Below are 144179 nucleotides of genomic sequence, written 5' to 3'. Positions count from 1 at the left end.
AGTAAATAATTAGTTGTATTTTGAACTAATATTTTGATGTTTTTAATTAAATATTTACGTAGATATTATTATGTATAAATCTATAACCCTGACAAAAATTATGTTTGTACTTTGTAAATAATTGTATATATTCTAATATTTTATGACAAAAATTATGTTTGTACTATGTAAATAATTGTATACATTTTATGTTTTATGACTTAATAAATATTTATTGACATAATGAATTGAGTATATTATTTTATTTTATTTAGAATATTTGAAAATTTTATTCTTAATTTTTAAAATAATTTCGATAGCAATTATATCGATACAATAGTATAAATATCGATATTCTATCAGTAATATCGATGGTTGACAATCGATTGTTTAGTAATTAAGACAACCGTCGGGAGCGCTAGTATCGAACTTAGTATCAAAACGTTTCACGGGAGTCGCCTTTCTATTTAATCTCTTTTCTATGCCTAACAGTCTAACCAAACATGAACTGATTAGCCATTGGTGACACTGTCAATGTTTGCTTACAAAATACATATCTATTACAGCGCCAGCAACACGGCATGTTTTATGTTTATAACATGACTATTACATTATTACAATACGTCCTACGTCGGACGTCCTATAGGCTATAATATGTCTGTGAAGTTAGCTCCCGGACGTTGAGCGCTTATCAACACTGATAAGATAGGTAACCGCATTCCTGCATACTCTATTGCCTATTCATGTCTTATAAGGGGTTATAATAAAAATATTTATTTTTCAGATAGAATTCAGAATTCAAGGTGGTCGATGGATGAATGATAATTATTATTACATTAAAGCAATAAAATCTATAATGCACATTATGTACCTACCTAATTTTAAAAATAGTTATCATTGTTATAAAATATAACATAATGAAACATTTTAAAGTATTTAACTCTTTTGAACTAGTAACATAAAAAATTAACTACATTATGCTATAAAAAAATACAAGTTTACAAAACATCACCTACTATTATATATACCAATGTTGGATTTTCTCTTAACTATTTTTTATTTTTGAGAAATATAACCATTAAATCGTTATACAATGCATGCATAAAAACTAAAAAGGCAATATCATTACAAGAGGTATAATGTTAATGGGTAATACATTTTATTATCAATAGTGTGTTAAAAAACGAAGCGATTAAAATATTGTAAAAATATGATATTTCAAAATGATATAACAAAAGTAAAATACTATTCACTAAATATAATTATTAAAAAATGTATCTAAATTTTCAACGGATGAATTAGAAACAGTTGATAAAATTAAGCTAAGAAGACAAAGTTTGTACAATTCGGCAACATCCTATCAACAATTGTATAATATTCTACAAAATTAACATGGTATTTTGGTTAAACAGGATTGTAGAATGAGTAAAGATATCTAGTGTCATTCGATTAATTACAGAACCCAATAAAACTTAGTTATATTAAAAATAACAATAAAGTTGATTCTATTTTATCTGTTAAAGACCTCGCATTATGCTCATAAATAATTAAAAACATCTAGATCATTCTAATAAAATTATACAACTCTAAAAAGATATGAAGATCAAATTTTTAATATAGCTCCATAGTATAGAGAAACTTAAAGTTCTATAATAGATAGTAATTCAATGAAAATCATAAATAATCCTAATGGTGAAACTTAAAAAATTACATTAGAAATGTTCATTGGAACTACGCAAAAACAAATCATTTCAAATACCACTGGATTAAGCTGTATTGCCTTTAAACATAAGTTTGTAAAAAATATATACATATAAATATATTTACCTAATATTACTTGTTAATTATCTCATCAACGAACTACGGCCAATAAAAATAGATAATAACACTCCATATTTATATTAAAAATTAGAACCCTTGTAATTTAATACTATAATATGAGTAGGTTTCATAATATTATGTGATATCAGCGGGAATAAGGTGAGTATATATATTCTCCAAAACATTTTTAATCGAAAAGGAATTAAACGCAGCTAAAAAATGTACCCATGTGCGGCACAAAGTGGAATTGAGCACTGACAAAATAATATGATATAAAGTTAAAGAATATGAAATTTTACGGTAATACAGGTCGGGCGGGCGCAGGGTGTATTTGGAACGTTTTTTCGAAACGAACACCAAAAAATATGTCTCTCAAACCATTTTTAATCGAAAAGGCAACCAATCTAGATACGAAAATTGTAGTTTTCGAGTGCGGCACGCGGTGGACTTGGGCACTAGAAAAAAAATACGATAACAACTATATGATATTTATGAGTTTACGGACGAATCGGCTGCGCAGTGTATTTTGGAAGGCTTATTCGGTATGAACACCAAAATTTATGTTTTTGAAACCATTTTTAATCGAAAGGGCAACAACTTAAGATTCAAAATTTGCATATTTTGGAGGGGGCACTCGGGGGACTTGGGCTCCAGAAAAAAAATACTATTTACATTATCCGATGTTTGAGATACTGTCAGATTTCGGCTGCGCGGTGTATTTTGGAAGGCTTTTTCGGTATGAACACCAAAATTTATGTTTTCCAAACCATTTTTAATCCAAAGTGCAACAAATTTAGATTCAAAATTTGCATATTTTGGATGGGGCACTCGGGGGACTAGAGTTCTAGAAAAATAATAAAATATTAATTATATGGCATTTTACGACATGTAAAGTGTGTAGCTGCGCGGTGTAATTGGGAATTTTTTTTCGAAATGAACACCAAAATTTATGTTTTCCAAACCATTTTTAATCGAAAGGGCAACAAATTTAGATTCAAAATTTGCATATTTTGGAGGGGGCACTCGGGGGACTTGGGCTCCAGAAAAAAAATACTATTTACATTATCCGATGTTTCAGATACCGTCAGATTTCGGCTGCGCGGTGTAATTTGGAATGCTTTTTCGGTATGAACACCAAAATTTATGTTTTCCAAACCATTTTTAATCGAAAGAGCATCAAATTTAGATTCAAAATTTGCATATTTTGGCGAGGGCACTGGGGGGACTTGGGCTCCAGAAAAAAAATACTATTTACATTATCCGATGTTTGAGGTACTGCCAGATTTGGGCTGCGCGGTGTATTTTGGAAGGCTTTTTCGGTATGAACACCAAAATTTATGTTTTCCAAACCATTTTTAATCAAAAGTGCAACAAATTTAGATTCAAAATTTGCATATTTTGGAGGGGGCACTCGGGGGACTTGAGTTCTAGAAAAATAATAAAATATAAATTATATGGCATTTTACGATATGTAAAGTGTGTAGCTGCGCGGTGTTATTGGGAATTTTTTTTCGAAATGAACAGCAAAATTTATGTTTTCCAAAACATTTTTAATCAAAAGTGCAACAAATTTAGATTCAAAATTTGCATATTTTGGAGGGGGCACTCGGGGGACTTGGGCTCCAGAAAAAAAATACTATTTACATTATCCGATGTTTGAGGTACTGCCAGATTTCGGCTGCGCGGTGTATTTTGGAAGGCTTTTTCGGTATGAACACCAAAATTTATGTTTTCCAAACCATTTTTAATCAAAAGTGCAACAAATTTAGATTCAAAATTTGCATATTTTGGAGGGGGCACTCGGGGGACTTGAGTTCTAGAAAAATAATAAAATATAAATTATATGGCATTTTACGATATGTAAAGTGTGTAGCTGCGCGGTGTTATTGGGAATTTTTTTTCGAAATGAACACCAAAATTTATGTTTTCCAAAACATTTTTAATCAAAAGTGCAACAAATTTAGATTCAAAATTTGCATATTTTGGAGGGGGCACTCGGGGGACTTGGGCTCCAGAAAAAAAATACTATTTACATTATCCGATGTTTGAGGTACTGCCAGATTTCGGCTGCGCGGTGTATTTTGGAAGGCTTTTTCGGTATGAACACCAAAATTTATGTTTTCCAAACCATTTTTAATCAAAAGGGCAACAAATTTAGATTCAAAATTTGCATATTTTTGAGGGGGCACTAGGGGGACTAGAGTTCTAGAAAAATAATAAAATATTAATTATATGGCATTTTAAGATATTTAATGTGTGTAGCTACGCGGTGTATTTTGGAAGGCTTTTTCGGTATGAACACCAAAATTTATGTTTTCCAAACCATTTTTAATCGAAAGTGCAACAAATTTAGATTCAAAATTTGCATATTTTTGAGGGGGCACTCGGGGGACTTGGGCTCCAGAAAAAAAATACTATTTACATTATCCGATGTTTGAGATACTGTCAGATTTCGGCTGCGCGGTGTATTTTGGAAGGCTTTTTCGGTATGAACACCAAAATTTATGTTTTCCAAACCATTTTTAATCGAAAGTGCAACAAATTTAGATTCAAAATTTGCATATTTTGGAGGGGGCACTCGGGGGACTTGAGTTCTAGAAAAATAATAAAATATAAATTATATGGCATTTTACGATATGTAAAGTGTGTAGCTGCGCGGTGTTATTGGGAATTTTTTTTCGAAATGAACACCAAAATTTATGTTTTCCAAAACATTTTTAATCAAAAGTGCAACAAATTTAGATTCAAAATTTGCATATTTTGGAGGGGGCACTCGGGGGACTTGGGCTACAGAAAAAAAATACTATTTACATTATCCGATGTTTGAGATACTGTCAGATTTCGGCTGCGCGGTGTATTTTGGAAGGCTTTTTCGGTATGAACACCAAAATTTATGTTTTTGAAACCATTTTTAATCGAAAGGGCAACAACTTAAGATTCAAAATTTGCATATTTTGGAGGGGGCACTCGGGGGACTTGGGCTCCAGAAAAAAAATACTATTTACATTATCCGATGTTTGAGGTACTGCCAGATTTCGGCTGCGCGGTGTATTTTGGAAGGCTTTTTCGGTATGAACACCAAAATTTATGTTTTCCAAACCATTTTTAATCAAAAGGGCAACAAATTTAGATTCAAAATTTGCATATTTTTGAGGGGGCACTAGGGGGACTAGAGTTCTAGAAAAATAATAAAATATTAATTATATGGCATTTTAAGATATTTAATGTGTGTAGCTACGCGGTGTATTTTGGAAGGCTTTTTCGGTATGAACACCAAAATTTATGTTTTCCAAACCATTTTTAATCAAAAGTGCAACAAATTTAGATTCAAAATTTGCATATTTTGGAGGGGGCACTCGGGGGACTTGAGTTCTAGAAAAATAATAAAATATAAATTATATGGCATTTTACGATATGTAAAGTGTGTAGCTGCGCGGTGTTATTGGGAATTTTTTTTCGAAATGAACACCAAAATTTATGTTTTCCAAAACATTTTTAATCAAAAGTGCAACAAATTTAGATTCAAAATTTGCATATTTTGGAGGGGGCACTCGGGGGACTTGGGCTCCAGAAAAAAAATACTATTTACATTATCCGATGTTTGAGGTACTGCCAGATTTCGGCTGCGCGGTGTATTTTGGAAGGCTTTTTCGGTATGAACACCAAAATTTATGTTTTTCAAACCATTTTTAATCAAAAGTGCAACAAATTTAGATTCAAAATTTGCATATTTTGGAGGGGGCACTCGGGGGACTTGAGTTCTAGAAAAATAATAAAATATAAATTATATGGCATTTTACGATATGTAAAGTGTGTAGCTGCGCGGTGTTATTGGGAATTTTTTTTCGAAATGAACACCAAAATTTATGTTTTCCAAAACATTTTTAATCAAAAGTGCAACAAATTTAGATTCAAAATTTGCATATTTTGGAGGGGGCACTCGGGGGACTTGGGCTCCAGAAAAAAAATACTATTTACATTATCCGATGTTTGAGGTACTGCCAGATTTCGGCTGCGCGGTGTATTTTGGAAGGCTTTTTCGGTATGAACACCAAAATTTATGTTTTCCAAACCATTTTTAATCAAAAGGGCAACAAATTTAGATTCAAAATTTGCATATTTTTGAGGGGGCACTAGGGGGACTAGAGTTCTAGAAAAATAATAAAATATTAATTATATGGCATTTTAAGATATTTAATGTGTGTAGCTACGCGGTGTATTTTGGAAGGCTTTTTCGGTATGAACACCAAAATTTATGTTTTCCAAACCATTTTTAATCGAAAGTGCAACAAATTTAGATTCAAAATTTGCATATTTTTGAGGGGGCACTCGGGGGACTTGGGCTCCAGAAAAAAAATACTATTTACATTATCCGATGTTTGAGATACTGTCAGATTTCGGCTGCGCGGTGTATTTTGGAAGGCTTTTTCGGTATGAACACCAAAATTTATGTTTTCCAAACCATTTTTAATCGAAAGTGCAACAAATTTAGATTCAAAATTTGCATATTTTGGAGGGGGCACTCGGGGGACTTGGCCTACAGAAAAAAAATACTATTTACATTATCCGATGTTTGAGATACTGTCAGATTTCGGCTTTGCGGTGTATTTTGGAAGGCTTTTTCGGTATGAACACCAAAATTTATGTTTTCCAAACCATTTTTAATCGAAAGTGCAACAAATTTAGATTCAAAATTTGCATATTTTGGAGGGGGCACTCGGGGGACTTGAGTTCTAGAAAAATAATAAAATATAAATTATATGGCATTTTACGATATGTAAAGTGTGTAGCTGCGCGGTGTTATTGGGAATTTTTTTTCGAAATGAACACCAAAATTTATGTTTTCCAAAACATTTTTAATCAAAAGTGCAACAAATTTAGATTCAAAATTTGCATATTTTGGAGGGGGCACTCGGGGGACTTGGGCTACAGAAAAAAAATACTATTTACATTATCCGATGTTTGAGATACTGTCAGATTTCGGCTGCGCGGTGTATTTTGGAAGGCTTTTTCGGTATGAACACCAAAATTTATGTTTTCCAAACCATTTTTAATCAAAAGGGCAACAAATTTAGATTCAAAATTTGCATATTTTTGAGGGGGCACTAGGGGGACTAGAGTTCTAGAAAAATAATAAAATATTAATTATATGGCATTTTAAGATATTTAATGTGTGTAGCTACGCGGTGTATTTTGGAAGGCTTTTTCGGTATGAACACCAAAATTTATGTTTTCCAAACCATTTTTAATCGAAAGTGCAACAAATTTAGATTCAAAATTTGCATATTTTTGAGGGGGCACTCGGGGGACTTGGGCTCCAGAAAAAAAATACTATTTACATTATCCGATGTTTGAGATACTGTCAGATTTCGGCTGCGCGGTGTATTTTGGAAGGCTTTTTCGGTATGAACACCAAAATTTATGTTTTCCAAACCATTTTTAATCGAAAGTGCAACAAATTTAGATTCAAAATTTGCATATTTTGGAGGGGGCACTCGGGGGACTTGGGCTACAGAAAAAAAATACTATTTACATTATCCGATGTTTGAGATACTGTCAGATTTCGGCTTTGCGGTGTATTTTGGAAGGCTTTTTCGGTATGAACACCAAAATTTATGTTTTCCAAACCATTTTTAATCGAAAGTGCAACAAATTTAGATTCAAAATTTGCATATTTTGGAGGGGGCACTCGGGGGACTTGAGTTCTAGAAAAATAATAAAATATAAATTATATGGCATTTTACGATATGTAAAGTGTGTAGCTGCGCGGTGTTATTGGGAATTTTTTTTCGAAATGAACACCAAAATTTATGTTTTCCAAAACATTTTTAATCAAAAGTGCAACAAATTTAGATTCAAAATTTGCATATTTTGGAGGGGGCACTCGGGGGACTTGGGCTACAGAAAAAAAATACTATTTACATTATCCGATGTTTGAGATACTGTCAGATTTCGGCTGCGCGGTGTATTTTGGAAGGCTTTTTCGGTATGAACACCAAAATTTATGTTTTTGAAACCATTTTTAATCGAAAGGGCAACAACTTAAGATTCAAAATTTGCATATTTTGGAGGGGGCACTCGGGGGACTTGGGCTCCAGAAAAAAAATACTATTTACATTATCCGATGTTTGAGATACTGTCAGATTTCGGCTGCGCGGTGTATTTTGGAAGGCTTTTTCGGTATGAACACCAAAATTTATGTTTTTGAAACCATTTTTAATCGAAAGGGCAACAAATTTAAATTCAAAATTTGCATATTTTGGAGGGGGCACTCGGGGGACTTGGGCTCCAGAAAAAAAATACTATTTACATTATCTGATGTTTCAGATACTGTCGGATTTCGGGTGCGCAGTGTATTTTGGAATGCTTTTTCGGTATGAACACCAAAATTTATGTTTTCCAAACCATTTTTAATCGAAAGAGCAACAACTTAAGATTCAAAATTTGCATATTTTGGAGGGGGCACTCGGGGGACTTGGGCTCCAGAAAAAAAATACTATTTACATTATCCGATGTTTGAGATACTGTCAGATTTCGGCTGCGCGGTGTATTTTGGAAGGCTTTTTCGGTATGAACACCAAAATTTATGTTTTCCAAAACATTTTTAATCAAAAGTGCAACAAATTTAGATTCAAAATTTGCATATTTTGGAGGGGGCACTCGGGGGACTTGGGCTCCAGAAATAAAATACTATTTACATTATCCGATGTTTCAGATACTGTCAGATTTCGGCTGCGCGGTGTATTTTGGAAGGCTTTTTCGGTATGAACACCAAAATTTATGTTTTCCAAACCATTTTTAATCGAAAGTGCATCAAATTTAGATACGAAAATTGTATATTTTAAGTGCGACAAAAGTCATTACAAAACAATAAAACATACATATAGGTAAACAATATCTTACAGTTGAAAATTATACACAGTACAATATAGATGTTTGCTGTACCTACACCTATTTAATATGTAGGTTAAGTCAAACATTTAATTTAAAATGTAAATTTGTTTTTTTAACAGCAAATAACAACTATGAATATTATATAATATAATACAAAAATAATAATTTTAATATTAGAATTATGTCATGTATATAATAAATAGAGTGTTAGGTTTTTGTTATATGTCTATTATGTAGCCATGTAGGTCTATTCAATTACCTATTATACAAATAAACTCAATTGGCATAGTATACAATACAGTGAAACCTCTAAATACCGGATATTCTCGGTCGCTTAAATGTCGTCCGTTATTTGTAGGTGTCCGCTATTAAGATGTGAAATACAGTGAGTACACATTTCACCGTTCCAAAAATTCCGTCCGTTATTTGGAGGTGTCCGCTATTCAGAGGTGTTCGTTAAAGGAGGTTTCACTGTATAATATAATATACCTGATAATATAAACTGTGAAATATAATTATAAATATACATATTACATTTGTTTTTCTTATGCATTAATTATATTATTACAAATTTGTTTTATAATTGAAAAGTGTAATACTGTAAACCTTATGGGTTTCAATAATAAAAAATGTAATTTTTAAGTTTTAACTAAAAAAGGTTATATAAAATGTATAATAATAGATATAATGTAAAAATGGTATAAATGAAAATGAAAAATGGTATAATAAATAGTACATAGGTGTTTAAAATATCGCGATTTCTGAAAAAAAAGAAACAAATAAATAAGGATTTATATTCAAATTTTTTTTTAGGCTACAAGACATTTATAAACAATAATATTTCATGTTTGCACAAACAGTTATTTTGTGGGAACTCGTAAGTCATTAGTCGCAATCTCTATGGCAGTAGTTCTAAACCGGGGTGACATGGACCTAGCTTAGGGGTGACGCATAATTTTAAGAAGAAAAGAAAAAAAATTTAAAAATTAATTTTTCCGAAAACAGTCATATAATTTCTTATAATAAATATATTGTACACCTATACCACCACTGTCATGTACATAGCATACCTCAAAGTTCGTATCTTTATAATAGTTTATGTATTATTTATATTTAATCTTTTGGTCCGATAAACACGTGTACCTAGTAATAAATATACAGCTAAGATTGTTTATTATTTTGATGTTAGTGTGACGCAGTGTTTGATTATAGTGGCTATAGGTGACATGAATCAAATAAGGTTGAGAACTACTGCTCTACGGTGAACTTAGCTATCGCGTTCTTGGCTTGTCACCTTATCGCGGTCGTATATTTTATCTATGTAGGTTTTTAGCCTGTTTGGGGATTTGTGAACGTTTAATATTTCAGTTGCGAATTTGTAAACGTATCGGTATGTAAAACCCGTGTATGTGTTAATGTTCGGTTTTTCACTTTAGTAAAATTTCAAAAAGTAAAAATGTAAAATGCTACTGATTAGGTACGTAAAGATATATTAGAGACTTTTTATATTGTAAGTTTCCCAGTTGTATAATTGAAATTAAATATTCACCTATACATATTAAGAGCTTATAGGTAAGGTTTCATAACGTATTAAGGATTACTACACAATATAAATTAGAATAAACTGTAAGTAGGTACCTAAAATCAAAGTAAATTACGAAATACAGATGTTAGAAATACATTCCGTATTTCCAATACATTTATTTGATATTTTTAATGATGGAATATCTAAATATCCGAATATCGGAATATGTAGTATTAACTATTAAGTATATTATACTTAGTATTGAATTTTATTATGTGTTTGTTTTTTAATATTCAAGTAAATTTACCTATTAGCTCGTTGGTTTTTTCAATATTTTAATTATGAAGCTAGATAGTTATAAGTTGATACAATACAAAAATATGAAAATTAAAAATAAATTTAACTCGCTCTTATAGTTGAATTTGCCCTGATATTAAAAACCAAAAAAGTGTATTGGAAAATACGCGGAACATTAATTTAGACGTGCAGTAAAATAGTGATAATAATTCGTTTAGCATTTTAATTGATACAGCTTCATTTTTCGAAACGTATAACACACTAACCTATGATATATTATAAACGTCGACAATTTTTTTTGAGTGATGTGGTGGTTAGATCTTAAATACAGTATGGTTAAGTAAGCGGCTTTTTAAACAAAAAAAGACAAATTTTAAACATTTTATAAAACGTTTGAAACGCTATTTTAACGCTATTTCAACCAAAATGTACTTAACATATTGTTTTAAACACACTTTTTTTATTGATACTTAAAACATGTATTTTAATCATTTAAAACAAAATCAATAAGTTTTTTTTAAATATTTTAAACGTGTTTTCAACTTAACAACCCTGGGCACACCATACGTAGGGTTACCTTCGAAGGGTTCATTAAAATTTAAATAATGTAAAATAAATAATAAATTTAAGTCATAAGTGTAGGTACTTACACTTGTTAGGACAGTACTGCCGTGTATGGCCAAATTCCCTGCAATGATGGCACATAATTGTTTGCCGTCCACGTGCCCATCCACGTGCCCGTCCACGCATATAATTTGGGTTCCTCATCCACGATGGTCCTGCAGGCGCGGGTTGTGCATTTACAATTTGTGTGGCCATTTGTACTATAGGTATTATAATAATAATATAACATTTTTATTTTGTAGCTAAATGTTATTACTTATACAATTTAAGGACCGTTCTTACAATTTCCAGTTAAGTAGTGTCGGTCAACGAACACCGGCTGATAACAGTTTTTAACGGCAGAATTCCGCCTATTCAGTGTTCGTTAACTTTAACCAGATATTGTCCTAAGTTTTTAAAATATTATACTGTTGAAACTAACCGACTGATACGATCGACGATACGGTGTCGCCTAATTTTTCCAACGCGTTTGAATAAATTTCCGTGGACGGTGTGAACGTGTGTTCACCATATCGGCCACGTCCACCACGTCCACCACGTCCACCACGACCACGTACAAGCCCGACTTGGCCACGGCCAGGCGTGTTCAACATGGGCGAGGGCCGGTGATGTGCCCTGCCTCTTGGCCACTTCCCTGACGCCATGGTTGTCATTGACCTTCAACAGTTTATAAATTAGTGAAAATGAATACCAAACAACATAATATAAAATAAAATAATTCGATGAATAATTAACTTACAGATTTGGATCACAAATTATGATCTCGAGGTTTTGTGCATTGTCAGCCAGCTTGGACCTAACCAATGCACAAAACCCCGGATAATAATCCATTTCTGACTTTGGAAATACCCAAATCGACGAACGGAGCCCCAACGATAGTGTTTCGTTGATTTGGGTTTCCAAAGTGCAGAAATATCGGTCGTGTTGGCCTTTCAACCAAATAATAAAATTTTTATTAGCTGCATAATTTGCCATGACGTGGCCCTTTTTCAACATGGCCCAAACGCCGTTGGAAATTAATCTGTATTAATAAATTAAAACATGCAAACATTATTTTAGTTACACGTAGATCAGTATAGATGAAATTGAATAATTGAAATATAAAATAACATCAAAATATTTAAATTTGAATTACTCGTCCTTCAAGTTGAAATGCGATAAACATCTATCCAACGTTGCATTTGTACTGGCACTGTCTAGGTCAACGGGAAGAATTAGTATTTCCCTTAGATCTGCAGTATTGTTGGTGGCGCAAAACACTCGGTTTTCCACCCGCAGAGGTGCCAATCTATGCGGTAGTATTTCAGGCTATATATAAATTACATTTATGATTAAATAGTGAATTAATTTCCCAACAAATTATTTACGATGAATACAAAATAAAAAAAAAATAATAAAAAATCTTACGTATTCGGGATCACACACTGTGATAGTTGTTTCAGCATCGAATATGGTTGAAAGCAGACCACGCACCTGATACCAATCCAGCCTATCCAAATTGCACCCAAGCTTTGGAATGATTAATCGATTTACTTTTAAATCAATTAATCGATCCCGCAACTGGTTCAATGAATCGGCCAGAGATTGGAGAGTCGGTTTATGGTGGAATAACACCTTTGTGACAAGGTAAAAAACATAAATTTTACCTCCCTCGTCACTCGGATGTAATTCCGCCACACCGCCGACCCGGACCTTTTGGTCCATCAGGGCTCCGAGGGCTCCGTACTTCACCCTGCAATTGAAATAGAATTAAATCTTTTTTTAAATATAAATCAAAAATTAATACCCAAGATATTTGAAAATTTCATAAAACGCATTTATTATACAGCTATGCGAGTTTCTCAGTTTTTTTTTTTATTATTTTAAATAATATTACGTATTATACAGATTATGCGCAGTTTATTTCAGTACATCACAAAATGTTTAAAACATATCAGATAAATATATAAATTAAAAACTATAATTACTTGAGTATGTTCGTATTTTTGGATAATAAAGTTATGAATGATAAAAAATGAAGCTATAATTAATGTACTTACTTGAAGTTTACGGCAATGCCTTTTCCCATCTGAAAGTCCTCGGAGACGCAATGCGCCGTGGCCAACTTTTCGCCTACCTTCAATGCCGCCGATGCCGCCTCAATTTCGGCAAACAGCTCTCTTGCCGATAAATTAATAGAAGCCATGCTGAAAAGTTAAGGAAAATAATATTATTGTGTAATAATTCTTAAAATTTCACATAGGTTATGTAACTTATTAATCAAAACCTTAGTCAAAAAATTAAAATTTTGAAATGTTTTAATTTTAAATTTTAAATGTATTATAAAATATTAGTAATGTAAAGTTTCAAAATACTTACACGTATAATATTTTATTTTGTAGATAGGTGTAGGTTAAAGAAAAGAAAATATGTTTAATAAATTTTACCAACTGTGTAAAAATCAAGACTGTAAAGGCGTTCAACTATTTGTTGTACGGCCTTTTATAGACTCTGACTTGATCACTCCCTCCTCTCATTGTATTGACGTAGGTGTACGTGGACCTGGACTGTCAGACAGCTCATTGGTCGGCAGTCGGCACAAAATATCAGATATAATTATATAAAGACTAATGAAAGTAGATGATGGAACTTATTGAAATATACGTATACCAAGTTGCATTAAAATTGAATATACTTTATTTTGTACCTTTTCAGAAAAAGAACTTTTAAATTCAATAGCCGGTAGGTTACTTATAACAAATCTATAGGCGCATAATCATTATTTTCAATGTGTCAAATAATTAATTTACACTATCGTTGAATTTACGCAAGCAAGGATTATATATTATATTATAATATAATCGTCCATTGTCGATATAAAATATATAAAATAATATTTATTAATTTAGCCTGGAATAATATGGACTTAAACAGTGGCACAACAAGCGGGGGTGTTGGTTGGTACTTACACTAGAGCACCAGAGTACTTGACATTTTTGAGGGCACTATTTTATGTGTTTGTGATACCGGAAATTCCCAAAAATAATATTTAAAAAAAAGTTATTATGTTCTAAATTAATTTACTCAAAATATATTGATATTTTAAAATAATCTAAAAATTAACTACATGACTTAGATAAATGTTTTTATCATAAAAATTGTTCTTATAATCAGATTTACAAATTGGCTATTTTGAATTTTTCCAAAAAAATTTAAAAAGGCTGGTAAGTCGTGGATGTCGCTTTGTTGTACAGTAGGTTACAAGTGGGTTACTGTAATGGATGGATGGATGGATGCTTGTAAAAAAAAATTAAGACTACGCATTTATTTTATTTTTCAATTGCTATTGTAAAAATATGATAGGATCCATGTATTAAATTTTCAAATCTTAGATATAAAAGGTGAACATTTAAACTACAAAATCATTTTTCAATTTCCAATTTGATACATTTTTATGTATTTCTAACTAAAAAATTCATAATTTTCAAATTATCAAAATAATCAAATGTCGAGTTTCAATTGCTTTTAAAAATAAAAGTGGGGGTGTAGTGGCTGGGCGGATTTAAGCGTCGGTTGCGACGCGTGGTCGCCGGTTCGAATCCCGGTCATGGGCAGCATCGCTTTCCGAGCAGTTCACGCTGTCTGGGGAGAGGCTGCCCCCCCCCCCCTCGGCCATGGCACAAACCTACAAGTATCCAAATCAAAAATTCTGCCAAAACCCACACACGTGTAACACACCTACTGTTCCTTAAACATACAGTACCCTCCCCCAGAGGTTAAAGTGGGAAAAAATTCCAGAGGGGACTAATGTTTCCAAAAAGTTTTAAGCGTTCCTATATAATTTCATGTATAATGTCTAATGTATAAAATCCTAATTTGTTAAAGGGGACGCTTTTTAACCGCCGTCAGAGGTAAGGGGACTGAGTCCTCCTGCGCCCCCCCCACTTTAACCCCTGCCCTCCCCACACCAAATGGCCTTTGTTGCCGCGGGTTAATTAATAAAAAAATTAATTAATAAAAGTGACTATGTATGTTTAATATTTTTAATAATCATCGTTGAAACAATAAATCAAGAGTCTTGTATTAAGTTTTCAAGCTTTTTACCAAAGAAATAAAATTTTATTGACATTAAAAAAAAAAACAGCACGAAACGAGTCAAAATATTTTGAAAATTATTCCACGTATAGAAACTGCTAACAAAATGATTTGGTGAACATTTCAAGTATTTCGTCGAAACCTAGTTTTGTGTAATTATTCTGTATCTTCATAATTTGTTTTTTTTTGTCCTTGTCGTCTATTTTAAAAAGTACTGAACATTTTTTATGGTGTTAATGACGAGGTATCTGTTACAATTGACACCTAATATACAGCAGAGTACGAAATTCGTTCTAAAGCGCCAAAGCGGTAATATTCTATCGTGGCGCGAAGGTATATGTGTGCAAGATTCCAATCTTATTTGTAGAACGCTGAGAAATAATGTATCTGCAATTATTTATAATAACGAACGAGTATTAAATTCATTCTAACAAAACACAATAATTCCAATTATTAAATTGCATCCGTTTCTATTCACTAACAATATTATTATGGCACTCGACACACTATATACAAACTCAAGTTTGAAAGACCAGTAGGGTTTCTGAATGTTCATATTTAATTGTTTAAACTTGTATCATTATTCATTAAGCATAATACATAATAATACAAATACAAAGAACATACCTACTAGAAAAAATATACCTAATATGTACTTTGAAATTGTTTATATTTTATGCATTTTTGAATCGGCAATGAAATCAAAATTTGACTACGTATTAACTCAAATCTACGCGATATTGAAATTTGTAATCTATACACATTCAGTTTCCATATAATATTTAGTTGAAAATGGCCATGGGTAAAAACTAAAAACCAATTAAATGAGAAACAGCTAAGATAATATTTTTGTCATAGAATATGCCAGTTATACTATATAGGTAGGAGAAGTATTGGCAACATAGTTCCTTCTCTGGTCCTCGATACCATAGAAAAAAAAAAGTTATACTTTATACAATATAGGTAGTTAAGTAGTTAGGTACCTAAACTGAAATAATATAAAAAGGTACGTATATAATAAATAATAACGATTAAAATGTCAATCTTACGTCTGGGTTATACACTTATACTGAGTGAAATTGTGAAATTTCATTGCCAAATACCTTAATAATAATATATTATTTTATTTATTTATAATATTTATATGTATATAGAAAAATACCTATCAAGTACAAAAATTATGTAGTGATGTAAAGTTTCAATTCTCTATTATTCATATTATATTATATACCAATATTTTTGAAATTAAAACCTTAATAACATTTGAAATTTTCAATATTCAATCTGTTTGTTAATCGATGAAAAATAGTCAGATATACATGGTGTTTCAAAAGTATAAATATTTCTAAGTTACTATTAGTAACTTACTAATGTAAACCTTTCAGGTGAATGACCTCCGTCGTTAATAAAAGAAAAGTATTCTTCCGATTACGAACCGATATAGTTCGGCAACGGTTGATCGCAGGTTAACGACCCATGTATTAATGGAAATGTAAGATAATCAAGTTAATTTTGAGTTATGTAGCTAATGATTTTTTTTTACGGGGCTACGTAAAAGATAAAGTGCAAATCTAGACAGGGTTTGAATGTCTTGGATGAACCAACATCCATTTTTATCTGTATAACCTAACTTAAAATATAAATATGTAACGCTATATATAGACTTAATCCCGGAAAAAAATCCAAAATGATAATGTAATCAAGGAATATAATATATACAATCTATTTGTTGTGTAATCAATATTATAATCTACATTGTTATCATTTATGATTTATGAAGCTTAAAATGCTGGTAAAATTGTTAAAATATTTCGTATATAAAATAAAAGTAGTATAAATTAGAATACAGGGTGATTTTTTTATAATGAACCACTTATTATTTCAAAAAGTATCAATGTTTTTGAAAATATTTTTTTACAAAGTTTCACGTTGTTAAAAAACAACGTTTTTATTAAAAAAATATTTTTTTAAATATTTTTTATCCTTATAATTTTTTAAGTTTTTTAATTTTTTTGAATGACAACCTAGAGTTTTAATTTCATATTCCAAATCAGAATATTTTTCTAAGTATTTTGATACGTAAAAATCGAATTTTGGACGAGTAGTTTATGAGTTATAAGTATTTTAAGTTTAGACAAGCAGAGTAGTAGACAAACATTTTGCGGGGTAACCCCGTACCACTCCACTCCGCCAAACGATATATATATACAGTGGCGTGGCAAAGAGTAATTTCAGAGGCATTTGCCTCTGGGATTTTTCAAATATTGGGGGGTGGGTATCAAAGATTGTACTTATTTACATGCAAATACATGTGGGGTGGGTCATCTATATGGGGGGTTGCCTCTGGAATATTTTTAGTTCATCACGCCACTGTATATATATATATATATATATATATATATATATATATATGGGTATTTAAATTCGTTCTGAAAAATGATTTATAATATAATATTATAATAATTATTACGATGGGACTATAAAACCAATAGTAGCTAAAAAAATTGGAAAAATAAATAAACATCTTTGTAATAAATTGGGCAAAAAAAAAATAGTATACAATTTGTTACGTATATTTGAATGTAGGCATAGTAAATTTATATCCAATTTTTATAATATTGATAATAACAAATAGATTATATTTTGTGATTATACTAATTCTCTGATTATATTGAGCCGCGGACATTTTCCTTCCCCCGGCAATTTTCCCACCATTTTTTTTTCAAAGTTTATTATTTACTTTTTAATAATATTATATTATTAAACACCTATGAAATTATTACTTAAAATTTAATAGACAGCTTAAAGATTGTGTAGATAAAATATAGTTAATAATTAATAAAAATGGCTAAAAATTCCGCCATAAAAATTATGCATAAAAATATACATTGATTATATTATCTAATATTGTCTAAATAAAATATAATAGTACAATAGTATACTAGTATTAAATTAGGGAGATAATATTTATTAGTTTCTATTTTTTACTTAAACTAAAAAAAAAATTAAACTAATATTGAAAAATATAATTTTTTATTTAAAAGTTAAATTAATGAATAATAATCTTTATACATCATGACGTACGTGGCGTATGCAGGGGTAGGGTTCTTTTTACAAAAAATCTTATTTACAATTAACTGTCAAAATCAATCGGCAATAACATAAGTTATGTAATAACTAATTGAGGTGCGTATGATAATGATATTATTTCGTATGGACCTTTCTCATTAATAAGATTACGTACATTCTACCTTTTAGATTCTGAACGAAGTGATGAATGTATCGATTTTACAATGATAGGTGTTTTTTTTTTTTTTTTTTTGTGTCTGTGTACAGCATAACTAGTCGAAATAATGCTTAGATTTCAAACTTTGGGGGTGGTTTCCGATGTAAAAGTGAAGATCCTTGGTGCATTATAGAGGTCAAAAGTAAACATTTTCCAACAGTTTTAAAAAAAATCGATATTTTTATATGGTTGTAATTCAAAAACTAATCTCTATAAATACTTGAAAATTTCACCAAATGTTAATGTTAGTGATATCTATATACAGTTTAATTTTCAAAAATGTTCGACTTTTTTTGAGTTATTTATAGACCACTGAAATTTTCGATTTTTTTGAAAATTTTTTTTTGAAGTGTCGGTAAAAAAATGTTGGACGACCAAAAAAACTTGAAAATTTAATACAAGGTTCCTTATGAGTTGTTCTTATTGTAGCTAAAAAAAATTAAAAATCGTAAGTCACAATTTTTTTTAATAAGCGTTTACAGTTCAAAATTTTACGAAATCTGTCGAAAACGCGAAAATTTGCAAGTAATTTTGAAGTTGAAAAATCATAAAAATTTTTGCGTTTATAACTAAGAATTAAAAATACAATACTAAGCTTTTAATAAGTTTTCCTTCAAGTAGCTACAGAGAAATCTCGAAGCATCATTATAGGAAAAATTTTAAGTGCGTTTGAATTTTAAATTTTTACGAAATAGCGTAACGATAGTAATCCTCAAACGAATTTAAATATTTGTTATTATTCAAAAAGTATAAGTCGCAGATACTTGAAAATTTTATCAGTTATTTAGATTGGCATTTTATTTACATGATTTAATTTTCAAAATATTTTGACTTTTTTTGACTTTTTTTGAGATATTTATAGATGACTGAAATTTTCAATTTGTCTGAAAATTTTTTTTTTAAGTGTCGATAAAAATTTTTTGGCCCAATCAAAATACTTGAAAATTTAATACAAAGTTCCTCATAAGTTATTCATACAGTGATTAGAAAATTACAAAAATACATTGGCACGATTTTTTTTTATTAGCATTTGAAGTTCAAATTTTGACTAAATACATAAAAATTACGGCAATGTTCAAATTATCTTAGATCGAAATTCATAAAAGTTTTTCTTTTTAATTCTAAGATTTGAGAATTTAATACAAGGCTCATAATATAGTTTTGCAATAGCAGTTGAAAAATAAAAGAAATATATAGCCACATTTTTTTTTACATGCATTCAAATTTTAATTTTGACAACATACGACTAACTTATCATTCGGTCGCCGGTATTAATGTCAGTGAGTACCTATAGTGCGTTAACCATGGAGAATTCTTCAAAATTATAATGTCAGAACATGGAAAAGAGTTATAAAAAAAAAAAATAGCTGTGATTTCTTTACATAAATATCGTTTATAAGAAAACGCAAAGACAATTATTGTTAAAATGGATATGTTATAACAAAAGCTGTTATGCCAACATTTTAACTGATGACAAAACTCAAGTTAAAGCGCAGTTAATTGGTGAGCACAAGAATAAAGCAATAACACCTCAAAATGTATTAGTACCTATTGGCAACGTAACAATATGGTCATATTATTATAATAGTCATACCATAAATAAAGATTAAAATTAAAATTAATTGAACAATATAAAAACAATTTTAAAAAATAACCAATTTTTTTCGATTTTAAAATATTGTATTCAATAAAATGCTGGACTGTAGGATATTAGCCTATTTTTTCAGGTAAAATGTCGATGTCGGAGATTACAATATCTTTATTTTCAGCCTTTCAGGTAAACAGGTTAGTCTTGTAAGGAGCATATGGACACATACTAGTTACGGACGAAATTATTCAGGTCAATATTATAACACTGCAACAATTGCGGACACGAGTATCGTTTTTATAATACTAGTTGCGTATACAAATTTTTTTTAAAATAAAAAATCACAAGAGTTGCGGAGACAAATATTTCCCTTCACTACATTTTCAGGACTTAGGACAAGCTACCAAAAAAATGGTAGGTGGGGTTAAAAATATTTGTATCTTGCAAAAGGGCAATCGTTATTTTAAAAATTGTTAAATGCTTTTTTTTATAAAATGTTAATAGATTATTATAATTATTTATTTATTTATTGTGATTGGAATTTATAGGTTTTAAAGTAATTAATTATATTTTTTGACAGCCGTCTCAAAAGCACCAGCACAATCTTAATGCTGATAAATAATCAGTCCAATAATGTCATTCACCATTTATATATAGATTTATATCTATTATCTTCTGTTTTTATTGAACAGTAATTTCCCAACGTTCGGAAATTTTTCCACAATTAGTACTATGTAACATTTTGTGTCCGCAATTCGGATGTTACCATTTTAGAATTCGTCCTCAACTCGCATGGTTTTTGTCACTTTGTCTGCAACTAGGAAACACCGTTACATTTGGCCTAAGAAAGTCCCGGCGTCAAAAATTGTATACCTACAACCTACATTACACACTTTACTTGTAGAGTACAATTTTTTCCCGATTTCTGTTTATGATAGTATTATTATATAATTTTTAAAATTATTTATGTTTCATTAGATAATTTAACGTGCCCTTCGCATTATTGCTTTAATTTTTATATTTATAATTTTTTTTTCTACTACTTTACATAGTAGTTTAGTACCTACTCAAGTTTTTAGAACATTATATAGAAACGTGAAGTTTATTAATTTTTGTACTTTTGAGAAAATAACAGATTGTGACGTCACTGACGTTGTTGTAAGATATTATAATAATAGGTAATTAATATTGTTGGGATGATTGTAAATTTGTGACTACTACCATTAGTAGTATACGATATACGATATACAATAGTTATCGTATATCGAGTAAAAGACGGCCGTGTTCCCCCGTGCAGCTGCTAAAAATACTGTTGTACATTTAAATATTATCCAGAATTTATACCAACTCGCAACATAGTATAATCAATTATTGTTGTTGTTAACTTGTAATTTATATGCTATACTACCTATAACAAATTTGTAAGATTAGATAATATTGTTCGCAACGTCACCTTATTTCTGTACAACAAATAATATTACAATAACAGCCATAGCCGACATAGAAAAGACAACGGTTGCGAGTCGTGACGGGCACCTAAATTACGATAACATAATATTAGCTACTAGGTAGTCATTAACACTAGAACGTCTAGAACCATAGTTAGATCCTCCTCCCCATTACTTTACTTATATTACTTTCTTAGTGTTTTTTTAATATATACCAATTGATAAAAATGACCACATTATATTATTATTTTACAATAGTAAATTGGTAAATATCAATATTATATAATTAGTATTTGAATATCTATTTTTTATCAATACGGAAATATTCTATTAATAGTTGTAACGGGACTCCTGCAGTCTGTTGTCTGTAGTAGGCCCTAGTGATCGACACTTCTCCCTCACACGGTAGGTGCACCACTTCATGAATGTAAATCTGTGTTTGGAGGGGGGGGGGTATTGTGAATTGTGCTAAATTAAAAATTCGGCGCGTTGAATGTTACTCGACAGTCGACTTGATCGTTAGCGGTCAACAAAGTAACACGTTTGCTGGGTGTCGTGCAGCCGTTCATTATATTAGTATCGTAATATTAATTATTACACATATTATAATAATTAATTTCGGTTGTCGAATCACTTGTGTAACCGTGATTGAACTAGGCAATCATTTTTACTTTTTAAAATATATTTAAATATTTACAGGTACCTTATTATCACGGGAATTGGTGATACACTACAGATTATTATTTAACATAGGTAATATTGTATAAAATTATACACATGTCATAACACATTGATTATTTGTTTTTGCACATGTAATTTATTCACTTTATTATACTATTTTATTTTATATAAAAACTATTTTCCAGCAATAGTCCCTTAGGTTAAATTAATATATATGTCTGAAGTAAACGTTCACACATTTTATATTTTTTTACCACCAAAACTATACGTTTTTATAACAATTTTTGCTTCTTATATTTCTTCAATATTTTACTGATTGTTTTATACTTTTGTGTTTAAGCATTAAAATGACAAAAATAAATCTTCAAAAGTTGATTGCCGTTTTAAAAGAAAATGGATGTACTCCTTGTGAGTGGAAAAATGTAAAATGTGGTGATGATATCATTATTGCGTCTTGCAAAGCATGTTTTAATCAGAATACGTGTTTGAAAAATCGAAAAATGATTAGACGAGTAAGTTGAAAATTTGACATTACTTAATAAATAATTTAGTTTTGTATATACAATTATACACACTAGTTACTAGCATACTACTATTTTGTAGTATGCATCTAAATGTACCTATATAATCAGAGTAATCAGACTAGCTGATTCCCGTGCACTTCGTTGACCGTTAAAAATACCGACTCTATAATATGATTAATTCGTAATTTATACCAGGCCTAGTCATATTCATTTATTGTGCTGATCATTTGTTATTTGACTAAGGAGATTAATGTGGTGGTTTCCTCTTGCCTTCCACATCGCAGTGCAGTGGCCGTGTTCATGGTCTCCATGCACGCCCACTCCTTCCACCTGGCTATAGCTGTACCTGCTTACGAAGCATTCACCTATAGCCAGTACTGAAGGCGCTGCAGCTCGCCTTCAGGTCCATTTTAGTCGCCTCTTACGACAGGCATGGACTACCGTGGGTGTATTCTGGCCCCCTACCCACAGGGGTAACCCTACCCACAGGGGTAATAGGAGGGGTACTAATAACCATGCTTCGCTTTGCTGATGATATAGTCGTTCTCACAACATCTGAGGAAGACCTACAAGCAGCATTAAATGTAATGAATTTTACGTTTAAAGAATATAGTCTGAAAATAAATTCAGCTAAGACCAAAACCTTAGTATGCTACAAGAAAAACGTACCATCTATAAATATAACATTAGAAAACAAAGAAATTATCCAGGTAGACCATTTCAAATACTTGGGCAGCATTATAACAGACGACGGGAAATCAATTAAAGAAATCAGAAGCAGGATAGGTCAAGCAAAGAACACATTCCTTAAAAAGAGAAAAATACTAACATCAAAAAATATGAACATAGCAACGAAGAAACGGCTCATAAAAACATATGTCTGGAGTGTGGCATTATATGGAAGTGAGACCTGGACAATTAATAAGAAAGAAAAAGATATGTTAGAAGCTCTCGAGATGTGGTGTTGGAGGAAAATGCAGAGAATAAGTTGGACTGATAGAAGATCAAATGAAGATATCCTGAGAACAATAGAGGAAAAACGAACACTGATAGACACCATAAAGAAAAGGAGATGGCAGATGATAGGACACACGTTGAGGCATGGTGACGAACTGCATAGTATAATAATCGAAGGTATGATAGAGGGTACAAGATCAAGAGGAAGACCTAGGACGAAATACATTAGTCAAATAATGCAGGATGCAGGAGTCACTTCCTACAGGGAGCTTAAAAATATGGCGAACGATAGAGAAAAATGGAGAAGTCATTTATTGTGAAACATTTGTTAAAAACCAATCTCCGGATTGAAAAACAAAAAAAAGTCATATTCAAAAGTTTCCATGGATTTACCCTATCTTAATCTACATTAAAGAATTTTAACACAGTCATTTAAAATACAGGAGACAGGACTAAAAATATATTCAGTAATGTTATTTTATCGGATTTTAAGCTTTGTATAAGTGAAACAATTTTTAAAATTGCTGCCTAATAACAAATTTGTTTATTTCTTATTCTTCCATACTAAATTGTAAAAAAATATATTTAATATTATTATTATTTCTAAAAAAATCTCAAATTTACATAATAAAATTAAGGGTAACTTATCAATATAATAATATAGCCTATGGAAATTTTAAAATCAGTTAAATAGTTTCAGGGATGAAAGCAATCAAATGAAGTATGAACATTTTTTCTTCTTTATTAATTTGTATGTGTATTGGTTTGTGTATCAGTGTACATTTTATCTTTCAACGATTATTAATTATTATGCATATAATACTCGTATAATATTCTATGGGTATATTAAGTATATTATATTGGTGTGCGCGCGATGCATGAGATTATTTTTATCGATAAACTTCTCGGAACAATTCCTATTGTTCACCTTCGGACAAAAAGGATAGGTTGCAGGTAGCTGGAAACGCACGGGCCCTGATGAGCCCGTGCCGTGCAGCACAATACGTATTGGCGATGAATAATTATAATTGTTAATTATTCCACTAAAATGCAACAGTTTTGAAAATTCTTTCCTATTGCGTGGTGAAAATATGAGAAGAACCTCTATTCCATATTTCAAGTTCGTACGTTGCGTAGTTTTTGAGTTACAGCGATCAGTGAGTGGTATTTGGATTTTATATGTATAGATTATTATGATATTGACATGCTTCAATGTTGGGTTTCTTATGGTGGGAACTGGAAGCTACATTTTGGAAAGCATGTCTCAAAATAAATTATGTTTGATCTTGGATTAGATATTCGTATTTTTACTATTTATACAATTTGTAGTTTAAAAACTCCAAAATTCAATTACAGATAAAATAAAATATTGTTTTAGACAAGTTGCAAAAGTTTATAACCAATAAAAATCATAATACATAGTAATAAGAATCAAGAACATTTTCCCAAACATATTTAAAAAAAATGTATTTGAATATGAATTTTTTTGTTATAAGACAATAATCTTTATGTATAATAATAATAATAAATTGTGATAATTTTGGTCATTATCTATTGACTATTTCAAACAATGAAAAGTTATAAATTATAATAGTGTTAGAGTGTGTCACTAGGGATGTCTGTATATTGTCGGTAAATTCCTCGCGGTATTTCGTCTAATTTTATATTTTAGTTCCGGTAAATTTGCCATAGGATTTATGTGGGTAAGAGAGAGAAAAGTATTCCATACGCCATCATTCCCGACTCCATATACGGAATATACCCATGTATGGAAATATGAAAGTCGGACTATAAGTTACGAGTTTACGACGTTATTAGTTATTGTAGTATTAATAAGTCAATGGGCAGCTAATATAGGTATTTACAGATTTTTGAGCCCCGTTGTCATAATATTGTACGAGATGAATAATCTTTTCAAAGTATTAGATTAATTTAGAGCTTGGATTCTTATACACTAAAAAGTATCAACACATTTCATATAATATATGCAGTCAACATCGTAAAAATATGAAACAATTATGCAAGAAAATTGAATTTATGAACATTACAAATTTGTACTATTTAATATTAATACTTATTATACTATAGCCTATAGGTATACTTAAATATTATAAAATAATATATTTTAGCAAGAGTGACTAAGATTATAGACATACAATTATTATTATCATTGATTAAGTAGTTATCTTATTCGTTTTTAAATTACTATTTAGTGCCTAAACAATTTATTTTTGATTTTTCCACTTAACCAAATATTATATTATACCGTTTTTTAAGATAATATGTTTGATTCAATAATAAATTTTGAATTACGTAAAAATATGCAGAAATATTTAATACTAATAAATATGCTGAAATATGAAAAAAAACATTTCGCCATCAATTTCAAACTTTTATAATTCGTAAATATTACTGACAAACATCCAAAAATGTGAAAATTAAAAAATAGGTATTCAATTGCACAGAAATCCACGCTCCATTATTATATACTAATTTCACTGCTTTGCTGTTAAAATGATTTTAGAGCACCATTTGTAGAATCTCTGTCTGACTCACGAGAAACGGCGCAACACAGACTAAACTAAATCCGTAGCAGTATTACTGCGGGGGAGGGTACAAACATGTAGTAAGAACACGTTTTTATGTAGTGAGGTTTTGTCTCTAAAAACCAGGGTGTTCAGTCATTCGGGAATTAATGACACTGGCCGATGCTTTACCTTAGACCACATTAGTGACTGAAGCCTAATACCTCGCTACACTACTTCACTAGATAATATTCATACTTCTGAATTTGGTAAAAGGATAATTCTCTAAAGTTAAACATAATAGAGTTGTTATGACAGAGAGACAAAGAAATGCATTGTTATGGAGTACTCTTAAGAGTAATCTGAAGGTGAAATATGTGAATTCAGACTTTCCCTTCCATTAAAATAAAAAAAAAGCTTAATAATAACAATAAGAGTAACTAAAACTATAGTTTAAATTTTAAATTATTGAGTAAATAGCTCAGCTTTGCAAAATCGCAAAATGTGCATTTCATAAAATATTATCATAAAGTGCATGGGTTTGAATGGATTAATGAGTTAGGTGGTCAAACAATCGCAGCTACATAAGTTTGCGCACGCTTATATAACTGAGTATAATACCTATGTGAGTACTATTAAGCAACAAAACTAAATATGTCCCATGTCCACCATGATATATTGTATTTAACCAATAATTTATATTTTATTTCAGATATTGGTAGACGGGAGGAATAATTTACTGGAATTATACAATCAGTTAGAACCAGAAAAAAAGAATTTCACAAATAAAGTGAGGGCAGTACTGAATGAGCTACAATTTGAAGTGAAGAGCATAGACTCTGCAATTGTAATTGAAATTTGTAAGAGATTGGGAATAAAATGGAATACTGCTAAATGGAAAGTAGAAGCATTAAAAAATCATAATAAAGTAATTTTAAACTTGACAGTAAAAAGGTAAAAACTCCAAATGAAAAGGTAATGTTATATGAAAATATAGGACAGTTATCTGTTGGTGATAATTTTTTGTCTAGTCCTAGGTTAATGGAAAGAAGTTTAACAATACATGAGATGCCTGAACATGGATCTTTATTTTTGACACCAAATCTCGAGGAGTTGATTGTTGATGAATTTATCACTCCTACAAAACGAAATGAAGCTGTTGACATTATAGAATGTGTTAATGATCAACTATTAACACACGATTTTAACAATGATATTAAGGGGAAAATATCACAGGTTGAAAATTTAATTACAGATGAAAATGCTCCTAAGAAAAAGGTAATGTGTGGTTCTAATGAAGAACAGTTATCTGTTGTTGATGAAACTTTATACAATTTTAGGTTGATACAGAGAAACGAGGACATTATGGAAGTTGTATCTATTTATTCGTCCAGTTTAGAGAATATGTTGGACACTTCTAATGATACTGTATTGTTGGAACAAAGTCCTAAAGAGTCAAATTTTGTGTTTGTGACTCCTACTCAAAGAAATGTTACAGGAACTCCTAGAAGAAAATTATTTTGTGATAATATAACAGGAAGTTCATTGTTTGAATGTAATAGTTCAATTGATTTACTCAGAAACACTGGTAAAACGAGAGACAAATTTATTAGTCCGATAAAGAGTCCGTTAAAACGTTTAAATGATAGACATTTTAATAAAAGCCCTGGGGAGCTTTTACCACGAGGTTCTAAGAATGTGTCTCCTTTAAACATTAAAGGAGAATATTATGAATGTAACTTCAAAGAAGGGGACTTTATAATTCCAAAAGATGAATGGAATCATATATTTGAAGACGGAAAACTAAATATAAAAAGGTATACATAAACTTATTTAAATTTGCTTAATATATTTATATATATAGAACTACTTATACTGTATTTAATTTGTTTGATTTATTACTCTATTAATTTGTCTTACAAAGTTGAACATTTTATTAACAATAGTTAAATTAAATCATCACAAAAATAATTTATATAGATATTGTTAGCTTTTATTTTCTATTATTATTGTCTCCATCTTACAAGTGCCTAACTAGCAAATTGTACGCTCAACAGATAACGTTTAGTTCTGTTAGTTTAAAAACTAGATTGAATTGACCTCTTATACAATTTAAAAGTAATATTATCATCTAGGGTGTCTCATAGGGATTTCATTATATTTTAATTTTAAAGCGAGTATAATTATTTGAAGATGTACAAACAATATACAATTTTAAAATACTCATAACTCGATTTAAAATTAAAAAACAACAAAAAGTCTATGAGATGTTCTAGGTACCTAATAATCTTACCTTTAAATTTTACCAGACATCAATTTACTCTAATTTTTAAACTAACAGATGTTAGGCACTTGTAAGATGGAGACAACAAATGTGTCGGTGTAATGTCCACTTAAGTATTCATAGTATACCTTCATAAAATATTATTAAAAAGGTATAATCATAAACCATTTATCAAACACCAAATTATTTTGACAGTATAAACTGAAATTTCTTGTTCGCATGAATTACTTATAATTATTAGAGAGATTATAGAATACAAACATGAAAATTGCAGAGGGGGGCAAGTTAATGAAAATAATTAACTCAAGTTAAGTTAAGAGGACACAATATCGATAAGTTAAAAGTTAACAGTTAATAAATTATTAATTTAATTCGATAAGTTAAAAGTTAATATGGAAAAAAATATTAACTTAACTCAGTTTAAAAAAAGTTAATCTCCATTTTTTAATTGCCTAGTATGTTGATTGCATAAAGAGTGACAACGTTATTTCTAATTTCCAAAATTATAATAAACAATTTTATTGAACTTTTGATGTAATGTACAGTGTAAATACCTATTTTACTTTACATGTTTATTAAATATTAAATTATACCAACACACCCTTATTAATAATTTAATAAATAGAAATTTGTTTTATCAAATAGAAATTTAAATCCATATACTATTATGCCTATCTAATCTAATTAAATATATCCATTAATACGATTATTTTTTCAAAAAAATAACAAAAATGTTTGTATAATATTATAGTATTGGATTATTTTTATTTTAGTATTAATATTTCAAGTATAACACCTTAACAACAAAAATTTAAAAAAATATAACATGATGGATTATTTTTAAATAAACTGAGCAAAGTTAAATAACTAGTCAACTAACTTTGGGCAGTTTGAAATTCTATTGTAAATAATTTAAGATTAATTAATCTAGAGGTATTTTCAATAAATCATTTTTTTTTAGTTAAGGTTTGATTTATTCTTTTTTGTTGCATTTGAAGCATAACAATATTATTCCTTCTATTTTTTTTTTATTTTTTTTTTCTGCTTGCCTCATGTTGTACCGAATATTGACAACATGGGGCATTCATGTTTTTCTTATTTTATAATTTACTTAAACCAACTTGGGACACTAATCAAAATTTAAAAAAAATTTTAGACAATTTTCTGAATTTAACAAATATACTTTGTACCTAGTGAGTATATATTAACATATTATCATATAAACATAATAATTACATTCTTGTTCTTAAAATTTTCACTAATTTTTCTCAGACATTTGCCCATCTGTACAAAATTAAAAATATAACTGTAGGTACTATTTAGACTAAATTGTAAAAGGTTAGTGTTGTTTAGATAGAATGGACTTGTTTAAATGTATCCTAATTATAACTTTGACCATGGATGAATAATAGTGGCCCAATAAGTAAATCGCTATGTACAGAAATGTGTGCACGATTATAATAATTTATAATATGGAGTAGTAAATTTAACACGTGTCTGAACATATTTTTTATTACAAATTTTTATATAAAACGTCTCATTCAATGAGTATTAGTGTAAGTTTTTGGACTTTTTAAAAAAGACAGATACTAGACATAAGATGAATTAAAAAAATTAATACTTACGTATCATATTTGATGCTGCATCACTACCAAAGTGATTTTAAATATTGTTAAGATAACAACAGAATATTTGCATCACATTAATTAATTGAGTTATGAAGGTAAAACTAAAAGATAATATTTTTTCCCAAGTTAAACATTGGGACACATGTTGACGTTTTAACTTAACTTTAACTTTTTACATAGTTAATGCCCACCTTTGGAAAATTGTACATAATTCAAGTAGATATGTAAATATAATTTATCAATAGTAAACTAAAAAAATAATTGATTTTTATTTTAGTGTAATGTAATGTACAATTATTAGCCTTCACTCAGAAACTATACTAATGTTTTATTGTTATATTTCAGGTATCCTGGAGTTATCAGGAAACATCTTCAAGAAGTGAATAACACTTGTATATTGTATATTAAAAAGCTGGAATATGTTAAGACTGAAAAATCAATGAAGCTGAAGATGTATTGTAAACATAGTGACTGTAAGAAGTTCAAGCTATACATTTTGCCTACTGGTGAAGAAGCAATTGTCGAGGTTTACAGTACGAGTAAAAACTTCAATCATAAGCCAGATGCTCGATACACCTCTCAAATTAGGGGAGCTGAGCGAAAAATTATTGCAGAAAAAATTAAAGAGAAAAGTGCTTTTAAGTATAGACAGGAATGTGTATTATCAGTTTCACCTATTAAATTAATGGAATGTGGAAATTTGCAAACAATTAAATCTCCTTCGATGTTAAGGAAACTTAACAGTGAACAACAGTTGAAAGGGGATTTCAACCGAAATGATCACTTTGATGTAGTCTTAATGGCCAAAGAACATCCCTGGTTGAATATGAAAGTTCCCGAAAGTATAGAAGAGCCATTCAATGTAACATGGGCAAGCCAACAGCAGTTGGCAATAGTTCAAAATTTATTTAAACAAGGTGTGTTAACAACTATTCATGTGGATTCAACAGGATCAGTTGTTAGGCCCCCTCAGAGCTCAACAAAACAAACTATTTATTATTATGCTTGTGTAGTGCGTATAGGTAAAATTGAAACTGTATGCCCAATAACTGATATGGTCAGTGCAACACATGATAGAGAAACGGTTACAAAATGGTTGAAATGTTTCAAAGATCTAGTAATTGCAAAAGATCCAAGTATCTGGCCGCCTTTCAAAAATGTTGTAACTGATTTCAGTTGGGCTTTTATGCATGGTATTTCTAAAGCATGGAATGGTAAAGAAACAATATTTGAATACCTGGATATGTGCCATCAAATAATAACTGGAAGAGAAACATTGTCTTATAGCACAGTAGTTATTACTTCTTGTACAAACCATTATGTTAAAAATATTCTGAACCATGTTAAACACTATTATCCAGATGATGAAAAAACAGCATTTTATATAGCCAGATGTGTTGGGTTAGTGTTTGAAATGAACAATTATGAAGAAATCAAACATTGGTTTAAGTTGCTGTCGACTATGATCTTGTCAGACAAGTCAACGGAAATGTGTAAAACAGCAAGTATGGAAATGAAATCATACCTGCGAACAAACCATGGATTAGTGGAAACTGAAATTGAAAAGTTTGATGACGATCACAATTATTCTTGTGGTAAAACTACTGACACTTTTTATTATGCCGAACGAAAGAAATCTGCGTTTTATCATGATTTTAAACAAATATATGACAGTGTGAAAGAAATTGTAAATATTCCCTCACACGAACATGATCATCTAGATGCCAATAGTATGTATTCAGAAGAGTATTTGTTACATTTCCTTATTGAAAATGTGCCATACATACCTCTGTGGACAAAAGTCATGACTAATCTTATTAATCTGGAAGAACGCCAGAGTAATGCATCAGTAGAAAGTTGGTTTAATTTAGTGAAAAATCATATTTTAGCAGGACAAAGGAGAATGAAATGTGGTAGATTTATTGAAAAGATAACTCAATATGAAGCTCAATGCTTTAGACAGATTGAATTACAAATACCTAAACACATATGTGCCATAAATAAAAAAGCTGATCGTGATGAAGACAACCTGCATTTAAATACTCCAGAAACATGGAGAAAGAAAGGAAAACGTCCAGCATTCTTGAGAAATAATAATAAAATTTTAGGCAAAAGTTATGGAGAAAACATAAAAAATTGTTTGCCATTAAATATACAGTGCCAAGATAAGACACTACAACAGGACGTTGTATTACATTCAAATGATGATGAGTTTATCAATGATCATCTCACTGTTTGCAGACAAACAGATCAACCATTTGTTGGCAGTGTGGATATAGGTGAGCAATTCGATACCGTCAGTAACATTAGTGATCACGATTGTGTATTGACAAGAGAAAATAGTACGAGTCCAAAAATTATTGAGAATATGAGTAAAACTGTTGTTAATACTATACCTGTCGCTTCGATTACCCAAATTCCATCAGACACTTACGGGCACACAGTTGTATGGGAATCGTCCACTGATAAGTCTCCAACAGGAAATTATAACTTATACCGTACAAACAAATTGGTGAAAGATCCAATGTATTACATGGAGTCTTATCGTGGAGTTGACAAATATGTGGTATCGCAAATTTCTTTTGAAAACGAAGAGATAGAAATATCTTCTTTAGATTTTTTGAGTTTAAACACTAAAGGTGATACTAGTATGCTTTGGTTACATAATAAAGAAATATGGTGTTTGTTACAGATATTTTTGAAGAGGAATTCAAGGTCTTGGATCACTAAGAAGAAACAGCAGTTAGGCTGTGTGAGCCCAGAGCAATCTTACTATATGTTCAATCTAGGTAGAAGTGTTGAAGATTCTACAGCTAGCAGACCTGAATGGATTGATTCATCAAGGTTATTAATACCTTTGCTGGAAAAAGACCATTGGACTTTGATCTATATAGATTTTTTTAAAAAAACAGTGAGTTATTTCAATTCTATAGAAAGCGTGCATAAAAATATTGAGAAGAGAAATTACTGGAAGGACAGAGTTCTGAATGTTTTATGTGGTGTGCCTAAAATATGGAAACCAAAGCAAAATGTAGGTGATATCAAAAAATGGAAAGATATGTTTGTCCAAATACCATATCAAGATGATGGGTTTAACTGTGGTATATTTATGTTGTACTTTGCAAATCAATTAATGAGTAATAAAAGAATAATAAATGTTTTCAATCCAAGCAGTTATCGCTCAAACTTACAGGACTTGATACTATCAAGTTCAAAGTGTATGAAGAACATATGCTTAATTTGTGGGAAAGATGAAGGTAGTTTTAGACAAAATTATAATTGTGAAGTTGATAGTACAATGGTTCAGTGTGGGTCTTGTACTAGATGGCTACATATCTCTTGTTTACCAGAAATTGAGCAAAAAGAATTTGAAAACTCAGATTGGGTTTGTGGACTGTGCTTAAATCAATGTCCAACTATCTAAAATAATTTCTTATACACATCATTAATATCTGTGTTATACTGTCCACACGTTTTTACATTAATTTAGTGTATTTTATTAATTATTAAATATCATATTTAAAGTGATGACTCTTTTATTTTTAAATTCCACTCAATTAATATTGAGGAAATATGAGCATCAAAATTTGTTCAAAAAATTATGTTATAGTAACGACTCATGTTTTTAAATTCCACTCAATAAGTTTTGAGGAAATAACAGCGTCAATATAATTGTTAAAACTATTTTTTATTTTAAATAGATAACGACTTAAGTTGGATAAAACTTTAAATTTATAAAAAAAAAATAGTAAAATTATCTATGTACATCAATTTTACATTATGACAGTAATTATCTTTTTATAAAACTTATATTTATAGTTAAAATTATTTTTGTATAGTTTTTGACTAATTAAAAATTGATTTGTCCAACTTTGAGCGACTTACATAAAAGAGTTCATTAAAGCGTTTACAATAATTCCACTCAATTAATTTTGAGGAAATGTAAGGCATTCATATTTTATTTTATTCTATTTAATTTTCACAAGAATATGACATCTATAATGACTCTACGAGCAATATAATAGCTAATAATAATCAGGTATTATGGTTGAACTGTGTTTGTATAACTAATATGTTTACTGTGCATATTTTGTGTGTGTTATATTATACAGCTGTAAAAGAAATGCGGGTTTCTAGGCCTACAGGGGATCTTTTTACCGCTATAAAAAACTAAAAAGAAACGAATCTAAATGCAATACCTCATGGGTGGATTTGGAAATTTGCATTAATATTATGTTGTTGGCACAAATAAGTAATTGAGACTGTGAACCACAATATATCATATAGGTAATATTTATATTAAAATGAATAAGTAACAAAACATCAATCATACATAGTAGTTAAGATATCATTTTAATTATATCAAAAATATGACGTGCAAATAATCATAACGACACAATTTTAAACAGAAGTGTATATACGTTATGGCGGGGGGATATGAATATGTTAATAGGTATGTAAACACCAGAAAATTAAGTTATGAAAGAAATGAATTTAACATTGTGTGATTAAATGTTAAATGATCAGCATTTTAAACATTTAAGCCCATTAAACATTGAATCACCATTATGTTACTCAAGAAGAATTAATAAATAAAAATTAATTATAACATAACATGCTTTGGTTTTTAAGTACAAAAATTAATGTAAATATTTGTACATAATATTTTATTTACTTTCATATTTTTAATATAAATGTATTATTAACACAAATCATTTACAAATTGAGCCTCTAAGACGTATGTCACTTGCCAATGAGGACACCTCATTTGATAATGATTTGTTTTAATGTTTTTTGTTTATAATAATAACTGTTAATATACTGTTATATAACTAATTTAACTGTTTTAAATTAATGTGCTGTTTAATATTTTTACCTCAGTTACTGTATTACCTATTACTATTATTCTAATTGTTGTATTGTTACTTTTATGTTTAAGGGGAAACCAGTTTGTTTCTATAAAAAATTAAAACAATTTCAACTTACATAAGTGATATTAAGATGATTTTAAAATTCTTTTGGTCAGGTAGATATGTATTTTTTACATCTGAAAAAACTTACCTTTATAATAAATATAATACATCAATAAAACTAAATAAATAATAACAATAACAATAAAAATAATTTTTATTTTGCAAAATAGATATACAATATACATAAGAAAATAAGAAAAATAAACAGTATGAAACACACCCTGTAGACATAGCTTGTGTTGTGTTGGTAGAGTAGAATTCAGTTTATAAGTTGTATATACATTTTATTATGTCAAAAGCATGACAGAAAGAGTATAATATAAGTAAAAGAATTAATAAACATTAAATAAAAATAATTTAACAGTTTAGAAATTAAATAATTAAATGTTCAATTTTTTACACAAATATGCTCCTACAATTAATGTACCTTGTGAACAAAAAGTTGTATTACTACTAAAAACAATATTTATATTGCATTTATATTTGGTATTATAAGAATGATTCACATTAGTCAAAAGATGTTTATATTTACATAATAGTAATAATACATAAGCAAAAATATTTTATGAAAGTATTTATTGTACTTAACTAAGTTCATTCAAAATAAGCTTAGTATTAAAGGATTTAGGTTTGCTCAATAAAAATCTAATAATGCTATTTATTCGAACTTTTAGTTTTTAAAGGTTTGATTTATAAGCACAACCCCAGAACATAATTCCATAATTAAAAATAGATTGAACCAAAGCAATGTAAATTATTCTCTTCATATTTATATTAAAGTATCGTTTAAAATCTTTTAAAATAAAAGAAAAATGTACGTAGATTGAAGATTAAATTGTTAATATGACACACCCATTTTAATTTGTAATCTTATGTAATACCCAGATATTTATATACTATCATTACTTTATACTACTACTTTTTCCAAAATATCGCATTTACAATTTATGCTGCTCCAAGAGCTAAAATTTGAGCTTAAAGTTCTGATTTAAAGAGTGCTATTTGATTTTAAAAATCAAATACTTAGATTTAGAAATATTGAGCATCGACATGATTATCTAACCATACTTTAAAACAATATAATAGTAATAGAGAACTTGGTTTTTTATTCAAATTATAATTATCACTATGTATAAATATGGCGGTATCATCAGCGCAACAGGAAAGAATTAAGTATTAATTATTTTAATTACTATTAAGTAGACTATTTAAATAAATAAAAATAAGATAGACCCTAAAACAGTTGATTTTGGTTAGGCTAGGTATCACACACGGTGTATATTTACAGGATTACTAAAAACACCGCTTAATCTTACAACCTGTGTTCTATCACTTAGTAAGATTTAAAAAGTATTAATGTAGACCCCCTAATCAAGTTTTTTTAATTAAAATATCAATTTTAACCGAATCAAAAATGTTTTGAATATCAAGAAAGATTCTTGTGAAAAAATTTATTAAGTATCAGCAGAGGATCCATAGTTCATTTTCTTGGTGGGAATCTAAATTGATTACTAGAAACAAACTATGTTTATTTAAAAAATCTAGTATTATGAATTTCAAATCTTATAATGTTAGTGATAAAAAAATAAGCCTGTAATTCCCACAATATTTTGTATCAGCAGTTTTTTATAGAGATATTATAATGATTTTTTTTTAATGAGTTGGATAAACGCCATTCAAGATTATTTGATTGAAAATATATTGAATAGGATAAATAAAACGGTTAATAGTATTTTTTACTACAGTACTAGTTATTTCACAATCAAAGAATGTACTATTAAGTTTAATTGCTGAAACATATTTTATTATTTCTGCTCTTAAAATAGGGGTCAAAAAAATTGAGTCTAGTATAAAACCTTTTTTATTGAGCTAACTCCGTGGTTTTTTTAAAAAACAATTTTTATCAAAATCATTTTTAATATTTTTTCCAAATAATAATTTTAATAATGTGCAGTACCTATTGCTTGTTTTTTGTGATACTTGCATCTTAAGTTAATTTGTATTTAATTTTTTATACATCTAGTTGCAATTTCGTGTTATTAATTACAGAAATTAAATTTTTAATTGCCCCTGATAAATTTAGTAAATACAACTTAATATAACTGGTATCAACCATTCTCTTATCAGTGGTAAAGGAGCTAAGTAGGACGGAGCTATCTTCACAGACATGGCTATAATATACTAAATAATTCGACACTATACGTTTTGGTGTTCTATTAAAACCTGAAATGGCTGAAATATGAATTTTTAAGTACAACAATTAGGTTAACAAGATTCCATCTCTAAATCTATTTCATGATCCATTTGAATTTCAAAATTGTTCAAGTAAATTCATAGCAATATTTACTGTTGATCTCAAGTACCTATCGGCTATCAGTGTTTAATAAGCATTTTGCATTTTAATTTTGTAGTCAGAATAAACTTATCTACATTAACACTGAAAAGTGAATACTAAATTTAATTTACACTTAACAGTTATTAAGATTAATCAACAACCAAGAGAGTTCAAACATGGGTGTTCCTGCATTTTTTAGATGGTTGACTAGAAAATATCCATCAGTTATTGTCAATTGTATTGAGCAAAAAGTATGATTATATTATTGTTGGTGGGTTGGCTATAAACTTTTGTAATTTGTTTCCTTTTAGTCGACAGATGTAAATGGAGAACAAATCCCAATAGATACAACCTTTCCAAATCCGAATGGTATTGAATTTGACAATTTATATTTAGACATGAACGGGATTATACATCCTTGTACACATCCTGAAAATAAGTAAATATTTAACAATGTAATCCAAATTTATAAATCATTAACACTATATTTAATGTTTAAAGACCTGCTCCAAAAGATGAAGATGAAATGATGGTAGCAATATTCGAATGTATTGATCGTCTATTTAGAATTGTGAGGCCTCGTAAAATTTTGTATATGGCTATTGATGGCGTGGTAAGTTATTTTATGTTTATTATTAATGGTTCTATATCTTATACAATAACTAGTATATACATACATTAATATTTTTTAGGCTCCTAGAGCTAAAATGAACCAACAGAGATCAAGGCGTTTTAGGGCATCTAAAGAGACAACAGAAAAAAATGAAGAATTGGCACGTGTGAGAAAAAATCTTATTGAAGCTGGTGCCATATTACCACCAGAAAAGCCAAAAGGAGAGCATTTTGACAGCAACTGTATTACACCTGTAAGTTAAGTATTGATATTAAATACAAAATTGAGTTAATACTAATTAGGTACTAATACATTTTAAGATAAGTAGAACTAAATATTCTAAACTAAACTTGGGTATTTGGTTATGTAACGTCCTGTTTATATTAACGAGGTCTCCGGGACTTGACCTCGGTGTGTGCTATTATCGTTAGGAATCAAGGTTACCTTATGTGAAGCAAGGTACTCAACGTATTTATATATGTGTAACTGTTATTAAATATTTATGTATTATTATTACTACAACATCGAGTCTTATAAATTATAATATATCAAACATCAATTAATAATATGTATGTTAGGTATACCTATAAATTATAACTGAGAGTTACCGATCGGGCCATGGTGTGACTTGGGTGTCGATATCCAATGTGGGTTGAGGTGGTCGTCCGCGTGCCTTCTTCGGGTTGTTGTCCAACTATCGACTTCCGACTCTAGCGTGTCTCTCTATCCACCATCGACTCTACTAGTCCGGAGTCCCGGTCGGTCATTAACACGACGTGTGCTAAACGTCGTGTCAGCATAATATATATTGCATACCTTGGTATTATTAACACTCAGCATATTAGCCATGCTCAGCGTACGGATTAATGTACGATGTCAATGACGACAATCGTTACAGTTATGCAAAACTACTTGAAATTGACATTGGCATATTTTAAATTTCAACATAATTTAAATGTTGTTAATATATTTTTTGTCTAAGAAGTGTTATGAATACAGATCTATTTATTATTATTTAGTAAAATCTAAGTTGTTATTTTATAATATTTATTAGTATAATATTATTTTTTTAATTCTAGTTAGGTATAACAATAAAAATCAGTAGCACAATTTAATTAGAAAACAAAATATTTTTTAAATTTTTAAAACTGATTCAATTGCTTACTTGTTTATATAATGGCCACATAAGGTAAACAAAAATTATTGTAATTGTATTTCATTGTGTTTTGTTTTTTCATATTGTTTGTGTACAATATTAGTGTTTAAAAAAAAAAAAAAATATTAAATAAATTTTTAACTAAATTAAAATGGTTTTATAGGGAACACCATTTATGGATAAACTATCTGCTTGTTTGCATTATTATATTCATGATCGGTTAAACAATGACCCTGGATGGAAAGGTATCAAAGTTATATTGTCTGATGCTAATGTCCCAGGAGAAGGCGAACATAAAATAATGGATTTTATAAGAAAACAAAGAGGTACTACTAAAATTGTTATATTTAATATCATACATTTAGGTTTAATTTAATTTATACATTTTAATTTTCAGCACAACCCAATCATGATCCAAATACACAACATGTCCTTTGTGGTGCTGATGCTGATCTCATTATGTTAGGACTTGCAACACATGAGCCGAATTTTACAATAATTAGGGAAGAATTTAAGCCCAATCAACCCAAGCCTTGTGATATGTGTGGTCAAATGGGTAATAATTTTGACATATATCAACAATTTTAATTCACTGTTGACTTTGTCTACTTTTGATTGTAATTACATGACTGAAATCAGAGTATCATAATTAATTTACCCCACTAATTATTAAAGATATTAATTTATATTAGTCACAATCTGTGAGGTATGGAGATAAATTTGTTTCTATACTTCAATTTATATCAGTATGACAGAAACTTGACAATATCATTTTAATATTTTAGTAATTTTCAATAGTATTGTGCAATATTATAATTTTATCTGTGTTTAATATGTTTAGGACATGAAATTAAGGACTGTCAAGGTTTAGAAAGGGAAGTATTCAATGATGGATCAACTATTGAATTTTCAGCTGATGTTCAGTTTATATTTGTTCGTTTAAATGTGTTACGTGAATATTTAGAACGAGAATTAGAAATGCCTAATTTGCCATTTAAATATGAATTTGAACGAGCCCTAGATGATTGGGTGTTTATGTGTTTTTTTGTTGGTAATGACTTTTTGCCACATTTGCCATCTTTAGAAATAAGAGAAAATGCAATTGATCGTCTTGTTTCTTTGTATAAAAAAACTGTGTACAAAACTGGGGTAAATATTTCATTATTAAATATAATATTTATTATTATGTGATTAATTTTTAAATTACTTTTCTCTACAGGGATTCTTGACTGTCAACGGCGACGTTAATTTGGATAGAGTACAATTAATAATGTCTGACTTGGGAATGGCTGAAGATGAAATATTTAAAAAAAGGCAACAAACAGAAAAAATGTTTGCTGATAGAAACAAATTGAAAAAACGACGGGAAAAACGAGATAAGTTAATGCGCTCTAATAGCGCTCCCAGTTTTGTACTGGGGGGTCAATATGCACCATCAGTAATTATACATTTTATTAATTAGTTAATTTTATAACGTAGTTTTCTATAAATAAATTAACTAAATATACAAATATATTTTATTATAGGCACCAAATACAGCATTTTCAATATCTAATCCTAGACAAACCATTGATGAAATGAGAAGACAAAGTGTAGTTAGTATTCAAAGTGTACTGATTGTAAAATATTCCAACAAATTAAATTATTTTTATTCATAGGGCAATGCAAATAATCAAGGAGTGAAACGTAAAAGAGATGATAACGAATCATCCGATGAAGAAGAAGAAACACCTGATGAAGTTCGTTTGTGGGAAGATGGATTTAAGGAACGTTACTATGAATCTAAATTTGATGTAGATAGGACAAACCATAGTTTCCGACATCAAGTGGCTTTGGAGTATGTGCGTGGCCTTTGTTGGGTCCTTCAATATTATTATCAAGGTTGTCCTTCATGGAAATGGTATTTCCCTTATCATTATGCACCATTTGCATCTGACTTTCTTAATATATCTGCAGTATCAACAAAATTTGAAAAAGGAACTGTACCAGTATGTTGTTTATAGTTTTAACATTTAATTAATTAATGACTTATGTTTTCAATTTTGTTTATAGTTTCGTCCATTAGAACAACTCATGAGTGTTTTTCCTGCTGCTAGTAGCAATCATGTACCTCAACCTTGGGCTATTTTGATGAGTGATCCAGTAAATAATTTCTTTATACCAATTCTGGGTATCAATATAAATATACATTTTTTATAATAGAATTTATTTAATTCATAGGAATCAACAATAATTGATTTTTATCCAGTTGACTTCAAAATTGATTTAAATGGTAAAAAGTTTGCTTGGCAAGGTGTTGCTCTATTGCCATTTGTCGAGGAAGCAAGACTTCATAAAGCTTTGGAACCATACTATGATCTTTTGACTTCTGAAGAAAGTATGTAAACAACAATGTTTATTTATATAATTTTAAGCGGTGTAGTATGATGAGTGCTTTATATTAATTAGAAGCTTAGTTTGGGAGTTATTATAAGAATTGAGCTCTTATGTGCATCAGAAGTCTCAGTGGCTGATAGAACCCTTATACCAAAAAAATTAACTCAAGCAACAATATCATTTATTTCCAGTATTTTTAGTTCATCGTAATTATAGAATTATTAATTTAAATAATTCAAGTGTTATCAGTGTATTGTGAAATGTTATTAATTTTTAAACAATAAGAAATCTTCATTACAGTAGGTCAACGGCAATTCCTCCCCAGTCCTCGATACCACATGAAAAAATCCTTTTTTTTAAATCTTAATTTGTATATACTAACACACTGTCATATCAGTTACTTTTTCTATTTATAATTTTAATTATTAACTAGGACGACGAAATGTTAGAGGGATGGATCGTTTGTATATTCAACAAGATAATTCTAAGTATGAATTACTTAAAGAGTTATACTTGGACAAAGATAACTATGAAAACTTAACATCTGTACTTATTGATGGCATGGAAGGAAAAGTTATGCTGGCTGATGACTGTGTTAAAATTGGAGGGTAATAAAAACACTTAGGTATTTAATCACTGTTAAAAATACTTAAATACATATTATGAATATTTTTAGATCACTTCCATCGCCAGTTATGGGATTAAATGTTGTAAGATCAAATCAAGTTATATGGTAGGTTTCAAATGGTATTTTACTGTGCAATATAAAATTTTGTCTTATAGAACTTTTTTTTAGTGTGAAATTTGAAGATCCAAACTATGGAGATAATTACATATTTGAAGCTACTCGTCTCCAAGGTGTTATGTAAGTATAATTTTCCTTTACTAGAAATTAAGTATAATTTAGTAATTAAAAAAAAAAAGGCGGGTGCGTCGTGGATGTCGCTCTGCTGTACAGTAGGTTACAAGTGGGTTACTGTAATGGATGGAATTAAATTAAATATTATATCATTGTATACAAAAAACGATTCTGAGCGAAGACGGTTTATCTGTCTAGGATATATTATAGATTATTAAACATTTTCAAATCTTAGATTTAAAAAGAAAAATTTTTATGAATTTCTAGCTTAAAATAATTTCTGTATTTTCGTGAATTTTACATATGTTGTCAAAATTCAAACTTTGAATGCTTGTAAAAAAAAAATTGTGACTACGCATTTCTTTTATTTTTCAATTTTTATTGTAAAAATATATTATGAGCCTTGTATTAAATTTTCAAATCTTAGATATAAAAAGAAAATTTTTTATGAATTTCTAGCTTAAAATAATTTCTGTATTTTCGTGATTTTTACATAATATGTTGTCAAAACTCAAACTTTGAATGCTTAAAAAAAAAATTGTGACTATGTATTCCTTTTATTTTGCAACTGCTATTGTAAAAATATGTTAGGAGCCTTGTATTAAATTTTCAAATCTTAGAATTAAAAAGGAAAACTTTTATGAATTTCTGTCCAATATAATTTGAACATTGCCGTAATTTGTACGTATTTAGTCAAAATTTGAACTTTAAATGCTTATAAAAAAAATCGTGCCTACGAATTTATAATATTTTTTAACTTCTATTGTTGCAATGTGTTAGAAGCCTTGTATTACATTTTCAAGCTTTTCTACCGAACAAATAAATTTTTATCGATATTTATAGAAAAAAAAACTAAAAAAGTTGAAAAATTAAAATATCAGTAAACAGCTCAAAACAAATCTAAATATTTTGAAAATTTTATCAAATATATAAAACGCCTATATAAACATTCAGTCAAAATTTCAAGTATCTGCGATAATTTGTTTTAGAGTTACACCAAAATAAGGAAATCGCTAAAAGTGAAAATCCAATGTTGTAAAAATTTAAATTTAAAATGCTCATAAAAATTTAATTTGGATTTCCGGTGGAATTTTTATTTGTGATAAAGTTTGAAAAACTTGTAAGGAATCTTGTGTTAAATTTTTAAATCTTAGATTTAAAAAGAAAATTTTTTATGAATTTCTAGCTTAAAATAATTTGTGAATTTTCGTGATTTTTCGTATTTTGTCAAAATTCAAACTTTGAATGCTTATAAAAAAAAATTGTGACTATGAATTTCTTTTATTTTTCAACTGCTATTGTAACAATATGTTAAGAGCCTTGTATTAAATTTTCAAGCTTTTCTGCCTGATAAATAAATTTTTATCGATATTAATTTTAAAAAAACTAATAATGATCGAAAATTTGAAATGCCTATGAATAGTTCAATTTAAGTCGAAATTTTTTGAAAATTGCACGGTGGATAGAATATACTTATATAAACATTAGGTGAAAATTTCATGTATCTATGGTCATTTGTTTTAAAGTTACATCAAAAACCAAAATCGATTTTGTCAAAAAATGAGTGTGCGTAAAATTTCCCGTTTTCCCTTAATTTTTAGTTTGTTTTTCTCAATTATTTAGAAAAGTATTAAGAATTTTTTACTTTTGACCCCCCAAAGTACCAACTAGATTCACTTTCTGATCGAACGAGGTACTGAAGTCAAAAATCGAAACATTTTTACTGCCCCAAAACGTGATGACAGACACAAAAAAAAAAAAAAAAACAGTCATCTTGATAAAATCAATACATTCATCGCTCCGCTCAGAATCTAAAATGTTTTTTATATGTAGAGAACCTCCAAGGGTGTTGAAACCTAAGCATTTATCTGATGAACAATCTCGATCTTGGAGGCCTATGATTGGTATGACTCATTCAAATCAACGCGGAAGGCTAACAACTTCAGGTCATAGAACATTATCGTATGTATACATTTTAATTACTTTAAAAAAAAAAATATTTATATACATTTTGTTTTTAGGCATTATGTACCCAGAAATGCAAGTAACGTACCTACAAATTCAAGTAATTATGGTTCTGTTCCTCCACCACAAAGTAATTGCTACTGTTTATTATTAAATTTAATTATTTTACCATGTTAGACTTATGGATCTTGATATTATTGGTTTTTTTTTTAAGGTTATAGAAACAATTCTCGGCAAAATGACTACCCAAATTCTAGGCGTCCAAGTAGTAATTGGCATGCCAATCAAAACCAATTTCCTCAAAATGATCAGAATACAAACCGAGGCAATTATGGTCGTCAACAAAACAACTCTTATAGATCAGACAACAATGCATATCCAAACTATGGAACTCAATATACATCTGATCAACAGTCTATGCGTAGAAATGATAGACCAGGATATTATACCGCTGGTTATCAAGCCAATAATTCTCAGTAAGCTGTTAATTTCTTTTTATTATTACCAACTATTAATTATTTTTGTCGTATTGTTATTTAGGCCTAGACAATCTTTTAATGGAAATGTAGGTCCTATTAGAGCGCAACAAAATAGTCGTTATCAACCATATAATCATACTACCCAAAGAGTAAGTGTTTTGAAGTTAAATTTTATAAATCTATTTTATTTATCTACTGATAATTTGTTTTACTTATGTATTTAACAGGGTGGTCCAAGACCTCATGGTTATAATCATCATGGAAGTTATTGACAATTTAGTTGAGCTATCAGATTTTATTAATACTTTACGCCTAATTTTATAACTTACTAAGAATGGTGGACCCCCAATATAATAAAAATAAAAATTTTATAATAAACATAGTATATTCTCAGATTAGTAATTGATTTAAAAATGTTGAGATGATGATTTGAGTTTTTTTTATTTTCCAATTTCTTTATAGTAGACTTAATTTTTTTTTATAGTACCACTATTATTGGTAATTATTTTATTGAAAATATTATTGTTAACTTCATAATTTTTTATATTAAAATTAAAATAATTGATTTAAAAAATATGTGATTGCATTTAACTATGTTAACTTTTAAGTAGGTATCAAGTAGGTAAATTTATCAAAGTCTTTAGTAGTCAACTGTAACTTTTCAGGTAACTTTGAAATATTATAAAAATATACTAAATTTATTTTTGTTCATGACTTTTTATTTAGATGAGTGAAGGTTCAAAATGCAATATCCTACTTTATACAAAATACATAGCTAAAAAAGTACATTAGGTTACATCAATTATTTCAAATAGATTAACCATACCTGTGGTTTAAATAGACCATAGACAGTCTGTTAAAATGGAAATGAAAATGTTAGTATAGTGTAGTACTTACCAAAAAATATTTAGAAACTAGTGGAATACCTAAAATAATTCGGGATCCAACTAGTATAGTACCTCGTACTTAACCTATTACTTACATCATTGAATTGGCAGCCACCTATATCGATCAGTTATTACTTATTAATAAGTTATAACATACTGTAATATTTATCATACATTTTTTAATGATAATTTTACTGTATACATTAATTTACAAACCACAGGAGAAAGGAAACTTTTTAATAACTAATAATTTATTATTGTTGTGGTTCTTATCTCTGCGAGTCTTATTACAAAACCAGAATTTTAATATCTCCATTATTTTGTGAGATATCGCGATGGGTAAATCTTCGCGTGACACTCTGTATAGTAAGGCAATACAATAGCATGCTATCTTAAGATAATTAAAATATAGTAAAACACATTTCAACGATTTAACTGAGAAGTTATTGTTCTATGAACAAGTTTTCTTTTATATATTTATAGTATTAGATTTGTGGATTAAATATATTACAAAACATATAGATCATACATTTTAAGTTTTTAGATTTAACACAGCTGGTGGATAGTCAACTACTTGACTGACGGCAAATCTATACATTTTAAATTGAATGGTTACAAACAGGCATCGATGCATAAATTATATGTATATTATAGTATATTTTTAATAAAATATTGAAATTGAAATTCTAATTATTTGAAATATTAAAAAAATGGGAATCATCCTGCAAAAGGTTGTTTATCTGATTCAATAGTAGGTATTGCTTGATCAAGAACAATTTTTGTTTTTATTGAATCTTTTTTTTGTAGAAACATTTATTATTTAATTAGATAGCAAAAGGCAGCAAGATTCTTCTTAACATTAAGTCTATTTAAATTGAAATCATTGTTTGTTCTAAATTAATTATTTATTTGAGGCATACAGTGGCGCCGAACTATATTTTAAAAGGGGGGGGGGCAAGTAAAAAGTTAAAAGGACCATCATCCCTGTTTACAAAATAAAAACGTGGGGGGATTTGCCCATGCAAGTATTCAACAACCTAAAGTCACTTTGTAGACTAATACTTTTAAATTATTCATGATGCCACTCTTTCAACCACAATCACACATAGTAAGCACTATTCATAGTTCAAACAACTTTAAATTACAATTTTTTAACTGCAATATTTAGTAGTACAAGTGCGTAACTAGCTCAAATATTTTGGGGAGGCTTATTTTTAATCTATTTTCATTTTATTATTCCTAATGAGTGTTCACAACTAGTTTAACTTAACAAATATAAAGTCAAATGTATTAATTTATAATTTACCAAGTGTTTTTAAACAGCCAAACAAGTATAACGTATTTTATATGTATATACATGACTACATACCTGAAATACTTTTGCCCCTCTTGGGTTATAGGTTCGGCGCCACTGGAGGCATATCATTTTAAATTTTAGCCAATATGAGATAAAGTATATATGATGCACATCCAAAACTGATAAAAAAAATTAAACTATTGTTTGATTTTATTACATATAATTTAATTTAAAATTTATATTTACAAATGATTTGTATTACCTATTTAACAATTTATAAATCAGTCCACCATCCGATTACTCCTAAACCAGGTTCTCTTACTGTTCCAACAATTGAATATGGTGATTTAGATTTTGAAGTGGCTATCTCACCAGTGTCTAAAAGCCCGCTGTCCACTCCTGGATGAGTATCGACAAACTGCTCAGAAACAACACGAAACCTAACTGTCTCGCCAATGTCCATGTGTAACTCAACTGTATCACCACAGTTGTCATATTCCCACACCCACACTTTGTCTTTGGCGTCAAAACGACTGGGGTTTTGCATGTTTGCTGCCGGCACAAATATGTCTTCAAAGAAGCCGGTCGTTAGTACAGCTCCATCAGAACAGGAGCTCTTTACTTTGCCAATGAGTATTTCTTCGACAAACGGTCTACAACATAAGAAAAATAGTGTGTATCAATTTAATTGTCACTTACCACTCTATGTGCAATTTGGGGAGGTATTTGGAGGTCTCAGAGTTTATAATTTAAATTTATTACCCACTTAATTTATGCCCTTGTTCATTTAATCAACCAGATAAGAACTAATCGTTCTTATTTTATACTAATACCTAAATTAATTATAAAATACGATTATTGAATGTAGGGCTGTAGGGTTGAGGGCTGAGTTAAGTTGTTCTATGCGTAATTCAGGGTTTTTTAAGCTTCTCTGAATTTTGGATTTCTGTTAAGTATTAACTTAATACTACAAAGGATAATTATCAACCACTCAAAAAAAAAAAAAATTAATTACTACCTATTTAATATTTAAATTTATTACTCGTAGTAGTTTAATACACACTGATGAAATTAAATACATCCTAACATATATAAAAATAATCTCCAAGTACCACCAAGTAATCATCTACAGACCTTTGAGGAGTTCAAAAACCACTGGTTGAGAACTCATGATCTCAAGACAAACTAAAAAATATAGGGCATAATTACTCCTAGATTTTTTATGTGAATTTTGCTAATGCAGGTCACACGACCATTGTCGGTACACACCTGAATACGATGAATCTAAATCGCACCTTGGAAAAATATGCTCCCTCACTCGGGTATATTATCGAATCACCTATTTCCAAGATGTCAAATAACGACAGACACAAGCCGACGTCCATTACCACTTTGTTGGCAAGCATCGAATTGAGATGTATGATGATCCGGGACATTTGATCATCTTCTAAATGAGTCGGCTGCACCTTCACGACCTCTTCGAATTCGCTGACGATAAACATGTCAATATTTCGTACCAATACCAACTGTCTTTAGATCATATTAATAACCTAACCCAAATACTATAATAATGCTATAATACTATATCATTTATAGTATTTGCCTAACCTAATCGTAAAATACGATATTATATTACTACGATCGTCTCATATTTTAAGACCAACAACAAGGGACAGCTACTGTATCTCCGTTGCTTCGTAGTTCCGTCCAATTAAGCAGTAATAACTATTTTTTTTATAGTAAAGTATAAGTATTTAAAACACGAAGGATGAACAATTTTGTTTATGAACATAACCTAACGGCTAACATAGACACATAGTATGTTGCACGATCCGATGTGCTATTATCACGGAATAACACTTGTTTCTGTGATATATATATATTGTTATTTTGTGATTATAGTCTTTATTATTGTTCGACCGACGACCACAATTATCTGTGTACCACTACCACGTGATTACGTTACGGTAATAATTACTATTATTTTTACTATTTACTATTTAGTATATTTTAGAAAACATCAACCACTGTCCACATTTTATTATTTTCATAGTATTTTTGTAAACTTACAACTTCATAAAAAATGCCTGTGAACTATAATAAAAAAAAGTTGGGTAAAAAGATGAAGAAGACGCCTAACGTTACGTGGTAAGTTTTATATAATAAACTCTTCAACATAAATTATATTATATGGTATTATTTCATAAATTTACATTTTCAAATATATATGAATTTCATTGTACGCCTAAAAATATTTATAAATTGAGCATTATATTGTCAATCGTCATAACTTATCCGAAAAGATAAACGATTACTAATTTAGTATAATAAGATTTACTCTATGCGATAATATTAATTACTGTTCAGCATTTAAACTATAAACAATTAGTTGTTTTAATTTTAAAATTTTTAAATATATGGTTTTACCGTAGCTGTTTTGAAGAAATATGCTGACAAACATAACTGTAAAAAATTATATTATACTGAAGACTCGAAGCAATGTTTTTATTGTTTTATATCATATTATATTGAATGCAATAGATTATTTGTACTCCATTATTTGAATGATTGCTTGCTTTAAATTTAGAACCAACCCCCCAAACTTTTAAGTTTCGTCTCAAAATTAAATACTATAATTTATAATAGTTTTCTTTTATTTCACAAGCTGTTTAGGTAGTTATTATTTAAACTGTAAGATTTTTGTAATAATTAATTTGGAATTTTTGAATATAGTCCACTCATAAAAGATCATTGGAATGACAAAGTATCAGTTGCTAAGAACTTAAGTAACTTTGGATTAACTAATAATCCTAGCAAATCCATTTTAACTGGTTTCACCAATACTCAACCACAAGTTCAAGGTGAAAAAATTAAAGAACAAAATAAAAAGGTCAGTGATATAATTATGACTAATACTATGTAATAATAAAAATAATCTACTGTCAGTGAATCATATGGAATATAATAGGATATCTTTTTATTTGTTTTAGCCTAAAAGAGAGCCAAAGCAACCACAAGTTGTTAAAATGTTGGAAGAGGAAGCTAATAAACCTACAGGAATAAAGCAGATAACATTGCCTCCTGGCACAATTAAGTTCATCACTGGTCTTATGGAGAAATATGGAGATAATTATAAGGTAAACTAGTTACTGAATGTATTAGATTTTGGATGAAATGAGGAATGTATTGATTTTATAATGATGTGTTTTTTTTTGTCTGTCATCTCGTTTTGGAGTAGAAATAATGCTTCGATTTTTGACTTCAGCCCTTCTGAAAATTTCCAGTAGTTTTCAAAAACGTCTGGAAAAACCCTAAAAAAGTAATGAAAATACGGGAATTTTTATGCATAATCAGTTTTTGAAGAAATCAATTTTTTTATTTCGCTGTCACTCAAAAACGAATCATTGTAAATACTTGAAACTTTCAACAAATCCTTATATTAGCGTTATCTAATTACGATTAAATTTTCTATTTTTTAAATGCCTATAAAAAAATTTGGCTCTCCAAAAATCTTTAAAATTTAAAACAAGGTTCATCATAAGTTGTACTTATCATAGTGAAAAAAAAAAAAATCGTTAGTACAGTTTTTTTTATAAGCATTTAAAGTTCAAATGTTAATGAAATATGTCAAAATTGTGAAAATTTGCATGGAATTATGAAATTCATAAAATTGTTGTGATTTATACCTAAGGAAATCCAAGATAAGGTTCTCTATAACTTTTTCTTCAAATAGCTGTAAAAAAAAACTCCAGTCAATATAGAAAATATTTTGTGTGAGCGTATAAAAATATATTATAACTTAAATATAGGTAATATAACATATCCTAGACTGACAAATCGTCTTCGTTCAGAATTGTTTTTTATATTCAATGATACCTGTCATTGCATTTAAATTTAACACATCTTTTATAATGACCTACTCTCCATCTCTACTATACAGCAGAGCGATACCCACTTGCTCAATTTTTTCACCTTAATGTCTTGCCCTGACACTTGTTTTTTACTTTTAATTACTGTTAAAATAGTTTATCAATACAATTTAATATTAATATTGATAAAAAAAAATGCATTTCTAAACTTTTCTTTGTTGTATTATTTTAAGTGAATGATTTATTGAAAATATATTATTCTAATTCATAACATCAAAAAACATTTTAAATTTAATACTGATCTCTGTACCAAAATTTATAATTTTCAATTATGCAAATAAAACATTCTCTGCTATACCATCTATATGTATAAATATAACATTGTGATAAGAGTTAAACAACCTTTGCATTAAACAATAAATATTAAAATTAAAATTTTAAACTCTGCTTCTATTAAGTTGCATTTATAAATATTGAATATTATACATTACAGGAGATGACAAAGGATCCAAAAAATGTTTACCAAATGACATGGAAACAAATACGAGCAAAAATTTTAACATTTAAAAGCATAAAGGCTTATGAGCATTTAATGCCTAAGCCAATAGCTGATTTATAATTTAATTTTTAGTTGTCTATAATCTTAACTTAATTAAATAAAACAATTTATTTGGAATATTTTAAAATTATTTGTTAAAAAAAAGTATACACAAGTTGATTTTTAACATGATACCACATATTTCACTAAATAAACATTGTTTTTTTTTATATACATTTTTATATGCTTCAAGTTCTAAATTTTTTATATTTCAAAATTAAATTTTCTAATTGACACTCATTAAATTATATGATGCATTAAGTTATAAATATAATCGCCGAATTTAATGAACAGTTATTATATTTAATCATAAAGAAAAATCTTTGTATTTTCTTGATATTAACTTTGTTTATAATTACTTCACACTTAACCATTAAGTCTTTCATTATTAGATTTACTATTTTTTTTTGTAACCATCAATATTTTTTTGAATATAATTCTGTATTTTAGTTTTAAATAAAAAATATGATCTTTATTTGGGATAAGAAATCAGGTTACCCAATAAATGAAATGATAGTTTTAAAAAAGAAATATAGAACTTTTAGTATTTAAATATGAAAATACTATAAAATAAATTTATTTTAATTGAGATAATATGTTATCTTAAATAATATTACTCTGTAGTTAGTAAATATATATGTATACTGTATTATACACATATATACCTTTGTTTTAATAAAAAAAAAAAAAAAAAATAATAATAATAATACTCTCATGTTACATATGGGAACTTAATTTTAAGAGCTCTTTCCGGACTTCTAATACTGTTTGATGAATTTCATTTGTTTCTGGTCTTGTTTGAGTTTCTAACACTTTTACTTGATGTGATCTAGATGGAATGCTTTTCAAATCGAGGACATTTGAGATCTGTTCTGCGTTAAGTGCTCCAACCATATCCTAAAAATACAGATGGTATATATTCAATATTGCAATAAAAAAGTTAATAAACATAAATAACAATAAAATTTAAATAAAAAAAAAAGAACATATTTAATTTATTATAAGTTTCTAATCAAGCATTAGGTATGATTAAATTGTACATGCATATTTTATGTGATTTAATAACTAAGGTTCGGAAGTTATGGGAGTCAAAAGAGACAACAAAATATGCATTAAAAAATGTGAAATATGCAAAAAAAATATTTATTTATTCATTAAAAGTTTATTACTCATTTATTAATATACACAAAAAAAAAAAAAATGTAAAAACTTAGGTACATTTAAAAAAATTACATTATTGAAAACTAAAATATGACGCTAATTGTTAGGCTTTTGAGACTTGATTGAACTGAAAAAATAGTTGAACAAATATATTTTTATTATTTTTGAAATATGAAACAAACAATTTAAAATTAATTAATTTTTTTAGAAAATATTAAATATGCAAAAATCAATTAAAACTGACTAAATATGCACTTTTTATCTAAAATTAACAAATATGCAAAATATGCATTTTTAAACTCAACATTGTAAAGTTTAGATTTCTAGCTTGGTCTACAATAAATCAAGAGTATACAGAACAATATGTAACTTCTATAACTTCAGAACCCTATTAATAACCTTGTTTATTAAATTAAAGATTTCACACATTTTTGGATGATTATTATTTTTACAATTTTTCAAACAATATTGTTATAAAATTCATAAATTAAGTTGATTTATGAAATATGGAAATTTATCATTAGTAATAACCAGTAACAATTTCAAATGAAAATATTAACATTACTTGTTTATTGGCAAGAACTAAAATGGGAACAGAAGCCAAACGGGCATCGCCAAGTAATGATTTGATTTCGCTCACAACAACTGATTGATTTGAATTATTGCTGGCATCCACAACAAACACTAAAATATCTGTATCCTGGAAAAACTTTGGCCAATATCTTCGTACACTCTCTTTGCCACCGACTACAAAAACAATAAAAAAATAAAATATAACAGAACTAACAATTTTTGTTTTTTCTATGAAAAATTGAAAAATTGAAATATTTGATTAATTGTCTATAATTGTTTCTTACTACATCCTATAATTTTTTAATTTAAATTATACATATTTAGATTTGGTTGATTAGATCAAACTCTAGCAGATGTATGTTGTATTAATGATCATATTTTCCAATAGTCTTTATAAGAGTAGGAAGAAACACAATCAAGTTTAAATTGATTATCCTGATTAAATTAGTATATTGTGCCTTTGTTAGCTCAGTGCTTGAGTATGGATCTATATTATGGGATCCTCATGTAAGCGTAAGTTTTTGTACTTGTTGGACATGTATTAGAAATTGAACACCAGTAACATGATAATTTATTAGTATTTTTACTCAATATTTATCTCCGTTGGCTGACAGAGAAAGACAGGCTAATTTAACTCTTATTTTTATTTTTATTTGCTCTTAGGTGAAATTGTCTTCCCTAATTCTCTTTTGTATTTCAAAATCCCTTCCTTGGCAACACACAATAACCATTTGTTGTTTATTATACATATTTACTGTTTTTTGTTTCTTATAAATGATAAATATATGGTAGTTGTGAGAGGTAACGAATTAGATAAAAATATAAGGCTAAAGTAAGAAAATTATTGTTTTAAAAAACTAGATAGCTTTAAGTATCTAGGAGTTGACATAAATAGGTACAAAAATTACCACGAGAAAATAAGTAAACAGATGCTATTTTAAACCACAGAAAACATTCAGGTCTAAGTTATTATCAATTAAATTAAAATTATGATAACACTAAGTGTTGGTAAGTCCGGTAATCTTAAACACATGTGAAAAGTGATCAATTTCAAAAGAAGATGAAAGAAAGCTGGAAGTTTTAAAAAGAAAAATTTTCAACAAACATTTGAACTTAAGAAAAAATGATCAGACAAGGGAATACGAGATTAAATCAAATAAGGAAATTGAATTTTTGGGAAAAGAAGACATCATATTAAAACTTCAAGGAAGGCTAATGAGTTGACTGGGACACACATGGTGATGGAATGGCATAATGAAATGTGCATTGAACTAGAAACCTGAAGATAAGAGACCACTAGGTAGGCCAAATAAAAGATGGATAGATGAATCAAACTAGATTTTCTGAATTATTGGGATCGACAACCTGGAGAAAGTGGCAAAGGATTGAGAGTAATGGTCAATAGAGAAGGCTTTGTGGAACAGTTATGGGTGTCAAAAGAAAATAAAGCTGGAGAGGAAGCAAATGTTTTTTGTAATGTAACCATTAATAAGTAATTATAAAAAATATTTTATTTACTTACTTTCCCATATATTAACTGTAGGAGAACCTCCATCAGATAAAGATGAAACATTAAATCCTTCAGTAGGTTTGTATAAAGTATTTGATCCAATACTTTTTTGTCCGACTTCCTTAACAATTTGTGAGACTAATGTTGACTTACCAGATCCTTCTAAACCCAACACCAATACTTTCTTTTCCAACGATTCTTCTAACTAAACAGACACGATAAACTAGTTCAACGTTAAGTCAAAATTCATCTCGGTTTTATTGTAACGACTGAGGTTTATATTTAAATATGTACTTGCTTTTGAAACGTCTTCAAAACCTTCGTCATCAGCACTGTTCTGTCGCTTCTTCCATGTTCGGTATGCGGCATACGTACAAACACCCAGTACGAGTCCCGATGAGACTACAACTAGAGCTTTTAATTTGAAGCCCATCGCACACCTTTAAACACACTAGCCAACAATAATTCCAGATTTAGAACAAATCAACAAAACCCATTGCCCTGACACAACATATTATAAATTTACACATATTTTGTATTCGTTATCATGTCAAGGCTGATAAAAACGATAAGGAACTTTGCATGGAAGAAGACGTCATGTTGAACTGTGCGGTGATTATCGACCACTTCACAAATAATATAATCATATACTAACTTACTAAATACAGCAGCTGCAGGCTGTATATTATAGAAAATATATAGAATGTATATTGTATATCTATAATATTTCTATGGTATACACGGTTTTGGAACCATAGACATTTAAACATTTTGTTTTATATGTCTAAGCTTAGAACCTAACCGTGCAAGGTGGATTTTATATATATTATATATATAATATATATATGTATATTATGTATATATTATTTTATACATTATATAATCTGTGATATTATTTTGTAAATCGTTTATGATTAATGATTATTATTTATTTTCAGTTTTCGTCATTCATAATTAATTAGTAATTTTAGATTCATATAAATATTGTTAGACTTCAGAGTAGCTGCTGGTACCTGTGATTTTTTCAACATTCGAGAGCCAAATACTTTGATCGTACAAAATGATCATCATGGGTGATCATCACAGAATGATCATTTTATGCAGATAACGGTCTTAGAAGAAAAAGTTATGGCGCGCTGAAACCCGATGTAGATACAATAAGTTATTGTACCCAGTGACTACTATAGTCGGGGCGAATGAAAAGTGGCCGCTGATGCCCACGCACCTAGCGGTGAATTTTCATCATTGTACCGCAAAATTATGGAAAAAAGCGCGCGCATTTTGAATTATTAATCATTATTAATCGCATTTTACGTGATTCACTTTGAGAACCCATGGCTTATCGAAAAAAAAGGTTCCTATCATATTGCCAGCGGCCACTTTTCATTCACCCGACTATAGCATTGATTAAATATACAATATATATATAATTAATATTTAATATATTTAATCAATGCTACTAGCTAGTACCTATTATATTAATGGCCGTTTGCTAAAAATTAAAAACCTGAGGAAAGGAGAAAAATATCTAAAGCTTACTAACAAGCTTAATTAATCAAAAACTGTACAAGTAGATTTTTCTTTGCATGCTGTTGTATATTAGGCGTCAAGTAAAGAATGGCCTTGAGTAAGTCACATTAGTTAAGTTATGTTAAATTTGAATTTAATACCAAATATAAAATAATATTACATAGGAATGAAAAATAATTGTGAGTGGAGTTAACCGTCTGCCACGCTAGATTTAGTAAACGTATATGAAACCAAAATTTGATAAAATATTAAATTAGAAGCTTATAAAATTATACAGTCACTATATAATTTGATATTTTTTAATCGGTACCTAGTGAATAATTTATGAGGAACCTTGTATTAATTTTTCAATCTTTACTATTCAAAAATAAAAGTTGTATTATACATATAAATCGAAAAAGTCGAAAATTAAAAATATGCATAGATAGCACAAAACATACGAAATGTTTTAAAAATTATTTCATGTCTAGTAAATGCTTTTGGTGAAAATTTCAAGTAACTATAGTTATTCATTATAGCTAAAAAAAAAATGAATTTACTAAAAACTGCTTTTTCGCATAAAAATTCCAGATTTCATTTATTCTTATTTTACGTCACTTTAACGGATTACATTTTGAAAAGTTGATTTTAATTTGAAAAAAATGGCCACAGAATTACAGCACTGTACTGGACTACTACTTAAGCGGCTTAAAAAAAAATTCGTGTATAATTTAAAATATGGTGTTTATACGTAACATTATAAATTTTAGTAAATTCATTTTTAAAAGAAAATAATGTTGACATATTGACATGCATAGTAAATCTACCCTGTATAGTATCGACGTATACATTATGTATCTAAATACATTACATTATTTTATTATTAAAATCATTAATTATTGTATTTGAAGTAGTTAACAAAATTTGTTTATACGGATTTCTTTTACCAACTAAATTTAGGTATAAATTTATATACCATATGTCCATATTATTTAATAATTATATTGTTTATATTTTAAGACAAAAGGATTTAAAAACTATATAATTAATCTAGTAAAAGTTCATTACATTATTTTTGGATCTTGACAAATTTACGTGAGGATTGCTCATTAGTATTTTCGAACACAAATACCCACTTATTTTTTATTCGCAATATTATGTAGGTATGGATAATTAATTAGAATATAATATTAAGTATTAACAATACACACAATAGCCTATAGCCATATAGGTTAGGTAGACATTTTGATGAATCAACTTGTACTGTAAACTCAAAATTAGCTAAATTATTATACAATATTTATTTTTATTTTTATTTTTTAATCGTTCATATTATTTCTTTCTATACTTACTAAAAATTGTTCATCACATTAGAAAGAAATAATACGAACAATTTAAAAGTAAAAATAAATATTCAAATTTAATAAGGTTTTTAAATTATACCTAGGTATATTCAGGGATGGCGCGAGGGGGGGAGAAATCGGGGCAGTTGCCCAGGGCCCCGCGATTTTAAAATTATAATCAAGGCCCCGCAGTTCTTAAATGATATTTGATACTGTTCAGAGATTAATTAGTTTGGATAATATGTAATGTGACTGTTATTTATTTTGCCCGGGGCCCCGCAAATCCTAGCGCCGTTCCCGGGTATATATATAAATTGGCCCATAGGCATAAGTTGATTTATCAAAATGTCATGAAAAAAATCTGAAAATTATATTTAATTTAGGTGTTACCATTTAAAAAAAATTAAGTTTTGTTGCGCATGCGGAGAATACATGAGTTAAAAAATCTTAGGTCATTGGAATTTTATGGTTGATTAGTCTAGTTTAATGTCCGGCAAACAGAATTGAAAGATATTTGCAGGGTTACGAGGTATAAAGTGTACCCTGTTTTTTGGGATACACGGAAATACGTTATACTTCATAATATTATACAGATGTAATCTACCAATCTATACAGTAATATAGTAATATAGTTTATAGATACTATTGATACTAATATAAATAATATAATAAACACTTTATTAAACTCTATACAACATAAAATTACCATAAATTTACTCACGTACATATAAATTGTTTATAATTATAAATTTATAATGTATATCTATGTATTTATGTGTAGATGCCTATATATTAAGCAGAATAACCAGTTCTACATATACTCGTTTGATTAAAATATAATGTAAATCTACGTTGAAAAACTAATAACTGCTGGACGAATAGGATAAGAGGTAATTTAGTAGGGCCTGTATAATCAATTATAAAACACGTTTGCTTACTCACTCATTTTAATTACCTATCTACGTAATAATATGACTAGTACGTAGTCTGTTCTTTGGTCGATCATAGTACGAATACAGCTTGTATAGGTGGTGCATAATAACATCAACGTTGACTAAATACCTGTATTCTGCAACATTAATTTATTTTGAAGACTCAACATTATAATATGTTGTACAGTTGTATTGATATTATTATCTTTTATATCATATGGTAGGTATACAATATTATCTAGAGATCGTTTTAAAATGATGTTACAGTCAGATTTTACCTACATGTTTGTTAATTTTCTGTAGAATATTTTTCAGTGTTCAGTGACGTTCATTTGTTTAATCTAATATATTAATATATTTATTGTTGATCCTTCAAAAGTTTGCTACAATATTATTTCATTATTGGCCATGAAGGTGCCGTATTCTTGGTTAATAACATATTCATGTTTAATTTTTGGTACGTATAATATCTCAATATAATATTAATAAATAACGGAGACACATTGTATTATAATATTAAATGGTATAATATGAAAATAGTGTAAGTTATAGTGTAATTAGATTCATTTATTATAATTAATCAATGGTTATACATTTATTCATCTACAGTGAAGTGTTTTATTTTTAAATGTTAACATAATATGATTTTAAAATAAGTACATTTTTCGAAAACAATGATATGTGATTTTTTATTAACAAACTATAACAATATTCGGTCAATTTTGAAAACGTATACAATATAAATATTCTGTTACGGCGTGCTACATTAAACATAAATGCATAATATATATGTAAAAAGAATTGATTTAAATACAACTTTTATTAACTATCTATAATTTAATAAATGATAATATAGGTATTCGTAAATTAAGATAAAGCGTACCTACTATAAAGTTATTGTTTTTAATTGTACTTAAGCATGTGCGTATAGTGTTTGTATTGTATGTAAAAATGAATTTGGAACTCTATGACAAAGATGTTTTGTTTAGTTTAAGGAAATAAGAAGTTCCTATGTAATATTGTAATATGAATATCTACATTAAAAGATAATTTTTATCGTATGGCATAATTATAGTAGTATTGTTCTAATAATAAATGAAATTAAAAAAAAATGTACTTAAATGAAAATTTAAAATGAAGAAAAAAAGCCAAGCATAATTTAATATATTATACCTAGCGTAGTTATGAAAGGGCTTAAGTATTTATATTTTATTAAAAACAAAAGCTCATCTGTACATATAACTTTAAATTTATAATTTGTACAATGTATTATATAGAACTATAATATATTAAGATAAAATATCAAATTCTGATTATAATATTGCACTATTAACATTGTTTATGAACTAATTATTTCAGGAACAGGCATTTTATGTGACAGAAAACTAGAAAAACGTCAAATTGTATCATCTTGCTCAGTGTTGGTAACTATATTAATAATTATATTATGTTATTATAAATGTAAAAATAAGGGTATTAGGGAATTTAGACCCAAACATATTAACAACCTCCATCATCAAGTGGTACGGTGAAAAAATAACCCCATATGAGATTTTGCAAAATTAAAAAAAATATATAATATAATATAATATGATAGGTAGCTAAAAATAAAAATAAATCTTAATATTTTTTTTTTTTTTTTTTTTTAATTATATTATACATACAATTGAATAAAAAATTATATACCTTCCATAAGCATAGCTTGTGTCGAAGGTATAGAGTTAACTATTTTATATAATACCTATATAATATGTAAATTTACAATTTGATTTTAGGTGATTACATACTTATTATGAACAATACAATACATTAAATTATTTCTTAAAGATTAGGTTTTTAAGAGAAAAAAAGAAAACAGATAACAGAGTTTTCATTTACAGATATAAATAATTATTAATTTAAAGACATAAACAACCATTTTATACAACTAATGTTTTGGCATTAAAAATTTTACAGACAATGTTTTTTTGTTGTAATTATAGGCATAGAATTAAAGTAGGTTGGACCAAGGTAGTCCACGAATTTTTGACCAAATGATTTTTTTTAAATAACTAACTTTTGCATTATAAGCTACTGTTTCTCTTTTATTTAGATTTAACCAGTTATTTGAGTTATTTACTACCCATAAGATAGCAATTTTTTTGAATAGTAGATCTACTGGTAATACATTAAATAATTTGAAATTTGTAAAAGTTGAATCTTCGAGAGTGGATTTATGTAAACGGTAAACGATAAAAAACGACACGGGAAAAAACGACACGGAAAAAAACGTCAGGTAAAAAACGTCACGGTAAAAATCGACACGGATAAAAAACGTCATGGAAAAAAACGCCAAAAATGTTTTTTTTTAATCTAAAAATCACAATTATTGTTTTTAAGTTTAATAATAAAATAATGACACAATATTATTATAAATAATTTAGTGAAAAACGTCAAATAAATAATAGTTTTGAAAAAAAAAACAAATATATAATATTTATTAAGGTATAATAGTTATATAAAAAAAATATATATCAACATCGTATAGTATAATAAATAATAATATAGTACCTATAGTATCATAAGTATAGCTATGTATTAGTTATGTATTCGTGTTATACTTATATATAGTATTGCGCCGTGGAAGTATTGTGAAAACAGCTAGTTCCCACATCCCACGGCGCGGCGTCGTCGGTTCAAAACTTTAAGAACTATATAGGTAACAACAATTAAAGGCCAAGTGTCTTATCGAACCCATTCCAAATAACTGTCGTAGATAGGATTTATATATATTTATACAAAAATATACGTAAAATCCTATACTCTATTGAGTATTGGGTATAATAAAGGTTTACAATTTATGACTTTGGATAACAATGGTCAATGATGGGAGTATGACGTATATAAACTGAAACTTTCATACATGTTCTGTCAATCCTAAATGTCAGTTACATTTAAAAAATTAAATTAAAAAATATATGTAAAGAATATTCAAATGGGGAAAGAGATATCCCACATTTTTTAAAGGCTATAGCATATACTATTCGATATTGTTAATTTGTATTTTACTGCTATTCTATAGGTACTTGTTTTTTTTTCAAAACTTTTTTATAATTTTTATTTTACATTTTTCAACAAATTATTTTTAACAATATTGTGTAATTATTTTATTATTTATTTTAAAAACATTAATTGTGATTTTTAGACAACAAACATTTTTGACTAAATGGTATAGCATAATATAGGTATACTATACGATATTGATATATTTTTTTTTATATAACTGATTTTTAGATTAAAAAAAACATTTTTGGCGTTTTTTTCCATGACGTTTTTTACCCGTGTCGATTTTTAACGTGACGTTTTTTACTTGATGATTTTTTCCGTGTCGTTTTTTTCTGTGTTGTTTTTTTCCTAGATTCATGTAAACATATACGAACTATTTGTCTTTGATGTATTAACAATGGTTTCAGTGCATTAGCTGAGAGACCTCCCCAAATTAATAGTCCATATTGTATTATTGCTTGGTATAGGGCTAAATATATTGTACGAATTACACGCATTGGTAAAATCTCGCGTAATTTATAAAAACTATGACTCAAAATACGAAGACGCATTAATAAATTATTTATATGCAGATTCCACCTCATGTGTTTATCAATTGTTAAACCAAAATAACGTATACTTGAGACTCTATATATGGTTTTACAAAGCTTATCATTGCACAAATTATGGCTGTCACAAAAGTGTATCTTTAAATTATCGAAATGTTCTTCATTGTTATTTTTTGTGAAATTCACAAACATTGTTTTATTATAATTTATTGATAGCTTTCTATAATTTATGAACTCTACTACTTTTTTAAATTCTTTTGTTGCTTTTGTACGCACCTCATTCCAGGAGTCTCCTGAGAAGAGGAGACACGTGTCATCGGCATATGTGATGATAAGTCCCTCAATATCTAGACTACACATACTGTTAATATATAGGATAAATAGAATTGGGCCCAAAACACTACCTTGAGGAACACCGCAGTTTATATACATTTTATCTCCGGTAATACCATTTATTCTAACCATTTGCCTTCTATTTTGCAAGTAATATTGGTATTATATATCATTGTGTATATAGTAAAATGTAATAATATGAATAATATATAACATACGTATTGTTATGTCCCAACATATCTGCAATGCAGTACCCAGGATTTGTTTTTGGAGGGGGGCTTAAACATTCATACTTAATTTTATAGGAAAATAGAAAATAATTTAAAACACATATATAATATACACATTACTCATACTCGTAGCATTTAATATATTTATGTAAATTGTCACAATTTTAAATCTAAGCTCACCCGTCAACATTATTACTGCAGTGATATGAATTCACTACGCAAATTAGTCAGTAGTTTTTGAATAACAATAAAATCATGTGAGAACATATTATGCGTGCGCAGGATTTTGTGTCTGGTGCGCTATTGTCATTGTTGACTGTTGTTGTGCCTGTGTCTGTAATCTAGTGTACGTCGAATTTCTCCAATATTACCCATCTATTTTTAGACTTGTATTGATAAAATAATATTATTATATATTATTAACACTGAACATATATCATATTAAAACTTATATTTTAAAATTATAAACTCAATAATATGTTTAAAATCATTCGTTCTATATAATATCATTCCATATATTTTTTTACCAGTCCACTATCCAAAATAAATTGCCAGATGCAGCGAAAGCAGCATTCGCTGCACCCGTGCGCACGTCTGTGTGTGAGAATTTGGTAATTTACGGATGAATGTCCAACTTCAAACTCCCGTAAAAAGTTATTTGATTTTCTGGTAAAAATTTTTTTAATACGATTAATGTAGGGAATTTTATACTAAACTATCCAATCTAAGATATATAAAAAGACACTTGTATGCATTTTTAGCTCAAAATGATTTGCAAATTTTCGAAAATTTTGTCAAGATTCCATCAAGCTTATAAAAATTTATTGTGAATTTGCGTTCAGCTTTTTTATAAATTTTACTAAAAATTTACGAGGAACTATACATCACATTTTGATATTTTTTGATAGACTGGAAACTTTTTGATGTGTCAGAAACATCCCTGAAATAAATTATAACATAGGTAAGGTTTATGGTATCACTTTATCACGTATGCTTTTATTTTGCTCCTTTTTTGTTACATTAAATATTTACAATATAATTAATATATAAAACTAACATAAATGAAAATATAAAATTCTATAAAAATATTAACCCCATAATTATGTTATGTAAATACAATCGCAGGCTAATGACCTAGCTGATGGAGACTTTTTTCTCAATGAAAAAAAATTACCATATACACATTACACATATATACTTTTATTATTCACAAAATTGATAGGTGGGGATATTTGGTGAGGTTATCTATTACAATCTCTTTTCATAGAGCTTCCATTGCCCTATAAATGTCCAACAAATACCGGAAATTACTCATGACTCCATGAGTAAGTAAAATCGTAGTTCAAATTCAACAGTAAAAAGTTATTGGAGTAACAATATTTTTGTTAATATAACTAATTCATGAACTTTAATAGTTTCAACAATATAGTTGTTCGTTTGACAAATAATTCTTGTTGGCCCAATGTTAACAAGAATTTTGTCAATTCAACTCATATTTCATTGTATTGGTTTTACCATGATGTATGTGTTTTTTTTTTTCTGTCATCACCTTTTTGGGGCAGTAAAAATGCTTCGATTTTTGACTTCAGTACCTCGTTCGATCAGAAAGTGAATCTAGTTGGTACTTAGGGGGAGGGGGGTCAAAAGTAAAAAATTCTTAATACTTTTCTAAATAATTGAGAAAAACAAACTAAAAATTAAGGGAAAAACGGGAAATTTTATGCACACCCATTTTTCGACAAAATCGATTTTGGTTTTTGATGTAACTTTAAAACAAATGACCATAGATACATGAAATTTTCACCTAATGTTTATATAAGTATATTCTATCCACCGTGCAATTTTCAAAAAATTTCGACTTAAGTTGAACTATTCATAGGCATTTCAAATTTTCGATCATTATTAGTTTTTTTGAAATTAATATCTATAAAAATTTATTTGTTAGGCAGAAAAGCTTGAAAATTTAATACAAGGCTCTTAACATATTGTTACTGCAATAGTAGTTGAAAAATAAAAGAAATTCATAGTCACAATTTTTTTTTTATAAGCATTCAAATTTTGAATTTTGACAAAATACGAAAATTCACAAATTATTTTAAGCTAGAAATTCATAAAAAATTTTCTTTTTAAATCTTAGATTTAAAAATTTAATACAAGATTCCTTACAAGTTTTTACAATAGCAGTTGCAAAATAAAAGGAATACATAGTCACAATTTTTTTTTTAAGCATTCAATCATTGATTATAAATACTATAGATTGCTCACTGGCCGGTTTTTCGGTGGCGTACAATAAAATCCTCGGTAGATGGCGATAAGAACCAATAATACTAATAAATTTGTATTTTATAACAGCCGCCGCAACTATGGTGGAGCGCGGTGCGGGTATAACTGGTTTTTATCGTCGCCCGTCATAACGTCCGACGTACCTATTTTATATTAATTACTACTTTTATTTAGAATGATTTGGTTGAGTGTGGCACTGGGAAAAACGGACACGATAGGTTAGTCGATACGGATTATGGGCTAATTAATCATATTATAATATGATTTTGACCAATTCATATTTTATTGTATATTTTTTTTATTAAAAGCAATTAAACAATATTTTCTCACAGTTAAAACACGAAAATGTAGGGAATATTGGAATGTATATACATATTTTAAATACGTGTAATTTAACTTTTAAAATTTGAAATAATAGGAAGTTGGTACTTGATAGGTACTTGCCAAATCGAAATTGTATATTTTAATGTATCCTATCGATGCATTTATTATCACTCTAGTTCTAGGTACATACAAATTATAATGAATTACAATGTAAACTTAGTACATACTTTAAATTACATTAGTTATAAATTATGGTTTATAAGAATTTAGTTATGTTGTAAAATCCGCAATTTTGCCACATGTTGAACTGCTTTGTTGTGTAAATCAGAATTTGTCCATTTGCATTCTTTAAATATCTTAACTGTGTACAGTAATTCCATCATATAAATGTAGTGTTCATAGCATGATTGAGCTGTAGTAAGTATGTCGTTTTTAAAATGAGTTTTAGTTTTGTCCATTAATTGAGATACAATTTTTTTTTCATGTTTAATTTCATTAAAATGTTTGTTAAAAATATCCAAACAGGTTTTTGTGATACATATCATTAGTTTTGATGGCTTTTTAAGCCCTTCAATACTTTTACTATCACCGTATGTTTTATGTAATATAAGTAAATGATTTTTATCTTGAAGGTATTGTGATGTTATAGTTAATGATTCTTCACATTTGACACACTTGAACATTTCCATACATCGCTTAGCAATATAACCAGCAAAATACAAAATTGAACAATTTTCTAGTGATTGGTTTAAATTCAGAATAGGACTTGTTTTTGATGTAGTACAACTTAATTCAATTTCTGTATTAATATTAATAATTTCGTCATTTATTTTGGTTGTATCATTTTCATTTTCATTTGTTTCTATTTGAATATCTTTCAAAACATTAACATTCAAAAATTCGTCATCGTCGTCTTCACAATTGCATTTTTCCGAACATTTCATTAAACTATACGTACAAATGGTCCCAAAACAACATCGAAATGTTCGAGCAGTTGGATTTTTATTATAACCATTTTTCTGGCGCATTATAGAGAAAAAATTTTCTAGTGGATCTTGTGTCAATCGGTTTGTCATAATAAAAAAATTTTTTTTTCCAGTATTTAGAAACATTTTTGGTTTTCCAGATTCATAAATTTCTAACAGTGCAGTAATAGTCCACACAAACCCTTCAAAACAAGGGGGAATACTATTTTTTTTATTAATTTTTACAGCACTTTGAAAAGTTGTACGAATTTTTTTTAAATTTTCAAAAACTTGAGGGTTGTTATCATTTAAAGGTCGCCTATTTGGGTTAGGATCATATAAATTCTTACTGTTCGCAGAATCGAACATGTCATTTACATCTTCAATAAAACTAGCTGTATTAAGTGCTGTACTTGAGTTTAATTCTTTTGTACCTACACATGTTTTGATTGCAGCGGCGACAGATCTACTGAGTACCTGAACTGCTAATTTACAACTCATTTTTTGGAATGCATTAGGAGCTAAATGAGCTGCTGTCATTTTGCACATTGCTCGAGCAGTGGAACTGTTGCTATCTATTTCATATGTTTTTTTTACATCATCAAATGATATAATTTTATTTCCAATTTGTATATCCCCATTTAACAAATTGTTCCTTAGACTTTTAATTAAATGTGGCATGTCATATACCAGAAACAATTTTTGGTCACAAATTTCAGTAAATGGTTTTTTTATTGTTCCTCCTAGAAGTGAAAACATGCGCCTATTTTGTGTTCCTTGGTCACACACTATTGCTACTGGTGTTAAACCGAGATCAAACAGTTTTTGAACTGATTCTTTAACAATTATGGCCAAGTTATCTCCTTTTATTCCACTACCAGTTAAATAATAACTAAGTGGAAATTTCCAGTTGTTATATAACCCTCGTACCATTATAACTAAAGCGTGCGATCCAATTTTATCTGTTCTACCTAATGTACCAAGATCTTCATAGCCTTCAATTTCATCTTTTGATTTATTATACTCAATAGATTTCATTATTGATATTTCGTCGAGTAAAACAACACATTGTTTTTCTTGATAAGACATAAAAGAAACTTTAAGTTGAATTTGCTCCATATATTTTGATGAAAAACCGGTGGTAAAATGTATTGAGTTTAGCCAACGACGTACAGTACTCGCACCAGGTAATATAATTTTATTCTTGCGCATGTATTCATAAGTAGTTGGAGACTTGTAATAAATAGACAAAGCTAATTTTTTTTCGTTTATAGTCCATGGTTTACGCTTCTTATGGTTGATTTGCATTGAAACTAACGATTTGGAACTTATTGAAGAAAATTTAATTTCTTGTAAAAAGTGTTGGATGCTTATTTTCTTTTTTTTATTTAATAAATTTTTCTTTTGTAACAAATTGATGGTTGATCTTTTAATTCTTAATAATTTTTCCAGTCGCTTGCATCTTTTTTGAAGTCTTATGTATTGTTTTGTTGGAGAAAGAATCGCTTTTTTTCTTCTCTGGACTTTTTCTGGCGTAGGCAGAGAATTTAAATTTGAAATGTATGATCTCGTGAACGGGGATATTGATAAAGTTGGACTATCAAACATGTTAAGTGCAGCTTCTTCAGGCTCCATGGTTTTAACAAAGGAGTCGTACTTTTTAGCAGGTTTTAAAATGCCAGGAGACCATTCAATAGGATTGATTTCTTCTAATAAAAATAACAAATGATTTAATAATTATTTAGTTAAATATAATAATACTCAACAAAACTATTAGGTATGGAAATAAGGGTATTTTTTCTTCGCTAATAACAGTAATAACTACTTTACTAAAATATATAAAGCAGAAGAATGTGATGAATGATATGTAATAAATAGGGAGCGGATGTTTATGCTCCAAAAAATTTAAAAATATGCATGCAATTATGCTCTAAAAAATATAAAAATAAATAAAGGTTTGAACTTTAATTGATCATAAAAAAAATTGTGACTATATATTTTTAATACTTTTCAATCACCTTTGTAACAATATATTAGAAACCTTCTAATATATTTTCAAGTTTTTTGACCCAACAAATAAAATGTTATAAATATTTATAGGAAAAGATTGGACATTAAAAATGTCCGTGAACAGCTCAAAACAAGTCAAAATATTTTCAAAATATTATATAACCATAATACCATATGGTGTATAGAAAATGCTAGTATAAAAAGGGTGGGTAAGTGGATGTCGCTCTGCTGTACAGTAGATTACAAGTAGGTCACTGTTTAATGGTTGATATTAAATTAGAATCCAATGATTTATATCATATTATCATTGTATAAGAAAAACGATTCTAAGCGAAGACGGTCAGTCAGTCTATAATATCTTACTACTAAGTGTATTTGACGATATTATTATTTACTATAGTTGGTTAAATTCATTTTTCCCAAAAAAATTACATTTGAAAATGGCATTGCGTGTATATAAAATATAACAATACCTATACTCTAAAAGTTTCATATACCAACAAATAATATTTTTAAATTATAACAAAATAACTAAAATCGTTATTCTTGGTTTAAATATGTAATTTTGTCCAAATTTGAATTTAAAATGTCTGTAAAAAATAAATGTGTTTATATATTTTTTAGATTTTTTGGTTACAGTATAAATTATTTAAGAGAATCTTTGTTTTAAATTTTCAACTCTTAGTTATAAAAACTGAACATGCTGTTTAAAGTGACATTTTCTTCACAGGATTTTTTTTTCAAAATATTTCGTTAATTTTTCAGATAATTATAGGCATTTGAAATATTCGATTTTTTTTTTTTCTATAAATGTCGATAAAAATTTTTGGCTGAGCCAAAATACTTGACAATTTAATAGAGGGTTGAACATAAGTTAATCCATAGGTGATTTAAAAGTTTTCAAAATACACGGGCATATTTTTTTTATAAGCATTTGAAAGTCCAAATTTTTACTAAATATGATAAAATCATGAAAAATTGAAGTTATTTTGTAGTTGAAAATTCATACATATTTTGGTATTCATACCTGAGAATTGAGAATTTAATACTTACAAAAAATTCACGAACGATTTTCTATCAAACGGTTTAAGATATAAAATAAATAAACAAAATATCCTAGACTGGGGTCTTGGACTTTTCGGCGCTGCCATTTTGGAGCTGGCGCGCTGCCGTTTCGGCGATAGATATTTTAGGCGCTGCCGTTTCGGCGACGCTGATTCGGCGATAATGACAAAATACATGTTATAGTGCAGTTTTTTTAGTACAAAATTATGTGTAATTTATGGTCTCGTAAAAAATATTAGAAAAAAAATTATTATAATAATAATAATATAATCAATTAATATATGATAAATAAAAATAATAAAATAATATAATGTTTATACAATAATAATCAACAATTTTTTTAGTACAAAATTATGTGTAATTTATGGTCTCGTAAAAAATATTAGGAAAAAAAAATGAATATAATAATAATAAAATAGTCAGTTAATATATATATGATAAATAAAAAATAATAAAATAATATAATGTTTATACAATTATAGTCAAAATTTTATTTCAACGCTATATTATTTGATATTCCCCTGATAATTAATGTTGGAATGTCATTTTTATCGTATCAACTAATTTATAAATACGATTAGCTGTGTCTCTAAATTTTTTTAACTTTTTCCGTGGACTATTACCCATTACCAAATGCTCATACTGTGTATCCGTTCCTGCTTGTATTTTGCGTAATGTATTTATGAAAGCCCAAATTGTAGGTTTGTTTGTCATTAACTGATTCAATCGTCTATTCGCCGCTTCGGCATGGTTATTTATATGGTCTTTATTTGTCAATTAATACACGTTCGTATAAATGTAAATAGTAACAATACTATAAAAATAAAATATAAAATTTTTATCCAATTTTTTAGTTATATATAATATAATTTAATTGAAACTTTATAGTGCATTTTTTATTTTTTTATTTGTCTACTTTTATAATATGTATTTTGTCATTGTCGCCGAAACGGCAGCGCCAAAATGGCAGCGCTGAAAAGTCCCATTCCCCCTAGACTGTCAATCGTCTCCGTTCAGAATCGTTTTTCGTATACAATGATACCTATCATTGCATTCAAATTTAACATATCCATTACATAGTGACCTACCCTATGAGTTATGACCGAGGTCCACTCCACCCCTACTGTACAGCAAAGTGAGTTCCCGATTTTTTATTTTTTTTTCGCGGTGCATTTGAAAACTACTGAAAAATTTTCACTTTTGGCCCCTTGATGTACAATTTTTAAATACAATATTCACTTTGCTACCTATATTTTTAAGATTGAAGAACTTTTACTACTCCAAAACGTGATGACAGATACAAAAATAAAAAAATATATAATTAAACAAAATAATAAAAAACACACATCATTGTAAAGTCAATACATCCATCACTCTGTTCAGAATCTAAAATAGTAAAAAAAATTAACTTAGTGTACAGAAAAAATGGTAATATAAACAGTTATTTTAAATTTTTATAAAATCAGTTATAAAATATTTAAGATTCGAATATATTCTATAGGTATACGATATTTTTTTATACGTTATTGAAGTTAAAATTTTGGTAAATCAATTCATCAGTCAAGAACATTTGCTAATTATTTTGAAGCATAAATTGATCATTTAGGTACCTGATGAATCGAAATCCAGTACGCGTCCTTTGATTTCGGTCGGCTTCATTCGTTTAACCGGTGTTTCAAAGTTTGTGTTTTCAGGATTTTCACATTTTGGAGAACCTTTTTGAAACATGTTTTCAATTATTTTAAGTTACAAACCATTAAGGTAGTACACAATTAAAAGTTTTATTTAAGCTTACATTTATTTGAATTTCCGGAGTTATGTATAGCAAATTTTATTGGTGTAGCATTCGGAATTAGTTTTCGTATTTTTTGATTAACATTCATAAACATATTTTGATCAAAGTGATCACTACAGATATACCTCTTGCGTAGTATTTTCGGGCTTAAATTGTCTAAAGCCATATTTCCTAAATTAAAAATTATGTTTTAAAATTTTGTTTTAGGTACTAACCTAACCTACTTAAAAGTTAAAATGTATAGTTGGTATTTTTAACTAACAAATGTTAATGTAAATGCCAATTGTTATTATGTAGAATATAAAGATAATAAATTAATAACTTACCCGAATGAATAATCCAAGTTTTCATTGAGTGTTCATCACTTGGAAACGTATGAAAACTTAATTCGGGGTTATTTCTTTTTGATTTACCACAGTTAAAACAATTATATTTTTGACCAGACATAATGAATTTAATAGTAAAACAAAAATAAAAATGTACTAACAATATTTCAATGACGAATACGGCAACTAAAGTTCACGTCTTCACGATAAAGGCTCATTGACAAGTGACAACTAGTTACTACTCCAATATTTATATTACTGTTTTGCTTTAATGACAAACAATAATAATAACTAATAATAAAATATGAATGAATGTGAATATAAAAATAAAATTAATACTACCGAACTGTCATTGATTATAAACACTATAAAGTATAAATAATTATAGTATTATAATGACTATTCTTAAAATAATGTGGAAGAGAAATAAAATAATTTTTAATAAATTATACAAATTATGGCATACATTATGAAGAAGTGCACAATGCACATATATAATTAAATTTCTTAAAATAAATTAATATTTCCAATTTAAGATATTTAAATACGTACAATTTGTTAACTACGTATGATAAAAACAACGTTGGTTTTTACTATTTGCGTTATTTGATCTAAAATTGAGTCTTTAAACTCGAAAAAAAGTCCCACTGAAGGTACGATTTTAGCGTTTTACATTTTTACGTGTAATCAAATGTAAATTGTTTAAAACAATTCAAAAACAATATAGGGTACTAGTTTAATGGCGTATGTGGTTAATATCGAAATGCGTTCCGTATAGTAAACTGTAAATAGTATAAAATATACTAGACACTAGTATGTAGTAGTAACAATTTCGTTTACCATTTATTTGCTTGTACGATTTTATTTTTCATTAAAATTATCCTTACAAGTACCTATGTAAAACATCTTAAAAATAAGATGAATGATTATCGAATGATTCAATAATGCGAAGATACAATATATTAATCGGTATTCACCGGACAGTCCTAAACTCCCAATGTCCCAATTGGCTCGTAGACAAAAATCCCAATCCCAATCCCAAAATCCCAATGTCCCGGCATTCGGCATGTTCACAATCATCAAGTCTCGGCGGCGCGGCCGATGTACGACCGCGACAAACTCGACGGTCGACACTAACGATTACAACGTCGACATCCACTAACTAATATTCGACGAGAGCGCTTCATAACGGCAACATCCATTTTTCGCGCAACGTGTTTACCCGGCCAGTGAGCAATCTATAGTATTTATAATCAATGATTCAATGTTTGAGTTTTGACAACATACTATGTAAAAATCACGAAAATACAGAAATTATTTTAAGCTAGAAATTCATAAAAAATTTTCTTTTTATATCTAAGATTTGAAAATTTAATAGAAGGCTCATAATATATTTTTACAATAAAAATTGAAAAATAAAAGAAATGCGTAGTCACAATTTTTTTTTTACAAGCATTCAAAGTTTGAATTTTGATAACATATGTAAAAAACACGAAAATCCGCAAATTATTTCAAACTAGAAATTCATAAAAATTTTTCTTTTTAAATCTAAGATTTGAAAATGTTTAATAATCTATAATATATCCTAGACAGATAAACCGTCTTCGCTCAGAATCGTTTTTTGTATACAATGATATAATATCATTGGATTCAAATTTAATTCCATCCATTACAGTAACCCACTGTACAGCAGAGCGACATACACGACTTACCCGCTTTTTAGTATTATACTATTATGACTGTGGGTTTTCTTTCGGTGCAAGTCTATATTTCCCTGGAAATATAGGATGGAAAAGTTCACAATACAATAGAGGGTTTGAGAGAAGACACACCCAACTATAGATAGCAAGTTAGTTATGGATAGGAATAAACTATTTGTGCTTCTCCGTCTGTGGTCGTTAGATTCAACTGCTGTTGATTTAATCCGTAGTAATTTACGAGTAAGATACGAAAGTTCGTGGTGAATTAAACATGAAGGGTGAGGGTATGTCAGTCTTGCTGTGAAAACTGTGGTGTTATAACATAATCTAACATGTCTCACTCCTGGTATTTCGCCAGTCGTCATAGCTCCTTGCTAGTTGTCATATTATATCGGGTTTGCCCTGTTACAACATTAATTAAAAAAAAACCAATAGACAAAAGTAATCGAAAAATTTGTATGTTTATAAATAGTTTAACACGAGTCAAATATTTAAAAAATAAGGCGTATAGAAAAATAACGAATTTAACCATTCAGTGAAAATTTCATGTCCAGTAATTTTTTTTAGATTTGGTTGGAAATAAATTTTGCGTGAAAATCTTAGTTTTTCTATATTTTTGTTTGTTTTTATGGATGCTTTTGAAAACTTCTAGAAATTTTGATTCCCTCAATACACCAACTAGATTTACTTTCCTACTGGAAAAGATACAGAAGTTCAAGTTCAAAACATTATTTTAACTACTTATCGTGCACACAGAAACAATTAGATAAAAAACAAATCGTTGAAAAGTCAATACAATCATCGCTCCCCGCAGAATCTAAAATTCTGTTTATAAGTAAAGTACAAGTACCTAATGTTGGTTGTGTGGGGACGAATAATGGGATGATGATAATGTATATACTGTACATGTATTAATAAAATAACTAAAATTATATTAAAAACAGTATGGACATTTTATTGATTGGTATGAATAATAATAATTATGAATTTACAATTTACACAAAGTAATAATTTATGAATTAATTGATTAGGTAATTAAAAATATGAGGTCCATTTCCCCAGCCCCGCTTAAATAACATTTTCAAATTTTTTTTTTATTCGATTGTGCTGCGTTAGTGCTGTTTGTTCTACTTGGTCCCGTGTTTGTGCTGATTACCTAACTCTACAAAATCAAATTTCAAATAAGGCGGAGCTGGAGAAATGCTAGCCCCCCAAAATTAAATTTCCGAATTTTTTTTTTTCATTCGATTGTGCTCCGTTTGTTCCGCGTGTTCTACTTGGTCCCGTGTTTGTGCTGATTACCTAACTCTACAAAATCAAATTTCAAATAGTTGTGTTTTGCACACCGAACAAGCAACACGTACGTTTCGCTTTCGCAGTTCGCGAGATAGTGCTGACTAAGTTATTACAATTTTTTTTTTGTTAATGTTTACAATGCAAACCACGGCCTGTCGGACGGATGGTAAGTTTTTATAAACAAATATTTTTTTTTTAAGTAGGTCACACTAAAACTGACCGAATTGCAAAATGTATGCAAATATAGAGGTCGATTCAAATCTGCCGCATAATATAACAGTTGATGCTAGTATTTGGACACAAATACAAAACGACAATGCGACCTTGAAACAAATGGTAACGGAATTGCGATTAAACAATGAGAAATTACAACTTCAGATTTCTGAAATGAACCCTGGGAGCTCCAAAGAAATTTTGAGCTCGCCAAAAAAAATAATCAAAGTGACGAAAGAAGTAGCGAAAACTTCTGTAAAAATCCATAAACCACCTCCAATAACAGTATGTGGTGTAAACGATTTAAAAAAATTAATGATTAATTTAAAACTCGAAGAAGCTGAAGGACACGAGCAACAAATGAAAACTTTGGCTAATGGTGAAATTAAGATACTAACAGGCGACGAACACCAGTTTCGACGAACTATAAAAGTATTAGAAGAGCAAAAAGTTGAGTATCATAGATACCAACTTAAAACTGAAAAAAAGTTTCGGGTGGTAATTCGTGGATTACATCCTGAAATTGATCTCTGTGATATTAAAAACGAATTATCCGAGCTAGGACATTTTGTACATACTGTCACGAACATTCAAATAAAAAAAAAGTCGACCCTAACAACAAGTTTAGTGATCGAACTATTGTAAGACTTCCATTATTCTTCGTGGATTTGGAACCACAAGCAAATAACAAAGATATTTATGATATTAAAAACTTGTGTTATCATATAATAAAAGTAGAACCCCCAAGGAAAAAAAAAGAAGTTCCACAATGCAAAAATTGTCAACTATTTGGTCACACTCAAAACTACTGTTTCAAAACACCAAAATGTGTAAAATGTAGTGAAGGACATACTTCACTAAATTGCCCTAAGTCTAAGAAATCAAAGGCGAAATGCGCAAACTGTGGTGAAGCACATACTGCAAATTGGAAAGGATGCATCACTTATAAAAATGCAATAGAAAAAGCTCACCCTAAAAAAACTACAGCAGTACAAAGAATACAACAGAAACCTGCGAAACCAGTCACTCAAGAAGTTTCTTTTGCACAGATGGCTAGTTCTTCAAACAAAAATCAAAAGGGTCCACTGATTCAAACCCATACACAACAAAACCAAAATGTACCGTCGCTATCTGACGTTATGTCAGCATTAACAAAATTAAATGAGAGATTGGACAGGCTTGAAAATAGCCAGCCGAAAACCAAAGCGCAAAAGAAAAAGAAATGAGTAGAACGCTTCGAATCATAACATGGAACGCTAATGGGCTTGTACAACGAAAACAAGAACTTGAACATCTTATGAATAACGAAAAAATTGATATAGCTTTAATTTCAGAAACCCACTTCACAACGTGGACCACTCTAAAATTACATGGCTATCGAATATATACAACAGAACATCCGAGCAATCGTGCTCATGGAGGAACTGCAGTAATAATAAAAGAAACAATTAAACATTATGAACTTGATAAACATCCTCAAGAATATTTACAGGCAACTAGTGTCCATATCAATGACGGCAACAATGATCTAACTATCTCTGCAATTTATTGTCCACCAAGACATAAAGTAGATGACAAAAAATTCATTGAATTCTTCCAGACACTCGGTAGCAGATTCATTGCTGTGGAGGAGATTATAATGCCAAACACACATTTTGGGGATCGAGATTGATTACCACCAAAGGGCGGGAATTGTTCAAATCAGCAAATACAATTAAAGCACAATTCATTTCAACTAGAAAACTAACATATTGGCCGACTGACCCAAATAAATTACCTGATCTTATTGACTTTTACGTAATGAAAGGAATTTCATCAAATTATACGGAAGTTGAAGGACTGTTAGAACTTACGTCAGATCACATTCCTGTGCTTCTCTCATTAAGTTCTGATGTGATAATGAAACAAAAAAAAAATGTCTATAACAAACAAAAAAGCAAATTGGGACCTATTCAGAAATACCCTCGAAGAAAAAATAATACTTTCAACTCGATTAAGAACAATAGCAGATATTAATATTGCCGTAAAAAAAATAACCTATGACATTGTTAGTGCGGCGAAAATAGCAACTCCGGTAGCTATCAATGGTAATCACCAGTTAACTTACCCACTAGAAATAAGAAAACTAGTCCAACATAAACGTCGAGCGAGACGAACATGGCATAGTACACGGAACCCAACGGATAAAACGGAATGGAACAGAGTAAGCAAAATTCTTCATGACAAAATCAAAGAAATGAAAAATGAAACATTCAAATCATACTTAAGCGGTCTCACTGCGACGGATAATACTGATTATTCATTATGGAAAGCCACAAGACTCATGAAGAAGCCCCGTGTTCAGATACCACCACTCCGCAAAGAAGACGGCACCTGGGCACGAAGCGAACAAGAAAAAGCCGAAATATACGCTCGGCATCTTGAACACGTATTTATGCCAAATACTATTGACTCTGAGCTTGACACCTTGCAATGCCAATCTCTTAATGCAGCACGTGAAAAAATCAAATATTTCTCACCGTTGGAAATTGCAAAAGAAATAGATAACAACTTAAACCCAAAAAAATCACCAGGCTATGATGAAATTAGTCCAAAAATACTGAAAGAACTTCCAAAGAAGGCTATCATTCATCTTACACACATATACAACGCTATTTTGCGCTTGGAATACATTCCAGAACAATGGAAACGGGCACAAGTTATTATGTTGCTCAAACCAGGAAAACCATCTGAAAATGTCACATCATACCGACCGATATCACTCCTTCCAAGTTTATCTAAACTTTTAGAGAAACTTCTGTTCAAACGCCTAAAACCGATTATAGAGGAAAAAAATCTTATACCAGAACATCAATTTGGATTTCGCAACAAACATTCAACAATCGATCAAGTACATCGAGTTACTAATGTGATTAGTAAAGCTCTTAAAGAAAAAAAGTACTGCTGTGGAGTATTCCTTGACGTAGCTCAGGCTTTTGACAAAGTCTGGCACAAAGGACTCCTCATCAAACTGCGTTATCAGCTGCCACATACCTGGTGTGCACTTCTTGAATCATACTTGACTGACCGTCAATTTCGAGTCATACACGAAGAAACGATAACCGAATGGAAAGGTATATCAGCTGGAGTACCGCAAGGTAGTGTTTTAGGACCTATCTTGTATTTACTCTATACGGCTGATATACCAAACGATGATAACACAACATTAGCTATGTTTGCCGATGATACAGCAATTTTGTCAACACGTAATAGTCAGCTTACTGCAACCAATAACTTACAGAGGTCAATCGACAATATCTTTGCCTGGACAAGACGTTGGAAAATTAAGATTAATGGTGATAAATCGGTGCACGTTAACTATACGTTACGCAAAACCGAAACCATCCAAATAATATTGAATCAATCACCAATCCCACAAAAAAATTCAGCAAAATATCTTGGAATGCACCTTGACTCTCATCTAAACTGGAAACACCACGTCCATCAGAAAAAAAATTCAGATTAAAGAACAAATGCGAAAACTTTATTGGTTAGTCGGACCTCACTCCGAGTTAACCATAGAAAACAAACGTCTACTGTATGTAGCAATTATAAAACCGATCTGGATATATGGCATTCAATTGTGGGGTTGTGCCAGTAAGTCTAACATCGATGTAATACAACGCTGTCAAAATATTGCACTTAGGACCATCACTGCAGCCTACCGGTTCGAAAGAAACAATGCAATTCACCGTGATATGATGCTGCCTACAATAGCAGACGAAATCCAAAGGTTTGCTCGCAAACACGAGACGAGGCTAGATCAGCATGTCAATCCATTGGCCATTCAATTATTAGATAACTCCAAGGATATCCGACGTCTTAAGCGTCTGAAACCATCATACGACTTAGTTTAAGATTTTAGATTAAGGCAGGAGACACTTCATTGGAAGTGACTCCATCAACGTGTAATATACATATATATTTTATGTCAAGTATGTAAAATATGTGTAATTGTCAAACATATTTAAAAAGACCTTTGGGTCGTTTAAATAATAAAGCCCCAGGGCATTAAAAAAAAAAAAAAATTTCAAATAAGGCGGAGCTGGAGAAATGCTAGCCCCCAAAATTAAATTTCCGAATTTTTTTTTTTCATTCAATTGTGCTCCGTTTGTTCCGCGTGTTCTACTTGGTCCCGTGTTTGTGCTGATTACCTAACTCTACAAAATCAAATTTAAAATAAGGCGGGGCTGGAGAAATGCTAGCCCCCTCCCCCCAAATGAAATTTCCGAATTTTTTTTTTCAATCGATTGTGCTCCGTTTGTTCCGTTTGTTCTACTTGGTCCCGTGTTTGTGCTGAGTACCTTACTGTGCGAAATCAGTAAATTACTTTATTTCAGCAACAAAATAAATTAAAATAAATAAAAATATAATTATTATTCAACATAGCTGAAAAAAGCATATCAGCATTAGAATTTGTGAACATATGGTGTTACCACAACACAATAAACATAATGATATGTATATACCACAAAAAAATATTCAATATTAAAACGTATTTTATTATTATTTTTTTTGAGTGACAGGGAGAGCCCTTATACAATGTTGCACCAGGGCGTAATACTACACCACTGATGATAATTAAATTATAATTCAAACAATTTAATAGTATTCATAGTAAAGATAATATAATATTATGTATTACAGTAACATTGATAATAAATCAATCTGCCAAATTTTTTTTGGAAATATATAATAATTTTATGAAATCGCGTAACGATAACGATTTATCCTCAAACTAGGTATATGTATATATATGATAATAATATAAGGTATTATGAATTATGATAATTACATTCAACGTTTTTGGAAAAATGTATTAATCATACCTTATGCAAAATGCGTCTTAATTGAAAAATAAAATATTTGTTTCAAAATAGAATATATTATGACAATATTTAATTATAATATATCTTAGATTGACAAATCATCTCCGTTCAGAATACAATATACAATGATACCTATCATTGCAGTCAAATCTAACCTATCCTAGTCAGAGGTCCACCCCACCAGAGTGACATCCACTTTTTTTAGTTTTATACATTTTTTTTTTTTTTAGGTACATACTCCAACAATATTATGAAGATATAATTAGGTAATTTTATATAAAATAATATTTATATTAATAGTTTTTTCAAAGTAGGTATATCCTTATCGACTAGACATAATAATTTATGTTTTTTTATTATAAAAAAATTATATTTATAAATTAAAAGTAAAAATTTGAAATTTTCCTTGTAGTTTTCTAGTTCAAAAATGAATTCTTATTGAAAATTGCATGTCTATAGTGATTAGTTTTGAAATGACGGAAAAATAAGCGTATAAAAATGATGTTAATGCAATATAATATCTTGCAAAACCACTAGATCTCTCGCTTCGTTCAGCATCAGAAACAGTAAAGCTTAGATAAATATTTTTGATTTATAATAAAATATTTAACATAGTATAAATACCTTATTTCATTTAAATTCGAACTTCTTCAAATGTCTTAACAAAATATGTCAAAATCGCAAAAATTTGCGAGTAATTTTGTAGTTGAAAAATCATAAAATATGTTTTGTGTTTATATCTAAGGTTGGAAAATTCAACTAAAGTTTTCCATAATATTTCATTCAAATAGTCATAGATAAAACTCAAAGCCTCATTATAGGAAATTTTATGAGTATTTGAATTTTAAATTTTTACGAAATCGCATAACGATAACCATTTATCCTCGACGATAACGATTTTCAATATTTGTTATTATACAAAAAGTATAAGTCGTAGATACTTGAAAATTTCACCATTTATTTTGATTGGAATTTTCTTTTCATAGGTAATTTAATTTTTAAAACACTTTGCTTATTTTAATTCTATTTATATTTTATATGCATTTGAAATATTTTTGCATCGTTTTTTTTTTTTTATAAATATCGATAAAATTTTTTAGATGAACCAAAATATTATTGAAAATGTAATACTCTTAAACTCTAATTATTTAATAACATAAATAGTTTAAATGCACTTAAGACTAATTTTTTGGTATGCTTAATTAAATATACTATATATTATTTATATAATTGTCGTAAAAAGGTTTAAAAAATGAAAAAAATATTAAATTTTTTGTGAAAAATTAAAAGTAGAGTTTTCATCAAATTTTAAATATAAGAAATATAAATATATATCATACACAATCATAGCTATAATTTGTATTAAATATTATATTTTATTGACAAATTCAAAATAGACTGGAGACACAACGACAAAAAAATATGACACGAGCGTCACACGTTAAATGATAGTAAGAATAATAATATCATATATCGATAAAAATAATATTATTTTGATGTATCGACGTATCATTAGTGATTAAAACGGCATAAAGTGTTAAAAATAGATTTTTTTACAAATAATACATCCAGACGTATTCATTTTTTATAAATATAGATTAACAAATTCAATATATCTAAAACATTATACATCCAAAATTCAATGAATTGTTTTTGACAAAAGTAACTAGTCCGCACTTATTATATTTCTCCGCTTAATATTTAGACCTGGGTAAAATATTTATTGTATGTCTCATTAATTTAGGACTTGTTATGTGTGTGCACTAAAAAACTCTAACTTGCGCTAAAATCACATATCATATAGTATAATATCACATATTTGATATTCAAATATCAACAAAAATTCGTCGAAATCATGAATATTTGCAAATTATTTTGTAGTTAAAAATAATAAAAAAAATTGTAGAAGTAACTAAGAGTTGAAAATTTAATACTAGATTTTCCATAAGTTTGGATTACAATAATTATATAAGAACTTAAACGTTGGCCAATTATAACATTTTATCCTTAACTTAAATGTGTATGAAATCCAAAATTCATTCGTAAAATAACGATTTATTATGAACAGAGCCCAACTTAGGGGGGGGGGGGCTGCTGCCCCGGGCCCTGATGTTATTTGGGGCCCCGAGCCTCTGTTGATATTTAATTATTAAAGTGACATTTTGAAATAATTGTATGATATTATTGGTTACGTAGTTTCGTTAGTCACGTAGGTATCGTAATGGAATTTATAATAAATTATTTTCTAATCGATAACATAAGCTAATAAGTTTTAAGATAAAGTTGGTCAAAAGCACTTTATATCGTTATGATTACAATTTATGTACCGACATTTCTTTATTTATATTCATATTTTTTATTTCATCGTTTCATTTTTATTAATATTTATTAAATAATTAAGGTACGTTTTCCTTACAGCGTCCGGACCTTGCGGTTAGTCGACACTATAGTACGGCCAGCGAAAAATAAGCCGCGACGGCAACGTTACTAGTGGTGCATTTTAGTGTAATCAGGGGTTCTCCGTTTGAAGCTATTGGCGCGCTATATAACAACATGTTTGGAATTAATGTACGCGGCAAATAGTTGTAGAAGCCCTAACGAAATTCGGCCACCCAGAGCGTTGGTATCGCGGCTCATTTTTCGCTGGCCGTACTATAGTCGCGGCATTCAAACGCTGCGTCAAAACGGTTTTACAAACAGTGTCTAAACGTCGCGACCGTTCCAAATTTTTTACGAATATTCAATCAAAAATAACCAAAACCAAATTTATTGTCAACTTTTTTTCTAAATTGTTAAAAAAACTTTTACAAATCAAAATCAGGAATTAAGAAGCGTCACCAATCAGTCGATCTTTATAGGACTGTATGTCGATCGCAATAAATATGTAGTTATACACGATACATTATATTGTATAAACTTTATGTTCTAGTATAAAAAAATGCAAATAAATAAATATATGTCGATCTTCAGTTTTAAAATTAGGAATATATTATTATTATGGTATAATTGATTTATAATCTTAAATAAATTGAATATAACAAATCTATATAGCATAAAGATTACATTTATAATTTAAGTTGATTATTTAAAATTTAGATAATAATTAATTTTGGGGCCCCATTAAAAAATTTGACCCGGGCCCCAAAATTCCTAAATTGGGCTCTGATAATGAACCACACGATACCTAATATATAGCAGAGCGGTGCTCACTGTCACTTGACAACGCTTTTTTCTGTTTTAATAAGCACTTCAAACAAACAATGAATATAAAATGTAATTGTTCTTAAATATTTTTAAAAATATTTTCGTCTATGAAAATAATCTTGTTTCAAATTATATCGTTTCTCTATAATAAAACAATTTAAATTACTGAATAATATAAAAATTAACTTTTCGTTAATAATTTATTTTATTTAATAAATTATTATTTTATAATCATCGCTCATTTAATTAAATACAATTAATGTCAATTATTATTCATTAATAGTAAATTGTTCATAGGTATAGTAGGTAGGTATGCAGTATAGGTATTATAGTTAAAAGTTTGAGAATATTTTGTTTTACTTACCCGTTACACGGCTATAATAATAATTATAATAATAATAATTTATGTTGTGTTGAACTGCTCATGACGAAATCTAACACGGGAATGGAAATATTAATCTAAAGTTGCCTAAAATCATAGACATATAAATAAATGGACTGCTCTTTCTTCACCCCTCATCTATCCGAATCTGAAATGTACATTGTGTGAGTGAGATAGAACCTGTTGTATCGTTTTTCATTGGGACTTAAGAAAACCAATTCATCTGTAACTTGATTTTCTTCTGACTCTTCTTCTATTGTACACAAGAGATCCAAATAGTTGGTATTTGTTACCTGTTTTGATGATGTAACAAATAGGATAGGAGTCAAATCTTGTGGTTCACAGTTTGCACCATTTGATAATTTAATTTCATTGTGTACAATGAGGCGTTTGTATGCTGCTTCGAATTGTGATGCAGTAGGGTTATTATTAGACCCACCTTTTGCTCTAATTGCAGAAAAGAACATCTCCAGATGGTCTTGGGATATTTTGTACGTAAGGAAAAAGTCTAATATTCCAGTTTTAATAACATCAAAGAAATTTTCAATACTGGTTAAACAAATAATCAAACCCATAAACCCAGTTTTCCTTTTGGATGTAATTACAGATTCAAACAAATTTGGTGAATTCTGTACAGGTACTTTTAAATTTTTTATGTATTCAATTGACTCTTTTATAAACATTTTAATATGATTTTCACTGTTTGGAAACAATGGTTTTTTAAACTCGCTTTTACTCAAAAAATGTCTTGTATTCAAGACGTCAAATATGTTATTATGCCTACAAAATTTTGCCGTATGTTCAACGTGTTTAAAGTCGTCCATTTTTAAACTATTACAGCAATATTCAAATGCATCAGCCACACTCGTGCTAAATGTTTGTGCTGCAAGTTTAACTTTTATATTTTCTTTATAGTAGTTAATATGCCGGTTACGAATTTTTGTTCCAGCATGAATACCAACTTTATCTTGTAAATTAACTAGTTTTACAAAATAGTCCCATTCAATTGGATTTTTATCTTCATCGTACAATTATTTCCAGTCACCTAATGTGTTTCGACATAGTTTGATCATGTGTGCCGGATCCAAAAATAAATGTACTTTTTGTTTGGTTTCAGGATGTTCAAAATATGGTTTGATGTCAGGAAATAAAAGTTGAGCACCTAAGTTTGTTGCCATAGATAAATTAGTAGCTGTTCCATCAAATGTTAGTGTAAAAACACTAACATCAGTATCGTGTACAAATGACAATACTGTATTCACCAAATTGGCTTTTTCCTGAGAATTTAAACAGTTTACTAAAAAATAGGCAACTGGAACTTTCCAATTTGAATTCAAAGCCACTAGCATAAATACTAATGCTTCTTTGGCTCTTGGTAACCCATCGTGATCTAGTTTACCCGCTCCATAGTTTATAAATCCCTGTTGTCTTTGGCCATTATAGTGTATTTGATCATTTATATAAACTTCGTCCATAAGTAAACCACAAAATAAATTTTTGTTTTTTGTTTCCATTTCTTTACATTTTATTTTCACATCATTTAATGATTCAGATGTAAATCCAGGCGCACCATCTATTGAAGAGTACCATTTTCTTATAGTGCTTGGATGGGGGAGATTTTTGTTAAAATCATCTCGAACATAGTTGTACGCTGATGGTGAATAAAAGTGCAATGTAAGAGCAAATTTTCGAATTTCAGGGGTGATCATCTTAGCTGTTGTTTTATGTAACTGTTTAAATATAATTTCACTTTCAAAACTTGGTAAAGTTTCCTGAAATATTGATAGTTTAAATGGTTATTAAAGCCATTAAACCATAGACATATAAATTTATATGTCTATACATTAAACACAAAAAGGTGTACTAACAAACATGCATCACAATAGAAATGAAACACTAAAGAAATAATACAATACAAAAATGTAATTTATTATATTTATACTTACATTTAAAATTGATTACAAAACATCATAGAATAAATACTCTACACAACATGTATTTTTCAGTAGGCTGGAGACATTTTTAAACAAAATTAGTACCAAAAAAGAAAAATTGAGTTGCTACCTTTTTAAATATTAAGCACATTCACTAAAAACAAAGTCTTGCCATTAGGATGGAGTATACATATGAGACCTTAACATAAAATTCTAATAAAAAATATAAAAAATTATTAGTTTTGATGTGCAAACAAAATAAAGGCCACCTTGGGGTAAATAATGGTAGTATTTCAAAGTTCTAAACTGAATGATAGCCTATGGTTAGCATGCACCACAAGATAGAGTATGAAGAATTTGGTTTTAAATTAACATACATTACATTTAAGGAATTGGAAATGGTGATTTCTGTTTCTTTCTATCACATAGGCAACAGCAACTTTTACAGTAGGTATGTAAATTAATTGGAAAGTCAGTAGCTCAAATTCAAAATATATTGAGGTGCTGTTTTTAACAATGTAATATATGACTAAGAGCCCATCTTTTACCATGGTCTTAAAAAAATATATTAGGCTAGGTTCCTAACTAACCTAACCATTTTTTATAAGATTTTAAAATAACAAATTTGTTTGAGTATTTATTTATAATGTGAACAAAACATTTTTTTTTTAAATCAGATGAATTTTGAATGAACAAGAGCAATTTATAATATTTTGTATACAAACAAATTAGTTTTCTTATCGCATCAGAATACAACTAAATATTGCTATGTTGACTGTGTGTCAGGTGATAGACAAGAACAGAAAATCCTCGCTTACAATAAATTAAATCAAAATATACCTTAAGAACAGAAAAACAATTATCTGAAATTAGTTTTTTCTCATCTTTTAAGTGGCTTATTAAACTATGCGTTGTTTTTATTCTATTTTTTAGACGTAAGTTAGCTAATCTCAGTTGTTTGATTTTTTTTACATGATTTTCGTGTTCATTCTTTGAGGCAATCCAATATTTTAATCTGCTGTTTGGACTTTCTATATCGTCGATACTTTTTAAATCCCTTGCATAGAATTTGCGCTTCCTGAAATCATACAATATATAATTGTATAAATATAAAAATTAAAACATACCCGTATAAATTAATGTCTACTTAAATTAGTCTAAAGCTACCTGGATTTTATAGGCATTGGTATATTATCTATGATGGCAGAATTTATTGATTCGTCTGAGTCTTTGAAAACCATTTGTTCTGGTATCATACCTTACATTCAAAATGGTTAGGTTAGTTATGCAACGATATAAAAAACATAAATAATTAATTAGAATACATACATTGAGTATCCTGTTTATCCAACTGACACTCACTATCACTGAGGCATGTTTCTCTCAAATTTTCAGGAAATACCTCAACAACCTCATTATTTTCACTTGGAAAAAGATTTTTATTGATAGCTACATTAAAAAAACAGTAAATGAAATAGATATTGTGACACATTTATATGTAATATACCTAATGGTAAGTACTAACGTTTTTTAAACAAACTAGGTAGTGCAGATTTGTCCAAAACCTTTTTTACAGGTAAAATGGTTAAGAGTGCGCGCAACTGTATTGTATTAGCACGGTCAAAGACTAATTTAATTGTTATCGATATCCTATTAGGGTAACAATCGTAACTATACTATTACTAAAAATAATATAATTTAAATGGATAAATGGATATGCAGAGAGTTCCTATGAACAACTAATGAACAAATAAACTGTAGGTATACTGCAAATCATTAATAATTCGTTTTTTAACAATCATTCAATTATTTATTAGAATAGGTATATAATATTAAATACTTATAGTGGATATCTATATAACAACGTAATAATATATAGATAAATAAGTAAAATATTATCAAGAAAATATATTCTTAAATATTTAAATGGATCCCTAATATAATTAATATTGTATAGCTAAATATTTTTATTCGTATTCGTTTATTTAGATAATGCATTTTTATAATATATAATTAATAAATTTATTGTCGAACTATCATAGTTTTTACTAATAGTTCTAAAATAAAAATAATAAATAAATTTGAGCAATTCTCGAATGAAATACAACGAACTCTTCATATAATAGAAGTATCGGAGGATATTAATAATGTAAAAGCATCAAGTTAAATTGTATTTTTTTTTTTAATATTATCTACAATTAACAAAAAATGGGTACTAAAATTAATTTAAAAAATGTCCTGGTTTGGTATAAAAATGAGTACAGAATAGAATTATTATAAAATCGTATTCATCATTTTAAAGACGTTAGATGCCATCATACTATAAATAGCTACTTGCGTTTAGCAATATTAATCACTGATCATTTAACTATTTTACATTATTATTTCTAATAATTATAGATTACTAATATTAATATACATTGTCTAATTTAAAAAATCTCACCTTCAACACAAGCTTCTGCTTATAGGGGCAAGGGGGTGAGCAATCTTATTATGTTTTATACTTTTATATATGAAAACTATGTTGTATTGTTGTAGTTTATTTGAAAATGTATTATATAAGTATTATTAAAAAATATATAGATTGGTTACACTTAAGTTCCATTGACTGACTCACAAATAATTTTTTAACATTCGAAAAATTAGGCATTTTTATTAAAAAAAAAACTATTTTTTTTTCTAAACAACATGCAGAGTTGGGTTTCCAAAATACATATAATGGATTTAAAATAACACCTGGAATCTGGATCACAAATATATTTTTAATGTTGGAGTATAAGTCCATTTGTCGTATCCCAATTTTTTTTTTTTATTTCCAAAAATCACATATACTTAAAAAAGTAAAACTTTTTTCTAATTCACGAAGATTTGAGTTTTTCTGGTAAACCAAATATTTTACAGGTATACACTATACATTACTTTTTTTTTTGTAGAAGAACTAATTATTATTATTTTATCATTATCAATTTTCATCATTATTATATATTCCCAAAAAAAATTTGGTAGATTGGTTTATTACCAATGTTGCTGTAATACATAATATTATATTATCTTTACTATGAATACTATTAAATTATTTGAATTATAATTTAATTATCATCAGTGGTGTAGTATTTCGCCCTGGTGCTACATTGTATAAGGGCTCTCCCTGTCACTAAAAAAAAAAAAATACGTTTTAATATTGAATATTTTTTTGTGGTATATACATATCATTATATTTATTGTGTTGTGGTAACACCATATGTTCACAAATTCTAATGCTGATATACTTTTTTTCAGCTATGTCGAATAATAATAATTTTTTTATTTATTTTAATTTATTTTGTTGCTGAAATAAAGTAATTTACTGATTTCGCACAGTAAGGTACTCAGCATAAACACGGGACCAAGTAGAAAAAACATCACTAATGCAGCACAATCGAATTAAAAAAAAAAAATTTGAAAATGTTGTTTAAGCGGGGCTGGGGAAATGGACCTTAAAAAATATGTCTACATACAAGAAAAACGAGGGTGCTGTTAATAGCTGCTGCAAGAGGTGGTCTTCATACATCGAGTATAGTTTTTTTAGTTTTATTAGGATCTCATAAGCAGTGAGTTGTAAAGTATTTGCATTCTACACATAAAAATTATCATTCATAAAAATATTGGTTATTTGAAAACTATAATATATATAGTTGTAATAAAATGTAAGCAACGGATTAATTTTTGCGATGAGCCAAAATTAAATGAAGTTAAAAGAAAAATGTGTAGTTCATATTACAATAAGATCTGTACCATCATGCTTTTATGTTAGTTAAAAATATAATGTTTACGTTGGTTGTTGGAGTAGGCACCTATCGAATATATTATATATTATCACTATATTGCCATATTGGCCACTTTTAAACCAAAATACTTCGAAAAAATGTATGCAACCAGATGGCTTCATGTGACAATGAGTCACCCAATTGTCCATTAATTTTCTTTTTTTATTCTATATGTAATTAATATTAAATCATTATTAGTTGCATTTTTGAATAAAATTACAGAAATCCCGAAGATACGTTTAATTGTTCAAATGGACTGTGTATAGAATCATCGGCAGTTTGTGACGGTCATGCAGATTGTTCAGACAATTCAGACGAGACCAAAGATTTGTGTGCTAGACAAAGGTATGTAATATGACTATTGACTATTGACTATTGAGTATTAACTGTAAGCTATGTGATATAGTTTCAAGATAATAGCTTTAATGATTAATGGAATTTAATATTACCTATATTGGCTATGTTTAATATATTTGTGCAATATAGATGTCCAAGTTATGCATATAGATGTAAATATGGAGCTTGTGTGGATAAAAATGCCAAATGTAATGGAAAAAACGATTGTGTTGATGGCTCTGATGAAAACTTACCTGAATGTAGACAAGGTTTAATTAACAGTACTCAACATGTCAGTGTATCATCAAAATGCCTGTAAGCGATTTTTAAATATAGGGTGTCCCGCGAGGATTTACCCTTCGCAATATCTAACGAAATAATGGAGATATCAAAATTCTGGTTTTATAAAAAGATTTAAAGGGATAAGAACTACAATTATTTCATTTTTAAATTTATTTTAATGTTTGGGTAAAAAGTTAAAAAACATATTTTTTTATTTAATTATTTCAAAATAAATTAAAGATAGCCATTTTGTTGAATTTATTTTTCTGAAAATATTGACGTTTCAAAATTTTATTTTCATTAATTTCCTGATTTTTAATATTTTTTTTAGTTTCGAGAAAAATTGCGAATTATTTAACACCGTAATGTTATCAAACATTTGACCCGCCGCGCCACGCGCATTCCCATCCAGCCGGCCGAATACTTTAAATTCCGTGTACCTAATAGTTATAAATTTATAATTTTATTTTATTTCTTCATAACTAGAAAAAATATTAAAAATCAGGAAATTAATGAAAATAAAATTTTGAAACGTCAATATTTTCAGAAAAATAAACTCTACAAAATGGCTATCTTTAATTTTTTTTGGAAATAATTAAATAAAAAAATATGGTATTTAACTTTTTTACCCACACATTAAAATAAATTTAAAAATGAAATAATTGTAGTTCTTATCCCTGTAAATCTTATTATAAAACCAGAATATTGATATCTCCGTTATTTCGTAAGATATCGCAATGGGTAACCTCACGAGACATCCTGTATACTTAGTTTTATTTATATTTATGTAATATTTACTTTATTAAACTACAAAATTTGAATATCAATTTAATATATTTATTTGAATGCATATGATATCATCCTAAAAAATTATAACTATGTATTTTTAATATTTTTTAACTACCGTTGTGACAATATATTATGAGTCTTGTATTAAATTTTGAAGCTTTTTTACGCAACTAATAAAATTGTATTGCCATTTATATAAAAAAAAAACTATAAAGATTGTAAATGTCTAATGCCTATAATTAATAACTTAAAAAGATTTGAAATATTGAAAAAGTTTTATCAAGTATAGAAAATGTCAGTATAAAGTATAAACATTCAGTAAAAATTTCATGTGTTTTCGGTAATTTGTGTTTTTTTTTTGTTTGTTTGTTTTTGTGTCTGTGTACAGCATAACTAGTCGAAATAATGCTTCAATTTCAAACTTTGGGGGTGGTTTCCGATGTAAAAGTGAATATCCTTGGTGCATTATAGAGGTCAAAAGTAAACATTTTCCAACATTCTCAAATGAAATTTAATGTCATGCGTGTTATTTTGTGTTACTTTTATCGTTGAATACACTGTACACATATTGTACATATACATATATTAATATTATTTAATCCTAGCAACATACCAACACTTATCTATATTGTAGCCTGTAGTGATGAGGCACAAGGTATAAATGTGTAAGTAATGATATATTATACACTTGTATTTTGTGTAAATGAAGAATGCGTAATTAAGTTATATTATATTGTATATTAATGTAATTGTTAATTTTAAACTATTCATATTTACCTTTAATTTATTTTATTTTAAAGCGAAGACCAATACAAATGTACATCAGGCCAATGTATTGATGGAACATCAACTTGTGACGGAACTCGAGATTGTAAGGACGGGTCTGATGAAACTTCTGCGTTATGTAAAACAGTCCGGTGAGTTGATTTCGATCTTTTAAATTGACCTTTATTTTAATTTAAAAATTTGAAATTTAAGGTGCCAAAAGTATACATTCCAGTGTAAATATGGGGCTTGTGTCAGCAAAGAGAGTAAATGTGATGGCATAAGGCAGTGTATTGACGGTTCTGATGAAGAAAGATGTGAAAGTAATAGCAATAGTCCATCTTCGAAACCAATAACAACGGCAAGGCCTGTACAAATTACAACAAAACCAATAATGCATTCTAATAATACAATGTATTTATAATTTTATTTTAGCTGTTTGAATAGAATACAGATTATTTGGGGATTTCTTAAAAACAGAGAAAATAATGAATTTTTCAAAAATTTAATTTAATAATTAAGAGGACGCTACACAACCATTTGGTGTCTCTGTCTTCAAGTGCGTTACATAACAAATTTAAGCTTGGCAGATTACGTTTAATTCTGTTAGTCTAAAAATTAGAGTAAACTTACCTATTATGAAACTAACGGAATTAAACGTGATCTGCTAAGCTTAAATTTGTTATGTAACGCACATGTAAGACAGAGACACAAAATATGTGTGTAGCGTCCTCATAATCATAACTTTGGTGCACTGATCAGTAAAATGTTCATAAAGTTTTTCTATTTACTATTTAATTGTTCTATTTTTTTATTCATAGTTAGGAGCAAGATTTCATCGAATATGGATTGTATAAGAATATTAAGAACCAATTAATCTTGATTACTTTATTTATTTATTTTGTTATAATATTGAAAGCCTACCTAGTTTGTGTTATATTTTTAATATTTTAAAATTAAAGGAATTTATGCGTTTTACCAACTGTCAATGGCGTGATATATACTTATGAAGGTTCAACAGAAATTATACCTCATGGGACATTTATTAATCACCATCTTACTGTAATTGAAAACTGTGAAGTTGGATATCATAAAGCTTATCCTAATGGTTTTAGAGTTTGTCAGGGAAACGGTAAATGGATAACGGTTTCTGATAAATTATGTTTCAGTAAGTTTTGTATTGTATGATTTAATAGGTAATTAATGACCTATTTAAATATATTATAAGTCTGATGTTTGATTATAATTTGTTTATGTTTATAGAAATGTGTCCACCTTTACTATCAGATAGTTTAGATATTAAATGTACTCTTAATGGGAAGTATGCTAATTGCTCAAATCTATCGATACCTGACACAATAGCAACACCATCATGTAAATCTACACATACTGTGCCAAATGGACAAGAAGAAACTCCACTTGAATTACATTGTCAGTCTAACGGAATGTGGAACAATCAACTATATAGATGCATTCCATGTAATTGTATTTTTTATTATATGATTATAAGTTTCTAATTTGTATGTATTTTAATAATTTAATGAACTATTACTATTACCAAATTTTTTAATTTGTATAATGTATATTATGAAAGTTAAAATTTAAGATGAATAAATATTTATTATCATTTGATGTAAATTTTAAAACTTTTACTGTACCTATGTTCTATAGACATGATACATTTTGCATTATTATTATTTGCTATCTATACTTGACTTTTTTTTTCAATTATAATTTTAGATTGCGGTAAAGTATACATCAAAAACCAAGTATTGATCGATAATGGTAAGAAAGCGCTCATTGGAACAGCACCTTGGAATGTTGGAGTGTATCAATTAAATAAAGAGAATTCCAATTATGATTTGATATGTGGAGGATCAATAATTTCTCCGAATTTAGTTGTTTCTGGTAAAAACTTGTGATTTGTATTTAAGATTGAACGAACATAAATTAAATTAAATTTTTAGCGGCTCATTGTTTTTGGCAAAAAGGTATGATATCTAATAGAATATCAGTTAATGACGCTCTATACAGAATTGCTGTCGGAAAATATTCTAGAGATTTTACTATAATTGACAATGAATTTACTCAAATATTGGATGTAAGTTACCTATTAATTTAAAATTAAAATGTTAGAACCTAATAAATATTAATCATAAGTGTGATATGTACCTATAATAAAAATTTAAATAATTTTATAGGTAGAAATCATTTACCTAAATGATGGTTATTACGGGCCTAATGGGTTCCATGCTGAAGATATAGCTGTTATTGTATTACCAAACCGAGTTTCTATTAGTAGCGGTGTCTCACCTGTTTGTGTCGATTGGAATAGTAAATATACTATGTCAAATGGAGCTCAAGGAAAGGTTAGTTTTAAATATTAAAATTGTAAATTAATTCCAGTTAATCACTATATCATCATTCATTCATTCCCCATTGTCATTTTGTAAGTAAAGACAAATACCGCGAGATACTCTGCTATAGGTGTATAAATGATTATATGTTAGGTTTGGACAAAATTAAAAAAAATATATATAATTAAAAATTCAAATTGTAAAATCAGTAAAAATTATATTATAATATTCTTAATTCACATTCGATTGATTTCCAAAATTAAGAAAACTTCGATCGGTCACTTTAACTTATTGTATTCATTAGGTAAGTTATTATTCATTATTAATATGGCGACATTTATGTAGAAATAAATAAATTGTATGCATTTATTATAATCGTACATTATAAAACTGTTTTGTATTTTTACAGATTGTTGGTTGGGGAAAAACTGAAAAGGGTATATCAAGTCCCATTTTATTAGAAGCATCTTTACCATACATCGATCATAGCTCATGTCGGAGTATGTATAAAAATGGATTTGAAACATTTGTAACTGTTGATAAGTTTTGCGCTGGTTCTGCATTAGGTAATAAAATATTTAACTAGCAATTTTTTTCCAACAATTAATTTAGTTTAAATATTTAAATACTTAATATTTAAGGCAAATACTTCTTTTAAATACTTACGAAGATAATAAAGAAATAATAAATCACATTTTACAATTATAAATATAAGAATACAAAAGAATACAAAATATATCTCTACAAATCTATCAAACGATGATTGAAGATATCATATTAAGTAATTACAAAACTGACCATAATTAACAGTTTCTATATAATCTCATTAAATGTGTCTGATGTAGAGGTTCCCCAACTGTGGTTTGTGGTCTTGATTACATTTTTGGTGGGCTAGGTAGGTATATTAAGTTTTGGATTAAATATAAATTCTTATAATTTAAAAATATTTTATATTAGATTACTTTTAGGGGGGGAATAATTATTTTGACCTATATTGCATAGAAGAATTTTTTCTTTTTAAGTAAATTGTAAAAAATTTTAGAGATAAAAAAAAATTCCACTACGCATGAATTTTTTTAATTTTATGTTATATTAACAAATGACACAAATATCATAAGCATTTTTATACATATACATTTATTAGATACATACATTTTTTGAATACAATTATGTAATAAATGTATTGTATCATATGTACCTATAATTTCAAGACGTTGACAAAATTGAATTACTAGTATTTTATTTTTGCTTTATTGGCGAGGGTTACAACTTACAAATAAATATTTCTATCGTCCAAGTTCATGATATTCTGAATTTCATTGTATAGATTCAAAAAGGATGGGTTTCGTTTTCAACTTAATAGAAAGAGTTTCAAATATATATTATATGTTGAGTTATAGATTAGATGATTCTTTAAAAAAAGGTTTTTTGTGAACAATTATTATAATTATTATTGGGTGGGCTGTTACATGGTAATTTCTCGGGCCAATTTTTTTTTAACCAATCTACTGTTGCGTATGCCACAAATGATACCTACTGTTAGATTTAAAGTTGTCGTAAAGATAATGATTAGAAATGAAATAAAAAAAGTCAAGGTAGGTAGGCCGTAAAAATTTGAACACTTTCCAAAATAGACCATACAGTTAAACGTTTTGGATTTCAAACAACTTGAAAAATACAAAAGTAGAATTAATTTTTATTCCCAGTGAGATTCGATAAACATCATCTGTAATTAATAAATTAATGAAAATATTTATTCTACCTTTTGCCCAATAATGGAAGTATGAATAATTTTTATTGTATGAATCTTATCTTTAATTTCAGGACAAGGAGTTCGTGAAGGCGATAGTGGTGCAGGATTAACCTTTTTACACACTAATTCTTATTATTTAACTGGAGTAGTGAGTGTGAAGGACCCAAATACAAATAATTCAATTGCAGTTTTTACAGATGTTAAGCATCACATTCAATGGATTCGTGAACTGTACAACAAACATACATCTTATGCTAGTGACAATATATCTAAGTCTACCAGGATGGTAGTTACATGAAAATAGTTTATTGTAATATTTAAATCAATATTTTTATGAATAGATTTTAACTTTTGTGTAACAATTTTTAATAGTTAATACAATTGTTTTTCTTAATGCAAATTATACATATAATGTCGTAACATTATTATATATTTCTTGTTTTTATTTTTTATACTAATTTTAAATAGTTTTATCTTAGGTTTGTTGATTACAAATTCTGCTTAAAATTTAACTTATTTTTGGAGTATTAAATTTATTGAAAATAATATTTTTTTCAATAATTATGGTTTTTACAGCTTTATCTGTTCAAAATGAGATCGGTATACGGCGGCGACCGGTTTTGTCTGGGGCGCGGGGTTAGTAACAAGTAATATAGTGGTTAACTTAAATCATAGTTTTTCTATTTTTTTCGTAATTATATATTTTTTAACATCTAAAACACGTTTGATCAATACATTTGGGTGAATATTAAAAATAATAAAAAATATTGAAAAAAGGTGATGAGTTCGGTAAATGTCGTCTATAATGTCATTTGTATTGAACTAATCATACTTTTTATATTTTAACGTTAAGTTCACATTTGTTGACTTCTAAAACACGTCAGTACAATAAATTTGTGTGAATACAAAAAATATTAAAACAATTTGGTAAAAAATGGTGATAAATTCGCTAAATATCGTCTAAAGTCATTTGTATTGAACTAATCATACTTTTTATATTTTTATCGTTAAGTTCACATTGTTTTACATCTAAAACACGTCTTTACAATACATTTGGGTGAATACAAAAAATAGAAAAAAAATTTGTGAAAAATTTTGGTAAAAAAGGTGATGAATCCGCTAAATATCGTCTAAAGTCATTTCTATTAAACTAATCATACTTTTTATATTTTTAACGTTAAGTTCACATTTTTTGACGTCTAAAACACGTCTTTACAATACATTTGGGTGAATACAAATAATAGAAAAAAAATTTAGGAAAAAATTTGGTTATAAATGGTGATAATTCCGCTAAATATCATCTAAAGTCATTTGTATTGAACTAATCATACTTTTTATATTTTTAACGTTAAGTTCATATTATTTTACATCTAAAACAAGTCTGTACAATACATTTGTGTGAATACAAACAATAGAAAAAAAATTTGGTAAAAAATGGTGATAATTCCACTAAATATCGACTAATGTCATTTGTATTGAACTAATTTACCTTTTTATATTTTCATCGTAATGTTCACATTTTTTGACATCTAAAACACGTCTGTACAATACATTTGTGTGAATACAAAAAATAGAATAAAAATTTGGTAAAAAATGGTGATAATTCCACTAAATATCGTCTAAAGTCATTTGTATTGAACTAATCATACTTTTTATATTTTTAACGTTAAGTTCACATTTTTTGACACCTACAACACGTCTTTACAATACATTTGGGCGAATAGAATAGGTCGTAAAAAAATTATGGTAAAAAAGGTGATAATTCCGCTAAATATCATCTAAAGTCATTTGTATTGAACTAATCATACTTTTTATATTTTTATCGTTAAAATCACATTATTTTGCATCTAAAACACGTCTTACAATACATTTGGGTGAATAAAAAAGGTAGTAAAATTTTTTTGAAAAACTGGTGATGAATCCGCTGAATATCGCCTTAAGTCATTTCTATTAAACTAATCATACTTTTTATATTTTTAACGTTAAGTTCACATTTTTTGACATCTAAAACACGTCTGTACAATACATTGGTGTGAATACAAAAAATAGAAAAAAATTTGGGAAAAAATTTGGTAAAAAATGGTGATAATTCCACTAAATATCGTAAAATGTTATTTGTATTGAACTATTCATACTTTTTATATTTTTATCGTTACGTTTACATTATTTTGCATCTAAAACACGTCTTTACAATACATTTGTGTGAATACAAAAAATAGAAAAAAAACTTGGGAAAAAATTTGGTAAAAAATGGTGATAATTCCGCTAAATATCGTCTAATGTCATTTGTATTGAACTAATCATACATGTTATATTTTCATCGTTAAGTTAACATTATTTTACATCTAAAACACGTCAGTACAATACATTTGGGTGAATACAAAAAATAGAAAAAAAATTTGGGAAAAAATTGGGTAAAAAATGGGGTAAAAAATGGTGATAATTCCGCTAAATATCGTTTAAAGTCATTTGTATTGAACTATTCATACTTTTTATATTTTTAACGTTAAGTTCACATTATTTTACATCTAAAACACGTCTTTACAATACATTTGGGTTAATACAAAAAATAGAAAAAAAATTTGTGAAAAAATTTGGTTAAAAATGGTGATTGTTGACGCGTCAACGCAAAACCAATATTAGTGCGTTTATCATTGATATACATAACAACACGGCGGCGACTTGTCTGTCTTCCTCTCCCTCTTCTTCGTCCCCAACCATCCTGTCTATACACCACTCCGTCGTTAATTGTTGTAATTATTATCATTGTTTTTTTTTTTATTTATTCTCTTTGTGTTATACGCTATCAATGTACAATTATTGTTTGGCTCTTTCCGTATCAATTATGATAATTATTATTATCGTTGTTATTAATTATTACTCTGGTCGAAAATCGTCATCGCTAAAATTTTGTAATATATCATCGTATGTTTTTGTCGCAAGTTAAATTGTATTAGGTCAATGCGACTGAAATAGTATATTATTATAATGTTTCCTTGTGTGTCATTGTGACAGAATTTTATATATTATAGTTTTTGTCGCAATTTAAATTGTATTAGGTCAATGCGACTGAAATAGTGTATTATTATAACGTTTCCTTGTGTGTCATTGTGACAGAATTTTGTATATTATATATTTATATATCTCGAGGAAAGACATCACCGGGTTTATCTTACTGATACAATAAATATCATCCACAACGAATTGTGCACGTGAGTTATATTTATTCATGTGAATTATTTGTATTTCTTCGTCATTGAGACATACACCGATCGTCGGTGTTCATCCACAAATTCGAAGTCGACAAAGGGTGTTTGTTGCGTAAGACCGCCAGTACCCGCTGTGGTATGTGAGAGGCCGCCCAGGTCTTCGAGTCCCTCTACCGAGTCTAACGCATCCGTTCCAGAGTCAAGTGTGCTCACTGCGTAAGACCACCAGTACCCTCCGTGGTATGTGAGAGGCCGCCCAGGTCGTCAAGTCCATCTCCAGTGTCCTGTCCATTAACATCACGCATCATCATCATATTAAATTTAAGTCTAGTTTTAAGTCATAGTCCATTATATGTGCGCTCGGTGGTCCTTGCACCAAACCGATTTCGACCACCGAGATTCCCCCCCTAGTTTAACTAAACTCATCTTCCCGACTCCCGTGCATAAACTCAACGTCCTTATCCCCATAGAAATAATTGTACCCTTCCTGTGACATTATTATACATCTAAAACACGTCAGTACAATAAATTTGTGTGAATACAAAAAATATTAAAAAAATTTGGTAAAAAATGGTGATAATTCCGCTAAATATCATCTAAAGTCATTTGTATTGAACTAATCATACTTTTTATATTTTTAACGTTAAGTTCACTTTTTTTGACATCTAAAACACGTCTTTACAATACATTTGGGTGAATACAAAAAATAGAAAAAAAATTTGTGAAAAATTTTGGTAAAAAATGGTGATAATTCCGCTAAATATCATCTAAAATCATTTGTATTGAACTAATCATACTTTTTATATTTTTATCGTTAAGTTCACATAATTTTACATCTAAAACACGTCTTTACAATACATTTGGGTGTATATAAAAGGTCGTAAAAAAATTTTGAAAAACAGGTGATGAATCCGCTAAATATCGTCTTAAGTCATTTCTATTAAACTAATCATACTTTTTATATTTTAAACGTTAAGTTCACATTATTTTACATCTAAAACACGTATTTATAATACATTTGGGTGAATACAAAAAATAGGAAAAAAATTTGGGAAAAAATTTGGTAAAAAATGATGATAATTCCGCTAAATATCGTTTAAAGTCATTTGTATTGAACTAATCATATTTTTTAAATTTTTATCGTTAAGTTCACATAATTTTACATCTAAAACACGTCTTTACAATACATTTGGGTGAATATAAAAGGTCGTAAAAAAATTTTGAAAAACAGGTGATGAATCCGCTAAATATCGTCTTAAGTCATTTCTATTAAACTAATCATACTTTTTATATTTTTAACGTTAAGTTCACATTATTTTACATCTAATACACGTCTTTACAATACATTTGGGTGAATACAAAAAATAGAAAAAAAACTTGGGAAAAAATTTGGTAAAAAATGGTGATAGTTCCGCTAAATATCATCTAAAGTCATTTGTATTGAACTAATCATACTTTTTATATTTTCATCGTAAAGTTCACATTTTTTGACATCTAAAACACGTCTGTACAATACATTTGTGTGAATACAAAAAATAGAATAAAAATTTGGTAAAAAATTGGGTAAAAAATGGGGTAAAAAATGGTGATAATTCCGCTAAATATCGATTAAAGTCATTTGTATTGAACTAATCATACTTTTTATATTTTTATCGTTAAGTTCAGATAATTTTACATCTAAAACACGTCTTTACAATACATTTGGGTGAATATAAAAGGTCGTAAATAAATTTTGAAATACAGGTGATGAATCCGCTAAATATCGTCTTAAGTCATTTCTATTAAACTAATCATACTTTTTATATTTTTAACGTTAAGTTCACATTATTTTACATCTAAAACACGTATTTAAAATACATTTGGGTGAATACAAAAATTTGGGAAAAAATTTGGTAAAAAATGGTGATAATTCCGCTAAATATCGATTAAAGTCATTTGTATTGAACTAATCATACTTTTTATATTTTTAACGTTAAGTTCACATTATTTTACATCTAAAACACGTATTTACAATACATTTGGGTGAATACAAAAAAAAGAAAAAAATTTGGGAAAAAATTGGGTAAAAAATGGGGTAAAAAATGGTGATAATTCCGCTAAATATCGATTAAAGTCATTTGTATTGAACTAATCATACTTTTTATATTTTTAACGTTAAGTTCACATTATTTTACATCTAAAACACGTATTAACAATACATTTGGGTAAATACAAAAAATTGAAAAAAAATTTGGGAAAAAATTTGGTAAAAAATGGTGATAATTCCGCTAAATATCGTTTAAAGTCATTTGTATTGAACTAATCATACTTTTTATATTTTTAACGTTAAGTTCACATTATTTTACATCTAAAACACGTATTTACAATACATTTGGGTGAATACAAAAGGTCGTAAATAAATTTTGAAATACAGGTGATGAATCCGCTAAATATCGTCTTAAGTCATTTCTATTAAACTAATCATACTTTTTATATTTTAAGCGTTAAGTTCACATTATTTCACATCTAAAACACGTATTTAAAATACATTTGGGTGAATACAAAAATTTGGGAAAAAATTTGGTAAAAAATGGTGATAATTCCGCTAAATATCGATTAAAGTCATTTGTATTGAACTAATCATACTTTTTATATTTTTAACGTTAAGTTCACATTATTTTACATCTAAAACACGTGTTTACAATACATTTGGGTGAATACAAAAAATAGAAAAAAAATTTAGGAAAAAATTTGGTAAAAAATGGTGATAATTCCGCTAAATATCGTTTAAAGTCATTTGTATTGAACTAATCATACTTTTTATATTTTTATCGTTAAGTTCAGATAATTTTACATCTAAAACACGTATTTACAATACATTTGGGTGAATGCAAAAAATAGAAAAAAAATTTGGGAAAAAATTGGGTAAAAAATGGTGATAATTCCGCTAAATATCGTTTAAAGTCATTTGTATTGAACTAATCATACATTTTATATTTTTATCGTTAAGTTCACATTATTTTACATCTAAAACACGTATTTAAAATACATTTGGGTGAATACAAAAATTTGGTAAAAAATGGTGATAATTCCGCTAAATATCGATTAAAGTCATTTGTATTGAACTAATCATACTTTTATATTTTTATCGTTAAGTTCACATTATTTTACATCTAAAACACGTCTTTACAATACATTTGGGTGAATATAAAAGGTCGTAAATAAATTTTGAAATACAGGTGATGAATCCGCTAAATATCGTCTTAAGTCATTTCTATTAAACTAATCATACTTTTTATATTTTTTACGTTAAGTTCACATTATTTTACATCTAAAACACGTATTTAAAATACATTTGGGTGAATACAAAAATTTGGGAAAAAATTTGGTAAAAAATGGTGATAATTCCGCTAAATATCGATTAAAGTCATTTGTATTGATCTAATCATACTTTTATATTTTTATCGTTAAGTTCACATTATTTTACATCTAAAACACGTCTTTACAATACATTTGGGTGAATATAAAAGGTCGTAAATAAATTTTGAAATACAGGTGATGAATCCGCTAAATATCGTCTTAAGTCATTTCTATTAAACTAATCATACTTTTTATATTTTTAACGTTAAGTTCACATTATTTTACATCTAAAACACGTGTTTACAATACATTTGGGTGAATACAAAAAATAGAAAAAAAATTTGGGAAAAAATGGTGATAATTCCGCTAAATATCGATTAAAGTCATTTGTATTGAACTAATCATACTTTTTATATTTTTAACGTTAAGTTCACATTATTTTACATCTAAAACACGTATTTACAATACATTTGGGTGAATACAAAAAATTGAAAAAAATTTGGGAAAAAATTGGGTAAAAAATGGTGATAATTCCGCTAAATATCGTTTAAAGTCATTTGTATTGAACTAATCATACTTTTGATATTTTTATCGTTAAGTTCACATTATTTTACATCTAAACCACGTATTTACAATACATTTGGGTGAATAAAAAAAATAGAAAAAAAATTTGGGAAAAAATTTGGTAAAAAATGGTGATAATTCCGCTAAATATCGTTTAAAGTCATATGTATTGAACTAATCATACTTTTTATATTTTTATCGTTAAGTTCACATAATTTTACATCTAAAACACGTATTTACAATACATTTGGGTGAATACAAAAAATAGAAAAAAAATTTGGGAAAAAATTTGGTAAAAAATGGTGATAATTCCGCTAAATATCGTTTAAAGTCATTTGTATTGAACTAATCATACTTTTTATATTTTTATCGTTAAGTTCACATAATTTTACATCTAAAACACGTCTTTACAATACATTTGGGTGAATATAAAAGGTCGTAAATAAATTTTGAAATACAGGTGATGAATCCCCTAAATATCGTCTTAAGTCATTTCTATTAAACTAATCATACTTTTTATATTTTTAACGTTAAGTTCACATTTTTTGACGTCTAAAACACGTCTTTACAATACATTTGGGTGAATACAAATAATAGAAAAAAAATTTAGGAAAAAATTTGGTTATAAATGGTGATAATTCCGCTAAATATCATCTAAAGTCATTTGTATTGAACTAATCATACTTTTTATATTTTTAACGTTAAGTTCATATTATTTTACATCTAAAACAAGTCTGTACAATACATTTGTGTGAATACAAACAATAGAAAAAAAATTTGGTAAAAAATGGTGATAATTCCACTAAATATCGACTAATGTCATTTGTATTGAACTAATTTACCTTTTTATATTTTCATCGTAATGTTCACATTTTTTGACATCTAAAACACGTCTGTACAATACATTTGTGTGAATACAAAAAATAGAATAAAAATTTGGTAAAAAATGGTGATAATTCCACTAAATATCGTCTAAAGTCATTTGTATTGAACTAATCATACTTTTTATATTTTTAACGTTAAGTTCACATTTTTTGACACCTACAACACGTCTTTACAATACATTTGGGCGAATAGAATAGGTCGTAAAAAATTTTTGAAATACAGGTGATGAATCCGCTAAATATCGTCTTAAGTCATTTGTATTGAACTAATCATACTTTTTATATTTTTAACGTTATGTTCACATTATTTTACATCTAAAACACGTATTTACAATACATTTGGGTGAATACAAAAAATAGAAAAAAAATTTGGGAAAAAATTGGGTAAAAAATGGTGATAATTCCGCTAAATATCGTTTAAAGTCATTTGTATTGAACTATTCATACTTTTTATATTTTTAACGTTAAGTTCACATTATTTTACATCTAAAACACGTCTTTACAATACATTTGGGTTAATACAAAAAATAGAAAAAAAATTTGTGAAAAAATTTGGTTAAAAATGGTGATTGTTGACGCGTCAACGCAAAACCAATATTAGTGCGTTTATCATTGATATACATAACAACACGGCGGCGACTTGTCTGTCTTCCTCTCCCTCTTCTTCGTCCCCAACCATCCTGTCTATACACCACTCCGTCGTTAATTGTTGTAATTATTATCATTGTTTTTTTTTTTATTTATTCTCTTTGTGTTATACGCTATCAATGTACAATTATTGTTTGGCTCTTTCCGTATCAATTATGATAATTATTATTATCGTTGTTATTAATTATTACTCTGGTCGAAAATCGTCATCGCTAAAATTTTGTAATATATCATCGTATGTTTTTGTCGCAAGTTAAATTGTATTAGGTCAATGCGACTGAAATAGTATATTATTATAATGTTTCCTTGTGTGTCATTGTGACAGAATTTTATATATTATAGTTTTTGTCGCAATTTAAATTGTATTAGGTCAATGCGACTGAAATAGTGTATTATTATAACGTTTCCTTGTGTGTCATTGTGACAGAATTTTGTATATTATATATTTATATATCTCGAGGAAAGACATCACCGGGTTTATCTTACTGATACAATAAATATCATCCACAACGAATTGTGCACGTGAGTTATATTTATTCATGTGAATTATTTGTATTTCTTCGTCATTGAGACATACACCGATCGTCGGTGTTCATCCACAAATTCGAAGTCGACAAAGGGTGTTTGTTGCGTAAGACCGCCAGTACCCGCTGTGGTATGTGAGAGGCCGCCCAGGTCTTCGAGTCCCTCTACCGAGTCTAACGCATCCGTTCCAGAGTCAAGTGTGCTCACTGCGTAAGACCACCAGTACCCTCCGTGGTATGTGAGAGGCCGCCCAGGTCGTCAAGTCCATCTCCAGTGTCCTGTCCATTAACATCACGCATCATCATCATATTAAATTTAAGTCTAGTTTTAAGTCATAGTCCATTATATGTGCGCTCGGTGGTCCTTGCACCAAACCGATTTCGACCACCGAGATTCCCCCCCTAGTTTAACTAAACTCATCTTCCCGACTCCCGTGCATAAACTCAACGTCCTTATCCCCATAGAAATAATTGTACCCTTCCTGTGACATTATTATACATCTAAAACACGTCAGTACAATAAATTTGTGTGAATACAAAAAATATTAAAAAAATTTGGTAAAAAATGGTGATAATTCCGCTAAATATCATCTAAAGTCATTTGTATTGAACTAATCATACTTTTTATATTTTTAACGTTAAGTTCACTTTTTTTGACATCTAAAACACGTCTTTACAATACATTTGGGTGAATACAAAAAATAGAAAAAAAATTTGTGAAAAATTTTGGTAAAAAATGGTGATAATTCCGCTAAATATCATCTAAAATCATTTGTATTGAACTAATCATACTTTTTATATTTTTATCGTTAAGTTCACATAATTTTACATCTAAAACACGTCTTTACAATACATTTGGGTGTATATAAAAGGTCGTAAAAAAATTTTGAAAAACAGGTGATGAATCCGCTAAATATCGTCTTAAGTCATTTCTATTAAACTAATCATACTTTTTATATTTTAAACGTTAAGTTCACATTATTTTACATCTAAAACACGTATTTATAATACATTTGGGTGAATACAAAAAATAGGAAAAAAATTTGGGAAAAAATTTGGTAAAAAATGATGATAATTCCGCTAAATATCGTTTAAAGTCATTTGTATTGAACTAATCATATTTTTTAAATTTTTATCGTTAAGTTCACATAATTTTACATCTAAAACACGTCTTTACAATACATTTGGGTGAATATAAAAGGTCGTAAAAAAATTTTGAAAAACAGGTGATGAATCCGCTAAATATCGTCTTAAGTCATTTCTATTAAACTAATCATACTTTTTATATTTTTAACGTTAAGTTCACATTATTTTACATCTAATACACGTCTTTACAATACATTTGGGTGAATACAAAAAATAGAAAAAAAACTTGGGAAAAAATTTGGTAAAAAATGGTGATAGTTCCGCTAAATATCATCTAAAGTCATTTGTATTGAACTAATCATACTTTTTATATTTTCATCGTAAAGTTCACATTTTTTGACATCTAAAACACGTCTGTACAATACATTTGTGTGAATACAAAAAATAGAATAAAAATTTGGTAAAAAATTGGGTAAAAAATGGGGTAAAAAATGGTGATAATTCCGCTAAATATCGATTAAAGTCATTTGTATTGAACTAATCATACTTTTTATATTTTTATCGTTAAGTTCAGATAATTTTACATCTAAAACACGTCTTTACAATACATTTGGGTGAATATAAAAGGTCGTAAATAAATTTTGAAATACAGGTGATGAATCCGCTAAATATCGTCTTAAGTCATTTCTATTAAACTAATCATACTTTTTATATTTTTAACGTTAAGTTCACATTATTTTACATCTAAAACACGTATTTAAAATACATTTGGGTGAATACAAAAATTTGGGAAAAAATTTGGTAAAAAATGGTGATAATTCCGCTAAATATCGATTAAAGTCATTTGTATTGAACTAATCATACTTTTTATATTTTTAACGTTAAGTTCACATTATTTTACATCTAAAACACGTATTTACAATACATTTGGGTGAATACAAAAAAAAGAAAAAAATTTGGGAAAAAATTGGGTAAAAAATGGGGTAAAAAATGGTGATAATTCCGCTAAATATCGATTAAAGTCATTTGTATTGAACTAATCATACTTTTTATATTTTTAACGTTAAGTTCACATTATTTTACATCTAAAACACGTATTAACAATACATTTGGGTAAATACAAAAAATTGAAAAAAAATTTGGGAAAAAATTTGGTAAAAAATGGTGATAATTCCGCTAAATATCGTTTAAAGTCATTTGTATTGAACTAATCATACTTTTTATATTTTTAACGTTAAGTTCACATTATTTTACATCTAAAACACGTATTTACAATACATTTGGGTGAATACAAAAGGTCGTAAATAAATTTTGAAATACAGGTGATGAATCCGCTAAATATCGTCTTAAGTCATTTCTATTACACTAATCATACTTTTTATATTTTAAGCGTTAAGTTCACATTATTTCACATCTAAAACACGTATTTAAAATACATTTGGGTGAATACAAAAATTTGGGAAAAAATTTGGTAAAAAATGGTGATAATTCCGCTAAATATCGATTAAAGTCATTTGTATTGAACTAATCATACTTTTTATATTTTTAACGTTAAGTTCACATTATTTTACATCTAAAACACGTGTTTACAATACATTTGGGTGAATATAAAAGGTCGTAAATAAATTTTGAAATACAGGTGATGAATCCGCTAAATATCGTCTTAAGTCATTTCTATTAAACTAATCATACTTTTTATATTTTTAACGTTAAGTTCACATTATTTTACATCTAAAACACGTATTTAAAATACATTTGGGTGAATACAAAAATTTGGGAAAAAATTTGGTAAAAAATGGTGATAATTCCGCTAAATATCGATTAAAGTCATTTGTATTGATCTAATCATACTTTTATATTTTTATCGTTAAGTTCACATTATTTTACATCTAAAACACGTCTTTACAATACATTTGGGTGAATATAAAAGGTCGTAAATAAATTTTGAAATACAGGTGATGAATCCGCTAAATATCGTCTTAAGTCATTTCTATTAAACTAATCATACTTTTTATATTTTTAACGTTAAGTTCACATTATTTTACATCTAAAACACGTGTTTACAATACATTTGGGTGAATACAAAAAATAGAAAAAAAATTTGGGAAAAAATGGTGATAATTCCGCTAAATATCGATTAAAGTCATTTGTATTGAACTAATCATACTTTTTATATTTTTAACGTTAAGTTCACATTATTTTACATCTAAAACACGTATTTACAATACATTTGGGTGAATACAAAAAATTGAAAAAAATTTGGGAAAAAATTGGGTAAAAAATGGTGATAATTCCGCTAAATATCGTTTAATGTCATTTGTATTGAACTAATCATACTTTTGATATTTTTATCGTTAAGTTCACATTATTTTACATCTAAACCACGTATTTACAATACATTTGGGTGAATAAAAAAAATAGAAAAAAAATTTGGGAAAAAATTTGGTAAAAAATGGTGATAATTCCGCTAAATATCGTTTAAAGTCATATGTATTGAACTAATCATACTTTTTATATTTTTATCGTTAAGTTCACATAATTTTACATCTAAAACACGTATTTACAATACATTTGGGTGAATACAAAAAATAGAAAAAAAATTTGGGAAAAAATTTGGTAAAAAATGGTGATAATTCCGCTAAATATCGTTTAAAGTCATTTGTATTGAACTAATCATACTTTTTATATTTTTATCGTTAAGTTCACATAATTTTACATCTAAAACACGTCTTTACAATACATTTGGGTGAATGTAAAAGGTCGTAAAAAAATTTTGAAATACAGGTGATAAATCCGCTAAATATCGTCTTAAGTCATTTCTATTAAACTAATCATACTTTTTATATTTTTAACGTTAAGTTCACATTATTTTACATCTAAAAAACGTGTTTACAATACATTTGGGTGAATACAAAAAATAGAAAAAAAATTTGGTAAAAAATTGTGATAATTCCGCTAAATATCGTTTAAAGTCATTTGTATTGAACTAATCATACTTTTTATATTTTTATCGTTAAGTTCACATTATTTTACATCTAAAACATGTATTTACAATACATTTGGGTGAATATAAGAAATAGAAAAAAAATTTGGGAAAAAATTTGGTAAAAAATGGTGATAATTCCGCTAAATATCGTTTAAAGTCATTTGTATTGAACTAATCATACTTTTTATATTTTTAACGTTAAGTTCACATTATTTTACATCTAAAACACGTATTTACAATACATTTGGGTGAATACAAAAGGTCGTAAATAAATTTTGAAATACAGGTGATGAATCCGCTAAATATCGTCTTAAGTCATTTCTATTAAACTAATCATACTTTTTATATTTTAAGCGTTAAGTTCACATTATTTCACATCTAAAACACGTATTTAAAATACATTTGGGTGAATACAAAAATTTGGGAAAAAATTTGGTAAAAAATGGTGATAATTCCGCTAAATATCGATTAAAGTCATTTGTATTGAACTAATCATACTTTTTATATTTTTAACGTTAAGTTCACATTATTTTACATCTAAAACACGTGTTTACAATACATTTGGGTGAATATAAAAGGTCGTAAATAAATTTTGAAATACAGGTGATGAATCCGCTAAATATCGTCTTAAGTCATTTCTATTAAACTAATCATACTTTTTATATTTTTAACGTTAAGTTCACATTATTTTACATCTAAAACACGTATTTAAAATACATTTGGGTGAATACAAAAATTTGGGAAAAAATTTGGTAAAAAATGGTGATAATTCCGCTAAATATCGATTAAAGTCATTTGTATTGATCTAATCATACTTTTATATTTTTATCGTTAAGTTCACATTATTTTACATCTAAAACACGTCTTTACAATACATTTGGGTGAATATAAAAGGTCGTAAATAAATTTTGAAATACAGGTGATGAATCCGCTAAATATCGTCTTAAGTCATTTCTATTAAACTAATCATACTTTTTATATTTTTAACGTTAAGTTCACATTATTTTACATCTAAAACACGTGTTTACAATACATTTGGGTGAATACAAAAAATAGAAAAAAAATTTGGGAAAAAATGGTGATAATTCCGCTAAATATCGATTAAAGTCATTTGTATTGAACTAATCATACTTTTTATATTTTTAACGTTAAGTTCACATTATTTTACATCTAAAACACGTATTTACAATACATTTGGGTGAATACAAAAAATTGAAAAAAATTTGGGAAAAAATTGGGTAAAAAATGGTGATAATTCCGCTAAATATCGTTTAAAGTCATTTGTATTGAACTAATCATACTTTTGATATTTTTATCGTTAAGTTCACATTATTTTACATCTAAACCACGTATTTACAATACATTTGGGTGAATAAAAAAAATAGAAAAAAAATTTGGGAAAAAATTTGGTAAAAAATGGTGATAATTCCGCTAAATATCGTTTAAAGTCATATGTATTGAACTAATCATACTTTTTATATTTTTATCGTTAAGTTCACATAATTTTACATCTAAAACACGTATTTACAATACATTTGGGTGAATACAAAAAATAGAAAAAAAATTTGGGAAAAAATTTGGTAAAAAATGGTGATAATTCCGCTAAATATCGTTTAAAGTCATTTGTATTGAACTAATCATACTTTTTATATTTTTATCGTTAAGTTCACATAATTTTACATCTAAAACACGTCTTTACAATACATTTGGGTGAATGTAAAAGGTCGTAAAAAAATTTTGAAATACAGGTGATAAATCCGCTAAATATCGTCTTAAGTCATTTCTATTAAACTAATCATACTTTTTATATTTTTAACGTTAAGTTCACATTATTTTACATCTAAAAAACGTGTTTACAATACATTTGGGTGAATACAAAAAATAGAAAAAAAATTTGGTAAAAAATTGTGATAATTCCGCTAAATATCGTTTAAAGTCATTTGTATTGAACTAATCATACTTTTTATATTTTTATCGTTAAGTTCACATTATTTTACATCTAAAACATGTATTTACAATACATTTGGGTGAATATAAGAAATAGAAAAAAAATTTGGGAAAAAATTTGGTAAAAAATGGTGATAATTCCGCTAAATATCGTTTAAAGTCATTTGTATTGAACTAATCATACTTTTTATATTTTTATCGTTAAGTTCAGATAATTTTACATCTAAAACACGTCTTTACAATACATTTGGGTGAATATAAAAGGTCGTAAATAAATTTTGAAATACAGGTGATGAATCCCCTAAATATCGTCTTAAGTCATTTCTATTAAACTAATCATACTTTTTATATTTTTAACGTTAAGTTCACATTATTTTACATCTAAAACACGTATTTAAAATACATTTGGGTGAATACAATAATTTGGGAAAAAATTTGGTAAAAAATGGTGATAATTCCGCTAAATATCGATTAAAGTCATTTGTATTGAACTAATCATACTTTTTATATTTTTAACGTTAAGTTCACATTATTTTACATCTAAAACACGTATTTACAATACATTTGGGTGAATACAAAAAATAGAAAAAAAATTTGGGAAAAAATTGGGTAAAAAATGGGGTAAAAAATGGTGATAATTCCGCTAAATATCGTTTAAAGTCATTTGTATTGAACTAATCATACTTTTTATATTTTTATCGTTAAGTTCACATAATTTTACATCTAAAACACGTCTTTACAATACATTTGGGTGAATATAAAAGGTCGTAAAAAGATTTTGAAATACAGGTGATTAATCCGCTAAATATCGTCTTAATTCATTTCTATTAAACTAATCATACTTTTTATATTTTTAACGTTAAGTTCACATTATTTTACATCTAAAACACGTATTTAAAATACATTTGGGTGAATACAATAATTTGGGAAAAAATGGTGATAATTTCGCTAAATATCGATTAAAGTCATTTGTATTGCACTAATCATACTTTTTATATTTTTATCGTTAAGTTCACATAATTTTACATCTAAAACACGTCTTTACAATACATTTGGGTGAATATAAAAGGTCGTAAAAAGATTTTGAAATACAGGTGATGAATCCGCTAAATATCGTCTTAATTCATTTCTATTAAACTAATCATACTTTTTATATTTTTAACGTTAAGTTCACATTATTTTACATCTAAAACACGTATTTACAATACATTTGGGTGAATACAAAAAATAGAAAAAAAATTTGGGAAAAAATTTGGTAAAAAATGGTGATAATTTCGCTAAATATCGATTAAAGTCATTTGTATTGCACTAATCATACTTTTTATATTTTTATCGTTATGTTCACATTATTTTACATCTAAAACACGTATTTACAATACATTTGGGTGAATGCAAAAAATAGAAAAAAAATTTGGGAAAAAATTGGGTAAAAAATGGTGATAATTCCGCTAAATATCGTTTAAAGTCATTTGTATTGAACTAATCATACATTTTATATTTTTATCGTTAAGTTCACATTATTTTACATCTAAAACACGTATTTACAATACATTTGGGTGAATACAAAAAATAGTAAAAAAATTTGGGAAAAAATTGGGTAAAAAATGGTGATAATTCCACTAAATATCGTCTTAAGTCATTTGTATTGAACTAATCATACTTTTTATATTTTTATCGTTAAGTTCACATTATTTTACATCTAAAACACGTATTTACAATACATTTGGGTGAATATAAAAGGTCGTAAAAAGATTTTGAAATACAGGTGATGAATCCGCTAAATATCGTCTTAATTCATTTCTATTAAACTAATCATACTTTTTATATTTTTAACGTTAAGTTCACATTATTTTACATCTAAAACACGTATTTAAAATACATTTGGATGAATACAAAAATTTGGGAAAAAATTTGGTAAAAAATGGTGATAATTCCGCTAAATATCGATTAAAGTCATTTGTATTGAACTAATCATACTTTTATATTTTTATCGTTAAGTTCACATTATTTTACATCTAAAACACGTCTTTACAATACATTTGGGTGAATATAAAAGGTCGTAAATAAATTTTGAAATACAGGTGATGAATCCGCTAAATATCGTCTTAAGTCATTTCTATTAAACTAATCATACTTTTTATATTTTTAACGTTAAGTTCACATTATTTTACATCTAAAACACGTATTTACAATACATTTGGGTGAATACAAAAAATAGAAAAAAAATTTGGGAAAAAATGGTGATAATTCCGCTAAATATCGATTAAAGTCATTTGTATTGAACTAATCATACTTTTTATATTTTTAACGTTAAGTTCACATTATTTTACATCTAAAACACGTCTTTACAATACATTTGGGTGAATATAAAAGGTCGTAAATAAATTTTGAAATACAGGTGATGAATCCGCTAAATATCGTCTTAAGTCATTTCTATTAAACTAATCATACTTTTTATATTTTTATCGTTATGTTCACATTATTTTACATCTAAAACACGTATTTACAATACATTTGGGTGAATGCAAAAAATAGAAAAAAAATTTGGGAAAAAATTGGGTAAAAAATGGTGATAATTCCGCTAAATATCGTTTAAAGTCATTTGTATTGAACTAATCATACATTTTATATTTTTATCGTTAAGTTCACATTATTTTACATCTAAAACACGTATTTACAATACATTTGGGTGAATACAAAAAATAGTAAAAAAATTTGGGAAAAAATTGGGTAAAAAATGGTGATAATTCCACTAAATATCGTCTTAAGTCATTTGTATTGAACTAATCATACTTTTTATATTTTTATCGTTAAGTTCACATAATTTTACATCTAAAACACGTCTTTACAATACATTTGGGTGAATATAAAAGGTCGTAAAAAAATTTTGAAATACAGGTGATGAATCCGATAAATATCGTCTTAAGTCATTTCTATTAAACTAATCATACTTTTTATATTTTTAACGTTAAGTTCACATTATTTTACATCTAAAACACGTCTTTACAATACATTTGGGTGAATATAAAAGGTCGTAAAAAAATTTTGAAATACAGGTGATGAATCCGCTAAATATCGTCTTAAGTCATTTGTATTGAACTAATCATACTTTTTATATTTTTAACGTTATGTTCACATTATTTTACATCTAAAACACGTATTTACAATACATTTGGGTGAATACAAAAAATAGAAAAAAAATTTGGGAAAAAATTGGGTAAAAAATGGTGATAATTCCGCTAAATATCGATTAAAGTCATTTGTATTGCACTAATCATACTTTTTATATTTTTATCGTTATGTTCACATTATTTTACATCTAAAACACGTATTTACAATACATTTGGGTGAATGCAAAAAATAGAAAAAAAATTTGGGAAAAAATTGGGTAAAAAATGGTGATAATTCCGCTAAATATCGTTTAAAGTCATTTGTATTGAACTAATCATACATTTTATATTTTTATCGTTAAGTTCACATTATTTTACATCTAAAACACGTATTTACAATACATTTGGGTGAATACAAAAAATAGTAAAAAAATTTGGGAAAAAATTGGGTAAAAAATGGTGATAATTCCACTAAATATCGTCTTAAGTCATTTGTATTGAACTAATCATACTTTTTATATTTTTAACGTTAAGTTCACATTATTTTACATCTAAAACACGTATTAACAATACATTTGGGTGAATACAAAAAATTGAAAAAAAATTTGGGAAAAAATGGTGATAATTCCGCTAAATATCATCTAAAGTCATTTGTATTGAACTAATCATACTTTTTATATTTTCATCGTAAAGTTCACATTTTTTGACATCTAAAACACGTCTTTACAATACATTTGGGTGAATATAAAAGGTCGTAAAAAAATTTTGAAATACAGGTGATGAATCCGCTAAATATCGTCTTAAGTCATTTGTATTGAACTAATCATACTTTTTATATTTTTAACGTTAAGTTCACATTATTTTACATCTAAAACACGTATTTACAATACATTTGGGTGAATACAAAAAATAGAAAAAAAATTTGGGAAAAAATTTGGTAAAAAATGGTGATAATTTCGCTAAATATCGATTAAAGTCATTTGTATTGCACTAATCATACTTTTTATATTTTTATCGTTATGTTCACATTATTTTACATCTAAAACACGTATTTACAATACATTTGGGTGAATGCAAAAAATAGAAAAAAAATTTGGGAAAAAATTGGGTAAAAAATGGTGATAATTCCGCTAAATATCGTTTAAAGTCATTTGTATTGAACTAATCATACATTTTATATTTTTATCGTTAAGTTCACATTATTTTACATCTAAACCACGTATTTACAATACATTTGGGTGAATAAAAAAAATAGAAAAAAAATTTGGGAAAAAATTTGGTAAAAAATGGTGATAATTCCGCTAAATATCGTTTAAAGTCATATGTATTGAACTAATCATACTTTTTATATTTTTATCGTTAAGTTCACATAATTTTACATCTAAAACACGTATTTACAATACATTTGGGTGAATACAAAAAATAGAAAAAAAATTTGGGAAAAAATTTGGTAAAAAATGGTGATAATTCCGCTAAATATCGTTTAAAGTCATTTGTATTGAACTAATCATACTTTTTATATTTTTATCGTTAAGTTCACACAATTTTACATCTAAAACACGTCTTTACAATACATTTGGGTGAATGTAAAAGGTCGTAAAAAAATTTTGAAATACAGGTGATAAATCCGCTAAATATCGTCTTAAGTCATTTCTATTAAACTAATCATAGTTTTTATATTTTTAACGTTAAGTTCACATTATTTTACATCTAAAAAACGTGTTTACAATACATTTGGGTGAATACAAAAAATAGAAAAAAAATTTGGTAAAAAATGGTGATAATTCCGCTAAATATCGTTTAAAGTCATTTGTATTGAACTAATCATACTTTTTATATTTTTATCGTTAAGTTCACATTATTTTACATCTAAAACATGTATTTACAATACATTTGGGTGAATATAAGAAATAGAAAAAAAATTTGGGAAAAAATTTGGTAAAAAATGGTGATAATTCCGCTAAATATCGTTTAAAGTCATTTGTATTGAACTAATCATACTTTTTATATTTTTATCGTTAAGTTCAGATAATTTTACATCTAAAACACGTCTTTACAATACATTTGGGTGAATATAAAAGGTCGTAAATAAATTTTGAAATACAGGTGATGAATCCCCTAAATATCGTCTTAAGTCATTTCTATTAAACTAATCATACTTTTTATATTTTTAACGTTAAGTTCACATTATTTTACATCTAAAACACGTATTTAAAATACATTTGGGTGAATACAAAAAATTGAAAAAAAATTTGGGAAAAAATGGTGATAATTCCGCTAAATATCATCTAAAGTCATTTGTATTGAACTAATCATACTTTTTATATTTTCATCGTAAAGTTCACATTTTTTGACATCTAAAACACGTCTTTACAATACATTTGGGTGAATATAAAAGGTCGTAAAAAAATTTTGAAATACAGGTGATGAATCCGCTAAATATCGTCTTAAGTCATTTGTATTGAACTAATCATACTTTTTATATTTTTAACGTTAAGTTCACATTATTTTACATCTAAAACACGTATTAACAATACATTTGGGTGAATACAAAAAATTGAAAAAAAATTTGGGAAAAAATGGTGATAATTCCGCTAAATATCATCTAAAGTCATTTGTATTGAACTAATCATACTTTTTATATTTTCATCGTAAAGTTCACATTTTTTGACATCTAAAACACGTCTTTACAATACATTTGGGTGAATATAAAAGGTCGTAAAAAAATTTTGAAATACAGGTGATGAATCCGCTAAATATCGTCTTAAGTCATTTGTATTGAACTAATCATACTTTTTATATTTTTAACGTTAAGTTCACATTATTTTACATCTAAAACACGTATTTACAATACATTTGGGTGAATACAAAAAATAGAAAAAAAATTTGGGAAAAAATTTGGTAAAAAATGGTGATAATTTCGCTAAATATCGATTAAAGTCATTTGTATTGCACTAATCATACTTTTTATATTTTTATCGTTATGTTCACATTATTTTACATCTAAAACACGTATTTACAATACATTTGGGTGAATGCAAAAAATAGAAAAAAAATTTGGGAAAAAATTGGGTAAAAAATGGTGATAATTCCGCTAAATATCGTTTAAAGTCATTTGTATTGAACTAATCATACATTTTATATTTTTATCGTTAAGTTCACATTATTTTACATCTAAACCACGTATTTACAATACATTTGGGTGAATAAAAAAAATAGAAAAAAAATTTGGGAAAAAATTTGGTAAAAAATGGTGATAATTCCGCTAAATATCGTTTAAAGTCATATGTATTGAACTAATCATACTTTTTATATTTTTATCGTTAAGTTCACATAATTCTACATCTAAAACACGTCTTTACAATACATTTGGGTGAATACAAAAAATAGAAAAAAAATTTGGGAAAAAATTTGGTAAAAAATGGTGATAATTCCGCTAAATATCGTTTAAAGTCATTTGTATTGAACTAATCATACTTTTTATATTTTTATCGTTAAGTTCACATAATTTTACATCTAAAACACGTCTTTACAATACATTTGGGTGAATGTAAAAGGTCGTAAAAAAATTTTGAAATACAGGTGATAAATCCGCTAAATATCGTCTTAAGTCATTTCTATTAAACTAATCATACTTTTTATATTTTTAACGTTAAGTTCACATTATTTTACATCTAAAAAACGTGTTTACAATACATTTGGGTTAATACAAAAAATAGAAAAAAAATTTGGTAAAAAATGGTGATAATTCCGCTAAATATCGTTTAAAGTCATTTGTATTGAACTAATCATACTTTTTATATTTTTATCGTTAAGTTCACATTATTTTACATCTAAAACATGTATTTACAATACATTTGGGTGAATATAAGAAATAGAAAAAAAATTTGGGAAAAAATTTGGTAAAAAATGGTGATAATTCCGCTAAATATCGTTTAAAGTCATTTGTATTGAACTAATCATACTTTTTATATTTTTATCGTTAAGTTCAGATAATTTTACATCTAAAACACGTCTTTACAATACATTTGGGTGAATATAAAAGGTCGTAAATAAATTTTGAAATACAGGTGATGAATCCCCTAAATATCGTCTTAAGTCATTTCTATTAAACTAATCATACTTTTTATATTTTTAACGTTAAGTTCACATTATTTTACATCTAAAACACGTATTTAAAATACATTTGGGTGAATACAAAAAATTGAAAAAAAATTTGGGAAAAAATGGTGATAATTCCGCTAAATATCGATTAAAGTCATTTGTATTGAACTAATCATACTTTTTATATTTTTATCGTTAAGTTCACATTATTTTACATCTAAAACACGTATTTACAATACATTTGGGTGAATACAAAAAATAGAAAAAAAATTTGGGAAAAAATTTGGTAAAAAATGGTGATAATTCCGCTAAATATCGATTAAAGTCATTTGTATTGAACTAATCATACTTTTTATATTTTTAACGTTAAGTTCACATTATTTTACATCTAAAACACGTATTTACAATACATTTGGGTGAATACAAAAAATAGAAAAAAAATTTGGGAAAAAATTTGGTAAAAAATGGTGATAATTTCGATAAATATCGATTAAAGTCATTTGTATTGCACTAATCATACTTTTTATATTTTTATCGTTAAGTTCACATTATTTTACATCTAAAACACGTATTTACAATACATTTGGGTGAATACAAAAAATAGAAAAAAAATTTGGGAAAAAATTTGGTAAAAAATGGTGATAATTTCGATAAATATCGATTAAAGTCATTTGTATTGCACTAATCATACTTTTTATATTTTTATCGTTATGTTCACATTATTTTACATCTAAAACACGTATTTACAATACATTTGGGTGAATACAAAAAATAGAAAAAAAATTTGGGAAAAAATGGTGATAATTCCGCTAAATATCGATTAAAGTCATTTGTATTGAACTAATCATACTTTTTATATTTTTAACGTTAAGTTCACATTATTTTACATCTAAAACACGTATTTACAATACATTTGGGTGAATACAAAAAATTGAAAAAAATTTGGGAAAAAATTGGGTAAAAAATGGTGATAATTCCGCTAAATATCGTTTAAAGTCATTTGTATTGAACTAATCATACTTTTTATATTTTTATCGTTAAGTTCAGATAATTTTACATCTAAAACACGTCTTTACAATACATTTGGGTGAATATAAAAGGTCGTAAATAAATTTTGAAATACAGGTGATGAATCCGCTAAATATCGTCTTAAGTCATTTCTATTAAACTAATCATACTTTTTATATTTTTATCGTTAAGTTCACATAATTTTACATCTAAAACACGTCTTTACAATACATTTGGGTGAATATAAAAGGTCGTAAAAAAATTTTGAAATACAGGTGATGAATCCGCTAAATATTGTCTTAATTCATTTCTATTAAACTAATCATACTTTTTATATTTTTATCGTTAAGTTCACATTATTTTACATCTAAAACACGTATTTACAATACATTTGGTTGAATACAAAAAATAGAAAAAAAATTTGGGAAATATTTGGCAAAAAATGGTGATAATTCCGCTAAATATCGTTTAAAGTCATTTGTATTGAACTAATCATACTTTTTATATTTTTATCGTTAAGTTCACATAATTTTACATCTAAAACACGTCTTTACAATACATTTGGGTGAATATAAAAGGTCGTAAAAAAATTTTGAAATACAGGTGATGAATCCGATAAATATCGTCTTAAGTCATTTCTATTAAACTAATCATACTTTTTATATTTTTAACGTTAAGTTCAGATAATTTTACATCTAAAACACGTATTTACAATACATTTGGGTGAATATAAAAGGTCGTAAAAAGATTTTGAAATACAGGTGATGAATCCGCTAAATATCGTCTTAATTCATTTCTATTAAACTAATCATACTTTTTATATTTTTAACGTTAAGTTCACATTATTTTACATCTAAAACACGTATTTAAAATACATTTGGGTGAATACAAAAATTTGGGAAAAAATTTGGTAAAAAATGGTGATAATTCCGCTAAATATCGATTAAAGTCATTTGTATTGAACTAATCATACTTTTATATTTTTATCGTTAAGTTCACATTATTTTACATCTAAAACACGTCTTTACAATACATTTGGGTGAATATAAAAGGTCGTAAATAAATTTTGAAATACAGGTGATGAATCCGCTAAATATCGTCTTAAGTCATTTCTATTAAACTAATCATACTTTTTATATTTTTAACGTTAAGTTCACATTATTTTACATCTAAAACACGTGTTTACAATACATTTGGGTGAATACAAAAAATAGAAAAAAAATTTGGGAAAAAATTTGGTTAAAAATGGTGATAATTCCGCTAAATATCGATTAAAGTCATTTGTATTGAACTAATCATACTTTTTATATTTTTAACGTTAAGTTCACATTATTTTACATCTAAAACACGTATTTACAATACATTTGGGTGAATACAAAAAATAGAAAAAAAATTTGGGAAAAAATTTGGTAAAAAATGGTGATAATTTCGATAAATATCGATTAAAGTCATTTGTATTGCACTAATCATACTTTTTATATTTTTATCGTTAAGTTCACATTATTTTACATCTAAAACACGTATTTACAATACATTTGGGTGAATACAAAAAATAGAAAAAAAATTTGGGAAAAAATTTGGTAAAAAATGGTGATAATTTCGATAAATATCGATTAAAGTCATTTGTATTGCACTAATCATACTTTTTATATTTTTATCGTTATGTTCACATTATTTTACATCTAAAACACGTATTTACAATACATTTGGGTGAATACAAAAAATAGAAAAAAAATTTGGGAAAAAATGGTGATAATTCCGCTAAATATCGATTAAAGTCATTTGTATTGAACTAATCATACTTTTTATATTTTTAACGTTAAGTTCACATTATTTTACATCTAAAACACGTATTTACAATACATTTGGGTGAATACAAAAAATTGAAAAAAATTTGGGAAAAAATTGGGTAAAAAATGGTGATAATTCCGCTAAATATCGTTTAAAGTCATTTGTATTGAACTAATCATACTTTTTATATTTTTATCGTTAAGTTCAGATAATTTTACATCTAAAACACGTCTTTACAATACATTTGGGTGAATATAAAAGGTCGTAAATAAATTTTGAAATACAGGTGATGAATCCGCTAAATATCGTCTTAAGTCATTTCTATTAAACTAATCATACTTTTTATATTTTTATCGTTAAGTTCACATAATTTTACATCTAAAACACGTCTTTACAATACATTTGGGTGAATATAAAAGGTCGTAAAAAAATTTTGAAATACAGGTGATGAATCCGCTAAATATTGTCTTAATTCATTTCTATTAAACTAATCATACTTTTTATATTTTTATCGTTAAGTTCACATTATTTTACATCTAAAACACGTATTTACAATACATTTGGTTGAATACAAAAAATAGAAAAAAAATTTGGGAAATATTTGGCAAAAAATGGTGATAATTCCGCTAAATATCGTTTAAAGTCATTTGTATTGAACTAATCATACTTTTTATATTTTTATCGTTAAGTTCACATAATTTTACATCTAAAACACGTCTTTACAATACATTTGGGTGAATATAAAAGGTCGTAAAAAAATTTTGAAATACAGGTGATGAATCCGATAAATATCGTCTTAAGTCATTTCTATTAAACTAATCATACTTTTTATATTTTTAACGTTAAGTTCAGATAATTTTACATCTAAAACACGTATTTACAATACATTTGGGTGAATATAAAAGGTCGTAAAAAGATTTTGAAATACAGGTGATGAATCCGCTAAATATCGTCTTAATTCATTTCTATTAAACTAATCATACTTTTTATATTTTTAACGTTAAGTTCACATTATTTTACATCTAAAACACGTATTTAAAATACATTTGGGTGAATACAAAAATTTGGGAAAAAATTTGGTAAAAAATGGTGATAATTCCGCTAAATATCGATTAAAGTCATTTGTATTGAACTAATCATACTTTTATATTTTTATCGTTAAGTTCACATTATTTTACATCTAAAACACGTCTTTACAATACATTTGGGTGAATATAAAAGGTCGTAAATAAATTTTGAAATACAGGTGATGAATCCGCTAAATATCGTCTTAAGTCATTTCTATTAAACTAATCATACTTTTTATATTTTTAACGTTAAGTTCACATTATTTTACATCTAAAACACGTGTTTACAATACATTTGGGTGAATACAAAAAATAGAAAAAAAATTTGGGAAAAAATTTGGTTAAAAATGGTGATAATTCCGCTAAATATCGATTAAAGTCATTTGTATTGAACTAATCATACTTTTTATATTTTTAACGTTAAGTTCACATTATTTTACATCTAAAACACGTATTTACAATACATTTGGGTGAATACAAAAAATAGAAAAAAAATTTGGGAAAAAATTTGGTAAAAAATGGTGATAATTTCGATAAATATCGATTAAAGTCATTTGTATTGCACTAATCATACTTTTTATATTTTTATCGTTAAGTTCACATTATTTTACATCTAAAACACGTATTTACAATACATTTGGGTGAATACAAAAAATAGAAAAAAAATTTGGGAAAAAATTTGGTAAAAAATGGTGATAATTTCGATAAATATCGATTAAAGTCATTTGTATTGCACTAATCATACTTTTTATATTTTTATCGTTATGTTCACATTATTTTACATCTAAAACACGTATTTACAATACATTTGGGTGAATACAAAAAATAGAAAAAAAATTTGGGAAAAAATGGTGATAATTCCGCTAAATATCGATTAAAGTCATTTGTATTGAACTAATCATACTTTTTATATTTTTAACGTTAAGTTCACATTATTTTACATCTAAAACACGTATTTACAATACATTTGGGTGAATACAAAAAATTGAAAAAAATTTGGGAAAAAATTGGGTAAAAAATGGTGATAATTCCGCTAAATATCGTTTAAAGTCATTTGTATTGAACTAATCATACTTTTTATATTTTTATCGTTAAGTTCAGATAATTTTACATCTAAAACACGTCTTTACAATACATTTGGGTGAATATAAAAGGTCGTAAATAAATTTTGAAATACAGGTGATGAATCCGCTAAATATCGTCTTAAGTCATTTCTATTAAACTAATCATACTTTTTATATTTTTATCGTTAAGTTCACATAATTTTACATCTAAAACACGTCTTTACAATACATTTGGGTGAATATAAAAGGTCGTAAAAAAATTTTGAAATACAGGTGATGAATCCGCTAAATATTGTCTTAATTCATTTCTATTAAACTAATCATACTTTTTATATTTTTATCGTTAAGTTCACATTATTTTACATCTAAAACACGTATTTACAATACATTTGGTTGAATACAAAAAATAGAAAAAAAATTTGGGAAATATTTGGCAAAAAATGGTGATAATTCCGCTAAATATCGTTTAAAGTCATTTGTATTGAACTAATCATACTTTTTATATTTTTATCGTTAAGTTCACATAATTTTACATCTAAAACACGTCTTTACAATACATTTGGGTGAATATAAAAGGTCGTAAAAAAATTTTGAAATACAGGTGATGAATCCGATAAATATCGTCTTAAGTCATTTCTATTAAACTAATCATACTTTTTATATTTTTAACGTTAAGTTCAGATAATTTTACATCTAAAACACGTATTTACAATACATTTGGGTGAATATAAAAGGTCGTAAAAAGATTTTGAAATACAGGTGATGAATCCGCTAAATATCGTCTTAATTCATTTCTATTAAACTAATCATACTTTTTATATTTTTAACGTTAAGTTCACATTATTTTACATCTAAAACACGTATTTAAAATACATTTGGGTGAATACAAAAATTTGGGAAAAAATTTGGTAAAAAATGGTGATAATTCCGCTAAATATCGATTAAAGTCATTTGTATTGAACTAATCATACTTTTATATTTTTATCGTTAAGTTCACATTATTTTACATCTAAAACACGTCTTTACAATACATTTGGGTGAATATAAAAGGTCGTAAATAAATTTTGAAATACAGGTGATGAATCCGCTAAATATCGTCTTAAGTCATTTCTATTAAACTAATCATACTTTTTATATTTTTAACGTTAAGTTCACATTATTTTACATCTAAAACACGTGTTTACAATACATTTGGGTGAATACAAAAAATAGAAAAAAAATTTGGGAAAAAATTTGGTTAAAAATGGTGATAATTCCGCTAAATATCGATTAAAGTCATTTGTATTGAACTAATCATACTTTTTATATTTTTAACGTTAAGTTCACATTATTTTACATCTAAAACACGTATTTACAATACATTTGGGTGAATACAAAAAATAGAAAAAAAATTTGGGAAAAAATTTGGTAAAAAATGGTGATAATTTCGATAAATATCGATTAAAGTCATTTGTATTGCACTAATCATACTTTTTATATTTTTATCGTTAAGTTCACATTATTTTACATCTAAAACACGTATTTACAATACATTTGGGTGAATACAAAAAATAGAAAAAAAATTTGGGAAAAAATTTGGTAAAAAATGGTGATAATTTCGATAAATATCGATTAAAGTCATTTGTATTGCACTAATCATACTTTTTATATTTTTATCGTTATGTTCACATTATTTTACATCTAAAACACGTATTTACAATACATTTGGGTGAATACAAAAAATAGAAAAAAAATTTGGGAAAAAATGGTGATAATTCCGCTAAATATCGATTAAAGTCATTTGTATTGAACTAATCATACTTTTTATATTTTTAACGTTAAGTTCACATTATTTTACATCTAAAACACGTATTTACAATACATTTGGGTGAATACAAAAAATTGAAAAAAATTTGGGAAAAAATTGGGTAAAAAATGGTGATAATTCCGCTAAATATCGTTTAAAGTCATTTGTATTGAACTAATCATACTTTTTATATTTTTATCGTTAAGTTCAGATAATTTTACATCTAAAACACGTCTTTACAATACATTTGGGTGAATATAAAAGGTCGTAAATAAATTTTGAAATACAGGTGATGAATCCGCTAAATATCGTCTTAAGTCATTTCTATTAAACTAATCATACTTTTTATATTTTTATCGTTAAGTTCACATAATTTTACATCTAAAACACGTCTTTACAATACATTTGGGTGAATATAAAAGGTCGTAAAAAAATTTTGAAATACAGGTGATGAATCCGCTAAATATTGTCTTAATTCATTTCTATTAAACTAATCATACTTTTTATATTTTTATCGTTAAGTTCACATTATTTTACATCTAAAACACGTATTTACAATACATTTGGTTGAATACAAAAAATAGAAAAAAAATTTGGGAAATATTTGGCAAAAAATGGTGATAATTCCGCTAAATATCGTTTAAAGTCATTTGTATTGAACTAATCATACTTTTTATATTTTTATCGTTAAGTTCACATAATTTTACATCTAAAACACGTCTTTACAATACATTTGGGTGAATATAAAAGGTCGTAAAAAAATTTTGAAATACAGGTGATGAATCCGATAAATATCGTCTTAAGTCATTTCTATTAAACTAATCATACTTTTTATATTTTTAACGTTAAGTTCAGATAATTTTACATCTAAAACACGTATTTACAATACATTTGGGTGAATATAAAAGGTCGTAAAAAGATTTTGAAATACAGGTGATGAATCCGCTAAATATCGTCTTAATTCATTTCTATTAAACTAATCATACTTTTTATATTTTTAACGTTAAGTTCACATTATTTTACATCTAAAACACGTATTTAAAATACATTTGGGTGAATACAAAAATTTGGGAAAAAATTTGGTAAAAAATGGTGATAATTCCGCTAAATATCGATTAAAGTCATTTGTATTGAACTAATCATACTTTTATATTTTTATCGTTAAGTTCACATTATTTTACATCTAAAACACGTCTTTACAATACATTTGGGTGAATATAAAAGGTCGTAAATAAATTTTGAAATACAGGTGATGAATCCGCTAAATATCGTCTTAAGTCATTTCTATTAAACTAATCATACTTTTTATATTTTTAACGTTAAGTTCACATTATTTTACATCTAAAACACGTGTTTACAATACATTTGGGTGAATACAAAAAATAGAAAAAAAATTTGGGAAAAAATTTGGTTAAAAATGGTGATAATTCCGCTAAATATCGATTAAAGTCATTTGTATTGAACTAATCATACTTTTTATATTTTTAACGTTAAGTTCACATTATTTTACATCTAAAACACGTATTAACAATACATTTGGGTGAATACAAAAAATTGAAAAAAAATTTGGGAAAAAATTGGGTAAAAAATGGTGATAATTCCGCTAAATATCGTTTAAAGTCATTTGTATTGAACTAATCATACTTTTTATATTTTTATCGTTAAGTTCAGATAATTTTACATCTAAAACACGTCTTTACAATACATTTGGGTGAATATAAAAGGTCGTAAATAAATTTTGAAATACAGGTGATGAATCCCCTAAATATCGTCTTAAGTCATTTCTATTAAACTAATCATACTTTTTATATTTTTAACGTTAAGTTCACATTATTTTACATCTAAAACACGTATTTAAAATACATTTGGGTGAATACAATAATTTGGGAAAAAATTTGGTAAAAAATGGTGATAATTCCGCTAAATATCGATTAAAGTCATTTGTATTGAACTAATCATACTTTTTATATTTTTAACGTTAAGTTCACATTATTTTAAATCTAAAACACGTATTTACAATACATTTGGGTGAATACAAAAAATAGAAAAAAAATTTGGGAAAAAATTGGGTAAAAAATGGGGTAAAAAATGGTGATAATTCCGCTAAATATCGTTTAAAGTCATTTGTATTGAACTAATCATACTTTTTATATTTTTATCGTTATGTTCACATTATTTTACATCTAAAACACGTATTTACAATACATTTGGGTGAATGCAAAAAATAGAAAAAAAATTTGGGAAAAAATTGGGTAAAAAATGGTGATAATTCCGCTAAATATCGTTTAAAGTCATTTGTATTGAACTAATCATAAATCTTATATTTTTATCGTTAAGTTCACATTATTTTACATCTAAAACACGTATTTACAATACATTTGGGTGAATACAAAAAATAGTAAAAAAATTTGGGAAAAAATTGGGTAAAAAATGGTGATAATTCCACTAAATATCGTCTTAAGTCATTTGTATTGAACTAATCATACTTTTTATATTTTTATCGTTAAGTTCACATTATTTTACATCTAAAACACGTATTTACAATACATTTGGGTGAATATAAAAGGTCGTAAAAAGATTTTGAAATACAGGTGATGAATCCGCTAAATATCGTCTTAATTCATTTCTATTAAACTAATCATACTTTTTATATTTTTAACGTTAAGTTCACATTATTTTACATCTAAAACACGTATTTAAAATACATTTGGGTGAATACAAAAATTTGGGAAAAAATTTGGTAAAAAATGGTGATAATTCCGCTAAATATCGATTAAAGTCATTTGTATTGAACTAATCATACTTTTATATTTTTATCGTTAAGTTCACATTATTTTACATCTAAAACACGTCTTTACAATACATTTGGGTGAATATAAAAGGTCGTAAATAAATTTTGAAATACAGGTGATGAATCCGCTAAATATCGTCTTAAGTCATTTCTATTAAACTAATCATACTTTTTATATTTTTAACGTTAAGTTCACATTATTTTACATCTAAAACACGTGTTTACAATACATTTGGGTGAATACAAAAAATAGAAAAAAAATTTGGGAAAAAATTTGGGAAAAAATGGTGATAATTCCGCTAAATATCGATTAAAGTCATTTGTATTGAACTAATCATACTTTTTATATTTTTAACGTTAAGTTCACATTATTTTACATCTAAAACACGTATTTACAATACATTTGGGTGAATACAAAAAATAGAAAAAAAATTTGGGAAAAAATTGGGTAAAAAATGGGGTAAAAAATGGTGATAATTCCGCTAAATATCGTTTAAAGTCATTTGTATTGAACTAATCATACTTTTTATATTTTTATCGTTAAGTTCACATAATTTTACATCTAAAACACGTATTTACGATACATTTGGGTGAATACAAAAAATAGTAAAAAAATTTGGGAAAAAATTGGGTAAAAAATGGTGATAATTCCACTAAATATCGTCTTAAGTCATTTGTATTGAACTAATCATACTTTTTATATTTTTATCGTTTAGTTCACATTATTTTACATCTAAAACACGTATTTACAATACATTTGGGTGAATATATAAGGTCGTAAAAAGATTTTGAAATACAGGTGATGAATCCGCTAAATATCGTCTTAATTCATTTCTATTAAACTAATCATACTTTTTATATTTTTAACGTTAAGTTCACATTATTTTACATCTAAAACACGTATTTAAAATACATTTGGGTGAATACAAAAATTTGGGAAAAAATTTGGTAAAAAATGGTGATAATTCCGCTAAATATCGATTAAAGTCATTTGTATTGAACTAATCATACTTTTTATATTTTTAACGTTAAGTTCACATTATTTTACATCTAAAACACGTATTTAAAATACATTTGGGTGAATACAATAATTTGGGAAAAAATTTGGTAAAAAATGGTGATAATTTCGCTAAATATCGATTAAAGTCATTTGTATTGAACTAATCATACTTTTTATATTTTTAACGTTAAGTTCACATTATTTTACATCTAAAACACGTATTTAAAATACATTTGGGTGAATACAATAATTTGGGAAAAAATTTGGTAAAAAATGGTGATAATTCCGCTAAATATCGATTAAAGTCATTTGTATTGAACTAATCATACTTTTTATATTTTTAACGTTAAGTTCACATTATTTTACATCTAAAACACGTATTTACAATACATTTGGGTGAATACAAAAAATAGAAAAAAAATTTGGGAAAAAATTGGGTAAAAAATGGGGTAAAAAATGGTGATAATTCCGCTAAATATCGTTTAAAGTCATTTGTATTGAACTAATCATACTTTTTATATTTTTATCGTTAAGTTCACATAATTTTACATCTAAAACACGTCTTTACAATACATTTGGGTGAATATAAAAGGTCGTAAAAAGATTTTGAAATACAGGTGATGAATCCGCTAAATATCGTCTTAATTCATTTCTATTAAACTAATCATACTTTTTATATTTTTAACGTTAAGTTCACATTATTTTACATCTAAAACACGTATTTACAATACATTTGGGTGAATACAAAAAATAGAAAAAAAATTTGGGAAAAAATTTGGTAAAAAATGGTGATAATTTCGCTAAATATCGATTAAAGTCATTTGTATTGCACTAATCATACTTTTTATATTTTTATCGTTATGTTCACATTATTTTACATCTAAAACACGTATTTACAATACATTTGGGTGAATGCAAAAAATAGAAAAAAAATTTGGGAAAAAATTGGGTAAAAAATGGTGATAATTCCGCTAAATATCGTTTAAAGTCATTTGTATTGAACTAATCATACATTTTATATTTTTATCGTTAAGTTCACATTATTTTACATCTAAAACACGTATTTACAATACATTTGGGTGAATACAAAAAATAGTAAAAAAATTTGGGAAAAAATTGGGTAAAAAATGGTGATAATTCCACTAAATATCGTCTTAAGTCATTTGTATTGAACTAATCATACTTTTTATATTTTTATCGTTAAGTTCAGATAATTTTACATCTAAAACACGTCTTTACAATACATTTGGGTGAATATAAAAGGTCGTAAATAAATTTTGAAATACAGGTGATGAATCCGCTAAATATCGTCTTAAGTCATTTCTATTAAACTAATCATACTTTTTATATTTTTATCGTTAAGTTCACATAATTTTACATCTAAAACACGTCTTTACAATACATTTGGGTGAATATAAAAGGTCGTAAAAAAATTTTGAAATACAGGTGATGAATCCGCTAAATATTGTCTTAATTCATTTCTATTAAACTAATCATACTTTTTATATTTTTATCGTTAAGTTCACATTATTTTACATCTAAAACACGTATTTACAATACATTTGGTTGAATACAAAAAATAGAAAAAAAATTTGGGAAATATTTGGCAAAAAATGGTGATAATTCCGCTAAATATCGTTTAAAGTCATTTGTATTGAACTAATCATACTTTTTATATTTTTATCGTTAAGTTCACATAATTTTACATCTAAAACACGTCTTTACAATACATTTGGGTGAATATAAAAGGTCGTAAAAAAATTTTGAAATACAGGTGATGAATCCGATAAATATCGTCTTAAGTCATTTCTATTAAACTAATCATACTTTTTATATTTTTAACGTTAAGTTCAGATAATTTTACATCTAAAACACGTATTTACAATACATTTGGGTGAATATAAAAGGTCGTAAAAAGATTTTGAAATACAGGTGATGAATCCGCTAAATATCGTCTTAATTCATTTCTATTAAACTAATCATACTTTTTATATTTTTAACGTTAAGTTCACATTATTTTACATCTAAAACACGTGTTTACAATACATTTGGGTGAATACAAAAAATAGAAAAAAAATTTGGGAAAAAATTTGGTTAAAAATGGTGATAATTCCGCTAAATATCGATTAAAGTCATTTGTATTGAACTAATCATACTTTTTATATTTTTAACGTTAAGTTCACATTATTTTACATCTAAAACACGTATTAACAATACATTTGGGTGAATACAAAAAATTGAAAAAAAATTTGGGAAAAAATTGGGTAAAAAATGGTGATAATTCCGCTAAATATCGTTTAAAGTCATTTGTATTGAACTAATCATACTTTTTATATTTTTATCGTTAAGTTCAGATAATTTTACATCTAAAACACGTCTTTACAATACATTTGGGTGAATATAAAAGGTCGTAAATAAATTTTGAAATACAGGTGATGAATCCCCTAAATATCGTCTTAAGTCATTTCTATTAAACTAATCATACTTTTTATATTTTTAACGTTAAGTTCACATTATTTTACATCTAAAACACGTATTTAAAATACATTTGGGTGAATACAATAATTTGGGAAAAAATTTGGTAAAAAATGGTGATAATTCCGCTAAATATCGATTAAAGTCATTTGTATTGAACTAATCATACTTTTTATATTTTTAACGTTAAGTTCACATTATTTTAAATCTAAAACACGTATTTACAATACATTTGGGTGAATACAAAAAATAGAAAAAAAATTTGGGAAAAAATTGGGTAAAAAATGGGGTAAAAAATGGTGATAATTCCGCTAAATATCGTTTAAAGTCATTTGTATTGAACTAATCATACTTTTTATATTTTTATCGTTAAGTTCACATAATTTTACATCTAAAACACGTCTTTACAATACATTTGGGTGAATATAAAAGGTCGTAAAAAGATTTTGAAATACAGGTGATGAATCCGCTAAATATCGTCTTAATTCATTTCTATTAAACTAATCATACTTTTTATATTTTTAACGTTAAGTTCACATTATTTTACATCTAAAACACGTATTTACAATACATTTGGGTGAATACAAAAAATAGAAAAAAAATTTGGGAAAAAATTTGGTAAAAAATGGTGATAATTTCGCTAAATATCGATTAAAGTCATTTGTATTGCACTAATCATACTTTTTATATTTTTATCGTTATGTTCACATTATTTTACATCTAAAACACGTATTTACAATACATTTGGGTGAATGCAAAAAATAGAAAAAAAATTTGGGAAAAAATTGGGTAAAAAATGGTGATAATTCCGCTAAATATCGTTTAAAGTCATTTGTATTGAACTAATCATAAATCTTATATTTTTATCGTTAAGTTCACATTATTTTACATCTAAAACACGTATTTACAATACATTTGGGTGAATACAAAAAATAGTAAAAAAATTTGGGAAAAAATTGGGTAAAAAATGGTGATAATTCCACTAAATATCGTCTTAAGTCATTTGTATTGAACTAATCATACTTTTTATATTTTTATCGTTAAGTTCACATTATTTTACATCTAAAACACGTATTTACAATACATTTGGGTGAATATAAAAGGTCGTAAAAAGATTTTGAAATACAGGTGATGAATCCGCTAAATATCGTCTTAATTCATTTCTATTAAACTAATCATACTTTTTATATTTTTAACGTTAAGTTCACATTATTTTACATCTAAAACACGTATTTAAAATACATTTGGGTGAATACAAAAATTTGGGAAAAAATTTGGTAAAAAATGGTGATAATTCCGCTAAATATCGATTAAAGTCATTTGTATTGAACTAATCATACTTTTATATTTTTATCGTTAAGTTCACATTATTTTACATCTAAAACACGTCTTTACAATACATTTGGGTGAATATAAAAGGTCGTAAATAAATTTTGAAATACAGGTGATGAATCCGCTAAATATCGTCTTAAGTCATTTCTATTAAACTAATCATACTTTTTATATTTTTAACGTTAAGTTCACATTATTTTACATCTAAAACACGTGTTTACAATACATTTGGGTGAATACAAAAAATAGAAAAAAAATTTGGGAAAAAATTTGGGAAAAAATGGTGATAATTCCGCTAAATATCGATTAAAGTCATTTGTATTGAACTAATCATACTTTTTATATTTTTAACGTTAAGTTCACATTATTTTACATCTAAAACACGTATTTACAATACATTTGGGTGAACACAAAAAATAGAAAAAAAATTTGGGAAAAAATTGGGTAAAAAATGGGGTAAAAAATGGTGATAATTCCGCTAAATATCGTTTAAAGTCATTTGTATTGAACTAATCATACTTTTTATATTTTTATCGTTAAGTTCACATAATTTTACATCTAAAACACGTCTTTACAATACATTTGGGTGAATATAAAAGGTCGTAAAAAGATTTTGAAATACAGGTGATGAATCCGCTAAATATCGTCTTAATTCATTTCTATTAAACTAATCATACTTTTTATATTTTTAACGTTAAGTTCACATTATTTTACATCTAAAACACGTATTTACAATACATTTGGGTGAATACAAAAAATAGAAAAAAAATTTGGGAAAAAATTTGGTAAAAAATGGTGATAATTTCGCTAAATATCGATTAAAGTCATTTGTATTGCACTAATCATACTTTTTATATTTTTATCGTTATGTTCACATTATTTTACATCTAAAACACGTATTTACAATACATTTGGGTGAATGCAAAAAATAGAAAAAAAATTTGGGAAAAAATTGGGTAAAAAATGGTGATAATTCCGCTAAATATCGTTTAAAGTCATTTGTATTGAACTAATCATAAATCTTATATTTTTATCGTTAAGTTCACATTATTTTACATCTAAAACACGTATTTACAATACATTTGGGTGAATACAAAAAATAGTAAAAAAATTTGGGAAAAAATTGGGTAAAAAATGGTGATAATTCCACTAAATATCGTCTTAAGTCATTTGTATTGAACTAATCATACTTTTTATATTTTTATCGTTAAGTTCACATTATTTTACATCTAAAACACGTATTTACAATACATTTGGGTGAATATAAAAGGTCGTAAAAAGATTTTGAAATACAGGTGATGAATCCGCTAAATATCGTCTTAATTCATTTCTATTAAACTAATCATACTTTTTATATTTTTAACGTTAAGTTCACATTATTTTACATCTAAAACACGTATTTAAAATACATTTGGGTGAATACAAAAATTTGGGAAAAAATTTGGTAAAAAATGGTGATAATTCCGCTAAATATCGATTAAAGTCATTTGTATTGAACTAATCATACTTTTATATTTTTATCGTTAAGTTCACATTATTTTACATCTAAAACACGTCTTTACAATACATTTGGGTGAATATAAAAGGTCGTAAATAAATTTTGAAATACAGGTGATGAATCCGCTAAATATCGTCTTAAGTCATTTCTATTAAACTAATCATACTTTTTATATTTTTAACGTTAAGTTCACATTATTTTACATCTAAAACACGTGTTTACAATACATTTGGGTGAATACAAAAAATAGAAAAAAAATTTGGGAAAAAATTTGGGAAAAAATGGTGATAATTCCGCTAAATATCGATTAAAGTCATTTGTATTGAACTAATCATACTTTTTATATTTTTAACGTTAAGTTCACATTATTTTACATCTAAAACACGTATTTACAATACATTTGGGTGAATACAAAAAATAGAAAAAAAATTTGGGAAAAAATTGGGTAAAAAATGGGGTAAAAAATGGTGATAATTCCGCTAAATATCGTTTAAAGTCATTTGTATTGAACTAATCATACTTTTTATATTTTTATCGTTAAGTTCACATAATTTTACATCTAAAACACGTATTTACGATACATTTGGGTGAATACAAAAAATAGTAAAAAAATTTGGGAAAAAATTGGGTAAAAAATGGTGATAATTCCACTAAATATCGTCTTAAGTCATTTGTATTGAACTAATCATACTTTTTATATTTTTATCGTTTAGTTCACATTATTTTACATCTAAAACACGTATTTACAATACATTTGGGTGAATATATAAGGTCGTAAAAAGATTTTGAAATACAGGTGATGAATCCGCTAAATATCGTCTTAATTCATTTCTATTAAACTAATCATACTTTTTATATTTTTAACGTTAAGTTCACATTATTTTACATCTAAAACACGTATTTAAAATACATTTGGGTGAATACAAAAATTTGGGAAAAAATTTGGTAAAAAATGGTGATAATTCCGCTAAATATCGATTAAAGTCATTTGTATTGAACTAATCATACTTTTTATATTTTTAACGTTAAGTTCACATTATTTTACATCTAAAACACGTATTTAAAATACATTTGGGTGAATACAATAATTTGGGAAAAAATTTGGTAAAAAATGGTGATAATTTCGCTAAATATCGATTAAAGTCATTTGTATTGAACTAATCATACTTTTTATATTTTTAACGTTAAGTTCACATTATTTTACATCTAAAACACGTATTTAAAATACATTTGGGTGAATACAATAATTTGGGAAAAAATTTGGTAAAAAATGGTGATAATTCCGCTAAATATCGATTAAAGTCATTTGTATTGAACTAATCATACTTTTTATATTTTTAACGTTAAGTTCACATTATTTTACATCTAAAACACGTATTTACAATACATTTGGGTGAATACAAAAAATAGAAAAAAAATTTGGGAAAAAATTGGGTAAAAAATGGGGTAAAAAATGGTGATAATTCCGCTAAATATCGTTTAAAGTCATTTGTATTGAACTAATCATACTTTTTATATTTTTAACGTTAAGTTCACATTATTTTACATCTAAAACACGTCTTTACAATACATTTGGGTGAATATAAAAGGTCGTAAAAAGATTTTGAAATACAGGTGATGAATCCGCTAAATATCGTCTTAATTCATTTCTATTAAACTAATCATACTTTTTATATTTTTAACGTTAAGTTCACATTATTTTACATCTAAAACACGTATTTACAATACATTTGGGTGAATACAAAAAATAAAAAAAAAATTTGGGAAAAAATTTGGTAAAAAATGGTGATAATTTCGCTAAATATCGATTAAAGTCATTTGTATTGCACTAATCATACTTTTTATATTTTTATCGTTATGTTCACATTATTTTACATCTAAAACACGTATTTACAATACATTTGGGTGAATGCAAAAAATAGAAAAAAAATTTGGGAAAAAATTGGGTAAAAAATGGTGATAATTCCGCTAAATATCGTTTAAAGTCATTTGTATTGAACTAATCATACATTTTATATTTTTATCGTTAAGTTCACATTATTTTACATCTAAAACACGTATTTACAATACATTTGGGTGAATACAAAAAATAGTAAAAAAATTTGGGAAAAAATTGGGTAAAAAATGGTGATAATTCCACTAAATATCGTCTTAAGTCATTTGTATTGAACTAATCATACTTTTTATATTTATATCGTTAAATTCACATTATTTTACATCTAAAACACGTATTTACAATACATTTGGGTGAATATAAAAGGTCGTAAAAAGATTTTGAAATACAGGTGATGAATCCGCTAAATATCGTCTTAATTCATTTCTATTAAACTAATCATACTTTTTATATTTTTAACGTTAAGTTCACATTATTTTACATCTAAAACACGTATTTAAAATACATTTGGGTGAATACAAAAATTTGGGAAAAAATTTGGTAAAAAATGGTGATAATTCCGCTAAATATCGATTAAAGTCATTTGTATTGAACTAATCATACTTTTTATATTTTTAACGTTAAGTTCACATTATTTTACATCTAAAACACGTATTTACAATACATTTGGGTGAATACAAAAAATTGAAAAAAATTTGGGAAAAAATTGGGTAAAAAATGGTGATAATTCCGCTAAATATCGTTTAAAGTCATTTGTATTGAACTAATCATACTTTTTATATTTTTATCGTTAAGTTCAGATAATTTTACATCTAAAACACGTCTTTACAATACATTTGGGTGAATATAAAAGGTCGTAAATAAATTTTGAAATACAGGTGATGAATCCGCTAAATATCGTCTTAAGTCATTTCTATTAAACTAATCATACTTTTTATATTTTTATCGTTAAGTTCACATAATTTTACATCTAAAACACGTCTTTACAATACATTTGGGTGAATATAAAAGGTCGTAAAAAAATTTTGAAATACAGGTGATGAATCCGCTAAATATTGTCTTAATTCATTTCTATTAAACTAATCATACTTTTTATATTTTTATCGTTAAGTTCACATTATTTTACATCTAAAACACGTATTTACAATACATTTGGTTGAATACAAAAAATAGAAAAAAAATTTGGGAAATATTTGGCAAAAAATGGTGATAATTCCGCTAAATATCGTTTAAAGTCATTTGTATTGAACTAATCATACTTTTTATATTTTTATCGTTAAGTTCACATAATTTTACATCTAAAACACGTCTTTACAATACATTTGGGTGAATATAAAAGGTCGTAAAAAAATTTTGAAATACAGGTGATGAATCCGATAAATATCGTCTTAAGTCATTTCTATTAAACTAATCATACTTTTTATATTTTTAACGTTAAGTTCACATTATTTTACATCTAAAACACGTCTTTACAATACATTTGGGTGAATATAAAAGGTCGTAAAAAAATTTTGAAATACAGGTGATGAATCCGCTAAATATCGTCTTAAGTCATTTGTATTGAACTAATCATACTTTTTATATTTTTAACGTTATGTTCACATTATTTTACATCTAAAACACGTATTTACAATACATTTGGGTGAATACAAAAAATAGAAAAAAAATTTGGGAAAAAATTGGGTAAAAAATGGTGATAATTCCGCTAAATATCGATTAAAGTCATTTGTATTGCACTAATCATACTTTTTATATTTTTATCGTTATGTTCACATTATTTTACATCTAAAACACGTATTTACAATACATTTGGGTGAATGCAAAAAATAGAAAAAAAATTTGGGAAAAAATTGGGTAAAAAATGGTGATAATTCCGCTAAATATCGTTTAAAGTCATTTGTATTGAACTAATCATACATTTTATATTTTTATCGTTAAGTTCACATTATTTTACATCTAAAACACGTATTTACAATACATTTGGGTGAATACAAAAAATAGTAAAAAAATTTGGGAAAAAATTGGGTAAAAAATGGTGATAATTCCACTAAATATCGTCTTAAGTCATTTGTATTGAACTAATCATACTTTTTATATTTTTATCGTTAAGTTCACATTATTTTACATCTAAAACACGTATTTACAATACATTTGGGTGAATATAAAAGGTCGTAAAAAGATTTTGAAATACAGGTGATGAATCCGCTAAATATCGTCTTAATTCATTTCTATTAAACTAATCATACTTTTTATATTTTTAACGTTAAGTTCACATTATTTTACATCTAAAACACGTATTTAAAATACATTTGGGTGAATACAAAAATTTGGGAAAAAATTTGGTAAAAAATGGTGATAATTCCGCTAAATATCGATTAAAGTCATTTGTATTGAACTAATCATACTTTTATATTTTTATCGTTAAGTTCACATTATTTTACATCTAAAACACGTCTTTACAATACATTTGGGTGAATATAAAAGGTCGTAAATAAATTTTGAAATACAGGTGATGAATCCGCTAAATATCGTCTTAAGTCATTTCTATTAAACTAATCATACTTTTTATATTTTTAACGTTAAGTTCACATTATTTTACATCTAAAACACGTGTTTACAATACATTTGGGTGAATACAAAAAATAGAAAAAAAATTTGGGAAAAAATTTGGTTAAAAATGGTGATAATTCCGCTAAATATCGATTAAAGTCATTTGTATTGAACTAATCATACTTTTTATATTTTTAACGTTAAGTTCACATTATTTTACATCTAAAACACGTATTAACAATACATTTGGGTGAATACAAATAATTGAAAAAAAATTTGGGAAAAAATTGGGTAAAAAATGGTGATAATTCCGCTAAATATCGTTTAAAGTCATTTGTATTGAACTAATCATACTTTTTATATTTTTATCGTTAAGTTCAGATAATTTTACATCTAAAACACGTCTTTACAATACATTTGGGTGAATATAAAAGGTCGTAAATAAATTTTGAAATACAGGTGATGAATCCCCTAAATATCGTCTTAAGTCATTTCTATTAAACTAATCATACTTTTTATATTTTTAACGTTAAGTTCACATTATTTTACATCTAAAACACGTATTTAAAATACATTTGGGTGAATACAATAATTTGGGAAAAAATTTGGTAAAAAATGGTGATAATTCCGCTAAATATCGATTAAAGTCATTTGTATTGAACTAATCATACTTTTTATATTTTTAACGTTAAGTTCACATTATTTTACATCTAAAACACGTATTTACAATACATTTGGGTGAATACAAAAAATAGAAAAAAAATTTGGGAAAAAATTGGGTAAAAAATGGGGTAAAAAATGGTGATAATTCCGCTAAATATCGTTTAAAGTCATTTGTATTGAACTAATCATACTTTTTATATTTTTATCGTTAAGTTCACATAATTTTACATCTAAAACACGTATTTACAATACATTTGGGTGAATATATAAGGTCGTAAAAAGATTTTGAAATACAGGTGATGAATCCGCTAAATATCGTCTTAATTCATTTCTATTAAACTAATCATACTTTTTATATTTTTAACGTTAAGTTCACATTATTTTACATCTAAAACACGTATTTAAAATACATTTGGGTGAATACAAAAATTTGGGAAAAAATTTGGTAAAAAATGGTGATAATTCCGCTAAATATCGATTAAAGTCATTTGTATTGAACTAATCATACTTTTATATTTTTATCGTTAAGTTCACATTATTTTACATCTAAAACACGTCTTTACAATACATTTGGGTGAATATAAAAGGTCGTAAATAAATTTTGAAATACAGGTGATGAATCCGCTAAATATCGTCTTAAGTCATTTCTATTAAACTAATCATACTTTTTATATTTTTAACGTTAAGTTCACATTATTTTACATCTAAAACACGTGTTTACAATACATTTGGGTGAATACAAAAAATAGAAAAAAAATTTGGGAAAAAATTTGGGAAAAAATGGTGATAATTCCGCTAAATATCGATTAAAGTCATTTGTATTGAACTAATCATACTTTTTATATTTTTAACGTTAAGTTCACATTATTTTACATCTAAAACACGTATTTACAATACATTTGGGTGAATACAAAAAATTGAAAAAAAATTTGGGAAAAAATTGGGTAAAAAATGGTGATAATTCCGCTAAATATCGTTTAAAGTCATTTGTATTGAACTAATCATACTTTTTATATTTTTATCGTTAAGTTCAGATAATTTTACATCTAAAACACGTCTTTACAATACATTTGGGTGAATATAAAAGGTCGTAAATAAATTTTGAAATACAGGTGATGAATCCGCTAAATATCGTCTTAAGTCATTTCTATTAAACTAATCATACTTTTTATATTTTTAACGTTAAGTTCACATTATTTTACATCTAAAACACGTATTTAAAATACATTTGGGTGAATACAAAAATTTGGGAAAAAATTTGGTAAAAAATGGTGATAATTCCGCTAAATATCGATTAAAGTCATTTGTATTGAACTAATCATACTTTTTATATTTTTAACGTTAAGTTCACATTATTTTACATCTAAAACACGTATTTACAATACATTTGGGTGAATACAAAAAATAGAAAAAAAATTTGGGAAAAAATTGGGTAAAAAATGGTGATAATTCCGCTAAATATCGTTTAAAGTCATTTGTATTGAACTAATCATACTTTTTATATTTTTATCGTTAAGTTCACATAATTTTACATCTAAAACACGTCTTTACAATACATTTGGGTGAATATAAAAGGTCGTAAAAAAATTTTGAAATACAGGTGATGAATCCGCTAAATATTGTCTTAATTCATTTCTATTAAACTAATCATACTTTTTATATTTTTATCGTTAAGTTCACATTATTTTACATCTAAAACACGTATTTACAATACATTTGGTTGAATACAAAAAATAGAAAAAAAATTTGGGAAATATTTGGCAAAAAATGGTGATAATTCCGCTAAATATCGTTTAAAGTCATTTGTATTGAACTAATCATACTTTTTATATTTTTATCGTTAAGTTCACATAATTTTACATCTAAAACACGTCTTTACAATACATTTGGGTGAATATAAAAGGTCGTAAAAAAATTTTGAAATACAGGTGATGAATCCGATAAATATCGTCTTAAGTCATTTCTATTAAACTAATCATACTTTTTATATTTTTAACGTTAAGTTCACATTATTTTACATCTAAAACACGTCTTTACAATACATTTGGGTGAATATAAAAGGTCGTAAAAAAATTTTGAAATACAGGTGATGAATCCGCTAAATATCGTCTTAAGTCATTTGTATTGAACTAATCATACTTTTTATATTTTTATCGTTAAGTTCACATTATTTTACATCTAAAACACGTATTTACAATACATTTGGGTAAATACAAAAAATAGTAAAAAAATTTGGGAAAAAATTGGGTAAAAAATGGTGATAATTCCATTAAATATCGTCTTAAGTCATTTGTATTGAACTAATCACACTTTTTATATTTTTAACGTTAAGTTCACATTATTTTACATCTAAAACACGTATTTAAAATACATTTGGGTGAATACAAAAATTTGGGAAAAAATTTGGTAAAAAATGGTGATAATTCCGCTAAATATCGATTAAAGTCATTTGTATTGAACTAATCATACTTTTTATATTTTTATCGTTATGTTCACATTATTTTACATCTAAAACACGTATTTACAATACATTTGGGTGAATACAAAAAATAGAAAAAAAATTTGGGAAAAAATTTGGTAAAAAATGGTGATAATTCCGCTAAATATCGTTTAAAGTCATTTGTATTGAACTAATCATACATTTTATATTTTTATCGTTAAGTTCACATTATTTTACATCTAAAACACGTATTTACAATACAGTTGGGTAAATACAAAAAATAGTAAAAAAATTTGGGAAAAAATTGGGTAAAAAATGGTGATAATTCCATTAAATATCGTCTTAAGTCATTTGTATTGAACTAATCACACTTTTTATATTTTTAACGTTAAGTTCACATTATTTTACATCTAAAACACGTATTTAAAATACATTTGGGTGAATACAAAAATTTGGGAAAAAATTTGGTAAAAAATGGTGATAATTCCGCTAAATATCGATTAAAGTCATTTGTATTGAACTAATCATACTTTTTATATTTTTAACGTTAAGTTCACATTATTTTACATCTAAAACACGTGTTTACAATACATTTGGGTGAATACAAAAAATAGAAAAAAAATTTGGGAAAAAATTTGGTAAAAAATGGTGATAATTCCGCTAAATATCGTTTAAAGTCATTTCTATTAAACTAATCATACTTTTTATATTTTTAACGTTAAGTTCACATTATTTTACATCTAAAACACGTGTTTACAATACATTTGGGTGAATACAAAAAATAGAAAAAAAATTTGGGAAAAAATTTGGGAAAAAATGGTGATAATTCCGCTAAATATCGATTAAAGTCATTTGTATTGAACTAATCATACTTTTTATATTTTTAACGTTAAGTTCACATTATTTTACATCTAAAACACGTATTTACAATACATTTGGGTGAATACAAAAAATTGAAAAAAAATTTGGGAAAAAATTGGGTAAAAAATGGTGATAATTCCGCTAAATATCGTTTAAAGTCATTTGTATTGAACTAATCATACTTTTTATATTTTTATCGTTAAGTTCAGATAATTTTACATCTAAAACACGTCTTTACAATACATTTGGGTGAATATAAAAGGTCGTAAATAAATTTTGAAATACAGGTGATGAATCCGCTAAATATCGTCTTAAGTCATTTCTATTAAACTAATCATACTTTTTATATTTTTAACGTTAAGTTCACATTATTTTACATCTAAAACACGTATTTAAAATACATTTGGGTGAATACAAAAATTTGGGAAAAAATTTGGTAAAAAATGGTGATAATTCCGCTAAATATCGATTAAAGTCATTTGTATTGAACTAATCATACTTTTTATATTTTTAACGTTAAATTCACATTATTTTACATCTAAAACACGTATTTACAATACATTTGGGTGAATACAAAAAATAGTAAAAAAATTTGGGAAAAAATTGGGTAAAAAATGGGGTAAAAAATGGTGATAATTCCGCTAAATATCGTTTAAAGTCATTTGTATTGAACTAATCATACTTTTTATATTTTTATCGTTAAGTTCACATAATTTTACATCTAAAACACGTCTTTACAATACATTTGGGTGAATATAAAAGGTCGTAAAAAAATTTTGAAATACAGGTGATGAATCCGCTAAATATCGTCTTAAGTCATTTCTATTAAACTAATCATACTTTTTATATTTTTAACGTTAAGTTCACATTATTTTACATCTAAAACACGTCTTTACAATACATTTGGGTGAATACAAAAAATTGAAAAAAAATTTGGGAAAAAATTGGGTAAAAAATGGTGATAATTCCGCTAAATATCGTTTAAAGTCATTTGTATTGAACTAATCATACTTTTTATATTTTTATCGTTAAGTTCAGATAATTTTACATCTAAAACACGTCTTTACAATACATTTGGGTGAATATAAAAGGTCGTAAATAAATTTTGAAATACAGGTGATGAATCCGCTAAATATCGTCTTAAGTCATTTCTATTAAACTAATCATACTTTTTATATTTTTAACGTTAAGTTCACATTATTTTACATCTAAAACACGTATTTAAAATACATTTGGATGAATACAAAAATTTGGGAAAAAATTTGGTAAAAAATGGTGATAATTCCGCTAAATATCGATTAAAGTCATTTGTATTGAACTAATCATACTTTTTATATTTTTAACGTTAAGTTCACATTATTTTACATCTAAAACACGTATTTACAATACATTTGGGTGAATACAAAAAATAGAAAAAAAATTTGGGGAAAAATTGGGTAAAAAATGGTGATAATTCCGCTAAATATCGTTAAAAGTCATTTGTATTGAACTAATCATACTTTTTATATTTTTATCGTTAAGTTCACATAATTTTACATCTAAAACACGTCTTTACAATACATTTGGGTGAATATAAAAGGTCGTAAAAAAATTTTGAAATACAGGTGATGAATCCGCTAAATATTGTCTTAATTCATTTCTATTAAACTAATCATACTTTTTATATTTTTATCGTTAAGTTCACATTATTTTACATCTAAAACACGTATTTACAATACATTTGGTTGAATACAAAAAACAGAAAAAAAATTTGGGAAATATTTGGCAAAAAATGGTGATAATTCCGCTAAATATCGTTTAAAGTCATTTGTATTGAACTAATCATACTTTTTATATTTTTATCGTTAAGTTCACATAATGTTACATCTAAAACACGTCTTTACAATACATTTGGGCGAATATAAAAGGTCGTAAAAAAATTTTGAAATACAGGTGATGAATCCGCTAAATATCGTCTTAAGTCATTTCTATTAAACTAATCATACTTTTTATATTTTTAACGTTAAGTTCACATTATTTTACATCTAAAACACGTGTATACAATACATTTGGGTGAATACAAAAAATAGAAAAAAAATTTGGGAGAAAATTTGGGAAAAAATGGTGATAATTCCGCTAAATATCGATTAAAGTCATTTGTATTGAACTAATCATACTTTTTATATTTTTAACGTTAAGTTCACATTATTTTACATCTAAAACACGTATTTACAATACATTTGGGTGAATACAAAAAATTGAAAAAAAATTTGGGAAAAAATTGGGTAAAAAATGGTGATAATTCCGCTAAATATCGTTTAAAGTCATTTGTATTGAACTAATCATACTTTTTATATTTTTATCGTTAAGTTCACATAATTTTACATCTAAAACACGTCT

The 144179-nt window shown here is 27.2% G+C and overlaps 7 protein-coding genes across 16 annotated transcripts; 4 read left to right on the top strand and 3 right to left on the bottom strand.

Annotated features, from left to right (window-relative positions):
• Positions 1-8885: 8885 nt before the first annotated feature.
• On the bottom strand, positions 8886-13597 carry LOC149056546 (uncharacterized). 2 transcript variants are annotated; one of them, XM_089223555.1, is made up of 8 exons: positions 13499-13597; positions 13180-13326; positions 12548-12872; positions 12276-12448; positions 11880-12161; positions 11562-11797; positions 11167-11340; positions 8886-9455 (listed from the first exon to the last, which is right to left on the bottom strand). In XM_089223555.1, coding segments are annotated over exons 2-8 (1338 nt in total). In that variant the 5' UTR covers position 13326; positions 13499-13597; the 3' UTR covers positions 8886-9453. The 2 variants fall into 2 exon arrangements, with proteins under 2 accessions (XP_089079681.1, XP_089079682.1); XM_089223556.1 differs by lacking the exon at positions 13499-13597 and having other exon boundaries at positions 13180-13383.
• A 13461-nt stretch (positions 13598-27058) lies between these two features.
• On the top strand, positions 27059-33559 carry LOC149056545 (uncharacterized). The gene is made up of 3 exons (XM_089222310.1): positions 27059-28040; positions 30481-31865; positions 32025-33559. The coding sequence occupies exons 1-3, from the start codon at positions 27202-27204 to the stop codon at positions 33557-33559; spliced, it is 3759 nt and encodes a 1252-aa protein (XP_089078436.1). The 5' UTR covers positions 27059-27201.
• Positions 33560-35244: 1685 nt separating this feature from the next.
• Polr3H (RNA polymerase III subunit H) lies at positions 35245-48905 on the bottom strand. Of its 4 annotated transcripts, none has more exons than XR_016191268.1 (4): positions 48345-48904; positions 47338-47728; positions 47148-47254; positions 35245-39841 (listed from the first exon to the last, which is right to left on the bottom strand). XR_016191268.1 is itself a non-coding variant. In XM_089225033.1 (3 exons), exons 1-2 carry the CDS (start codon positions 48575-48577, stop codon positions 47350-47352), a joined length of 612 nt encoding a protein of 203 aa, XP_089081159.1. In that variant the 5' UTR covers positions 48578-48905; the 3' UTR covers positions 46200-47272; positions 47338-47349. The 4 variants fall into 4 exon arrangements, 2 of the variants coding, with proteins under 2 accessions (XP_089081159.1, XP_015377167.2); XR_001506325.2 differs by lacking the exon at positions 35245-39841 and adding an exon at positions 41402-45893; XM_089225033.1 differs by lacking the exon at positions 35245-39841 and having other exon boundaries at positions 46200-47272; positions 48345-48905.
• Rat1 (5'-3' exoribonuclease 2 Rat1) lies at positions 37590-45592 on the top strand. The gene is made up of 20 exons (XM_015521680.2): positions 37590-37694; positions 37755-37882; positions 37945-38056; positions 38136-38309; positions 39376-39538; positions 39610-39768; positions 40054-40361; positions 40432-40650; positions 40739-40807; positions 40871-41200; positions 41265-41354; positions 41433-41589; positions 42022-42196; positions 42265-42321; positions 42385-42453; positions 44281-44409; positions 44469-44542; positions 44627-44888; positions 44953-45040; positions 45119-45592. The coding sequence occupies exons 1-20, from the start codon at positions 37620-37622 to the stop codon at positions 45161-45163; spliced, it is 2883 nt and encodes a 960-aa protein (XP_015377166.2). The 5' UTR covers positions 37590-37619; the 3' UTR covers positions 45164-45592.
• Positions 48906-48974: 69 nt separating the features above from the next.
• Positions 48975-51620, top strand: LOC107171444 (nucleolar protein 16-like). 2 transcript variants are annotated; one of them, XM_015521682.2, is made up of 5 exons: positions 48975-49042; positions 49129-49223; positions 49809-49965; positions 50066-50212; positions 51438-51620. In XM_015521682.2, exons 2-5 carry the CDS (start codon positions 49159-49161, stop codon positions 51561-51563), a joined length of 495 nt encoding a protein of 164 aa, XP_015377168.1. In that variant the 5' UTR covers positions 48975-49042; positions 49129-49158; the 3' UTR covers positions 51564-51620. The 2 variants fall into 2 exon arrangements, with proteins under 2 accessions (XP_015377168.1, XP_089081160.1); XM_089225034.1 differs by lacking the exon at positions 48975-49042 and having other exon boundaries at positions 49049-49223.
• Positions 51621-52059: 439 nt separating this feature from the next.
• Positions 52060-55323, bottom strand: LOC107171439 (uncharacterized). Its single transcript, XM_089225032.1, has 4 exons — positions 55081-55323; positions 54799-54987; positions 53269-53450; positions 52060-52439 (listed from the first exon to the last, which is right to left on the bottom strand). The coding sequence occupies exons 1-4, from the start codon at positions 55217-55219 to the stop codon at positions 52260-52262; spliced, it is 690 nt and encodes a 229-aa protein (XP_089081158.1). The 5' UTR covers positions 55220-55323; the 3' UTR covers positions 52060-52259.
• A 3315-nt stretch (positions 55324-58638) lies between these two features.
• Positions 58639-95607, top strand: LOC107171726 (modular serine protease-like). 5 transcript variants are annotated; one of them, XM_089223690.1, is made up of 15 exons: positions 58639-58790; positions 58874-59027; positions 59930-59990; positions 79802-79837; positions 89120-89242; positions 89384-89548; positions 91105-91221; positions 91283-91483; positions 92032-92237; positions 92333-92548; positions 92810-92977; positions 93037-93170; positions 93271-93438; positions 93836-93992; positions 95251-95607. In XM_089223690.1, the coding sequence occupies exons 2-15, from the start codon at positions 58979-58981 to the stop codon at positions 95475-95477; spliced, it is 2028 nt and encodes a 675-aa protein (XP_089079816.1). In that variant the 5' UTR covers positions 58639-58790; positions 58874-58978; the 3' UTR covers positions 95478-95607. The 5 variants fall into 5 exon arrangements, with proteins under 5 accessions (XP_089079816.1, XP_089079820.1, XP_089079819.1 ...); XM_089223692.1 differs by having other exon boundaries at positions 58641-58790; positions 58886-59027; XM_089223693.1 differs by lacking the exon at positions 79802-79837 and having other exon boundaries at positions 58640-58790.
• The last annotated feature ends 48572 nt before the right edge of the window (positions 95608-144179 follow it).

This window comes from Diuraphis noxia, unplaced genomic scaffold (assembly GCF_037042655.1).
Source record: "Diuraphis noxia isolate RWA-SAM2 unplaced genomic scaffold, SU_Dnox_SAM2 contig0003, whole genome shotgun sequence".
Lineage (NCBI taxonomy): Eukaryota > Metazoa > Arthropoda > Insecta > Hemiptera > Aphididae > Diuraphis > Diuraphis noxia.
This window is presented reverse-complemented; position numbering and strand designations above follow the sequence as displayed.

Excerpts from the sequence above, each read along its gene's own strand:
- LOC149056545 (XM_089222310.1), top strand. The coding sequence starts at position 27,202 with ATGTTATATGAAAATATAGGACAGTTATCTGTTGGTGATAATTTTTTG. Across the intron at positions 28,041-30,480 it reads GGAAAACTAAATATAAAAAG|GTATCCTGGAGTTATCAGGA; the intron begins GTATACATAAAC and ends GTTATATTTCAG. Across the intron at positions 31,866-32,024 it reads TGATCATCTAGATGCCAATA|CAGGACAAAGGAGAATGAAA; the intron begins GTATGTATTCAG and ends ATCATATTTTAG.
- LOC149056546 (XM_089223555.1), bottom strand. The coding sequence starts at position 13,325 with ATGGCTTCTATTAATTTATCGGCAAGAGAGCTGTTTGCCGAAATTGAG. Across the intron at positions 12,449-12,547 it reads CAGTGTGTGATCCCGAATAC|CCTGAAATACTACCGCATAG; the intron begins GTAAGATTTTTT and ends ATTTATATATAG. Across the intron at positions 11,798-11,879 it reads ATAATTTGTGATCCAAATCT|GTCAATGACAACCATGGCGT; the intron begins GTAAGTTAATTA and ends AAACTGTTGAAG.
- LOC107171726 (XM_089223690.1), top strand. The coding sequence starts at position 58,979 with ATGAAGGTGCCGTATTCTTGGTTAATAACATATTCATGTTTAATTTTT. Across the intron at positions 93,439-93,835 it reads CAAATGGAGCTCAAGGAAAG|ATTGTTGGTTGGGGAAAAAC; the intron begins GTTAGTTTTAAA and ends GTATTTTTACAG. Across the intron at positions 93,993-95,250 it reads TTGCGCTGGTTCTGCATTAG|GACAAGGAGTTCGTGAAGGC; the intron begins GTAATAAAATAT and ends CTTTAATTTCAG.
- Rat1 (XM_015521680.2), top strand. The coding sequence starts at position 37,620 with ATGGGTGTTCCTGCATTTTTTAGATGGTTGACTAGAAAATATCCATCA. Across the intron at positions 40,808-40,870 it reads AAATGAGAAGACAAAGTGTA|GGCAATGCAAATAATCAAGG; the intron begins GTTAGTATTCAA and ends TTTTATTCATAG. Across the intron at positions 41,355-41,432 it reads CTATTTTGATGAGTGATCCA|GAATCAACAATAATTGATTT; the intron begins GTAAATAATTTC and ends TTTAATTCATAG.
- LOC107171439 (XM_089225032.1), bottom strand. The coding sequence starts at position 55,219 with ATGGGCTTCAAATTAAAAGCTCTAGTTGTAGTCTCATCGGGACTCGTA. Across the intron at positions 54,988-55,080 it reads TGAAGACGTTTCAAAAGCAA|AAGAATCGTTGGAAAAGAAA; the intron begins GTACATATTTAA and ends CTGTTTAGTTAG. Across the intron at positions 52,440-53,268 it reads TAGTTCTTGCCAATAAACAA|GATATGGTTGGAGCACTTAA; the intron begins GTAATGTTAATA and ends CTGTATTTTTAG.
- LOC107171444 (XM_015521682.2), top strand. The coding sequence starts at position 49,159 with ATGCCTGTGAACTATAATAAAAAAAAGTTGGGTAAAAAGATGAAGAAG. Across the intron at positions 49,224-49,808 it reads AAGACGCCTAACGTTACGTG|TCCACTCATAAAAGATCATT; the intron begins GTAAGTTTTATA and ends TTTTGAATATAG. Across the intron at positions 49,966-50,065 it reads TTAAAGAACAAAATAAAAAG|CCTAAAAGAGAGCCAAAGCA; the intron begins GTCAGTGATATA and ends TATTTGTTTTAG.
- Polr3H (XM_089225033.1), bottom strand. The coding sequence starts at position 48,577 with ATGTTTATCGTCAGCGAATTCGAAGAGGTCGTGAAGGTGCAGCCGACT. Across the intron at positions 47,729-48,344 it reads TTTAGATTCATCGTATTCAG|ACCGTTTGTCGAAGAAATAC; the intron begins GTGTGTACCGAC and ends CTTATGTTGTAG.